Source organism: Sinohyriopsis cumingii, chromosome 6 (assembly GCF_028554795.1).
Source record: "Sinohyriopsis cumingii isolate HCF-2022 chromosome 6, ASM2855479v2, whole genome shotgun sequence".
Lineage (NCBI taxonomy): Eukaryota > Metazoa > Mollusca > Bivalvia > Unionida > Unionidae > Sinohyriopsis > Sinohyriopsis cumingii.
Window position 1 is genome coordinate 91133574 of NC_142966.1, and position 102629 is coordinate 91236202.

The 102629-nt window shown below is 36.4% G+C and overlaps 1 protein-coding gene across 1 annotated transcript; it reads left to right on the forward strand.

The window, feature by feature from the left end:
- Window positions 1-28588: 28588 nt before the first annotated feature.
- LOC149797435 (protein SGT1 homolog) lies at window positions 28589-101325 on the forward strand. Its single transcript, XM_089962232.1, has 13 exons — window positions 28589-28692; window positions 28783-28831; window positions 31947-32037; window positions 41412-41481; window positions 53771-53841; window positions 58128-58181; window positions 61347-61375; window positions 61711-61856; window positions 71806-71902; window positions 80657-80764; window positions 82407-82509; window positions 91162-91346; window positions 96630-101325. The coding sequence occupies exons 1-13, from the start codon at window positions 28673-28675 to the stop codon at window positions 96735-96737; spliced, it is 1131 nt and encodes a 376-aa protein (XP_089818358.1). The 5' UTR covers window positions 28589-28672; the 3' UTR covers window positions 96738-101325.
- Window positions 101326-102629: the final 1304 nt, after the last annotated feature.

The following is a 102629-nucleotide window of genomic DNA, read 5'->3' on the forward strand; positions in this document are numbered from 1 at the left end:
ATTTTTTTGTAATGTAACATTGTATGTTGGACTTGACCTTGTCCAAAATTTAGTTCATTTCTACTTGACCCAAACTGACTTTTTTATTTTAAACAACTAATACATAGCGTCATTATTCTCTATGTATATGGGTTTAAATCAGTATTATTTTTAATAGAAGAAGTAAATATGTTTATTTGGGTCTAAGTTTTGGAATTTCCTGAGTGTAATATAGGTTAAGGTTTTGATTTTTTAAACATCAGGATCATTCTAGAAGGTTATTTTCCATTAGGATTTTAATAGAGAATGCTAACTGCGATATGAGGTAAAGTAGAAAACTATATATATATATATATATATATATATATATATATATATATATATATATATATATATATATATATATATATATATATATATATATATATATATATATATATATATATATATATATATATATATATATATATATATATATATATATATATATATATATATATATATATATATATATATATATATATATATATATATATATATATATGTGTGTGTGTGTGTGTGTGTGTGTGTGTGTGTGTGTGTGTGTGTGTAACTGAAAGGATTATTTCTTTCGTGCTTTAACATTTAGCACTTTCAAATTGTATTATGTTGTATCCAGTTGGGATGAATTTTATTTCTTCAAATTATTGAATTCAAGTGATTATTTTCTCTGGAAATACAAAAGTGCTTTGATAGAGTCATTCAACGGAAATTAAAGTGTATCCAAACCTGGAATTATAGTTCTGTGATTCAACAAAAGACTGTTGGCATATCAACACATTAGGAGCTATAACAGACATGTCATCGCCTTCAGCTTTTGGATTTATTCTGGACTTTTACTGAATTTTATGCAGGACTTTAAATTATTAGGACTTGTGTCTTTAATTCTTGGATTATTTTGGAATTTAATTTGCAATACCATAAGTTCTTTTATCTCATTTTCACTTTGTATTCTAGGGAAATAAATTATTTGTTACATTTTACAAAGCTTGTTGTCTTTCACTCTTTTCTGTTACTTATTTTAAAAGCATAGACTTGTAACAATATATATGGTTTTTCTTTTTCATGTCATTTTTTTTAAAATAATTGTACTTGAAAGATGTTCAACAAAAATATTTGTACCTGAAATATATGTTTGAACAAAAATATTTGTAATATTTGTGTGTGTGTATGTGTGTATGCATAATTTGGATTTTTAACAAAGCTTTAACAATTTTTCAGTCATATCACTACAATGTATGCATTGTGGCAGTTTAACATGATGTCTAGCACTGGAGCATCATGCAGGTCACATTATCCAGACACCAGGCTGACCAGTCCTAGCACTAACATCTGGATGCTGAGTGCCTAGCGAGGCAGCTGCTAGTACCATTTTTATAAGTCTTTGGTATGACTCAGCCAAAGTTTGAACCCGTGCCCTCCTGAATCCAAGGCAGAAGCTCTAATCACTTAGGCCTCTAGAGCAGTTGTAATATTTGTACTTTAAATATGTTTGAAAAATATTAAATAAAATAATATATTCCAATTTTTATTTGTTTATTTCTTATTCTTTATTTATTTTTTAATTTTTTTTATTTAATCACTAATATTATTTCTTTGTATTATATTTGTAACAAGTTTGATTCCATGTTTCTGGAAATGACTGAATCAATACTTTTTTTCAAGAATCTTGCATATAACTATTTGTAAAATAGATAGTCACTGAGGAAACTTTTCCTGATGGGAGGAAAATATTTCATAGTAATGAAGGTTACACCTAGCTGTTCAATGATGTCTTAAGGAAATGCTCAGAATTTAGTCTTAAACGAATATTTTGAATGTAAGAAAGATCTAATCAGGGACCAGTGAAAAAGATTCACAGTCATAAAACCTACCACAAATAGTTGCCTGCTGTCTTAAACAGAGGTATTTCATGAAAAGCATATTTGGAATGTATTAAAGATCTAAAGGAATTTTTACTATCTCCCAATGAGTTTAATTTCACAGTCATGAAGATATTTCCAAGTGCTGCATGATGCCTGCATGCCATTTCTGGAAATTTAATCATTTAAAGGTATGAAAGGTTTCAAGGGAATTGTTGCAGAGAAAGAATATTTGGAAGATATAAAAGATCTAAAGGTATTTTCAGTATTGCCCCATAGACTTATATTTAACAGTTATGAGAGTTATTCTGAGGTGTTGCACAATGCATGCACACCCATTTTTGAAATTTAATCATGTAAAGACCATTGTAGGAATGGCCTTCAAAAGAGTTTTTGCAACAAATGAAAATTTGGAAGATATAAAAAGTCTAAAGATCTTGTTTCTTTTGTCCCATATAACTTATTGGGGTTATTGTTTTTCTTCACAATGCTTGCATGTAATATTTTGCAATTCAGTCCTGGAAAGGTTAATTTAAAGGTGCAAAAGGTCTTGAAGGGAGTTGTTGCATAAAATGAATATTTGAAACATTACAAAAATCTAAAGAGACTGCTACTATATGTCACAGCCTAAGGTGTTTGTTCAAACTTGATGCATTATGCCTGCATGCCTTTTATGGAATTTAATCCTAAAAAGACTATTGACAAGGATAGTAATAGTCTAATGTCTATTGACAAGGTAGGAGAGACCTAGAGGGGAAATGTTGCATAAGATGAATAGTACATGTCTAATGGAATTTTACCCATAGACTTGTATTTTATGGTTATGGGGGTTATTCCAAGCTGTTGTATGATGAATATATGCTAAAAAAAATGGGGGGGGGGACATTCTAAATACTATTGTAATGTGATGTGTGTGATGTGATTTGGATTTTTAACGTAACTTTAAAAATTGTTCAGTCATATCGCTACGATGTCTGCAATGTGGCCGTTTATAGTGATGTCTAGCACTGGGGCATCATGCAGCAGACATGTAGCATGATGTCTCACCCAGTCACATTATACTGACACCAGGCTGGCCAGTCCTAACACTAACCTCTTAATGCTGAGCGCCAAGCGAGGCAGCTGTTAGTAACATTTTTGTAAGTCTTTGGTATGACTCGGCCGGATATCGAACCCATGACCTCCCGCATCTGAGGCAGACGCACTAACCACTAGGCCACCAGAGCAGTTAAATAAATACTATTGTAAAGGTAGGATAAGTTTTCAAGGTGTCTGTTGCAGAAAAATAATATTTTTTACATAATAAGAGTCTATAGATGTTGTTACTATTGCCCCATAGAGTTATATTTCACAGTGGTGGTTATTCCATATTAACGGTCTATAGCTGTTGTTACTATTGATGCATAGACTTATATTTTATTATGGAGGTTGTTCAAAGTTGTTGCATGCCATGTTTAACAATTTAGTCCTAGAAGGACAAATTTAAATGAAGGAAAGGACTTGAAGGGAGTTTCTGCACAAATGAATATTTGGAAGATATTAAAAATCTCAAGGGAATGTTACTATCTCCCAGTAGGGTTATATTTCACTGCTATGGGGGTTATTCCAAGCTGTTGTATGATGCTTGCATGCCATTTTTGGGAATTTAGTCTTAGAAAGACTGACTTGAATGGAGTCTATGATATGTAGAGCTAATAAAGTATGCATGTAGACATACAAAGAGATTGAAAAAGAAATTTGTGTTTTTTTAGAAGATATCTTCCTTCTGTGAAATTACAACAATAAGTATAACATCTTCAAGTTAGTATAACATCTTCATGGTAGTAAAAGGTTAGGCACCTGACCGATTGTTACAAATGGTTATAGCTGAGAAATGTCTAAAAGAAATCTTATGCTGTATTAAATGTACTGTCATCTAATATTGGTATAAATGTTAAAAAAAACAACTATGTGATGATTTTAAGAATTTTATTTGTGTTGTTATTTATTTACACTTTTATAATTACATATATCAAACAGAGAACAAATATAAATATTAAGAATTCTGTGTTGACCACTGTCTTGGATAATGACCTCAGCCTCCAGATGGGGATGCCATCAACACCTGCTATCATACAGATCAGTACCTTGAAGTTAATGAAGAAATAAAAGCTGCTTTAAAATATTTTATTAAACTTGAGAAGGTGATCTAAGGTGTACAAATACATAATGCACTATATATACATATACATGCCAAGGTGTACTGTTAGGACTCTGTGGTCTTAAAGTCAATAACAGAAGAAGAAAAAAGAAAACCAACGGTTTTGTGAAATTTAAAAATAATTTATTTCCTTAGAATACTCCTTAGAATACAAAGTGAAAATTTAAGAAGTATTTACAGTATTGTGAATTAAATCCCAAATGGTCCAAACAGTTATATAACAAGTCCAAAAGTATTGAGTATTCCAAATGAATTCTAGTGGTGTTCTGAATGAATTACAATCTTTAAAGTGCTGATGTACCAGTAACCTGGAATAGCCTAAAATAGTGTTCATTGCTAAAAGTCTTGATGTACCACAATGATATACCGGTAATCCAAAATGTCTCTACATGAATTCACAATATGCCCAAAATAGTGATTTAGTTTGAAAGTATTATTGAGCACCTTGTAATACCAGTGAATTACTTTTTTTAATCCTCTCACATTAAAACTGAACAAAAAGTTAAAGATAGGAATTAAGAATTTCTATTTACTTCTCCTTTACACAAAAACATAGGACACAATATAAGGACCAAGATGGGGATCATCTTAATGAAAATTTCCATCAAACTGTACACATGATTCATTTTAAATTGTCTAAAGTCAGAATGAAGACCGTGTCAAGAACTCAAAACCTATCAAGGTGCTATATCATCTTATACCACATCTAGTTTAGTTGACAAGGAATATTCTGTATAGCTGTAATAACATGTGAAATATACATGTAGGGATGTCAAACAAGGACCAAAAATAATCTCCATTATTACAAATATTATGTTGGTTTGTTAAAAAGAGTTTCTTTGTAAACATGTTGGTGTATAAACTCTGAAACTGCTGATATGAATTGTAGGATGGACATTCCTTATAACAAGTTTTAAGAGCGTGATTTATTCATAACTGTTGTATGCTATCTTCATTTACGGGTTGAAGTTGTCTTTTTTTCTACTGAATATTTGTTCAATAATAAAACTCTTTAAAATGATTCAGTCTCTTATAAATGAACATTAAGGATGTTGTAATTTCTACAAGAGGGCAGATTGTATATTAGTCAAGGTATTAATATGATTTGCAATACTGTAGGGACTATGCAGTTGCTACAACTACCATTAGTACTCAATACAGTATTAAAATTCAACTGTTGTCGTAATTTCGTTCAGTCATTTTTATTCTCTTCAACTGTGTTACAAACATAGGTTATGTCTAACATTCCTCTGCACTAGATTTCTAACTTACAAATGTTCTTTAAATAGCAACATAATTCATTCAGTGTGTTCATATCAAACAAGGAACAATTAATTTGTTTATTATATAAATTAATGAGTGGTATATAAACAACTTTATTATTTATTTGCATAAATCAAAATGAATTTAATACAAAAACATTGTTTCAAATTTAACCAATATAAAAGATTTCATAGTTTCTAATCATTGCTGTAATAATTAGAAAAGATAGAAAAATCACATTAACAGTCATTAGTACAATTTATACAATATACTTTTTATGTATATTTGATTTAATTATATCTGATTTAATATATATTTATTTCAATTTGATTGTCTGTCAGTTTTCAAACTTTTATTTATCATTACATGATATTGTAATGTAAATTTATTCATTAGAGATGATTCTTTTTTTTAGAAAATAGTTTGACCTTGACTGTTAGTTTATAAACACCAGGTTTGATCTAAATCCTGACCTTGTTTCAGAACTTATAGTAACCTTTGTAAACAAATTCTATTTTATTTTAAAATGATTGGATGTTTTCAAGGTCATGATATGACCTTGTCTTTAAGATATAAAGAATTTTTGTTTTTTATTTCTTAGAGTGAAAATGATTGGTTTTCGTCACGGTCACACTGGGTAAACATGATCTGTAACAAGTATTTGCTTCAATAAACTACCAGAAGATGATCACATGATCCTTGTTTACGTTTTAGAAAGCCCATGTAACCCATGTTTTGGAGAATTAATCAGTAGAAGTTGGGCTGTTAAACTGTTGTATGTTGTGCTGTTTGGAGTTATTTCAAACTACATGGTTTGGAGTTATTTCAAATAACTTGGATTCAAAAGGATTAATTCTGTTATTTTTCTGGAAAATACGTGTGCTCGTGTAATATTGTGGAACAAGAACAGTTTTTTTATTTCAAAAAAATTATTCAGCTATCAGAAACCAGCGTGATAATTCTTATTTCTACAAGAAACTGTAGACTTCAACACTACAGATCGCAACATACGTCGCCGTCATCCATGTTGGATTCTTCGTCGGAATTCGAACGTGAAATCAGTAGGACATTTTGTTATTAGGACTACTAAAATTTTATTCTCGGATTATTTTTGGATCTGATTCTATAAAACTGTAAGTTCATATTTTTTACATTTTTACAGAATTTTTCCAGGGAAATAAATTATTGTATTTTTTAAAAGCTTGTTGTTTTCACTTTTTCTTGTGTTACTGTTTATTCGAGCCTAAATAAGTGACATAAGATACTACATGTACTTAGAAAATATTTTGCAAGATTTAACTTCACCGTCTTAAAATTCACTTGAAACGGTGATGAAAGTGAGAAAAAAAACACTTATTAAATTGTCTTTTAATTTTTTTAACTTCGCCGACGAATACATGTAGAAACCTGCGATATCTTCAGGTCTCCCATCTAGTCTATAAAATATATTATTTGCAAAATCCCTTGTCACAAATTTATTTGTTGTCGGATTATTCACGTATTTTTCCCTGCATAATGATATTTTTTTTAAATGTCTATATTAACATCATCCAATGAAAATACACTAACGGGACTGATAGAAAACCACTTACTTACTTATCTTCAATTTCCGAGCGGCAGAGAGGATAAACAGACTTTTTGCTAGAACGTCATTTTTGAAAAAAAATAAAGCTGCCTCCGAAAATAAAAATCACAAGCGTAATAACGCCAAACCGAAAATTCTAACTTACCGAGAGTTTCTCTAATTGGGTTAGTTTATTTTGTTACTTTATTTTTGTCGTTAGTGTTTTTCTAAATTTGTATGCGTGTTTTCGTTTACCCGCCGGACGTTTTTTTTTTTTTTATTTTGAGGTCGCACCCTCTCTGTTGCTATAATTAAATCATTATTATATCAATAATGGCACCGGGTACTGAATCTTATACAGCTACATTAGCTAAAGAAAGATGAGAAACAATAACAAAGTTTTTGCCTGTTCGTGATTCTGTTAGACAAAAACTTCAAGAACGTCAAGAATCTCAGGTAGAATTCGCGGAAGGTACAGAAAAAGTGTTTAAACCCAATACAAAAGTCACTGAAAAAGTTGCTGAGCAAACTGAAAAGATAGCAAAAAGGACAAAACAGACGAAAAAGATTTTGAAAGATCTTCCAACTGAAATAGCTACTGCTCCCGGAGATGGAGCTACTGGAGAAGAAAAACAGAAAAAAAAGAAGAAAAAAGGTTGAAAAGGAGTTGGTTTTAGGGAAAAATGTAGTGAGAAAGCTATACAAGAAATAAAAAAAATAGTGGTGATATACGTAAATTAGGTACGTTTGCTGTTGCAAGTTTCTCTCAGAGGCATACATTTTTAAAACCTAATTATGTTAAGGGTATAAATCGTGAAACTTGGTATAATTGGATTCTTTTTATACACCAAGGAATTAATCAAACAAGCATCAATGATATGGTTTATCAAACTTATCTTGATGGAGTAGAACAATATTACAATATGATTGAAGAAAAAGGAGAAAAACCATCAGGATTACCGAGGAAGTGAAAATCTTCCGAGCAAGAACCTTCTTCACGTCAAAACAAGAAACACAAATTTCTCATTTAAAATCTTAGTGAATGGGGTGAGATTAGCGATAATGGGAATCAGCATGAAAAACACCCCTGGGTAAGATTAGCGACAATGGAAATTTAACATTAACCACCCTGGGTCACTCTAGGGACAAGGGAAATTTAACATGGGAAAAAAAGACATCCATTCTAGGGACAAAGGCATTCGAACAATGGAAAAAAAAATATCGATTCTAGGGACAAAGGCAATTGAACAATGGGAGAAAAAAAATAATATCCATTCTAGGGACAAAGGCAAATGAACATGGGATTTTTTTTTTGTTTTTTTTTTTAAATTAAAAAAATAAAAAATAAAAATAAAAATAAAAAATAAAAAAGGGGTAGGCAATGGAAAGTCATTCTCTTTTTGAGAAATGTGGGTGGCCCTGAAAAGGGCCTTTGGTTTCATCATCTTCTTCTTTTATTTCCTCCACTTCTGTAGCCATCCTCTTATTTTTTCCATCATTCCTTTCTTCTTCTTCTTTTCTGTTTCCGGTATCCAGTCCGGGTGACCCATGGCTCGGAACTTGGCCTGTATCTTCATCCAGTTGTTATTCAATCTTTCAAACTCTGATTTCTTCTTCTTATTCTCTTCTTCCTTTCTCTCTTTGCTCCATTTTTCTTTTATCTTCATCACTTCTACTTTCATTACCTCTCTAATTAGTTCTTCTGCTTTTATCAACTGGTTACAATCCCACTTTACGTACCACCAGTCAGTCCAATGAAAGCTATTTCCTAGGAAGCTCCTGACTTCTGTGATATGATCCAAGGCTTCCTTTAAAGTACCTATTCTCACGTAAGGTGGGTCAATGAATCCTCTGATTCTTTCTACTTCTTCCTCAATCATTCCCCCTATTTGATCTTTTGCTACTCCAAGATTCTTCACATTGTTCAGGCTACCTTCAAATCTTCCTTCCTTATTCAATCTTTCTACTACATAAGTTCCATCCATGATCCAAAGATAGCTATGTCTCAAATCGTTAAATAATTTTGTCACCTCCATCTTCTTTGTTTATTCCTTAGAATGGTTTGAACGACGAATACTGTGGGTTCTTATAGTGAAAGCGCGGACGTGAAGGAAAACATCCCCCTACTTTTCTCATTTCATATAATATACTATTCACATAAGTGAATCTGCAATAAACTAACCCCAAATCTACTATCCACACAATCGTACCTGATCGGTTACAAAACCCAAACTATACTCTTCACATACGCTAAGAAACAATAAACAAACCCCAAATCTACTATTTACACACGCAAATCATTAAAACAAAATCCATAATCTACTATCCACACAATCTTACATGAGCGGTTACAAAACCCAAACTAAACTCTCCACATACGCTAAGAAACAATAAACAAATCCATAATCTACTATTCACAGAAACGTACGTGAGCACTTACAAACACAAACACACAAACACAAACACACAAACACATACACTCACACTATGAAAAAAGAGTCAGTGTTTATATTCACACTACTCTACCTACACACATTGGCAAATCGATTGTTATTTCTTTTCTAGAGTATTGGGTAGCCCTAAAAAGAGCTGTTGGTTTTTAACTCCAGATGCACCTATCTAATGCTGGCACCTTCCTGGCCTGGCGCCACACACACACATCTTCTTCCCCAGTCTCTTTTCACTCTTTTTGGGGGAAGAGCAGAGGCGGGATATGTGGCTTCAGAATCCCAATTTTCTGTCTCTGGGATTCTGAAATTTCTTTTCTCCTTTTCCTCCTCTTCTTTATTTTCTTCTTTCCTCCTCCTCTCTCATCCTTCCCTCTTCGACAATAGCCTCCGCGGCCAGTTCGTTCAACAGGCGCCTGGCATATTCCAGGTGCATCTGGAGTTCTAGAAGCTTTACAATTCTGGTATTCATTCTTTCCATCAATCAACAAGGCTAGCTAGACTGCCCAGCGAGTTTCAATTTATAGTAAAAGCGCGGACGTGAAGGAAAACATCCCCTAAAACAAAATTGATCTTACCTAGATCATGACCAAAACAACGCGCGGACCTAAAAGAAACACTCACTCACTTTTTTTATACTACCTATTACTATTCTAAAAACTTTAATTAATCACTTCAATATACCATCCACATACGCAAAGCAATCCAATCAAACCCCCAAATCTACTCTCCCCACACCTCAAACAGTCAAAAACATGATCTTAATCTACTATCCACACCAACGTACGCAAGCACTTACAAACACACAATCCTATACACAAACACATACCCTCTCACTATAAAAAAGAGTTAGTGTTTATATTCACACTACTCTACCTACACACATTGGCAAATCGATTGTTATTTCTTTTCTAGAGTATTGGGGTAGCCCTGAAAAGGGCTGTTTTTTTTCTTTGTTTGCTATGGCAATCTTTTAGTTTCTAAGAATGCGACGTCCTCTGAGGATAGACTTTCTGACGATAGGTCTGCTTCTTCGGAAAGAGAAGAAGAACTCTTTGGTGTCGATACGACAATCGACAAAGCCTCTGTCAGGTTCAGGTTCCTGCTGCTGCTGCTGCTGCTGCTGTTGTTGTTGCTGTTGCTGCTGTCTCTGAAGTCTGTACTTCTCTGTCCATTCTTCTTTCTCCCTGTTCACTTCTTCTCTGAAGAGCTCTTCTATCAGGTCTTCAGTGACTTTTAGCATTCTCACATTCTCTATCTCTTCAGCTTTCGGTATCAGACTCTGTCTGACCCTATGCAAATTCACGTAGGCTTCGTTTAGCTTAGCTAGTTTGGAGCACATCTTCGTAGGAGGATGAGTCGACAATGGATGGTTAGACTGGAAACTGCCCCGGTTCTTAAAGTCAAAGCGCGGACGTGAACGAAAACATCCCTCTACGGTTTTCGAGCCGCAACGTTCAATGAGTGTCATGAGAGTGATAGTAAGAAGTCAAAGAGCATGAATCAACATTCTTATAGCCAAACAAAAGACAAAGGCATTTTTTTTTCAAAACACAACATTTTTTATTCAAAATCACTTAACACTAACCAACAACTGTAACATTTTTTAACAATAATCCAACAATATAACATCAAACATTTTTTTCAAATCACAAACATTTTTTTTTCAATTTACACTCTACTTTAAACAGGGTTGACAACGTTGTGAATGAAATTGTGATTTCCACTGTTGGAAATCATTAGGCCATTGATGGACACTACGTTTCCTAGCTTGAGACAAAAGATAAGCATAATGGTCACAAAACCATCGATCTACTTTCACATCGTTTCTTGAAGAACGAGAATCAAAATGAGTCACTAAATATTCTAAAGAACAGCCCAGGCTGCGATGATGCAGAAAATACACACAGTACTGTCCGCACACCAAGGAATCTGTGCCTTGTAATTTCACATTACTGAATCGGGTGGTCTGAGCATTTCTTCTCATATAGTCAATGATATCGTCTTCCAAAGGGGGCAATCCGTACGAATCGAAATATTCCACACATCCTTTTTGAGGAAAGTAGACGGCTACCCAGTGGGTTCCTGGGAGATGACTGTCGTCCGTGTTGATCACATAAGCTAGATGGTCTTGAGGTTTGCGATGAGGGAGTTCATCTTTAGCACAGACGACAGGATTCCAAGAAGCCGTGTACGAACTGTGGTTCAAAAGGTAATAAAGTTCCCAGGTATCCATGTTTTGTGTGGTTTTTTTCTTCACAGGTAATAATAAGTCATCAATTCGATCTTGACTTTTTGCTTGAAAATGTCTGACAAATAACCGTTTCTTCGTTTCGTCTCCTCACTCTGATTCAGGAGAGCTTCGATACGATGGATCTCTTGAGTGGTTAATGGTGGACAAGACTGTTCACGCAAGTCTTTGTACCACTGGTGCAACACGACTCCGTCCGAGATGAGACTCCAAGCTTCGTCCAGATACTCGTCCAATTTTTCTTCTTGACTCAGCATCAGGTATTTGTCGTGTTGAATTTGACTGGGATGATCGTTTTGACATCAATAGCAATTTTTCTTGATCAATTCCGGCATTTTTTCGACGAAGTGTTTGGCAAAACAGGAGACTAAATGCGCTTCTTGTTCTGGCCATCTCGACTTCATCATGACAACTTCTTCGTCTTTGTCTTGGGATTCATCTTCCAGGGTCTCATCACATTCCATGTCCAAAGTTTCTCCACTAGGTAAAGAGGGATAACAGTATTCCATAGCTTCTAATAGTCTAGAATGACTTCTCTCAAACTGTTGATTTCTATCGTATTATCGAATTCTGCATACAGGATGACGTTCACTGTCGCTGGCAGTGGTTCTTTAAATTGAAGTTCCACACGAATCTGGCCAGATTTTATAGGGTGGAAATGTCCCTCGTCGCTGCCTTGGTCTGGAGTGAAATCGAAAGCCCACAAAGCATAGCTTCCTGCGTAATCTTCGTACGTAATGCCGTGACTGGTGTTGGTCCCTAATTGTCCGGTGGCTTCGTACAGGGACAAGTACGATCTCAAGTCATTCATCTTCGTGTCACTAAAGTCAGGTTCGAAAGGTCGGGTACACAAGGTCTTGCCATCGCGACTGACTTCGATTTTCTTCACGTCGAAGTGTTGAAAGTTGAAAGGATTTTTTTCGAAGGCTCCGTTGAAGGCTGAATTCTCGACCATACCAAGGATTAAACGTTTGGGTAACTGTCCTTGAAACAGATGATCTTCGATCATGGAAAGATGTTGAGCGGGAATGGTGAACGTTTTCACTTCCACGCGTCGTATGGGATACTTGGCGGTCGTTCTGCTCAACGTCTGACTGATGTCGTTTCCCACTTTAGGTAACACTTCCACGCGTCGTACGTAGAGTTTGGCCTCCTCGATTTGGCTTTTGGGATTGCCATTCTTAGTAGCATCATCATCAGCCAACAAATGGAAAGCGGCACTGCTGCGATTCAGTCTCAAGCGAACATTTACCCCGTTCAGCAAATATTTCTCTTGCAACCACATGTCCAAATGCAAACGATCCATCAGTTCTACACTCTTTCCATTTAATATTTTTTTTCTTCGTTCTACAAATCCCTTATTGATGTTTGCTTTTGTTTTGGGGTCATCACCAATATCTTTATCATCAAAATTGCCCGCTTCGTCAGGTTCCCATAGCACGCAAGCATTGAGATGGGTGTTCTTGGCATCTATTCCGTACGTCAAAAGATTTTCCAGGTAGGTACGGTAAGGGTAAGTATCCATGCTGCTGCTGACCAGTTTGTTATTCAAGTACAAGTCCACTGAGCTGAACAAGGAATGCATGAAATTATTGACAGGAGCTACTTTCTCGTCTACTATAGTATCTCCTCCCTTATTTAGAACTTTGACTTTCAAGTACAAGTAACTGCTATTCAGATCGATGTAATCTTCGGGTTCTCCCTTGATTTCAAACTCGATGGGAGCGGAATCGGCCAATGAGGAGACGGGGTGAAATTCCACCCATTGGGATTCTTGCATCGTCATCATGGTGGGGGGCATGGCAAACAGATCCAGTTCCGACTTGGAACAGACGCATGACTCTCGGTGCATCATTTTTTTGTTCTTTCTCAATAATCAAAAACGTCTAAGTTTCGAACGGTTCTTCTTTTTTTTGTCTTTCTAGCTTTAGACGTGTGAAGTCTGGTGAAAGGGTGTTTTCTTCGTCGTCTCTTTCTGCCTTGTCCTTGCTGAATGCCTGACTCGGTAGCGTGCAGGGCATTTATAGGTGTGTCTCGTCGGCCCAAAAGGTCTTTACCCGTTTGCAGCAAGACACTTTTGCCTGCCCTCATGAAGGCTTCTTTAGGGTTTTGTTTGTCGATGATGACATTTTGGAGAAATTCTTTGCCTTGCGTCAGTGCCGCATCTTTCAAGGCATGCAATCCGCGTGTCACCATCGGTTTCAACACCGGAGCCACCGAACGAAAGGCTGATTTCAACATATCTCCTAAACCGTGTCCTCGCTGTCGTGCAACCCCTCGGTACACTGGATACATGACTTACGAGTCGTGAGAGAACCGTTTTCGAAAATGGAGTTTCACCGTGACTTTTCCTTTGGTGAATGGAATATTTTGTCCCAGATCTCCTTTTATAGCAATGTTGACCGTGTCCAAATACGACTTGCTGACAGGGAAATAATGAGGACGTACAAATTCGCGGTGAATGTGGTAAGTGTTTCCACCTTCCTCGTCACTGACCGTGGTAGAATTTACTTTGAAAGGAATGACACGCAGTAACGGCACGGAGGTGTGTCCCAACACGTTGTACTCCACCACATCGGAGTACACGAAGATCAAATTCAGTCCTTGGTTCAGTTCTACCGGGAAACGAAAATACCTCGCAAAATGCCGGTTGTTGTCAATGTCTGCCATGTGAATTTGTTTGGTCTGCTTATCCGTGACCATTTTGAGGTCTCCACCCAAAATGTCATACAATTCTGGGCAAAATTTAATACGTATACTTTTTTCCTCACTTTCAAATTTGATGAGTAAACGGTGAGACAGTTTGTGGTACTCCATGGTGACACGTTTTTTCAGTCCGGTCAGAACTTTGTCAAATGCTGCATAGAATTTGTCAGCGATGGCCTCCACCAGATGTTGACCACTAAAATAATGGCCTGTGTTAATTTTAAAGTGATCAACGTAAAAAGGAGGAGAAGTGTCACTGCTGCTGCTGCGGGGTATTGGGGTCTTCGCAAGTGATTTATGTTGAGAAGTGGTCGTCATGGTTTGCTGCACTGTTGGGTCCAGAATTCGACGTCAAAAGTGTTTTGAGTTTCAGTGATGTTTTTGATTTGTGTTGGGTGAATCACTTCTACCAGAGCCACTTCCCAATGGGCTTCGTGATCTAATGGGATGGCCTGAGGTAATTTGACCGTGTAACAGCACAACATGTTGTGGGGAAACACCTTCATGGAACTGTCACTGGGTAAGGTTAAGTAAAATTGGTTTAGGTGACTCATAATTCCAGAGTTCTGTGGCTGTCCGAGGGGTTACTGGACGTCAGAGGCGTGTCTCCGCTCAAAATGGGGTTCTGGTTGTGGTTGGAGTGGTGACTGGCACTGGCACTGGACACTAGGTTCCCGTGGTTCCCGTTGGAAGAGAATTTCAGGAAGGGATTGGGAAGCAGGTAACCGATGCAACTGCTCAATAAAATGGTCCACAATTTTTTGTCTCCTTGTTGCAAAATCAAATTGGCGATGGCTGCCCCGATGACACAATACACCACGAAGGTTTGGCAGAAAAAGACGATTTGTGTTTTAGGCACACGTTCTCTACACCACACCCACAAGGGTTGTTTTTGTAAATCTTGCACAGAAGAACTAGGTGAAGGAGGAGTGGTCGACGTAGCTGCGTCTGTGTGAAAGGGCATGATGGTCACTTCTTTTTATAGTCGATGACTTGCGAAGCGTCGATCCAAGAATCAAAACTGGGTGGATATCCTTTCCAAAGTACTTTGACTTCTTTGACACGTCGTTTGCCCACTTTACGGGTTCTGCGTTCGAGAATGCTTTCGATGTCGTACACGTCGTCTTCTTTTCTGGTGACACGTTTTAACTCGGGCAAATAAAACGTTCCTTTGAGCACTTCTCCGTTCATGTCTTCCAATTTATAGACGGCAGGATGACGGCCATGCACTCGTCCAGTGACACGAAACAATTCGGTCGTCCAGTTAGGTAAGTAACCTTTGTCGAAAGTGCGTTTGGTTTTGCCAATGCGCACCCAATCTCCTACGGTCAACTCTCCACTTTTCTTGGGGACGGCCCTCGTCGGGGACGTACCAAACAGGCGCTCAAACGCCAGCACTTCGTTGTCGGGAGTCACTTCTTGCGGGGCACGTCCGATGCTTCGATGGTAAGATTGGTTGTACGCTTGCACCAGGTGCGGTAAGATGTCGATATACTTCAGAGTGTGGTGATGCGTAAAATATTTCCACATGCGTTCTTTCAAAGTGCGTTGAAAACGTTCCACGATGCTGGCTTTGGTTTCGGGATTCTCGGTGGTAAAAAAATGAATGTCACGTTTCTTTAATTCTTTTTGGAAAGCTTGGTTCAGAAATTCGGTACCTTTGTCCGTTTGCCATCGAAGAGGGTGACGACCGCTTTGTTTCAACACCCGTTGCAGGGCTCGCACTAACTCGCTGCTCGATTTGAAAGTCAAGGGCACGACCCAGGCAAATTTGGAAAAGACGTCGATGACACAAAACAAATATTTGTAGTCGCGATTGTAGCTGGCCAAATGAGAGACATCGGCTAAATCGGCTTGCCATTGATGATCGATGCCTTCCACTCGGGTGCGACTTCTGGAAAACCTGCGTCGAATGGGTTTGTGTAAAGTGTAAGTAGCTTGTTCTTGTAACCATCGTTGCACTTGAGGTAAACGGAGACTTTTCAATCGAGTTTTGGCAGCACGATACAATTTTTGAACTCCTGCGTAACCTGCAGGATGCGAGGGATCGTAGTAAATGCTGGCTAAGACTTTTTCCATTTTTTTTGTGTTTGTGTGTTAATAAGTCACCCACTCTTCGGTGATGCTACTTTGGGTGGGTCGAAAGGGTGGTTTAGAAACGGATTTACGTGTCCGATGGGCTACGGGAGTAGAAGTCGAAGGTAGTGGTGGTGGAGGTGGCAATGGAATGGCTTTGGTCTTCTTTTCTTTTTTCACTTCTGGTTTCCCTTCTTTCTTTTTCACTTCTGTCGAACGAGGAGTGGACATCATCTCTTTAACCCAAGCTTTCATTTCTTCTCGTTGGGGTGTGGGGGACGGGGTCAACAAGGATGCTGAAATCTTACTTGAAATGGGAGCTGCTGACGATGTTTGAAACACTTCTCGCATCTCTTCTTCCTCAGGTCTTCGTGGGGTAGCATCTCTGGTGACACCTGGGGATGGTAGTAGTGGTGGTGGTGGTGGTAGTGATGATGGTGCTGGACTTTTCATCAAGGTCTTAAAATCTTTCAGAGTGGGTAGAGCTGTTTCGTCTAAAGCTTTCTGGTGAAAGAGTTGCAGTCGTTGCAAGAGTTGACCGTACTTTTGCGATTTTTCTGTTTCGGAGAAATCTTGGCGATCCATCAAGGACTGCAATTCGTGTTTTAACTGGGACATCTCGCTCAAATGGGAATTGGGAGGTAAATGCGGGGTGCGTTGTTCTTGCCAACGATGGTATTCCATCCATCGTTTGTAAGGCACTAAAGCTAGTTTTCCTCCTTCCATGGGGTTGTCAGGGGTCAATTCTGAGATCTTGGGACTTCCGAGGGCCCTTTTATCTTGCTCCCACCAGTCCTCCCAACATGGTTCCTAAGACTCCTTTCAGTGAGGGACCTAACAAGAGGGGTAAAATGCCTCCACGTTGGACCAACATCTTCTTCTTTTGACGAATGGGAATTTTCTTTTGAACCATTTGGCGAAGAACGTGACGATGTTTGCCTAAGCATTGTTTCTGGTGTTTGGACAAAGGGATCGTGCCTTTCAAGACGTTCAAACATCATTCGCACACGGTATCGATGACCTCTTTGGAGGCTGATTGAATGAATTTTTTTCGTAGAGTTGGAGAAGCTTTGGACAGGACAGATAACATGTCCCCATGTTTGACTAAACGAGGAGGCAGTCCTTTCCTTTTCTTTCCTTGGGGTTGTTTAGAAGAGGGATGTTTTCTGGAGGGTGACATCTTTGAGTCTTCAGGAGCACCAAAAAACACCGATACCCTACTTGGTCACACACCTTTTTTTATACTGGAACGCGTCGCCCCTGATTGTCTTTACGTCGTATCAACTTCAGGACAGGCATGACACGTCGTGGAGGGGTACGTAACGGACTAAATCGAGCCAGTTCTTGCTTGGACAAATCCAGTAAGCTCTGTAACATGCCCGATTTTTCTTGGACTTTGATTTTGGGAGAAGGTACTTTGTGAGCAGCAGCCACTGCCACTAAATTGGAGGGTCCTGCCACTAGGGAAGTTCTTCTTGGTGTCATCAACGGAGAAGTGGATGAACTTGAGGCTGCCGGAGACACGGTCACCGCCGTGGCAGGTCGTGGTTTGCGACAGTAAAGTTGCGTCCTGGCCGAAGTGCCTCTCTTGCGACTAGTTTTCTTCTGTGGACTTTTCTTTTTCTGGGGGCTTCTTTTATTTTTACGGGGTGGTGTCTGGGAAGAGGAGGGTCCCGCCACTGGAGAAGTTCTCCTTGGGGACCTGGTCTTTTTCTTCTTCTTGGATCTTCGTTTGACTTTTTTCTTGGGGAGAAGTTTGGGGGCACTAGGATCCCATCTTAAGAGAGAGCGAATGATGACCCCTCCTAGAGCACCGCTCCCTCCAGGTTTGAAAATGATTTGTTTTTTGGTTTGAGTGTCGATGCGGGGATCGGCCAGTTGGGTCAAAGCGACTTTGTTTCGATCAAAAAAGCGTTTGGTTTGATGAGGAATCTGAATGATCCCTTGGAGTAATTGACGTGCCGTCACCGTGAACCATCATAAGACTTCTCTGAGACTAGCTTCTAAGACACGAGCTCGTATTTGTGGATTTTTTTCTCGACTGATGCCATAAAAGGCACAAATCAATTTGACGGGAAGATGCGACTGAAGGGACGTCATGTTCAAAATGTGTGTGAGACAGACGAAAAGGGTCTGAGGTTTTTATAGATTTTTTTTTGTGAAATGAAATTAAGTCGAGGACGGAGACGTGTACAGGACAGGCCCTCCGTCTTGGCACCAGTGGTGAAACAAGTGGGTACGAAATCGCAAATCCTCGGGGGTCGTAGGTTTCAAATCGACGAGTAAATAGGCGTGTGGAGTTTGAGTGCCATCGTCGTACGCCTGAGTCAGCCAAGGTGTCCCTAACTGTTTGGCTAAGACTTGCACTTGCGATTTATCTCGAGGGCTTTTAAACAAGACCACGTAATGCGCATTGAGACTGATGGTGCGATGGGCTTTACTTTGTTGAAACAAATTTTGGGTGATGTAAACGACACTGGCATTACGGTGATGCCCTTTGCGCGTGAACCACAGTTTAATTTCTTCTTCGTCTTCTCCTAACATGTCGTCAAAAATGACCAAATGGGTTTGACGGGAGTCAGAGACGATGCCGTCGTCTTCTTTAGGAATGCCTTCCACAAACACGATGGAATCGCCTTGACTTTCTCGCAAGAGGCTGTACGCCGATTGCCACTCTTTGTAACACCACACGATCCGCTGAGGTGGCCGATCGATCAAATGATGTTTATGTTCGATCAAACGTTTGACGAATTCGGTTTTGCCTGAACCGCTAGGTCCAGCAATGAGCATGTTAAAGGGATGGCGAAGATACAAACCCTCCCAACTGGCACGATCTAAGTGTTCGTCGATGACTTTCACAGTAGAGGAAGAGGGAGCAGAGACAGCAGAGGTAGCCATAGTGTCAGGAATGTCACTTGTGACACGAAAACAAACAAGACGAGAGTTTATATACTTTTTTCAGAACACGTTTATTGAATGTTTTAAACATGAATACGAAAGACAATAATACATAAAAGCCAAAGACTTAAGTACAACGATAAAAGGCACATGATAACCATCAACGTGGAATAAACACAAGTGTCTGTACAACATGTTTTGGGTAAAGTTCTGACCAGTTCTATAGGGGGTAAGGTCACACAAGTATTCTTCCGAAAGGGTCTTTCAGGCCTGTCCACGACAGTCCTGTCCTGGGTGACGGGTTCTTCTGGTACTGTCACTAACACAGGTTGAAAAGTCGCAAGGCTCACAATCGCATTCCACTTCAGAAGCCCCACACTTGAACTGTGCCTGTCTAAACTTGTTTTGTGTTTCTCTGAAAGTATTCATCTTGTTCGCTCGGTTTTGGTAGTCACAATGAACTATCGATCTTGCCTAGGGTTCCTTTTTATATACAGACCAATATCGATGTGACCGTACGGCAACGTAAAGTGATTGGGAAGTCTCACTCGCTTCTGGTACACGATTTGATAGACTTTTTCCAAGGGTCGACTGATGATGTGGTGAGTGGGTAAACGTACAATCTTGTTCGGTTGGTGAGTGGTCATTTTAAAGTGTCCATCCTCTCCCGATTGCAAGGCTTCTTTCAATACCCCAAAGTTCACCATTCGACTGGTACGATAATTCAGAGTCAATCCTTTCACTTTACACGTCGTGTGCACTTCTCCTTGTGGGTCCCGGTATTCGTAGCCGTAATTTTTGGGACCGCCACTGACGAAACTTAGAATCTTGTCGTCGGGATGCTCGTCTGTCCAGGCTCCTAAACGGTCTCCTTCGATGTCAGGGTGCTGTTGACTCGGGTGATGGATGTAAATGCAACTGTCCGTGTCAAAGTACAGGACGCGTTCCCCTAACAGTTGTAAAGCTTCGTACAATTTTAAGCGAGCATGGGCTGTCACATAAGCCGCAATGATGACATTTCCAAAGGGATCGTCTTGTACAAAGTCCAAATCTTCTTCGTAATTGACCAAGATCAAATCCTCACGCACGACGTCCACGTGTTTCATGTATTTGGTTTTGTCGTGAATCATCTGGAAGTAGCGGAAAGGTTCTGTCAAATATTCCGTCTTGGGTAAACACGGTCGTTGTGCCATTTTACCCCACAAGCAATTTAACATCACTTTGGCAAATGATCGCCTGCCTTCGTTTTTCTCGATGTGGTCTAAAGAGATGCCTTCTTGTTCATAGCATTTCTCTTTGAATTTTATTTGGTCTTCGGAAGTGTTACACCAGGACGGATAGCCACTGGCTTCTTGCTTCAGTTTCAAAAAGGCATCCACGTAGTCGGCAAAAATGCCTTTCTGCGTGGGGTCACCCTTGTGGTATTGTTGTGTCTTGGGAAAGTGGCAAATTTTGTACACTTCTAACAGTTGGTATCCCATGTCCAGAGCTTTGAACAATTCTACGCTGACCCAGGTTCCCGTCAAGGCACGTTCTTCCTGGGTGTGCTGACAAGGTTGGTCTTGGTTGCACGTTTCGGCACAAGTACGGCACAAAGGAAACATCAATTTGCCTTGGCAATGGTGAGGTAAGACGGGATGGTATAGGTTCGTGGGAGGCAAAACTTTGCACTTGATCAAGCCTTCGTATTGTCGAATGTTTTTCAGGTCGATGTGTTCCGTCAGCAATTGCGGGTACCCTGCAGGAAAGCGACAATATTTGCGCACGTAAGGATACAGCGAACACACGTCCAAGTATTTGATTTCTTCTCCTTTCTCTTCGTCGGCTTGGTACACCAAACATGTGGCATTGCTCCTTCCTCCGTACAAACTATCCCTCGGGTTTAGGGGGTCCATCAGCTTGTAACTTTCCACGAGGCGTTTAAACTCGGGATCGATTTTCAAACGGTGATCGTATTCGTGTTCCCACATTTCTACCACTTGGTATCCTTGCTGTTCTAACTTTAGGCGTCGCTGACAAGTGTCCTGGTACAAGTCTTCCATGGTTCGTTGTAAAAACTGATTTTTAGTGCCACGATCAGGGTAACAGATGGGACATCCGTGAAATAAGCAACCGTTAAACTCGTACACGATCTTGGGTTTTTCTAAGTCCCAGCCATCGACCGAATACGTTCCGATGGTCTTTTCACCCGCTCCGCTGCGGGCATGCTGAATCCATTTGTCTTCCTTGTCGCACAAGTAAAGTAACCAACGTAGGGCTTTGACCGAGTATTGACGTTTGACATAATGGGTTGTTTGAGGACTGATGACAGCCACGGTGTTTTCAGGCATGAATCGTTGTCGATACACTAAGGAACACGCTTTGGCAATGGTGCAAGCTTCTTTCAAAGGATCGACCCCTCCGTGTTCCATGAACAGTTCTCGAAATTTTCCACAGCAACGCCGTAAAATGTCCACATCGGAACGACAATACTTTAACATTTCTTCCTGAAAGTCGAAAGGGTCGGAGGCGTGAGTCTGGTACCAAGCGTAGAAAGCTTCTCGTTGTTCGGTACGCATGTTGTCGGGAGCGTAATAGTGAGCCTTAGGCAAATGGGGTAGAACGGCGTGTTGATTGGCTTCCGTATTGAAAAAGTGAGGAAAATAACCTTTAGCCATTTCTGTCATTCCAAACGTTTTAGGCATTCGACTCAAAGGCATGGCCAAGTAACTCATCGAGTCTTTAAACTGCACTTGTCCCACTTGCATGAAAATGATTTTGGCTCCGTTCAAAGTGACTTTAGGACGTTCGATGCCTTGTTCCGTATAATACCTCAAAAGAAACTGTCCATCGTATCCGGAGAAATTGTGAGCTATCACTGTGGCATAACAATGACAATCTCCGTAACGTTCGATGTCCTCTTGGCTCCACGTCTTGTCGATGGGGTCTAAGACCCATTGGGCAAAATCGGCTAACGTGTTCGGTCCTCGAAATATTTTTTTCCGTCCTCGAGGAGTCTTGCTGCAGTGCTGGTAATGACTGAAGATAGGTTCTTGAATGCACTTCTCGCACGCTCGATGAGCCACGCAGAAATTAGGAACGTGAATGCCAGTCTCTTGCATGCATTCGAAATCGAAAAAGATGAAATTGCCTTTCTTCTTGTGTCTATCCTCTTTCTCTGGTGGGGGTTGGTATTTTTGCACTTAGCATTGATGTTCCAAGTCCACGATGTGGTGACAAATGTGACTTTTTTTTTCCTGAACATACGTGTGTCTTGGCACTGTTGGTACGTAGGCCTTGTCCACACGTAGGGCACAATCTCAGGAGTTGTCAAGCACATTTCTGCTGTGAACCTTGCGTCTTCAGATGTTGTTGGTAACAGGCAGGGCCGACAAACGTGCGCAGACAAGCAGGACAATGTACTCTTTCTTGTCCTTCTCTCAGACAGGGTGGAGAGGCCAAACATCCTGAGCATTTCCATCCGCAATGTTTGTGTTGCTCTCGATTGTTATAGCCATAGTCACATTTCTCACAGTAATAACCGTATCCCAGGAATCCGGTGATAGTGGTAATGGTATCGAAATGGTCATCGTGATAATAGACATGAATGTATTTTCCGTCCTTAAAGTTTTGGCCTCGAAACAACAGAGGTCCACGCATTTCTTGAGGGTGCACTTTCAAGGTGTAGCGTGGAGCTAGGACATCTTGCAAGTTTTGCATCTCAGGAATGCCACAGCGTGTGTCTTTGGACAGTCCGGCTTGTTGTAACAGGAGTTCTGCTTCTTTTCGTTGTTTGGCTCGGTCGGATCGTTGAATAGTTTTCCAGGCTCTTTTCCATTCTACCGTGTCGTTCTTGTTGGCATAGGTTCGTCCCACCACGATTGCTCGGGCTAAACACATCTGGTCTTGAGAATTGTGAATGTGGACGAGACTCTTTTTGGTGCTGTGAAGGTCGTTCACCAATAACACCTTATTGCGTTGTCCGGTCCCTTGAGGAGGAGAGACGTGAGCCATTTTCAGTGTGGCTTTACCATCGGTGATGTCAAACTGATCATTAGATTGTTGCACCTGTTGAATCTTGTCCATGACTTTGGAAGGGGTCAGTTCTGCAGGTCTGCTAAACTCGATCCAAACAAGGGATTTCAAGCTGTCGTGATCTATGGATAGTGTCAAGCGATCGTCTTCTTTTGGGTTGACATTGTCGCTTGAGTGCGGTGAGCAAGGAATCCCACATCTCGGTGATAAACCCTTCTGCTTTCTCCAATGGTACGTCGGACTTGAAATCTTTAAACTTCACTGTGTATTTGTAAGCCGTGGTTCTAAATTTTCTAGAGGAGCGCTTTTCCGTCTCTCGAATGGAATAGTACTTTTCAGGGTTGACTAAGGGTGACGAACTTGGTTTAGAGGGTTCGGATTCTGGTTCACTCATGTCCTCTTCAAAATCACTGGCATGAATTTGTGCCAAGACTTCAGCTCTGGTACGAGGCGATAGATCACGTTTCTGCCTCTTACTTTCTTCTCGAATGAATAGGATCGTTTCATCTTGAGTGCAAAACGTCAAATGACTCAAGTTTAAACACGATAGACTAATTTATAGTCATGGCAAACCAGCGTATATAAAAGGGTGTGTGTGTCTTGTCCTTTCACTATTCATTTCACTCTCAAACCGAGCACAACGATGGAAGAGACTAGCCAAATCGAACGTTTCATCAGAGCTTTGCGAGGGGTCATTAGAAAATTCTCTTCAGACCAGCCGACGGACTACTCTCCTTCCTTTCGAGATAAAAGTCAAGATACTTGCTATATCTGTCAGAAGAAAGGGCATTGGTCTTCAGAGTGTCCAGACCGTCAAAAAAGAAAAAAAAAAACAGGGGCTAAAAAAGACAAAAGTCAAGATACCTGTTATTATTGTCAAGAAAAAGGACATTGGTCTCCAGATTGCCCAAAAAAGAAACAAGAGGAGTCAGACGAAAAGAGGGATTCTTCAAAAGAAGAGAGAGATTCTTCAGAGGAAGAAAGCAGCCAGGTGAAGAAAAAGAAACAGGAGAAGAAAAGAAGAAGGGATGAAAGTGAGGAAAAGAGTGTGACGGTGAAGAAATTGACAAAAAAGGAGAGTAAAAAAAGAAAAAGAAGTGAATGTAATTTATAAAGTGTTCTGTTGTGAATTGTGAATTGGATTGTAACTATGGAGAAAAGAATACATTAATTATATAAGGTAAGTGTCTTTGAGTTTTGATTTTAAATAAGAAGCTACACTCACGCACTCATGCACAGACACGTACTATAAGGGTAAAATGTTTGTTTTTTTTTGTTGATTTTTGAGTTATTGGCAAATTGAAAGGCTATTTCTTTTCGAGAGACGTGGGTGGCCCTGAAAAGGGCCTTTTTTTTTGGTGTAGGGGTGAGTTTAAGCAATCAACTTTAACTGCCTTAAGCCTTTGCCACGGCCGAGGCCTACTTCTGATGATGATGATTGGGTTGAAATCACTAAGGGTGGTACGGTAGGCTTAGTCACAGGGTTGGCGTGTTTAGCTCGGGAAGGTCGTATTCTCTTCGGTCGTGATAAAGAAGTCTGATACATTTGTTTCAGACTTCTTAACTCCGCTAAAATGTCCAACAGTACCGTGGCCGTTTGATTTTCACCCTCTTGTTTCTTTGCTGCTACTTCTTCTTCTTCTTGTTTTTTTCTTACCTCTTCTTGTTGCTGTTGCTGTTGCTGTAGGAGAAAAGCTTGTTCCGCTTCCTTTTGTCGTTGCATAAATTTCTCCAATTCTTCTTTCTGTCTCTGTCTAAAATTCTCCACTTGCGGTAATGAAGAATGAGACGAAGGTTCCGGAACAAATTCTTGCGAGGTAAGAAAATCCACAAAATCCCAATGTACCTCTTCTGAAAGTAAGTCCGGGTTCCCTTGGGCGGTCTCCACTGCTGGTGCACCCCAGTGAATCGTTTTCTGAATTTCCGTCATGTTGAATCACTGTCGCATAGATTGACTGCACACAGACGCTAGCGATTCTATATAGACCACGTGACGTCACAGACTGCTCTCTTCGGATTGGATGCGGGCTGACTGAATTTTGTCACGCGTGTTTTGATTGGTCAATGAACTCAATCCCTTTCAATCCTTCCTCTCCCTATAAATAAGCGCAGTTCAGCGGAATCACTCACCTGTTCTCGGAGCCTCAAGATGTGGACCGACGTTCAATCCTCCACCCTTGTGTCAATAATGATGTTCAGGACGGACATACTCATGTATGTCCGGTCCAAGTGGACTGTTGTCGATAGGACAGATAATAGTCTATGGATGAGAAGAGTTTACATAGAAAGACAAGGATGCCTCAAGAGGGTACTTGTGTATGGACCTGCAGTTAGAAGGAGTTTAAGAAGAAGAAGATGTGACAGATGCCGTCTATGTTAATATTAACATAAAACCAAAGGCCCTTTTCAGGGCCACCCACATTTCTCGAAAAGAGAATGACTTTCCATTGCCTACCCCTTTTTTACTTTTTATTTTATTTTTATTTTTTATTTTGTTAATTTAAAAAAAAAATCCCATGTTCAATTGCCTTTGTCCCTGGAATGGATATTATTTCTTTTTTTTCTCCCATTGTTCAATTGCCTTTGTCCCTAGAATCGATATTTTTTTTTCCATTGTTCGAATGCCTTTGTCCCTAGAATGGATATTTCCTTTCTCCAATGTTAAATTCCCTTGTCCCCAGAGTGGATGTCTTTTTTTCCCAAATAAATTTCCCTTTGTCCCTAGAGTGACCCAGGGTGGTTAATGTTAAATTTCCATTGTCGCTAATCTTACCCAGGGGTGTTTTTAATGCTAATTCCCATTGTCGCTAATCTCACCCCATTCACTACTAATCTTCCATTCAAATTCTACCGTCAAAATTAAAATCTACTCAACAAAACGAACAAATTGTCAAAGTATTTAATGTTACTCAAAATGCACTCCACTTAATCTGAAACTTTCAAATATACCTGAATACCAGTATGTGCATTATATTACAACAGTTTCCAGAGTCAGTAACAGACATGGGTCATCGTGCAGTAGTTTATTCACAAATCTTAGTGTTTTTTTTTTTCTGTCTCTCCAACAATATGTCAATCTGCCGGCCGTGAGAACAAATCCCAGAACGATGGATAAAATATCCGACTGCTCTATTCAATACCAGTGAAAGTTTATTACGAATTAAAACAAGACGATTCTTTAAATGGACCAAGGAACTTCTAGCAAGTAAGGAACAAAACGTATCGTGAAAAATGTTACAGAATATAGCAAAATCGAAATACTAACTTAGAAAAATAGTGCCGAAGAGATGTTAGGGATAATTGGTATGTGTGGGAGATGTACGTTTGTAAAGTGAATAATACAAGAAAGAAAAAGTGTCATCCATCATATTATATACCAATAACCATATAACAGACTTACATTATTTCGAAAGAAAGAAAGAAAAAAAAACACGGGACAAACAATCTCACATAATTGTACACGGAAGCCAGAGTATCATAAGGAAAGACACCAATCAACATCCCATTTTTGGGAGGAGGGGAGTGCGTGCTTTTGCACAAAGACGCAAGTTATGAGACAGTACAGAATATTACTATCCTAAATTGCATCCAAACTCGAGAACAACATCACAAAGTGTCGAAATAAGACAACACAAGCATGTGTCATTTTGTACAGATGAACAACCTGCCCTGACCAGAGCTGTGGATATATCCTTTCCAATTGTGTTTATGGTGCAATGTACATGGTCTGATAAATCAACCCCACAAATCTGTATTGATACTGATGGACGATAACCCGAAAATAAACATCATCACGGGCGAGGGGCTGATTTATCGGTCTACAATGTACAGAGCACATGAACATAAAAAAATAAAAGCAATACCCATCCCCCCCCCAAAAAAAACCCCATTAAATTCCAACTCCAAAGAAAAGTTGGTGTCTGGTAATCTAAAAAAACAAAAAAAAAAAAAAGGCGCATATCGTGACAACACTTTACAGCTGTAAATCTGATTCGGTGTAAAACCAACAATCTCATTTCACAATTTATTCGCATATTATATGATCAGTTTCACATTTTGTTTACTTATAACATATTTTCACAGATACATTAGCATTATAAAGAATTTTAAATGTGGTTTGTGGTAAATAAAAGAACCCCTCTATAAATAAATACAGAGGTCTGCGTTGACTTGAATAACGTAAAAATGGTCGTCCATACACCAGAGGCCTAAGGCTTTTTAAAAGTTCCCAAAGGAAGAAACACAAGGATGACACAACATTGCTACTAAAAATAAAGCTTGTGAGACTTGCGAAATGGGTTTATTTTTTTATATTTTTTTATTTTTTTGTAAGATAGATTATTTCGATGGTATTCGGAACAATTAGTGAAACTATACGAAGTAGATATATATGTTCCAAATGAATATCGATCTGGTGAATTTGAAATAAATCCTAAAGTTCTTTGAGGTGCAAACTGTTTAATACATTTACTAAGTGTATAATTTCGAAATTATCAATGTTTTATCCAGATTTATTTGTATAAAAAAAGAATTATGAAATCTTTACAAAGTTACTTAACTTGACAAACAAAGCAACACACAATGTATTATATTTTTTTTATTATTTAAAAAAAGCATATCAATTTCGAAAGTTAGTGTGGAATTCCCCACAACTTATTTATGTAAAGGATCAATGTTTACCAAAAACATGTTTAAAAAATTAAATAAAAGAGAGTTTACACCTACAAACGCAAAGAAGAAAAAGGGTGGGAGTGGGAATGGGGCATCAATTTAGGCTCGAACTCCAACACTCAATCCATGCGATTTTGACTCAGACTACAACTGATATAAATTGAAACACATCCATTTTTAACAGCATGATACAAGAGGGATAAGGTTTGTATTCAGTTTAGTTTACAGTTCTGGTATACAACGCAATCACAGGATTATGAGAAAAAACAGACGATGATATGCTATTACTGAGATAGATATTAACTTATTAAGAGGCTGAAAGTAGTTAGAAAGTCCGCCTCAGATGCAGGAGGTAGTGGGTTCGATCCCCGGCCGAGTCATACCAAAGAATTGTGAAAATGGTACTAGTAGCATTAAGAGGTTTGTGTCAGGACTGGTCGGCCTTATATCAAGATAATGTGACTGGATGGGACATAATGCCCCAGTGTTAGACATCAGTATAAACTGCCACAATGCATACATCGTAGCCATATGACTAAAACTGTTAAAGCTACTTTTAAAAAATGTAGATCACACACACACACACACACACACACACAGAGGAGGTTATAGATCGGTACATGACAATGTCAATAGTTAATACACCCTTCAAGCAAATGTGTGAAAACCAGTCTCATATTCTGGAAGTTGCTATAAATAAGCATGGCGTCGGAACTTTTCAGGTACCTATGCTGCGGTGCTAGTTTCCTTTTGGACAGTTTTGCCTTATACATCATGCAATAAGACTTAACACTAGTTTTCTTTTATTTCAGCCAAGCAAACGCAGAATTTGTGGATGAAAACTACGAAAAAGCACTAAATGTAAGTTTATCTAGGAAAATGTTACCATCACCTTCCACATTTGAAACTGCAGTTCAGAATCAATTAAACTGCTTAGAATCGATAGAAGTTGATACAAACTCTGTTGTTCACCGTTTTTATTTACATTTGTTACAGCTTAGTTGTACGGTTGTGGTCTTGTTTAGGTGTCATCTTGCACCCTACCCGGTGAAGTCTGATATTTGGATTAATTGGCCATCCAACACAACATATTCAGTACCCGTGTGGGGTGGGTAGGGGTTAATTGATTCTGGGTAGTGTTCTATCAATTATATAGACCATGCTACGCCACTATCAGTGTTGTAGAGAGCAGAGTAAGCCCTATTCTGAGACATCAACCTTTCTACAAAGAAATCGTGCTTTCACAGTAACCAAAACAAAACGAAACATAACGAAAGGAAAGTTCTAATGGTTTCACTGCCTTATATTACAACATTGATACATGGCTTTAGAATCAGAGGTGGTTTTCCAGTTTTATCGGGGAAGGGGGTCGGTATGCACCTAGGATTTATTTTCTTATAAAAAAAATAATTCTAGCCCAATTCCTTGGGGACTCCCCCTCCTGCCCCCACCCCATTACAATAAGGTTAGTGTACAGTGTTGATCTGTTTGTCACAGGACAAAATCTTGATCTTTTGGCTGACAGCTAATCCTGTGTTTAGACATGCTTTAACACGTGAAATAAAAGTCAAACCATGTAAATAAACTTTTTTTTTTTTGCATTGCATCCAGACACTTAGGCACAGAGTATATAGCATACCTGGATACCCAAAGTGTCAAACTGACAGCAATGCATACTAAATTACTGTCCCCTGCATATGTGGGCAGGGCATGTATGTTTTTTGTTACAGCAGTTTTTTAGTTAGCTAAGAAAGAGTAGATCACTGGTGCAGAATTTAATTGTTACATGTGTATTTTATGTATATGCCAAAGCAATTTTTCTGGACCTAGGACTACAATAGCAGGAGTAACAAGGGATCTGAAGAATCAAGTAACCGAGGTTACAAATTAAGATGGTCCATGCTAGATTAAAATATTGAGGCAAACATGTCTCCTCTCTCCAGCAAGAAAGAAATGAAAAGTACAAAATTAGGGAAACGAGATTGCAGAAAGTTACAATAGTTGCTTAAAACTTCTTTTTGCACATTTCATGTTGCATGATGAAAATACTAATGAAAAGTAATGAAAATATGCAAACTTATTTTGCTTCAATACACCAGTTATATAACAAATAATGGCAACCTCAGAAGTAGAATATAGTTTTACAAAATCTGCATTAATTTTAATGGAAGTCTTTTTTCATATGTTTATAACATAGAATATTTGATAAAAGTATTAATTTTAATGGTTCCAAATGTGGATTCAAATCTACTAAGACATCATTCATTTCTGATTAGCACCAGCAGTTAATTGAATTCTTCAAAAAATATTTTCAAGGGTGACATTTTATGGATGGAATTTTGCAAATAGCAATATTTTTTTTCCATTTATGTTCATCAGATTGACTTAAAAATTGACTACACCACATTAAACTTTATATCTTTTCAAGGGAAAATTTGCTTAAAAATAGACATTTACTTCGACTATTAATGAATTGTATTAAAACAAATAGAAGCGGGGGGATGTGAAATGAATGCAAGTAAAAGAAATAATTATTTTGCCTCATTTGCCCCCTAGGGTGAATCTTGAATTGTGTACATACATTCAAGAATCTTTTCATGGTTCATTTTTATGAATTAACAGTGTGTAACTATAGTTAAAAATTTTAGTATGACCATTTTACCTTTAAAAAGTTCACAATTCCATGGCCCAAACCCCCCAACTAACTTTGAAAATAGTGGGTAAATTTCTTTGCTAATAGGGCTTCTATGCAGGCATGCATGCTTATGAGTCCACATGATCATAATATCAATATAGGTGCAACATTCAGAAATTTAAAAAAATGTGGTTAAATTGAGGGACTTGCGAAGTAGCTTGAACGCCAATGCATTAGGTACATGTATATAAGATTTCCTTCACTTGGATGTACATATCAATTAATAAATTAACAGTCCATGCTAAGGAGCTATTCGAGGCAGTAGTCACCCCTGAGTCTGTCATTTCACATAAACATGATCAGAATGTTCAATTTAAAGTAAACATTTACTTTTTGTGTCAGTTTTCCTTCCAAGAGGTTGGTATAAAAGATAGAAAAATAGGTTTTATGTTTTGTGCTCATTTTCAGTACTAATTTGATAATAAGTGCCAGAATTATGCGAAGAAATTTTCTGTATGTTATCTACAGATCTTCCACCAAAACTTCTGCCACATTTTAATAGAATTTTATCAGTATTTTAATAAGAGAAGAGAAGAGAAGGTACAATTTTAGAAGAAGGTATAAGAGAAGAAAAGGTACAAAACAGACAGCTTAAAGCAACATTTTTGAACATTACAAGTTTTGACCTCTTTGCATGCACATTTCAGTTATCTTTGCAAACTTTGCCCTCTTCTGGCTGGAGTGAGAAGTTGTCTCACCCTGAAATGTGTATTACTGTGCAGCGGGGACCTGCAATTGTACAACCTGTCCAGCCTGGACATACAACATAATCTATATTAAAAAAATGTACTGGAGCATAAAATACAGGTCACTTTCACTTGATACATGTATACAGTCTTATTAAAGTAAAATGCCACACCTGCTTAAATAGATTAACTAATCTGTTTCAGTCCTCTACCACTTAATTGTTTTTAATGCATTTTCCTTAATAACTAGTCATGGAATTGAATTTAGCATGACCTTGAAGCTAATGCTTGTTTTTGTACTTTTTTCTGGTTTGTCTCAGGTGTTGGACTGTGCAGAAATCATAAATTTTCAGTTCTTTCCAAACAGCAACATTCTAAACTTAGATGCACCGGTGCATTTCAAGTATTTTAAATTCAGATGTTACGATTTAGCTATGGATGTATACAGAATTTATGGATTTTAAATACGTTAAGTGACTACACCCAAAAAATATGCAATCTTTGAAATTATATACATTCTTTTACTCTTTAGAGGCTTTGTTGATTATTATGTATGAATACATTTTCATATCTTTCTGGGTTTATTTTCTTTCAGCTGTATTCAAAAGCTATAGAGATTGATGGTGAAAAGGATGACTACTACTCCAGTAGATCACATGCATATATAAAACTAGAAAGATACCAAGGTATGTAGGCCACAAATAGGGTAAAATTGTTCTAAACTGGAGTGGTCTAAAGCACTCTCCGTTACGGATCACTGCCATCTCACCTCTGTCTGCACCGGTTCGAGTTTCGGATTCAGCCATTGTGGGTATGTGAGAAAGCTTGCCAGTAACTTCTCGTGGGTTGGTGGTTCTTTCCGGGGTTTTCCCGGGTTCTTTCTCCACCATTAATACTGGCCGCCATGTATAGCCTATTGTGTGCTGAAAAATGGCGTTAAACCCCACAACAACAACAACAACAAAAAAATGTTCTAAACTGTTGAGAGCAACAAGTTTTGCTGATTTTTTTAAGAGATGGTACAGTGTTCTCTCACTATAAAGCAGTGCTGCAGATGTTTCTCCACAGGGCTATTATTATCACGGTCCCAGTGTGCTATTAGTTCAACCCATAGTGATGCACAGTGCACCATAGTGGATACACTGTTGTGTCTCCCCTCTACCCATTAAAAATAAATTTGTTAAATAACATTGTTGTCCGTTTCCAAACTCCATCAAGTGACACCTCCTCTCACTGCTTCTTGGATATGAAATTAAGATAATCCAGGATAAGTACTTATTCACTAAACTGTTACCTTTTGTACCTGGCTTGAACATGACTACCACATGCTCGTGTAGAAAAATGGACACACCAGTGTAAAATGTGTAAAAGCACCAGTACAGACCAATATCAACCTGACTAAGAAGAACAGCTGAGAGTTTGCAGATTTCAATTCTGATAGCTGGATTTATGGAATGAATAAGAATAGGAACCGAAAGATAGATTTCAGCACTGTTTGGAACATTTTGTATCCATGGGCCAGAGACATGTACATGTTAATGTATGTTTCTGTTTGGGCATATTGCTAAATTTTGGTTTGGATCTACTTGGTTGCCAACAGGTGAGATTTGGGTATCACATAAAATGCTGTTTCGATGTACTGTAGTTACTATTTTCAGGAACATATGGCCAGTAAAATAATGTTAAAAAATGTAAATTTTATCACACACACCCCCACTGTGCATGTGATGCGTCTGTCTGATTAGTTTCATGATGATCAATGACTTGCCTGTCATAATACTTTCATTAAATTAAATAGTAAGATTTGCATTGTGGAGTCATTTTGTATTGTGTTTGAATAAAGAAAACAAAAATACTTTGATATATTCCAAATTTGACAAATTTATGAATTTATAGATAAACTGCCATTGTCCATCCTCTTTCATCATTATGTGGGTAAAATTTTAGGTTGTTTTTATTGAAAACCCAAACAGTTGCACACGACATTCACTTTACACATGGCACATTTCTTGCTATCCTGTTGTCAGAAACCATCATGGAGCCGATCAGAGGTTGTTTACATTTGATGAGGATGCTTGCTTAAGATGTCCTTAATGATGTTACGCGACTGTTATGAGTACCTGTAAGATACGTGATATGTGACAAGACAATTCTTGAAATGGTCAGCAAATCAACTTAACATAAATTGTTTATCTTTAATTACAAATATGTGATGATCATTAAAATGAAAGAATTCAGTGAGAAAACACCAGTATTTTCTGAGTACTCTTGAGATGGTTGTTTATGACTGATATCAACACCATCCTCATGTAAGATTTATGGACCGGATGTGTTTGTCCATGTTGTTGTACCTAAAAGCTGTACTGTTAACAAACATAACTAAAATTCTGTACCAATTTATCCTAGTGGCATGCCTGAAAGAAGCCTTGATATTGACATTTGGTATTTTTGCAGTACAATCAAAATCAAAAGTTTTATTTTTGACCAACTTGTGCACAAATCACATGACATTGATGAAACGGCAGTTATAAAACTTGATTACTGTTTAGTGATTCCTATGTATTATTCTTTTAAGAGGATAGCACTCGCATGCACCTAATTAAACTGAAATATTGCATTTCCAGTTAATGATTGGAGGTAATTTGTTTACTTCTGATTAACATATTTGCAACTCACATAACTTTTATGGAACAGAATTGGCAGTCATAGTAACATGATTCTTGTTTATAGTCTAGGAAAGTTACGCAATTTAACATTTGCTTAAAATCAGATTTTGACATGGTTGAGTACTGTCAAGAGACTTACATTGATTGAGTACTGTCAAGAGACTTTATAGCAACAGCAGCATTTACATTGAGTACTATCAAGAGACATAGCAACAGCAGCATTTACATTGAGTACTATCAAGAGACATAGCAGCAGCAGCATTTACATTGAGTACTGTCAAGAGACATAGCAACAGCAGCATTTACATTGAGTACTGTCAAGAGACATAGCAACAGCAGCATTTACATTGAGTACTGTCAAGAGACTTCATAGCAACAGCAGCATTTACATTGAGTACTGTCAAGAGACTTCATAGCAAAAGCAGTATCAGATCAACAATAAGGACCAAAATGTTTCCTGTCACCAAGTGCTTAGTTTAGAAGTCGCCCTAAGCAAGTTGGCATGCCAGTAAGTATACATAAGGCCAAGAGGTGTGCTTAAAGAATCAGTATTATATATTGCAAATGAAAGCAATGCAGAAGAATATACATTTAGGGCTACAGGGGCCATCCATTTAGTACATACGCAAATATCTGGCAAATCTTGACCCCTACCCTGTACATATGGATTACTTTTTTACACCCCACCCCCCACATATGTATGCTTGACGCACACACACACCCAAATTCTATAGAACAGCCTCTATTTAATCCATGCAGAAACGATTAAGGATTAATATTAGCTTGTTAAATAAAACAGATAGTCCACCGAAGTTCAATATTTAGCTGCATGAAAGAAAAAAGCTGTGTAACTTGAAAAAGTTTGTCTAGTGTCCACTAGAATTCGAATGCCGACTGAACCCAGTCGAACAGGTTACGTATTATACAAATTATTGTCGAGGTTTCACCCCATCGCACCCCATTTACTACGTGTACATACATTATCAGTAGACTCCCCCCATACACAGGCATATACATTTGGGTTAACCCTCCTCACCCCTCCATGTTTACATAATAAATGGGCGGCCCCATATCAATATTTTAAAGTACATATATAAATAGTTAATACATTGTATGTAAATATGTTTGTTTTTTTATTACATCAGAATTATCATTGGCAGCCAAATTTCAAGAAATTTGGCAAATTGAGGGCAGTGAAGAAACTGAATACAAAATATTATCAACAGATGTGGTGTAGCTACTTCTAGCACTAAATCTGTCAGTTGCTGACTAACAAATATATTTTGAATTTTAAATAGAGAAATAAAATTTGTTTTGTGCTAATTGCAGATGTTCACTAACATCTTAAAAAATATGAGAATGTTTCACATGAGAATATTTGTAAATTCCTAATGTAATGTTTGAAGTTCTTACTTGATGTATTACGAGTACATGATAAAAGGACACATTTTATACACATCTTAACCATACAGATGCTGATGCTGTGTATATTCATTATGTAGTTGTAATTGATTTATGTTAATTATTATCCAGATAAGACAAGAAATCATCAATGAATTATATACTTTGCCAATCCAGTCAGTGAGTTACAAGTTAATGACAGCAATGATCTGACAAGCATTATTTGGAAAGGAAAATGGATAGTTATCTTCCAGCTGTTAATTTATAGAAGATGGGATACTAGACCATTGATCCATAATAAATTTGACGTGAAAATGAAGCATTTCGAATTTAGGGTATTTGTCTCACAGGATTGGCTGAAGAGCATATTGTTAGTCTAATGGAAATCGATTTGGACCCATATGTTGCTCTTATACTCACATAGAATATTCAGAAAAACAATAGTTTGGTCAGTAAACCTTAACTTAAGTGGGTGATGCAATATGAATTTCTTTTTATGTGTTTATCCAAATAGGAAAAAGAGCAGTTTGTGTCTTTGAATTGTACCTGTTTTGAAAACATGCATAGAAAAAGTTTTATCTTACTCTGTTATTTATATTTACATATTCTACCTCAAGCAAGAGTAGACATTTAGTTTGATCAATAAACCTTAATTTGTGATCATAACACTCATTTAAAAAAAAAACATTTTTTGGATCTACTGTATAATTGATCCAATGTTATAAAAACAAAATTCCAGGGAGAACCTTGCCCGTGTATAACATGGTTTCTGACGTCACATCGGATTGAAAATTCACTTGATCACCCAATTCAAAATGGCAGGTGAAAATTTCCAGTAGTTGAATGAATTTTGCAATTATTTTACCAGTCTGATGATTGTTGATTCAGGGCTAACCATTTTTTCTCTTTAATGAAAAGGACATTCTGTCATTTAATATTTCATAGTTTTGGCCAGAAAGGTTGTTTTCTATTAGTTTTGATAAAGTTAATACAAGAGCTTTGTGTACACTCTTTAATAGTAATATATGTTTATTAAGGGGAGAGCAACTGGTGTGATTAGTAATTACATAAGAACTGGAATTGAAAGGTCACTGATTTTCAGAAATAAACTTTAAATTAAGGTCATTAACATCATCTGCTATTATATTTATATAAACAGAGTACAACATTTTATTATTTGCCTGACTGGGAAAGTCAATTATTGGAGATTTTTCTACCTAGGAATATGGCCAGAAATTAAGCCATGCATGTGAGTGCACAAATCATACAAAATTTATATGAATTGACGCACTTGGAAAGCAGTGTTACCTGAGAACTCCCACGAATTGGTTCAAAGTTGAACATATGAAAATGTACTCTGCAAAGTATACGGTTTATATTTAACTTTTAAACTTTAAAGTGCTTGCTGGGTAATAAGTCAAACCGCCAGAACAGGTCTTGTGGCACTTGCCTCAATGTATGTCTTTTCAGGTAGGCAAGTGTTTACACATCTGGTTACTTCCATTGGTCTCTGAAACAAGCATTCTGTCAGTGGAATCTTTCATTCATTAAGGATGCATGCTTTAGTGATGGGCTACATAGAAAACCCAATATGGCTGACTTCCAGCATGGTTCAGCTTTAGATGACAATTTCATTTGGCAAATACTGGCTGGTAATAGGGACGATGATGATGATGATTTGGAAAGTTTTGAGGTACATGTAAATCAGATTATTGGAGCTATTGGAAATACCATTGAGTGATTTTTGAGGCCAAATATGAATATGAGTGATGTATATGCTGGATGGACAAAAACAGATGACATGACAGTCAGCCCTGTAAATATAAAGTCCAATTAAAATACAGACCATTTAAATGTAGAGTCCAATTAAAAATCAGCCAGTTAGTGTTTTTACAGCTAGAGGGGACATCTAGAACCCTGATTGCAGCAGGAAGAAATAGATAATGGCTATTTAAGTTTTGTCTAAATATTCAACTATGTCAGCTTCTGTTTATTTTCCTAATTACCCATTATTTTGTTGACAAGGGGTGAGATTCCCCCTTAGATAAAATCCTGACAGCATCTCTGCATGGCTGTGGTCATGGATCCCATTATGCCATACCCCAGTACAATATGACCTTACCAGTATAACAGTATACAGTTCATTTTTATGGCATATCTGAACAGCATTATAGTGACAGATCATTTTGTAATGTACCGCAATACAATGCGACCTAGCCAGTATCATGGTACACATCTCCCCTGTACAGCGTTATAGTAAGAGAGCACATTGTAATGTACCCCAATACGAGGTGATATGGCAAGTATCATGGTACACATAAAAGTCTCCCCTATACAGCGTTATAGTGAGAGACCACAGTGTAATGTACCCCAATACAAGGTGATATAGCCAGTATCATGGTACCCATAAAAGTCTCCCCTGTACAGCATTATAGTGAGAGACCGCAGTGTAATGTACCCCAATACATGGTGATATAGCCAGTATCATGGTACCCATCTCCCCTGTACAGTGTTATAGTGAGAGACCACAGTGTAATCTACCTGAATACAAGGCGACATAGCCAGTATCATGGTACACAGATGTCTCCCTTGTACAGCATTATAATGACAGACCACAGTGTAATAATGTACCCCAATACAAGGTGACCTAGCCAGTATCATGGTACACATGTCTCCCTTGTACATCATTATGGTGAGAGACCACAATTTAATGTACTCCAGTATAAGGTGACCTAGCCAGTATTATGGTAAATATGTATGGTTCCCCTGTACAGCATTAGTGAGCCAGCATGAGGCAATGCGGCACCCTGTGTGAAACAGATAATTGATGCCCCTTAACCCCAGATCATTAAAATATTTGTTGTTAAGAAATTAATGGAAGGTATGATGAAATAAAAAGATTTTGATTTGAAGAAAAACAAAGGTTTTATGATGTTTTAGCTCCATTGTTTTGATTTTTGCAATCCTTTTCTTCGACGATTTGGCACCTCTCAGAAAACAGCTCCTTATGCAAATGCACTGCTCACACATAGCCTGCTCTGGCCCTAATAGTGAGAGACCACTGTTATATGTACCACTGCATAAGGTGACCTTGCTTATATTAAGTACCTTTTTGTGGCTCCCCAGAATAGTGTTTTAATAAGAGACCAGTGTTTAACGTACTGCAGCATAAGGTGATCTTGCCTTAATCATAGTACCTTTTCATTACTCCCCTGAATAGCTATATAATGTACCCCAGTATAAGATGACCTTGTCTATATCACAGTATACAATATGTGTTTATGGCTCCCTTTAACAGCATTATAGTTACAGACCATTACACATTGATGATTTCCCAAGCAGCATTATGGTGAAAAAAACTCTGTTCAGCATTTTCATATTAGTAGGTATTAGAATTACCTTATTGAGACTAACTTGTTTGACCGAACTGAAGAAGAAACTAGGTTATAGTGACTAGTTTAAGGAAGTTTTACTGCAGGTATTTGTTTAATAAGACCATTCCAGAAATGTATATATATATATTTACTTTTTGCACATTTTTAAAATGTAACATTTTTATTTATAGATCCTGCTAAATACAGTGTGACCCGGCTATAACACAGTAGTTGGGAGCCATAAAACCCGACCGCGTTATATACTGAACCATGTTATATGCAACCAAGTCAGTTAGCTGAAGAAAATGTACTCCCCGAAAAAGTGGAAGGGGTTAATAAATGCGGACAGTAAAATACGTGCTTCGTCTGCACAGTTAACATCTTAAATGGGTGCATATTAAATGAGAAATAACACAGTAGTTGTGAGCCATAAAACCCGACCATGTTATATATATACTGAACCATGTTATATGCAACCAAGTCAGTCAGTTGAAGAAAATGTACTCCCCCAAAAAGTGGAAGGGGTTAATAAATGCGGACAGTAAAATACGTGCTTCGTCTGCACAGTTACCATCTTAAATGGATGCGTATTAAATGAGAAATACACCTGTAGTGAAAACAGAGAAGACATAATATAATAGTTTATTTAGATAACCATGAATTGGTACATATACGTGGATCCTGTTTATATATAAATGTCTAATGTATAGCATGAATAGAGTATCAACACCGTGTACTCACCTGTGAACCTCATCATTTACATTGAATCCACAATATAAGTGATTCTATCGAAAATATGCACACACACAGCTTTAAAATATTCAGTGATTTTGATTTTGTAACAGGTCATATTGGTCTGAATTCATTGGAAAAACATAGCACAATCACGTAACGAACAGCGAAACACATTTACTTTAAAGTACGTTCCAAGTCGGTAAAAGTTGTTTGCGTTTTAAGACGCCTTTGGTAGTGTTCGTAAGCATAAACTATTTCCCTAAAAAAAGAAACTTTCACAGCACAGTTAACATGTTCCAGTCTCGTTGGAAAATGCAAAAATCCATCAGATTCCATCACTTTTATTTAAGTTTGGTACTGACATTCTTTGAAGAAAAGTTCTTTGCTGTTATTGAAAGATTGTAGTCGGCTTTCTTTGATGAAGGGTGCATGCACTATTGAAGTCACTGCTAAAGGACAGCTTTGGAGAACCAAACGAATGTCCATTTCTTATTGTGGCGGCAACATCAAATAATTGTATTGCATGATTGAGACTGGTATTTTTTCCATTTGCTGAGTACGTTTTCATAACAGTCGGTGCTTCAAAGATAATTTGTTTCCTTTGAAATTTCAGTAAACTATTTTATTTATACATTTTTAAAAAGGAATTGGCTGTCATTTAGACTATTCTAGTTACTGTCCCTCCATGCCTACTGAATAAACCAATAAATAAGATGTATTTTATTTTTTACATTTGTGGTAGCAGTGTGATGCTGCCTTCCATGCATGTGTCTAAAAGTTAACAAACAGTCAATGGACGATAGAGACGCAGGTGTTCTGATGACAGGGATATTACAGAAAATGTGAGTGTTCTGAAGGATTTAATTCTGAGTGAAAAGAAGAGGAATTTTACTTACCATCCACATACAAATGTCAATCTTTGTAAATATATTAATTACTAGTGAGCGGCCAAAAATCCGAGGAAAGATAGATTATGAGACAATGCCTCATCCAGTTGATCTCTGTTACCAGAAATGTCAACAACAAAAAAGCGGATATTTCACAACATACAGAACTCATGCTAGATGTCAAGATAAGCGGATTATGATATAACAATGCACTGTTTAGATGGTTTGTCAGTATGGACAAAGAATTTGTTTATGTAACGATAGATAAATTTCAGTGCATTTTATATCCAGTTTGTGGCTTCCTTTCACGGGGCCTTTGAATTTCTGCACTCCAAACCAATGGTCGTATATAAAAGTTTAAACAGCCAACAATGTCGCAAATAAATAAAAAGCCACATGGTATGTTTTGCAGCCAATAAGGAAAAACAAAGTTTGCGACATTGGCAAAGACCTACGCGATCCAAGAATAAACTTTTTATGTGTTTTTTTCTTCTTCTTACTTTTAAGAAGAAGAAAATACTTTTTCATGTATGAGAAAAATGCATATAAAATTTCAGGAGCCAAGCCATGATTGTCTTGTATTATTCATATGTGATCTCTTCCCCAAAATGATAAACAACTTTTTTAGTTTGTTTCATACTTTTTAAGATTTTTTTTTTGTGCACAAGAAAACTACATGTATACGAGATTTCGGGAGCCATACCACAACCGCGTTTATCGGAATTTGTGTTATAACAGAGCACACTATAGCGGGGTCACACTGTACTGACTATATTGTTTGTTTATTCTTTATTAAAAGGCATCTAAAATTGATGAATGTTTTTGGAAAGAAATAGGTCTCAACAGTCGCATTAGTTTCCAGGCTTGAAAACCATGTTTAAAAGGAGAGTTTGAATATAAAAACAAACAAAAGTCATGTCATAATAATATCAGGAGAGAAGCTGGTTTTAGTATATGCATATTCTGTGCTTTTCACTGAATGTTTTCTTCATTACAGAGGCTGCTGCTGATGCTGACAAAGCTATATCAATTAACAACAGAAATGCAAAAGCTTATTTAAGGAAAGGGTATGAAGAACACAGAATTATCACTAGTTAATACAACACAGAATCATCGCTTACATTTGGAAGGGTTATAATTTTGGCTTCATTGGCAGAATGAAAACTGCCAAAAAATGTAACCACCGATAGTATACATTATTCTGCTTTAAAGCTCTGTTCATGGGAGCTATGATGATGATTTGCATTATGAAGATGCAGTATACCGAGGGATGATATAACAGAGCCATGCCATAATAGGGGATCTGAATACAAAAAAAGGGTACCTGCTAGTTAATTCTGTCAAATAACATGTAATTAGTTCTCATTAGCTAAACACTTGAGTGAAAAGAATCAGATGTCATAGATAAAACAAAATTATAATAAAAAAAAACAAGTCAATGGGGTCCATGATAATACCCACATTATACAAATGGCAGTGGTATATTGAGGGTCTGTATAGTGAGGGACAGCTGTATTACATCATCATTCAACTTTCAAGGAATGATTGTGAAAAGAAAGCATTATGTAAGTATTTTGTTAACAGCACAAAAATTTGGTACATAATATATACAACATAATATGTAGTAAATTCAACCTTTTGTGAAAGCAGTCAAAATTAAAGCACTTAAATCATGGCTGAAACTTAGATCAGAATATTGGGGTAAGTAACTCCTCCCATCAAATCAAAAAGTGAGTGGTGAGCGAAGCCTGGAAGAAATTAGGGTGGAACAAAGTGAATATAATTTTTATGCATGGATATGAATTATTGATATAAACTGTCTTAATTTTGATCAACAGCAATATAATTTGCATAATTACATGCAGTGCCATCTGTCTGACATGAAGAATTACATTTCTGCTTTTGTGTTTAAATACTGTTAGAATTATTATGCTTTTAGAAAAAGAACAAACAAATGCTGGTATTGGTTTCAAAAAATGAAATTGTCAAAGCAATATCTACACAAAACTTGTAATGTTTTGAAGGCAGCATCTTCATAAGATCCGTGCAGAATTCTTAAATCTGTTTTCTTCTTTCCTTTGTTTGCTATTGATTCCCTTGTGGATCCAAATCATAAATATGCTGGATGATAGAACAAATGGGGAATGTTCACAAATACAACATTATGCACAATGTCGAAGCTGAATTCTGGAAATGTGTTGACATTTCTTGATTTAATGTTTGTACATGTACACATTGTTATGATTCTGTGGTCATAAACTAAATAACAGAAAGAATCTAAACCAAGAAGTTTTGTAAAACTTAACAAACAATTTAATTATCTATGTTATAAAATTAAAATGTGAGGGGAACTAGCAGTATTATGAAGTAATTCAAAAATAATCATGAAAGAGTTCTATTAAGTCCAAATGAATGAAAAGTTCTGTATAAATTTCAGACCCGGAAATGTACTGGTCCTCCAAGAATCATGACATTGTCAACATAGTGTTGTCAAGAACTAATTTGAATAATTCTCAATAGTTCCAAAATAATAATATTTTCCAATGAGCACTTTCTGTTTCCACTGAACATTCCAGACACATTTTTCCTCTCATATAATATCTAAGTACAACATAAAATACATCTGCAGACTTGATGTTATGACAGGAACACAAGAAATAAGAATGGTTCCAAAATAGGAATGAAATCTGATTATCTTTTATGACAATATATTGCAATAAATCCAGTGTGACATATCTTAATAAAATCTAATATTTCAAAATGCCTATTCACGCGACCTAACTCATCCAGTAGGAATTAACTTAATTCTAAGATATCACCTGACCAATCTGTCCAGTGGGAAAAGGGTTGAATCTCTTAAACATATTTACAGATTTTATTATTAGTAACTGTCAACACATATGTAAGTATCTATTTATAGATCCTGGGGCCCCAAGTGGCCGAGTGGTCTAAAGCGCTCTCCGTTACGGATCACTGCCATCTCACCTCTGTCTGCGTGGGTTCGAGTCCAAGGCTCGGCTAGCGTGGGTACGTGGGAAAGCCTGCCAGTAGCTTCTCGTGGGTCGGTGGTTCTTCCCTGGGGTTTTCAGGGTTCTTCCTCCACCATTAATACTGGCCGCCATGTATAGCCTATTGTGTGCTGAAAAATGGCGTTAAACCCTACAACAGCAACAACAACAACATTTATAGATCCTATGCAATTTTACATTTTCTAATATGTTAAAAAAGACCCTATGGAAGTATGAGATCCAGTTTTAAACAATCACTACAATTTACAGTCATCATATTTAATGTTCCAGCTTGAATCTGAAATGTGAATGGTTCCAGTCCCTTTTTTAAAAGAAAGATGAATAATGTAGAAGAGTGTTTTAATTTCAAAGGTAGAGAGACAAGACTAACCCAGAAAAAATTAAATTTTCCACTTAAAAAATGTAGCATTTAGCTATTTTTAATTAATTTTAATAAATTTAATTGTCCAGAATAATTGTATAAACTTGTTTACACTAAATTTTGCTGCCATACATACATGGCTTGACTGATTAATACAGTACCTGAGCAAGCAACATCGGGACTTGAATAATGCCCTGAACTATAAAGTGTTTAGATATGGATGGTTTGAATATGGCAAGACTTTACAAATATTTCTGATTTTGACTCGAGTCATATAGCCTGTATATATATTTTCAGGATTGAGTGTCACTACTTTGTTGTTTGCATGAAAAAGCTGTCAATTGCTGCAGCCAATCCCAACTTCTACAACCTAGCTCGAAAAATGTGTAACCCCTAACATATTTAAGGGTGAGGGAAAGAGGTGGACATTATTTTAGCCATACATGGCATGCACTTTCTGGAGAAGAACATCAATCATGTATAATATGTTAGTGTAAAAATGCAGACAATACAATGGGAGAACAGATATTTACCAGGACAAATTGGAATATATATAGACAATTATTTGAAAAATACTATCAAGAATTAATAATTGCCATCTCATGACTGACTAAAATTCTTTTTAATTGAAAATGAGTGTGTAGAAATTAATGGACCAGAAAAGCATATAGGATGGCCTATTGCCCATAAGAACAAGTTTGTTAAGACTGCTACTCCAAAACTACATGGGGATTGCCATGAAACTTGACAAAAAACATTAATCCCATGTGGTCCTAAAATGCTGCTATTCTGACATCCAGTATGGTCATTTTGAAAATCTTATCACTACTTCTTCTGAATAGATAGTTGAATAGGCATGTTTTATCCCTGAAAGACTTAATTATGGTGTCAGGTTGGTCTTAAATAGTGCTGATCTGACATTCAATATGGCTAAAATGGCTGCCAGTTTGAAAATCTTGTTATTGTTTTATTTGGTGGTCCCCCTCTGAAAGGTCACTTTATCTTCAGCAGGAAAGTGGACTTGTAAGATGGGTGACTATTTTAGGGGAGGGGGTATCACAATATCTGAATAATAATTGCATATAAAATATGATAAATGTAGCTAGGGGTAAAAAAAACCAAAGGCTTGTTATGCAGTTCATGTAGTAAATCTTATCTTAATGTTCTTTAAATAAAATGATCATAAATATTCATCATTCATAATGAAAAACCACCTTGTCAGTAAAATCATAGTACAAACATTTGGTTGTAACTATCATTGTCCATCCATTCTGTTTTCACTGCAGTAGAAGGTGTAACTAATAATGTTTACTTGAATCAGATTTCTTGGCACTTATCAGCAAACTCTCCCTCTTCTTGTTTAAATTGCTTTCACTTTTCTCAACTGAGAATTGCTGTTAACATTTTGTACTTTTTGCAGCAACTTGTTCCACCATTGCCAATTTGTAATTTACATGGAAAGCTCAGTGTTTACAAAGGAATTCAGCTTGACACACGATCAAATGGTTTTGTCTGGTATGCTTTCCAGTACATTTTGTTATCTAGGAGAGAGAATCCACCAGATGATCATATTAACATAGGGTTTTCCTAAAAGATTATGACAGTGAAAATTGTATCAATCTGACATCCAGTATGATCACTACAGAAGCAGTCTTGAACATGTTGCTATTGCTGTTCCTCTTAAACAGAATGTTGTACCAACATGGGCTTTTCACCAGAAGACCTTTAATGATGCCTAGTTGGTATAAACTATACATTGTGGTGATATGACATCAAGTATGACCATCTCTTGTTATTGCTACTCATCCTGAATGGAAAGTTGTGTTGGCATGGATTTTTTAAAGAATACTCTTTAAGATGTCTAGTTGGTTCCAAATTAAAATGGTGGTAATCTGACCTCAAATATAGGCACCATGGTAGTCATCCTGGATACCTTGTTATTGCTGCTTCTTCTAGCTGGATGGTTATATTAACATGAGTTTTCACCAATAGACTTCTTGTGATATCTTGTGGAGCTTAAGGAAAACAGTGTCAGTCTGAGATCCAATATGGCCACCAGGCTTAATCTCCTAGAAATCTTAATGCTGTACCTCCTAAACAGAAAGTCCTATTGACTTCAATATTGTGGCCAGTTTTAGGATTCTTATTTTACATCCAATATGGCCACAGCAGCAGTCTTGAAAATATTGCTACTTGTGAATGGAAAGATCATATTCACAATGAGTTTTCACAAGAACACTTATAATGACATCAAGTTGATCCTGAATGAAAATGCTGCAAATCTTACAGTATGGCTTGTTTGAAGATGTTGTATTGCTCGTATTACATTATCAGAGATGTTTCTCCTTTGAATACATTCCCCAATCATATTACGTTAGGAATAATAGCCTGCTACCTCACAAATGCAGCATCTACTGGAAGATAACAATCTTTTTCTATTTCAATAGACAAAGGGGGATAACTCTTGCCTATTACCTCCCGTTGGTACTGCCAGGTGATCTTAGTAATTACCTTCACTGCTGTACCGGATAAAATCGTCCAGTTTATCTATGACAATCCAAGCCATTTTTGTGTTCTAATTAACTCATCCAATATTCCTTTTGGATTAATTGTGTAAATTAATCATTCAGCTGCAAGTTGTATACAGTACAGGTCACAAGTATTGTCCGAACACCGACAATCATGGGGGAACACTTAATCCCTCCACTTTCGCAATGCACCTTAGTCGGCATGCAGATGGCATCTCCTCCACTGATAGCCATTATTGACATTTGAATGGCCAATCAGTGAAGACCACCCATGGAAACTGACATGTCATGAGCGATTAACAATCAAATACCATTTCACCAATCAGTCATATAAATGGACAATAGAAATTAATTTGAAAAGTCTTGTACATTTAGAAAATGTACACGTTGACTTGATGAGAGGCTCACTCGTTGAGCTTCTCTTGGACAGTGTAAATTCATCTATCTGTTTAAATATGAAAAGTAATCCTCTGAGTTATGCACGGTTATGTTCCATATAGCAGCAGCTTCTGTTTGAAAACAAAACAACAAAAAAGAAAACACTGAATTTACACTTAAATGCAAACCATGTGTTTATTCCATAGCAGTAATGGCCGTGTTACGAGATTGAATACACATGTACACAACTACCAACTAGTTGAATGCACATTTACTGTATGGGACTGGCTATTTAATTTTATGGGGCTAAATTATTATTTCTGACTGATATTTTCTTTTATTTCATTCATCACAAGGTAAATTTGTTTCAGGTAAAGCAAGGAATGGCATTGTGTCCTTTTTTTTATACCACAAATCAGAACAAGACAATAGTTTTCAAGCATTTCCTGCCCCCCCCCCCCCCCCTTTATAAACTTAAATGGCCTCTCCCATACAAAGACTTGGTTGTTCAGCAGAAATCAAGGCAGTAACCATTGTAAACACTGTTATAAAATGTTAGCACCAGAAGATGTCAATTTCAGCGTGGAAAAGGTGAATTTCTATCACACTGATGACTTGGGGCATTGCTCTTAGTACATTAGCTCAAATTATGGTCCATTCATTAACAACGGAAGTTTTACTGATTGACATTTTAAGTAGTTGATGGATGACGACCATCCACGGGAAGATCGAAACATTATGTGTGATTTACAATCAGCTACTATTTCAAGAATTAAGTGTTCTTAATTTCTATTCAAATATAAAAGAAACAGTCTTGTCTATTCTGTACATTTAGAGAGGGTTGTTGAACTAATTTTGCAATGTGTTTACACTTTATTCAAAGATGTCTGAACAAACTTAAGAGCCGACTTGACTGTATTGATCTTCTCTTGAACAATATTAATTTATCCTACTATTTATGAAAAGTAATTTTCTTCGGTTTAGACAATTAAATTCCAGTTGACAGCCACTTTTATTTTTTAAAAACCCCAACAAAAATGAGCAAATTCTGAATTTATGAATCACACATTGACTCAGTCATGAGACTGAATATACATACTTGTTCAATATTAACCACACATGTACTGCAGGGGACTGGCCATTAATTTATGGTGTTTGATTTTCTTTCCAGTGGGGATATTTCTTTTGTTATTACATTCATTGCAAGGTAAATTTATTTCAGATAAAGAAAGGAGTGGCATGGTGTAATTTTTATAATACAAATCTAAAGTTTAAATCACACCTCTATAATCTTTTGATTGGATGTCAGAAGAAATATCCCAAGTTATTACTGAGAACTTGTCATGGCTGGATCAGGGCCCCTACCCAACCCCAACCCCACTTAAAAAAACAAAAACATACACACACAAACATACATTCACTGGTCACTTGAAATATGACTATCGTTTTATTCTTGCACAAGTTTATTGGGTATTATGCAAACTTTTAGTAAATAGACATGGACTTTTGCTTTGGTGCCCTTTTGAGGAACATTGGTGCCCTTTTGAAATTTTGGACAGCCCCCACACTTGACCTGATCTGACCATGCTTGTGCAAGTGGTAACTGTTGGAACTTGGGCAATATTGTTTCACATCAGTCAGATATGAAGGCAATTTTATTTGATGGCTGTCATTTATTATCATTCTTTTCACTGCAGGTTGCAATAATGAATAATGAATTTCATATATGCAACAAAGTATATTGTGTGAGCTACAGCAGAAATAAGGAAATGAAAGTGTCTGTACATTCCGATAACATAGTATTGAGGTGATTTTTGAACAAAATAAGATTCATTGTGCCAAATTTACTTGAAATAGGTCCATTAACACTTTCTGAAGTTTTTGTTTCGTGTTAAGTAGAGGATTCCATAATTAGCAGTAGAAAACGCTAGACCAGTTTGAGATAAATGTAGAGACCAAACTTAGTATTACTGCTATTGATAGGTCTCTTATTTGTGTAAAGTCATGAGGTCAGATTAGTTAGAGAAAATTATCAAACTTTTGCTGTTAATGACGAAACCATAATTTGAGCTGTAAAATACAACATGCCAAGTTTTAGATGGCTTCGTGTTAGAAACGTGCCTTTCCCATGCTGAAATTGACTGTCTTCTAATGCTGCTCAAGCTAATTCTTTATTAGTGACAGACCATGTAAGTTTCCAAATGGTTATATTATTTCAAATAATTTTGTCTTGTAATGAATTAAAGAATTTAAAAAACGTCCCAGTCGGAACGAACAATATATTAAATGACCAGTCCCATACAGTATAAATGCAGTCAGAATTGAACTAAAATTCGTAGGTGTGTACACTGTAGATGTATATTCATCCTTTTTCTGAGTCATTACTTGTCGAGAATTAAACACGTGGTTCACATTTAATTGTAAATTCAGTCACCTTGACGACATCCTACAGAAACATCAGGTGAGTTATATCTAAACACGATATGATAATCCTTGTTACACTGCTTACCACCTGGCCTTCTCATCAAAAAGGAAAAATCTGACCTACTATAGTCTCAACAATTTGCTCAGTTTGGTATGGAGTTCAGTACACAAGCAAAATAGCTCCTATCCCTCAGGATCGGGCAATGAAAATCTGAACCCAGTTGGCTTCTTTACTTTCGAGGTAATTCTATTCGTACGAGAATCCCCTTGCCTCCTATTCTTGCTCAACACAGCAAAAAGTTTGCCCTCTGGACCAACCTGTCACCATTTGCACATACTTGAGGCACCATTGGTGGAATTGGGACATCCGAACCTGGTTCCCCTCTGCAAGTAAAACAGCCTGAGATTACAGTCTATTCCGATGCAATTAAGAATATTATGGAATCCACCTACTACTATCGTTTCAGTAAGCCAGTGGTGCATGTTCTCCCCAGGAATGCCATCTGCATATCAATATTCTGAAGATTGTGGTCATTGTGAAAGCCTGTCACTGGTGGCAAGAATAATTAAATGGCAAGGGAGTTCTCATTCTGTCCGACAACTCTACAGTGGTGTATCTCAAACGACAAGGAGGAACCAAGTCCTCAGACCCTTGTGTCCTGGTGTGGGATTTTCCAAAGTGAGTTGTCATCACCAAATCCACATACAAATTTGCCGTATCCCAAGATGCCTAATGTACTATCCGAGTCTTTGTCACGGAACAATCGACTAATACAGATGGAATGGTCTCTTCATCCCACATTTTTCACTCAGATATGTACCTGGTGGGACCAACTGTTCATGGACCTGTTTGCAACAAGGTGGAATACCAAACTTCAATCCTTTATACTTCCAGTCATGGTTGCATGGGCAGTCAGTGCTCTGTCGATAAATTGGTATGGCCTGGATGCGTACGCCTACTTTCCAACACCTGTGATTCCAAGTGATACAGAAAACAAGAGAATCACCTTATCCTCATTGCACCACTCAGATAGGAGAAGGCATGGATCAAGGACCTCATCAATCTTGCCATGGAAAAACCTCAAACAACAACAGCAGTTGTTTCATTTCTACCCAGAGCTACTGAACCTGTACATCAGGATCATACTAAAACAGGCCCTCAGAAATAAACAGTTCTCATAACCAGGCATGGAGAGAATCACTTCAGCAAGAAGGCCATCCTGTCTGAAAGCACACAAAGGCACCTGGCACATTTTCATCCAGTGGGACACAAAATGAACAGGTGCCTTTCTAGGCATGTATACCGCAATAGCTAACTTCCTTTGGCTCTTTGAAGAGAGAAAGTTTGCACCAAGTATGATAGAAAGTTACTGCTCCTTGATCACTGACACCTTTCATCACCACAGAAGAGAGGATATCGAACAAAACAAGGACTTATCCAACCTACTCTCCATCTTTGAGTATACACTGCCAAATGTTAGCCCTGTGCCCAAAGCAGAACCTATCTTAGGTCTTTATCTGGCTGAAAAAGACACTTTTTGAACTGCTCTCAAGAGCATCTCTGGTGCATCTTTCTTGCAAGACCTGCTTCCTCATGGTATTAGCAATAGCAGACAGAATTAGCAAGTACGTGCCCTATCAGCAGAACCAAATTACATGCAGTTCCGATAAGACTGGTTAGCCTTAATCATGACGGCATCCTCTTCCATCACCAAAAAGAGGCTGCTTTCCACGGGTTACCAGATTTTTGTCATGAAACCTCTGTCTAGTCTGGAAACATCAGCTCAATATCCAGTTCGGGCTTTGAAGTGATACCATAATAGAAAAACAGGAGGATATATCAGCACAGACAGTCTTGTCCTGGATTCACTCAGCATATGAAGAAATAAACCCTGCTTAATGAACTTTTCATGCAAGCTCACAAGGTTAGAACAGTTGTCACTGGCATAACATTGAACTGGATCTGTTCTCTAGATGACATCATTCAAGCCTTGGGATGGAGATTATAGTCCACATTCTGTTCTCTAGCTTTTATCTCCGAGAGCTGTCATCCGAAGGGCCCAATTTGATCTGGTGGTATCTTCATCTACAGCTGAACAGGTCTGCCTTCCAGGTTGACCAACAGCTTCTTAAGATGATGCTTTATGACTTCTGCTCAGTTTGCGTGTGTGTTTTTTCTATTCCTCCAGTCAGGTTATCTAGAAGCTGTCTCACATACCTTAGGGGACTGGAACTATTAGCTCCCTTTAGCTAAAAGTAGTATCTGGGAGATAATAGTAGTTCTCCTAAGGTATTATGATTTGGTAGTGTTCTTGAAGAACCATATTTTACTAGGAAGAATTGGTTTTCAGGGATTGGTGCCATACCAACAACATTGTACTCTGCGTGCCTCAATCCCTCAACTGGCTGACATTTTTCTCTGGCTCTTTGGGGAGAAACAGTTGGCCCCAATCTCTATCAAATATTGGACACATTTGGTATCATGGCAGACGTGATTTTGGGCAGGATATAGACCTGTCACATCTTTTAGACCATTTTGGTCTTAATCAACCAAAATACCTCACCCTGTTTCTCAATGGAAGCAATCCTGGGTTTTAATATGGCTCACTTCAAATCCATTCAAACCTCTAGCCCACACTTCACTAATGTCACTACCATACAAGTCATGTTACTGGATAGCTTTAGCTTCTGCATGCAGAGCGAGCCACATGCCTTTAATGTTGACCTAGACTCTTAATTTCAGGTAGGTGGGTTCATTGGTTCTGTTCGCACAACCAGGCTTTATATCCCAAAATAGGTTACCATCAATTGGTAACCGTAGAGTTATCACTCACTCATTCACTTCTAATGACAGGTCGAGAACAGCAGCCATGCAAGATCCTGTTTGTGCTCCCAAGCACTACTTGAAACACAGAGAAACAAGTTCTGGCATGCACAGATACCTCTTTCTGTGTGCTCTGGAACACACATTACCCCTCAAGCCCTTGCTTTGTGGCTGAAGTGGGTTGTATGCTTGGTGTACTCTGACATCTCACCAGATTAGAGTCACTTCATGAGGATTACTGCTCAGAAGCTTCAAGCCATCTCTCTGAGCCTTGCATTTGAATAGAGTCACTTCATGAAGATTACTGTGCAGAAGCTTCTTGCCGTCTCTGTGAGCCTTGCATTTGAACAACCTTTCATTCTGAGATATAACTGAAGCTCTTGGCTGGCATGCAGAGTCAGTCTTCTTGAGGCTTAATCTCAGAGATTTAGCATTGTATTGCAGAGGCAAACCTTGAATCTGGTAGGTCCAGTGGTGACAGCACAGATGGCCACCTGACACAACCGGATGAATCAACACAGCCTGTTAGCTTTGCTGGATTCACTGGTGAAATTTTGTAGGTAAGAAGATTTCAGTATTTATTTTCTTAACCGTATTTTAGGGTCACAGGTCAAGTGACCCCAGGTTGTGTTGCTTATGTAATTAGGAGAACAGTTTATTGTTCATATGGTGAATCCAGCTACTCTTCCCTAAAAGGATACCCAAGGTAGAGGTCGGATGCTCAGCATCCCCTCCTATTACTTATTTTCCTAACATAATGCGATTGGGGATGTATTCGAAGGAGAAAGCAAATTTTTAAGTAAGTTATGTTTCTCAGAGAATACTTACATAATCACATTGCTTAAAAACCCTATCAACCACCCCACCATACAAGCATCCTTGTTAGTATCTCACTCAGCTAAAAACTGGCAACATATGGTGGTGGTGCCAAGGGGAGGTAATGGGAAAGAGTTATTGCCCTATGTCTATTCTTTTAGTTAGGCTAGATTCGCGAGGTAGCAGACTGATGTAATGTGATTGGATAAGTATTCTTGGAGAAACATAATTTACTGAAAAATTTGCTGTCAACACTCAGCAATTAAAAAGAAGTCTTGAATTCCACAAAATCTTTTCAGCCAGTAGAACATCAGATCTTTTGTTAAATTCTTTCAAAATGATAGAAACACAAATACAATCTTTAGACTGTTTATATTGATTGAATTTATGGCCCATATCATAATAACAGTATTTCCAGAATATATATTGCAATTCATCGATGCATTTGTGAGGTCAGATTACCTCTATCCCAAACACATCACATATTACATATATTTGATAACTTGTCCAGTCTGAAATAGCACATTAATTTGTTCCATTTCTAATAAATAAGTGGGTTTTTTTCTGACCCTACATTCTAATTTTCATTGCTGTTTGGGATACCTAACCAACATTGCATGCTATAATGGCATATACTGAACCATATTTTAGACCAGGGGTCAGCATCCTGTTTTACATAGCGTGCCAATTTTTCAGGATTAATTACAAAATGAATGAACGTGTGCCACCAGTAAGAGAGTAACACTCAAAATTGAGATTTTTGGATGCCCTTTGCATGCCACACAAAATCTCTTGACATACCACCTTGTGGCACGCATGACATAGGTTGCCAACCCCTGTTCAAGACTGTGCAATCCTCTTTACTATCCTCCCTGGGGCACTGTTTTCTTTTTTAAAATTGTTATTGTTATCTGATGCCTCAAATACATCCTGTGAGAATTTTATACAGTTAGATTTTTATACTATTTGTCATTCTAAGCATCTTTTCATTTACAGTATTGCATTATATCATATGAGAAACTATGAGAAGGCCAAAGAAGTCTTCATAGATGGGCAAGTTAGAGATTGTGAGTACCGTATTTACTCAATTTCTTCCGATTGTTTGATTTCAGGCACAAATTGTTTTGCTAGAATGAGTTTGTCATGCCTTGTACTTTTCAAACATGAAAAGAAAAATTATTTATGCATTGTTGTTTTTTTAACACAAATGCAGTTTTCTTTTGGTTATGGAAGATGTTAAAGTTCTTGGTAACAAGAATGTCCTACAGTCTGAACCTAAACCCTCAGTTATTGTACATTACAATGATGTAGAGTTTTCTACATATTACAATAAATGTACTGGTTTTATAGAAATGTGGCCTTGTATATATTAGATTACTAGTTTTAGTAGAAATGCAACCCTTAACTACAATATTCAGAATTCAGCTGGGAACATAGATTGAAAAAACTGGCAGATAAATGTGATAGCCAGTTTATTCCTATAGTGGGTGCAAAGACTTGTTTACTTTTTTTTGTTTGTATTTTCATATTTTTTTAAAAAAATAATTATTTGCCTGAAAATAAATGTCCAGTTAAACCTACTTTAAGAGTCATTTTTTGTAAGATCACAAACCAAATTATCTTTATAATTGCTGTTGAAATACAAGCCTTGCCATAACCACTAAAAATGTAGTTGGGACACTTAGTCACTATCCCAGCATGGTTTGAAAAAAAAATTAAAGAAACATTGTGATTCAGTTATCATGCTCATCTTTATGTCTCACTGTCCATCTGTTGTTAGTTTAATTTTCTCTTTCATTAAAGATACACACTTGAAGTTATGTTATGTTTGTAGATTGCACAATAACCTTAAAATTCTGATATGACCCTTGGAGTTGGATTCAGACCATGTTTTTAAAAAGGTTTGAAATGATTTGTATTGATTTTGTAGATATAAAGTTGGCCATGTTGAAATGATTTGTATTGGTTTTGTAGATATAAAAGTTGGCCATGTTGAAATGATTTGTATTGGTTTTGTAGATATAAAAGTTGGCCATGTTGAAATGATTTGTATTGGTTTTGTAGATATAAAAGTTGGCCATGTTGAAATGATTTGTATTGGTTTTGTAGATATAAAAGTTGGCCATGTTGAAATGATTTGTATTGGTTTTGTAGGTATAATAGTTGACCATGTCATCGTCTTTGGCAGATATGTGACATATTGAAAGGGAATTGTGGGCACATAACTTTTAGCTATTTAGTAAAGTTTTTATCTGGGAGGGCTGGATTTGTGAGGTAGTAATAGTTCGTTTAAGGTATTATGGCTGGGTAAGTATTATTGAAGAAATAATTTGCTAGAAAAACTTATTGGCAGGATGTATCATTTTTAACTTAATACAATTATTTACTTTGGGTTAAGTTTGAATGGGTTTCAGACTGGACAAGATTTTTATGATCTTTGGGGATAATATGCTTTTGGCTTAGAAAACATGCATGAAAATCATTGTCACTAAATACGAGATGAAAATTTATTTTTGTGTAATGCAATTTATTCTGGATTTCATTTAGTTTTTACACTGAGATTAAGAATGACTAGAAACTGTAAGACCAAATATTTCAGAAGATATTAATGATAATGCATGAAATTATGTTGCCCCCTGTCTGTTTGACTTTTAAAATCGTTTCTGCCAGTATTTGCAAACATTATCTTTTGTAGAGCTATTTTCCTTTGATTCACTATTGGATTAAGTTTTGAGTGTTTCACTTTAAAAGTTTCTTGATTTACAGGTTTGGTATATTGTGTCTTCTGGTAGTATATGTTTTAAGGTGCCCTGTATAATAACCTCAATGTTCACAATTGACAAACTTTGGAAGATTTTGTTACTACACCTCTCCCGTGACAACTTGTAACTGAATTTTATGAACCTGTATAGAATGCAGGGTCAGATATGGATCCCCTGTTTTTGATTTCTTCTAGAAAATACCAAAAAGAACTGTCCCCATTTTGTTGAATATACAGAAAACCACTATCAAAAATTGGTAAATGAAACTATGATATATTGCTTCATTTTATTTCCAAAAATGGCAGTAGTGCCTGGAAATTTGAATCAGCATCATGACATTTACAACTTTTACTTATTTTGTTGAGTTTTCTTTACCATAAAGAATTCTAAGTTCACTGTAAGCAATAATATTCAAATTTTGATCCATACAAGTTTTGTAATGCCAGCCGGTATCGACCGCTTTGGTGGTCTAGTGATTATGAGCATCCGCCTCGGATGCGGGAGGTCGTGGGTATGATCCCTGGCCAAGTCATACCAAAGACTTATAAAAATGGTACTAACAGCTGCTTCACTAGGCACTCAGCTTTAAGAGGTTAGTGTTAGGACTGGTCGGCCTGGTGTCGGGATAATGTGACTGGGTGGGACATGATGTTACATGTCTGTGGCATGATTCCCCAGTGCTAAACATCACTATAAACTGCCACACTGCAGACATTGTAGTGATATGACTTAAAAATTGTTAAAGCTACATTAAAAATTCAAATCACACACACACACACCAGCCAGTGTCAGCACTTTAAGAAATAAATACCAATTAAGTAGCTTCTGTCAAGTGAAATTCATGTTTTAGTTCCATCTTTTAATTCATTTTATGTGTAATCATTATAAATGAAGTATGCTATCTTGTATTTAAGCATGAAAAGTGTCATTCTGCCATAACAGCTTTGTCCATGAGAACCTAATTAATTGCAAACTGTGTTTTTGATCTCCAGTTGGCAAAAGGTTTTTGTTGTATTGTTACAGCTAATTAAAATTAGACCTGTTTTATATTATTATGTTAATCTTTTGTATAAAATCAAGTAATGGGGATGGAATTTAAATAAAATAAAAAGCATGCAAATCCTACTATTTTGGAGCTAACATTCACAGTAGTGTGTCAGATCAACTCATTTCAATTGACCAATCAAATACTTGTTAATATTATTATCTACATAACATGATTAAAGTAACTAACATAATCATTTGTTTATCCTACTAATTCATGGGTGTGATCATTGATAGTAAGGGAAGCAAGTGAATGGAGTACTCAGTGCATGGAAAGCTTTGTTTCACAGATATGGTTCATTTTGGAGACACAGGTTCCAACCTGTGTAGTAAATTTAAATACCAAATTGTCTTTCAAAGGTTTGCTAAAGGATAAGCAGAAATTTCAATGTTACTTGCATTGACATCACAGCATCAATATTTTATTAATAGAATAATTTAAAATATCAACTCAAAATTTTGACATTGAATTCTGTTGTTTCACCATTTAAATGTCCCCATTTAAAAAGAAGGAAATCTTGTCTTTTTTATAAATCTATAATAACGCTTGAATATATCCACATTCACAGGCAAAAGCAGTGACAATACACAATGTCTTTGCAGGTACACAACTGTTGTAATTATAAAACTAGTGTTAAACAATTAAACAATCCCTTACCTTGTCGATGTTGATGGCCAGCCAGGATGGCATCCCATTAATTTTTCAAAGATCCCATGGTAACTTGTGCCATTGTTTTTACTGCTGTCTGTGTTTTTTTTACCTCATTGTTTGCAAGTTATTCAGGGAGAGGTGTACATTAAAAGCATGACACTTGAATTTCACAAGTAGTTGCCAAATTTAGTCCTAAAAAATAATAACTTGTTCTATTATCTGTTGTATTAGAACAGGGATGCACTATGGGTTTCCAGTTTGGTTCTAGCTCCTATTCAACTGAAATCATTATTGATGATGAAATAATTCACTGATGCATTGATATATAAAAAATCAGTGCCATTATAATTTAATGGAGAATCGATACTGAATGATACTTACCTATGAAAACTACTTCTGTTCTTTATTTTCCTGAAAATTATTAGTCATTTACCTATTCAAGTTGACATATAGTGTATTGTGGTGATACATTCTTATATGTGGCACAAGCATCTTGTTTCATTTCTAATCATTATGCATTATTGACTAGTATTTTCATTCATAATTGCTGTCTTTTTCAGAATTTTGTTTCTTCAAACTTAATTACAGTTTGTGTATTATGTTAAGTTTTATATTTCTGATGTTTTTTTTGTAAATTAATACCAGCAACATTGAAGCAAAAATATGTAAACTACAGCATAAGGCAAACAATTTGCAATCACCAAATAACTGTATTATCAGCAGTGGCGGAGGTAATTTCATTAATGTCAAGTTTCATTGATACTTTTGACAGATTGTCATTGGTGATGGTAATGAACCAGTTCAGATGAATACTTTTTATTACTCCGAAAAATGAAGACAATTCTGATTGAGAAAAGTAAACTAGTTTTAATGGTTGAAATGTTTTCTTTCCTAGCTGATGATGGAATTTTCATAGTATGGATTCAGAAATGTGATTCAGAGCTTGGTTGTAAGTATCCTCTGACATGATAGTTTTCAATACCATTTAGATTCAGCTCCCCTTTTCTGTAAGCCTTCTGTATTATTATAATTATGTGAGACATAGCTCAATTCATTTTTGTTTCCCATGCACCCACCCCAACCCCAAGTGTGTAATTTGGGATATAGCAATTACAATGTCCATCTGTCTGTCTGTTAACAAGTTTCATGTGTGTAGCATTACCCCCAAACATTTAAAGATATTTTAACCCAACTTTTTACAATTGTCGAGCATGTTGAAAAGAGGTGCCTTTTATCATTGCATTTTCTGCTTTTATGTTATGATATAAACAAGATGTAGCATTATTAGTTCATAAATTGAGAGTATTAGCATAAATATAATAAAATATTGAGAGTGCTTGACCATAGGGTACTTTCAGTGGGAGTCTTTACACAAGTTGGGAATCTGGTATTGAGAGTGCTGGACCATAGGGTACTTTCAATGGGAGTCTTTACACAAGTTGGGAATCTGGTATTGAGAGTTCTGGACCATAGGGTACTTTCAGTGGGAGTCTTTACACAAGTTGAGGATCTAGGGGATATGTCATCTTCATCTGACATTTTAAAGATTGGGCTACAGAAGAACATTTAACTTGGCAAGTTCATTTGCCAATGATAATGATGCTCAGCTTTCTTGAAAAAAAAAAAAATATAAATTCAATAAAATGTTGGTATATTTATCCCCACACTTCTTGATGAGCCCAGTTTAGCTGGAAGCAAAACATATCAGTCACATTTCTGACAAAGTCTGCAACAACATTGTCATCATCAGCTGTTCAAGGTTTTGGTTGAAGTTTCACATTTTGCATATATTCCCTAACCCTCCTGATAAATCCTTGTTATAGTTGGCATGAACCATGATAAACATAAAACAATTGATTCTGTGACAAGTTCATTCAACCCCTTTACAGTGCAGTAAAGGTCACATTCAGAGAAAATCTGTGCTTAGGTTTTCAATAAGTTGTTTTATTTGCTTTATCTTTCCTAACCCCCTTGGTGGATTTTCTTCCTACTTGGGATAAATCATTATGATGCTAAGACAGTTCATTTGGTGTCATGCAAAACGTTCCATTTGGACCTTGTGGTCAAGGTGACAATCATAAAATATTTATGCTATGGTTTTGGTTTTAAAAAATTCATTTGCTTATATTTTCTATATTCCTTGATGGATTTTTTTCATACTTGCAACGAATCATTATGATGCTTAGGCAAAACTTTTCATGATACATGCCGTCATCTCTTTTGACTTGGGATCAAGATCAAGGTCACAGGCATATAAAATTTGCATTGAGGTTTTGGTAAATTATATTTTTGACTTGCAAATATTTCCAACACTTTGATTATGTTCATACATTGGATGAATGATTACATGAAGCAAAGACTTTTTTTCTGAAAAAAAAGCACACTTTTTCCTTTTGACCATGGGGTCAAAGTCACACATTTTACAAGAATGCATCAGTTGTGACCTTGACGTGCATGCTACATTCGTATGTCCAGCCATTACAATTTCTCCTTAGAAGCTGGGTAGAAATTTATATGACTTTGTGAATAAGTTGTCCTGATAACCTTTTACAAGAGAAATGTCATTCTCGGCTCCAGCCTCTTGGTTCTGTGGTGGTGGTGACCCTTGGGTAACTGTTGGGGTGGCATTGAGTGAGCTGGTGTGGACAAATGGGGGATGGGGTGGGGGTGGAATATGAAGTAAAAAGTCTGTGGGTGGGGTTGTTTAGGCATTGCAGTAGTTATAGTTAGTATTGCTGTTACTGGTTGACTGTGTGTGTGTGTTAGTGATTTGGATTTTTAATGTAGCTTTAACAATTTTTCAGTCGTTGCTATGATGTATGCATTGTGGCAGTTTATGGTATCACGGTACCAATTGTTTTTCCATATACCTCAATGCTAATGTTTTGTGAAATAAATATACTTTCAATCCTACCTCAGCATGCATGTCACACACTGTCATAGAGAACAATGCTAGATTGTCAATTTGACAATGACATAACCAGGTACTCCATTGCATTTATGAGAGATAACTCTACTGGAACCAGACAGGGGTAAGAGTTATCTAGTCACAACAAGTCCTGGGAAGAAGTGATCCTTCATGTGAACAACTTAGAAATGGAAGCAATGTTCATTGCCTTACTGGGATTTGTTGACCCAGCATCATTATGTTATAGTTGGTTCAGACAAGCAGCAGTAGTGTATCTCAGGTGTCAGAGAGGTACACCAGTCTGGAATCTCCTCAGATGGGTAACCTTAGACAAGATAACTCTCCAAGTCCGTTATTTTCAGGGCAAAAAGAATATCCTGGCAGATAGTCTGTCCAGACAGGGTTGTGTGCTCCTCTCAGAATGGTCTTTGCACCAATTAGTAACAGTCACTTTTTCAGCTGTGGGGGAGACTCTTAGTGGACTTGATTGCTATGAGACTGAACAGCAAGCTCTTTCTTTATGTACAGTACCAGATCCGAGGTCATGAATAGTGAATATGTATGGTTGAAAGCAAGATTGTCTTTATGTGTATGTCTATCCACAGTTCTGAATAATCCCATAGATGCTCCACCAAGTCAGGATCTACACTTATCAGCTCATCCTTGTATCCCCTCTCTAGCCCTGTTGATTGTGGTTCAGCAACCTACTCATCCTGATTGTAGACAAGACCTACTGTTGCAGCACACAGGATCTCTTCCTACACAACAACCCGCAGGTTCTCTACTTTCACACTTAACTTTCTCAAGTGATTGATTCACATGGAACAATTTTGGAGCAAGATTGCTAACTAGCAATCTGCTTTCAGGGTTTCATCAGGTATTTTGAGCACCAGAAACCGGTATTTCACCATATGTTCTTTGGTCATTGTCAGTTCAAATGCATAATTTTCTTCCTCTGTCACGTCCTATAAGGATGTACTTATTCTGTACAGAATGAATGAGATGCTCTGCCTCTCTACACTGCTCTTTTGAGTTGATAGTTGGGGCAAAATTGTTAACATTTATTTCAGAGTAGAATCTTTGTGCATATATTGTTGACTCATTAATAATTCATACATTTCATAAATAGAATTCTTATTTAGATTTCATTGAAAAGTTTCTTCAGCTTGTAATTATGTATTTTGTTTCACTTTACATTCTTTTCAGTGACAAAGAGCAAAGAAACCAGTACACAGGTATGTTTCAAATATTAAAATCAGATCTCTAGTTAAGATCCTAATGAATAGGGTTCATTCTTTGTAGCTAAATGGATTTGTAGCTCACCAGCATTAAGTATGAGAGTTTATGCTGTTCTTGTATTTCTCTATCCAACTTCAGGATTATTTTTGTCATAATGCTGAACTAAAAATTAAGGCCAGAGTCAGAATGGTGCATAATAAATTCTGATACAACTTTAAAATGGCACAACATTCAGTGGAGGCTTGATGGGGAGATGAATGGGGGAAAGGAATTTTGGAGAAGCATGAAAACTGTAAACTGAATACTTGTATTGATTTTTCTTTTATATCAGGAAAAAGCAAACGAGAATGCCGGCTTAGAGGCAGAAATGAAGGATAAGCCAAAAGAGGAGAGTTCACCTGCTACTGGTCACAGTGAGAAGAAAGATGCCGCATCAGACCCTTTGGTCAAGCCATTACCTATGCCAATTAAGAAAATGTAATGTATTATTTTTAATTCAATTAGGTGTAAGAGCAAGTGAGCTTACGGTATTGCTCTGCTGGACGTGCATCACCTTTGACTCAATTTCAATCATAGTTTGTAAATAGCAAATTTTTTCAAAATGTTGGTTGAGTTTTATTTCAGGTGACTCCAGTGCATATTAATGAGATGATCTTGCACATGATTGGCTAAGCTATTATCAATTAGGAGACTCTGTTTTATATGAATATAGTTCAGAGTGTGTAAATAGACCTATAATCATCATGGTTTAAGACAGGTTCTGTAATAAGTAAGAGCTATACACAATAATTAGGTGATCTTCCATTACATTTGCTGAACTTGTGACTTCTTTAGAGACTCTATTTTGCATTTGATTTTAGTAAAACTACATACATTGGTTTATACCATTAAGATATTGAATGAGTTGGATGAGCTAAATCTATACAATTATTTTTATGTGTCCTAAATGAATATGGTGCCAGTTTGACATCCATTGTTGAAAATCTTGGCACTAATCATACAGCAAAGGTGGTCATAGCAACATTGGGTCTTTGTAAAAGTCTAAGTATAATGTCTAGTTGATTCAGAGTGAAAATGGTACCAGTCTGATGTCAAATATGGCATTCATCTTGAAAATCCAGTTATCGCTGTGCCATCTAAATTCACCATCATGTTGGCATGGGGTTTTCAGCAGAAGCCATCTTACAGGTGTCTAGTTATCATAAATGAAATGATGCTGACCTATATCCAGTATCAGAAAATCTGATTGGATGATATGTCGACATGGAGCCAGTAGTGTATGAGTCACTTTGAGTGACTCAAGTTTTGTAATTAGTGCTGCTTGATATATTTTGGTATCTTTCTTTCTTCTGTTATAGTGATGTTGGTCTATGTTATTGTGTACATTATGTAAGTTTTATAATAGGTCAGTGTTATCTTTATACTCTCCAACAAAAGTGTCAGATCCCTGAGTACAAAGTTACTGCAGCATCAAGATATCCAATGAGTTACATCTGCACATGTGAATGGGGTCATTTTGTGTTTGATTTGTTGAGCTTGTGAGCACTGTAGATGCCATATTACTGAAAAGATTTATATCAGACTTGGTATCCAAGTCTATGCCCTCAAGATTTCAGATGTGTATTTGATTGGCAGTAATATTCATACATATCAAGTGATCTTGAATCTGTCTGGCTGAGCTTTTTACCACTATAGAGGTCTTATTCCAGACCAGATTTTGATCAGACTTGGTGTGTAACCTTTATCTCATCAAGGTCTTATATAGGTTAGATTATTGTTTATTGCATTTGTGGAATGCCAAAAGTTTTATTTCTGGTAATGTCATATTGAAACCATGTCTAACTCATGGTACAGTGGATGCAGTTACTTCATTTTTTTTAAATTTTTGGATCAGCAAGAGAAGTAAATAATAATGAAAACTATTATCCACTTGCCCACTTGCCCTTAAAATATAAATGATACAATTATAAAATGTATAAAGAGTAACACTTCAAGTTTATAATAATTTGATACTGTAGTGGATTATAAGACCAGTTTCTAAAACATACTATTGAATTATTACAAGTTGCAAGAGAATTTACTAATAATCTAGTGCAACCACTAACCAAAAGTGGATGAACTAAACCAAACTGTCACTGTAAGAAACTTATCAAAGTATCATGTTTAATTAGGTGTTTTGCCTTAATAAGAACATAAGCACACACATTGTGGATTATGGAATGTCCACTGAATACAGCGGATGTGAATAGAGGGGAAAGGGATTGTGTACCCACTAAGACTAGTGGATATCCACTTAGTTTGGTGGATTTCCTCATAGTCTAGTGGAAATTAGCTCAATCTAATGGAAGTCCATCATAAAACTAAAAAAAGAGATTACAAATGAACAACATACTATTTATACTGTAGATGTAGAATCTTGAAAACTGGAACATTGTGGCATGTATGTCATAATTCTTTCCAGAGTTTGTTCTAAAATAATAATTTGGCATCATGTAATAAAATAAAAATAATACATGAGCTATGCTACGAAAAGTTTATTCTGTACCTTTACCCTTAAACTTTGACAATATTGTTTTTAAGAGGGTATGAGAATGTTTTAATGTGTGTAATTGTGTATGTTTTATTAGCTGTTATGCTCTGTCGGTGGAGATTTATATCACGAACAAAGTGATTTCATTGAAAAAAGATTACTTTCTGTTCTCACTTTTTTCTCACTCTTATAACTGTTGAATGAAAATGTCTCAAACTACACACCTTAAAACTAAAAGGATGTTAATTTGTGACAATTATTGGACTGAGAAACACATTTGGTGTTAAGTTCTCATATTGTCATGTAAAACTAGTATCTAACGTTATATGATAAACTAAATATAATCATTTTTTTATCTCCCCAATTAGATACCAACCATTTAACTTAAGTTTAGAATAAAGTGTAATGGCCTTGATTCACACCTAAATTTGTTCTGTTTTGTTTTCTAAACCTCAGAGCAAGTGTATTTGTTTAAGTTATATCCCAACCCTTCCATCTCTCTCTCTCCCAACCTGCAGAGTCCCCCCCCCCCCCACTCAGTAGTGTAATAAGTGAATAGAGCAGAAGTCTTAAATGACTTAAAGTAGGACAGTTCCTGCGGCTACTTGTTAATGTTGTGCTTCAGTGTTTCACCCATCCATTTGGTAATATTAAACTCATGAGCAATCCTAAGTATATTTATAAAGCCACTGGTAATAGAATGCAGCATCATAGTCTGTGTTATATCAGTAGGACTAAACATGTGTCCTGAGAAAGTGTATTGCATGGATGTGTATATATGATTCGCAAGCATTAAACAGCAGCTGGACTACTAGAGGTTCTGTTTTGGATTGTGCTGTGTTTTCTTTTGTGTGGGAACATGTTAAGCAAACAATCTTAGCATTTCTCATTTTTATTTTAAGAAGAGAATGAAACCCAGTAATAGTTCAGCATAATCTGTTTTTCCTGTTTTAAAGCAGAATCTCTCTTTTGCTCTTACTACATTCACCATCATTAAATTGTTTATTTTACGAAGCACCAAAATAGTTTCAGGATTCTTTGCTCGGAAAGGCTTCTTGCATCTCTTGCATGTGTATGAATGGGGTTTTTGTGGCCAAGACTTTGAATATTAAACAGCATTGTGTTCAACTTAAAAAGAGCATTCTGCACTGTGTATTATGATGCAGTGGACATCCACTGTTAGATATTATATTGCTGCAACTTTCTAATTGGGGCAGTAAAACTTCATCCATCCACTACAATCCATGACAACTGCAGTCTGTGGTGGAAACTGTGAAAGGATTACTGTCCATCATGGGAACATGGAATTTGTATAATCCTTGATGTACATTCCTTATTTCTTTTTTTTATAAAAAGAACAAAATTTGGAATTCTTGAAGCATTTTGTTTAGTAGTATTTGACAGTTGCTTGCACTGTCATGCCTGAAATAATTGTTTATATTTTATTTCTTGTATTGTGCATTATTGTATATATTCAGAGCAAATACTCACAAAGTATTTTAAAATGTGCAGTTGTTTTTGTTTTTTTTGTGTTTAAACACTTTCAAATTAATTATTTAGAGCCAATAAACCTATAACCTTGAACAAAATCCTGATAAAATAGTAATCTATCCAGGCTAATGATATGGTGAGAATCAAAACTCACAACCTTCTGGTGGAACATCTTAACCTTGGAATCATAATGGTTGCTGAGTTAAGACTCCAAGAGCCACCACAGGTCCCATGGGTTGGAATCATAATGGTTGCTGAGTTAAGACTCCAAGAGCCACCACAGGTCCCATGGGTTGGAATCATAATGGTTGCTAACTTAAGACTCCAAGAGCCACCACAGGTCCCATGGGTTGGAATCATAATGGTTGCTAACTTAAGACTCCAAGAGCCACCACAGGTCCCATGGGTTGGAATCATAATGGTTGCTAAGTTAAGACTCCAAGAGCCACCACAGGTCCCATGGGTTGGAATCATAATGGTTGCTAAGTTAAGACTCCAAGAGCCACCACAGGTCCCATGTGTTGGAATCATAATGGTTGCTAAGTTAAGACTCCAAGAGCCACCACAGGTCCCATGTGTTGGAATCATAATGGTTGCTAAGTTAAGACTCCAAGAGCCACCACAGGTCCCATGGGTTGGAATCATAATGGTTGCTAAGTTAAGACTCCAAAAGCCACCACAGGTCCCATGTGTTGGAATCATAATGGTTGCTAAGTTAAGACTCCAAGAGCCACCACAGGTCCCATGTGTTGGAATCATAATGGTTGCTAAGTTAAGACTCCAAGAGCCACCACAGGTCCCATGGGTTGGAATCATAATGGTTGCTAAGTTAAGACTCCAAGAGCCACCACAGGTCCCATGGGTTGGAATCATAATGGTTGCTAAGTTAAGACTCCAAGAGCCACCACAGGTCCCATGGGTTGGAATCATAATAGTTGCTAAGTTAAGACTCCAAGAGCCACCACAGGTCCCATGGGTTGGAATCATAATAGTTGCTAAGTTAAGACTCCAAGAGCCACCACAGGTCCCATGTGTTGGAATCATAATGGTTGCTAAGTTAAGACTCCAAGAGCCACCACAGCTCCCATGTGTTGGAATCATAATGGTTGCTAAGTTAAGACTCCAAGAGCCACCACAGGTCCCATGTGTTGGAATCATAATGGTTGCTAAGTTAAGACTCCAAGAGGCTAAGAACATACCAAGAATCCTTGTTGAATGCACAAATTAGCTCCCCTTCTAATGCCTAGTAATGTATATTCTTTAACAGTTTCCAGATTGTAAAAATGAGGGTGGGAAAACTCCAGTGAACCATGTTGGTTGTACACGAAAGTCTTCTATATGCTTTATGTGTGTGTGTGTGCATGCGTGCGTGCGTGCCTTAACAGAGACATTGATTTTGAAAACATCTTAATATGTATCTAATATTTCTCTATGAGTTTGGATTAAACATTTAGATTATTATTAATATAAACATGTTTACCTGAATTTGAATTAAAAGATACACTCTTGATTCTGACCTCAGAATCTTCTAGAATGGAAATTTCCATTACGGGACGAGTATTTTGGAAAATGGTGATTGTGACCTAGGTCAAGTAGAGCATTGTATAATCTTGTTCATCAAAAACTTATTCATTCTTGCCTTAACATCTTGAAGCAGGATCAGTCTTAGTGTTGTGTTCAGTTTTTCATTTGATTGGATTTATTTGTTCTAATTATAATTCACTGGAAATACCAAATGCTCTTCAGTAAGCTAAATTTCTCAGCATGTTTTTTTCCATGTTTTCTAATTTCATGGTGTTTGTGTTTGTAATTATATCATTATATATGTTTTTTTATCTTATTTGTGTTGTCTAATGTTGTAAAGCACTTAGAGCTTCTATAGGTTAGGTGCTATACAAAGTCCTCATTATTATTATTATTATTATTATGTGTTTATAACTTGTGTGTTCATTAGTACTTTCAAGACTGGACTATTGTAACTCAATTCTGTCTGGTTCATCTCAATATCTACTCCAGAAATTTCAAAAAGTTCAAAATACAGCTGCTCAGATCATACTTAGAGTACCACGATCAGAGCACACCTCCCCACTGCTCTGTACCCTACACTGGCTATCCATTCGATCCAGAATCAAACACAAAATTTGTTCTTGTGCTACGTTTCACTGTCTGACTCTAGTTCAACATACCTATCCGACCTCACCTATGTGTACACACCAGCAAGATACTTTAAGCTCCTCTTCTGACAATCGTATACTCATTATTCCCACTATGAAAACAAAGTCATATGGACAGCGCTCTTTTGCATACCAGGGCCCAGCAACGTGGAATGAATTGCCCACTGAACTTAGACACAAAGACACAGTGATCACATTCAAGAGGGCTCTCAGAACTCACTTATTTCAACTGCAAGAACAAACTTAAAGACCTAATAATGTTTCCTACCTGAAATACTCTCAGCATGTTTTTTTTTTTTTTTTTTTAAATGTTTTTCTAATTTCATGGTGTTTGTTTTTGTAATAATATTATTATATGTTCTTTATCTTATAGGTGTTGTCTAATCTTGTAAAGCACTTGGAGCTTTTAAAGATTAGGCGCTATACAAAGTCCTCATTATTATTATTATTATTATGGGACAGGTACCTTTTTCTTGTTTTAATACAAGTTGGGCAAGCACTAATTTTGATACTATAATTACTTTATCTTCCTTTAACTGACCATTCATGCCCTCCTGGCATACTGAAAACTTGAAGCGACTTCCATTTATTCATTCATATCCCATGATACAATAGTAAGTGTTCATTGATAACTGTTGCATGTGGGCGAGTTCTGTTACTGCTTCACTATTGGGCAAAGCGACCAAATTATAAGCTAGTCAAAACACTTAAAACAAAGCAAATTTGGTATGATTAATTAGCAATGTTATAAACGACCTTCTTTCATGGTGGATACTCAACACATATATGACCAGATTGCCCTTAGTTTTTATACCCGGAATCAGTGCAATGAAACTAGTGAAAGGTGCTTTACAGTCACAATTGTCTGTTTACTTTATGAACTTATTAAATGATAGTAATTAATTTTTTATTTTGTAAAAAATTGATTATACAGAAGTTTAACTTTAAAATGCTGCATTGCATTTGAAGTCAAACGATTATGGCTTTACATTAAAGGAGCGGTCTTTGTTTGCATTTAAAATGGCAGGATATATGTTATGGTCTCTTAAATAGAAATAATTGTGAAATGAGTTCATCTTTTCTATTTGGATAAAATGAGTTTACTAAGTGATTTTTGCAAGGAAGGTAATAAGGACGATTTAGAGAAGGAAAATTCACATGAAAGTGGAGCAGTGGAATGTAAAGCTGCCACTAAGTCTGAAGTACTGTTTCTTCAGAGAAACGTGAGCCAGACTCTGCAGCAAAAAAATAAAAATGTCATATGACACAACTTAGAGATGAAGAAATGTTCAGCCACATTAGGTTGATAATTATCCATGACTTGAATTCATCGATTCTGATGTTTTGCAGTTACTGCAGATGATATTCCGAACTGGCACAGTTTGGAAATTCAACCAGTGTAGTTGTCAATGGAACTGATAAAGTCAGGATTTAATTAAGCAAATCACATGACAGTTTCCTGCCTCGTTGTGCACCACATTATTAGCATGACACTCGCCACCGTGTGCAGAAAATTCCTGAAGTGAAAGTTTGCTAATACTCCACTTTTCAGGTGGCCAAGCAGTGTAAGGTGATCACCTTTACAGATCAATGGCATCTCACCTGTGTCTGCATTGGTTTGAGTCTCAGGCTCAGCCACTGTGGGTATGTGAGAAAGGTTGCTAATAGCTTCCCATGGGTCAGTGGTTCTTCCCTGGATTTTTCTGAATTTTTCCTTCCCAGATATCCTGGATGCCATGTAAAGCCTATTGTGTTCTGAAAAATGGTGCTAAACTCTAAAACATAACACCATTTTAAAAATAAATAAGAATGAAGTTATAACAATGAGACCTCTTTTTAACACAGCCTTTCCAATATGGAAAAACATTTGGATATAGAAATACTGTGTGCTCTCAAGGAGGAGAGCCATACTAAGCTTGATGCTGATTATAAGAACAGACTCCGAGCAAGATACTTAGCTCTCTCAATCAAGTCATGAGAGAAGTTAGGGAAGGCCTGAATTCCATTAAATTCCTTTCCATTTTTTTGCATTTGGAATTACTGATTTTACTATATCATAGAAAAAATTAGTTTATATAAGATGCCTTGACAAAAGAAAAAAAAAACAAACACACAAGTACTTTGAAAAATAATCATGTACATTATTTTGTTTTTACAATGGATTAAAATGCATACATCTCATTGAATTTCGGCAAGAAATTGGCATTTTGTGACAAATGAAATATAGGTGAGACAAGTAAATTTTTATGAAATCACTTGTCCTGGACAAGTGGTTGAAAAAGAAATTTGATTTTCTCTGTTCATACAGTTATGTATATTTAATTTAATTGTTTGTCTGTTTTTTTTTTTTTATTCCTTTACATGGTATTGTAATGTAACATTGTTTACTGGATTTGACACTGTCCAGAATTGATATTTTTATATTTATTTTTTGAAGTCACACCCTTTGATGTAAATAAGTGGATAAAACTTGGTTGCAGGCCATAGGTTGCACATGCTTGGTCTAGGGGTTGAAGTTGGTTTGTGCATGAAGCAGGCTCAAACAATGGAGCCATTCCATTCTTCAGTTTAGATAGCATCTTTTCACTTTGATGAGCTCTAAATGAGTTGTTGACATTGCTTGCTAACTGTAGTGTATCAGGGGAAGTTGGTCACCTGTTTGATTCACATTTGGAATGAGGACTTACTCTAAACCCATGGGGTTCTATGTTGAACGTTCACACTCTTGTACCAACGTGTTATTGGCATGGTAGTCAGAAAGTAATGGATAGTGCAATTTTATGGACAGTGTTTTAAGAAACATACACATGTATTTTAATAACCAATTAGGTTAGTGTTGCTAGCTGTGATTAGGTCAGTGTTGCTAGCTGTGATTAGGTTAGTGTTGCTAGCTGTGTCCGTGCCCTGTGATGCTGCATGTTAGTTATTGATCTTGACAAATATTTGATTTATGCAGACTGTAGTATTGTATTAATCATTAAAATGGATAACATTTGTTGTTAGTAGAGCTTTGTTCTTTTCTTTTCTTTGTATGAGGTATTTGCATTGGCTAATCCATGAAATTAACTACCTACAAGTATGCAAACTTTGACAGGCAAAACCATGAATTTAAGTACTCTTTATTTTTGCAAAACCACAAAAATTGAGTCTTATGAACACAAATGATACTTAAGAATGTCTAGTCGCACTCATTCTAATCATGGGGACCCCCCCCCAGTGATACAATTTAGGATCAACTTGATGTAACATTGTTAAACAATTGACACTTGCATACCTATCATGATAATCAAAAATACAAGTCACTAAGTGGTACATTTGTGGCACATTAGCACCTAAAATAGCTTGAAACTTGAAGGAAATTGCTTGTAGATTATATTTTTTTGGTTTGGTCAACATTTATGAAGAAATACCATAGAACTTATGCCAAGTGCAAAATTGCCAGGATCTGGCAACTTTACTGAGAATATCTATGCATTTTACCTTATAGCTAAGATGTATGATTTATTGTTTTATCATAAATGAAAATGGTGATGATTTGACATCTAATACAGCCTCCATGGTAGCTGTTTTAAAAAATCTTGCTATTGCTTATTCTCCATTTTGCCATGGAGTTTTCATCAGAACTGAAGACTTGTATTGTCAAGCTGGCTAGAGATGAAAATGGTTCCTCTTGAACCTTTTGATGTGACCACCACTTTCCACTTGAGTGTATGAGATGGCCTGTTGTCCACTAGTCCAAAACAACTTTGAGAATTGTAATGAAACTTTACACACACATTCATCCTGAAGTCAGGCTTGTCCAAAATGAATATATTGGTGCCAGAACATCTGAAGTGACCATTGTGGTGAAATCTTTTTATAACTACACACTGGTGAATGATCTCCTCAGCATTTGGTTTTCACTAAAAGACTTCTTATAAAGTCTGGTTGGTCTTGCTGAAACTGATGCCAATCTCACATCCAAAATGGCCACCATGGCAATTATCTTGAATATCTTTGTATTGTTTCTCTTTCTGAATGGAAAGTCATCTTGACATGGGTTTTCACGAAATGTCTTCTTATGACAAAAAAGTTTCCATTGATGTAAGATAGGTACCCTTTATATAAAGTACATTAATTTAGTATTTTCTTTCATTATAAATATGGAAATATCTTTAATTGATGGTTTCCTTTAAACCTGTCACTGCCTTTTGTTTTGCTGGTAAAAATTCTGGTGCTTATATCTTTACAGATATGACTGGTACCAAACAGGAACCCATGTTATAATTACAGTGCTTCAGAAAAATGTGAAGAATGAAGATTTATCAATAGCTATACATGAAAACAGCGTATGTATTTTCAGCTTTGTCATTTACTTTTATGATGCACATAACATTTTAAAATCGTAGAATTTTGCTCATGCAAGCTGGATATAAATAATTTTGTATTGACAGCTGTTGCTGAAGACTTAGAATTATATTGACAAGGGAGTGTATCTAGCTGGTGCATGATGGGAATTTATTTCTGTTCGATTCTAGTTTCTCTGGATTTCATGATTGTTAAAACTATTAATTTCAAGTCTCAACAAACAATATTCACAAATTTCACCCATTTCCTCAGGTCGTGATTTTAAGCACTTATAAAAAGATATTTAAATTTTTGGAAGAATCTGAACACAGATACTTACTGAATTAAATGGCATTTTGATTGTTTCTTTTGTCTTAACAGTGTCATATTTTTATTGGTTAAGAAGTTTATTTAAAATGCCATTTTGCTTTTCACAGTGCTTGGTACAAATAAAAGAAACTGATGACCTGTAATACAGTGTACTTTCTTGCTGACACAAGTCATTTCAAAAAAATATCATTTCTGTCAGCCTGTTGTTAAAGCTCAAGTTGAAACATAGTTTTTCCTCAGTTCTAACAAGAGAGTATTGATTCAAAACACGTACAAACAGTTGTTATCTCACCTCTGACATATCGAGACATTGGTATAACTTTACAAGCAGTAGCAGCATCAGCATTAAGATTCTGTGTTAAAATAATATACAAGGGGGTTACAACATTGCACTTGTGTCATAGGTGTGATGCCATGTTTTACAGAACCCAAGTTCCCTTCATCTGAGTTATATCAGATTGAAAGTTTTATCTTCAATTTATTTTTGAAATACAGAATACTGTCCTATTCTCTAATACCTTGTCAGAAAAATGTGCTTGTAATGCTTTTTTAGTACGAGTGAACTTTGGTAAGAGAAAGTATAGAAGGACTTGTTATTACTAAAGATTTTTGATATCAGTTGTCTCAAACATTAATTATGTTTGATTTTCACAACTGCATATTATGCTATGACATAGTCTGTCCATACTTCCTCCATCCATCTATTCCCAAGTTTGTTTCCACACAGTAACTCAATTTCTCCTGTCTAACATTACCAAACTTTATAAGGTTGGTTAAGTTTGCTAGACCTGGTAGTAAGTTACTACCCTGTGCTGACATTGCATGGTTTGAGTGAATACCAATTTTTCAACAGGCAGTGAGCTCTGACCTCACACTCCAACAGTAACAACCAAATATATAAAATGAGATATGAATGGTCAGTGGAAACTCGGACTAAAGGACTCTTCTAATAGCCATTGTAGTGCCATGGACTATAGTCTGCCTTTGGCCCATTATGAATCATACGCCACCTCCAGTTTTCCAGATTATTTGCCTATCACAGTTGCAGTCTGCCTGATGATTATTTAATCTCTTCAGATTTTGCAAATTTCAGACCAAACTTTGTTCCATCTGTGCAGACTGGTTGTAATCTGAAAAAAATTAATTCATCAGTGGCTATACAATGTTAAAAAGATACTATATTTAGTAGATTGAGCCATCTAATGTTCATTGTAAGATGCATGGTTGTGATGCTGATCACATGCACAGGTAAAAATAAAAGTTGGCATATAAATAATGTATACAGCTTGCAAGATATAAGCTGCTAATATCAGTGAAATTAAAATAAAAGGGATGAAACCACGATGACAAGATTCTCTGAATCATAAAAATGTAAGTAGAATATAAACTACCTTTTATTTAATTATATGCCACACATTCCGAAATAATGCCTGTGACTAAAAAATACTTAGTAATATTTTTTTGAAAAACTCATAATAAAGTAACATTTAAATGTTAGTGCATTGACTACATTTAAAGTCATAATTCAAATATTACATGACAATATTTCTTTTAGAAAATTGCTGATGAATACAAATAAAAAGAGAAATATTGTAAACTAATGGCTGATTGTTGTGTTGTAAGGTGCACTGCCTTGATAGGGATCTATGTTGCATACACCATGCATGATACCTAATGCTTTAATGACTATAACTATATGGATACAAAAATACACAGAATTCTCTAAATCATAAACATGTCATATAGGTAGATTATAGAAGTTTATTATTTTTATATTATACTCTAAAAAGTATATAGTAATGCAGGCTGAATAGCTGTGTCTTAACCATAGAAATACATTTACTTCATATTTAGATTGCATAGCATGCCAGCAATTTGATTGACATTTAAAAAGAATGCATACTTTTTACTGTTATTATTATCATCATCATCATCATCATCATCATAATTATTATTATTATAATTATTATAGTTCTCGGTGCAGCAATACAGGTTATTCCTAAATAAAAGTAAACCTCTGATAAATGTATACAGTAGTCCCCCTCTTATAAGGCCACCCCTAATGCAGCAGGGAAGTGGCCTTATGATGCGGGTGGCCTTTCTAGAGGGGGATGACAAATACGAATAGTAAATACATATGTAAAAAGTCACAGGTACATTTAATTTTAAATATTTAATATTTTAATTAAAAAATCGCATGCATGATGTGAAATAAATGTAAAACAAACTTTGTCATCATTTGCAAAAGAATGCTATGAATAACCATTGATACAGTTTTAAAACTGTCTTTATAATTATGATACAGTTCACATCACGTCACTTTGTTGGTAACAGTCTAAAAAACAAACCAGTCTCATCACATTAAAAATATCCTTGCTGTCATATCCTCTGCATATATCGTTTAGTCTTTTGTTCCAATCTTCGACAACTTCATTATTAACATCAGCTGATTCGCCGCTAATGACAGAACACTTGATATTGTGTCGCACTTGAAATCTGTGCAACCATCCGTTACTTGCGGTAAAGTCGTCATATCCCAGTTCAACTGACAAAATTGTTGCTTTTTCTTGTCTTTCAAATGGGGATACAAACGTCTCCTGGCTTAAACAATCTTCCTTTCTCCGTCCATTTCACCTTTCCACTTCTGCAGAATTGTTTCATTATCTTTCACGATATTGTTTATCTGAGTCTTCCCAACCTTAGTTTTCTGCAAGGATCCTCGACGACACCCCCACCCCCCCGTGAATTGAATTACTTTCACGTTCTCTTCTAAACTGAGAATTTTTATTTTCCGCGATGACATGTTGATGTTTTTGCAGTAAGTTATTCAGGTTGCCAACTACAATACTGATAAAACAATTTTGTATGCATCTAAACAAATTGCCTTGTGTTTTTAAAGGAAGTGATCTTGTCACGTGATTCGTTAGTCTCAGTCTGGTACCCTATTGTTTTTATACATTTCTTGAAACTAGGTGAGAGAAGCCAAACGGCTTCGATATGTATGGCATTTATTGGTTATACAATTTGGTAAGAACATTGTCTCGTAGACTAGCATGTGCCATTTATTGGTTATACAATTTGGTAAGAACATTGTCTCGTAGACTAGCATGTGCCATTTATTGGTTATACAATTTGGTAAGAACTTTGTCTCATAGACTAGCATGTGCCATTTATTGGTTATACAATTTGGTAAGAACATTGTATCATAGACTAGCATGTGGCATTTATTGGTTATACAATTTGGTAAGAACATTGTCTCGTAGACTAGCATGTGCCATTTATTGGTTATACAATTTGGTAAGAACATTGTCTCATAGACTAGCATGTGCCGTTTATTGTTATACAATTTGGTAAGAACATTGTGTTATAGACTGGCATGTGCCACTTATTGGTTATACAATTTGGTAAGAACATTGTCTGATAGACTAGCATGTGCCATTCATTGGTTATACAATTTGGTAAGAACATTGTCTCGTAGACTAGCATGTGCCATTTATTGGTTATACAATTTGGTAAGAACATTGTCTCATAGACTAGCATGTGCCGTTTATTGTTATACAATTTGGTAAGAACATTGTCTTATAGACTGGCATGTGCCACTTATTGGTTATACAATTTGGTAAGAACATTGTCTCGTAGACTAGCATGTGCCATTTATTGGTTATGCAATTTGGTAAGAACTTTGTCTCATAAACTAGCATGTGCCATTTATTGGTTATACAATTTGGTAAGAACTTTGTCTCGTAGACTAGCATGTGCCACTTATTGGTTATACAATTTGGTAAGAACTTTGTCTCATAGACTAGCATGTGCCATTTATTGGTTATGCATTTTGGTAAGAACATTGTCTCATAGACTGGCATGTGCCATTTATTGGTTATACAATTTGGTAAGAACTTTGTCTCATAGACTAGCATGTGCCGTTTATTGGTTATACAATTTGGTAAGAACATTGTCTCATAGACTAGCATGTGGCATTTATTGGTTATACAATTTTGTAAGAACATTGTCTCGTAGACTAGCATGTGGCATTTATTGGTTATACAATTTGGTAAGAACATTGTCTCATAGACTAGCATGTGCCATTTATTGGTTATACAATTTGGTAAGAACATTGTATCATAGACTAGCATGTGGCATTTATTGGTTATACAATTTGGTAAGAACATTGTCTCGTAGACTAGCATGTGCCATTTATTGGTTATACAATTTGGTAAGAACATTGTCTCATAGACTAGCATGTGCCGTTTATTGTTATACAATTTGGTAAGAACATTGTCTTATAGACTGGCATGTGCCACTTATTGGTTATACAATTTGGTAAGAACATTGTCTGATAGACTAGCATGTGCCATTCATTGGTTATACAATTTGGTAAGAACATTGTCTCGTAGACTAGCATGTGCCATTTATTGGTTATACAATTTGGTAAGAACATTGTCTCATAGACTAGCATGTGCCGTTTATTGTTATACAATTTGGTAAGAACATTGTCTTATAGACTGGCATGTGCCACTTATTGGTTATACAATTTGGTAAGAACATTGTCTCATAGACTAGCATGTGGCATTTATTGGTTATACAATTTTGTAAGAACATTGTCTCGTAGACTAGCATGTGCCATTTATTGGTTATACAATTTGGTAAGAACTTTGTCTTATAGACTAGCATGTGGCATTTATTGGTTATACAATTTGGTAAGAACTTTGTCTCATAGACTAGCATGTGCCATTTATTGGTTATACAATTTGGTAAGAACATTGTATCATAGACTAGCATGTGGCATTTATTGGTTATACAATTTGGTAAGAACATTGTCTCGTAGACTAGCATGTGCCATTTATTGGTTATACAATTTGGTAAGAACATTGTATCATAGACCAGCATGTGGCATTTATTGGTTATACAATTTGGTAAGAACATTGTCTCGTAGACTAGCATGTGCCATTTATTGGTTATACAATTTGGTAAGAACATTGTATCATAGACTAGCATGTGGCATTTATTGGTTATACAATTTGGTAAGAACATTGTCTCGTAGACTAGCATGTGCCATTTATTGGTTATACAATTTGGTAAGAACTTTGTCTTATAGACTAGCATGTGCCATTTATTGGTTATACAATTTGGTAAGAACTTTGTCTCATAGACTAGCATGTGCCATTTATTGGTTATACAATTTGGTAAGAACATTGTATCATAGACTAGCATGTGGCATTTATTGGTTATACAATTTGGTAAGAACATTGTCTCGTAGACTAGCATGTGCCATTTATTGGTTATACAATTTGGTAAGAACATTGTCTCATAGACTAGCATGTGGCATTTATTGGTTATACAATTTGGTAAGAACATTGTCTCGTAGACTAGCATGTGCCATTTATTGGTTATACAGTTTGGTAAGAACTTTGTCTCATAGACTAGCATGTGCCATTTATTGGTTATACAATTTGGTAAGAACATTGTCTCATAGACTAGCATGTGGCATTTGTTGGTTATACAATTTGGTAAGAACATTGTCTCGTAGACTAGCATGTGCCATTTATTGGTTATACAATTTGGTAAGAACATTGTCTTGTCGACTAGCATGTGCCATTTATTGGTTATACAATTTGGTAAGAACATTGTCTCATAGACTAGCATGTGCCATTTATTGGTTATACAATTTGGTAAGAACTTTGTCTCATAGACTAGCATGTGCCGTTTATTGATTATACAATTTGGTAAGAACATTGTCTCATAGACTAGCATGTGGCATTTATTGGTTATACAATTTGGTAAGAACATTGTCTCGTAGACTAGCATGTGCCATTTATTGGTTATACAATTTGGTAAGAACATTGTGTCATAGACTAGCATGTGCCATTTATTGGTTATACAATTTGGTAAGAACATTGTCTCGTAGACTAGCATGTGCCATTTATTGTTTGTGCATTTTGGTGAGAATCTCATAGACTAGCATGCAGAGCTGAGTACTGCAAATAATTTTATACTGAGGTATACCATGGTATTTCATAACAATCATGATACTACTACAGTATACTGCAATTAGGGATCAACAAATCAATGTTCTGGCTAAGTAGCCTGGCACTTTTTTGTTTAGTTTCTGTAAGACAATAGTTGGGAAAATATTTTGCTCTGATTTATAGCAAAATAATACCATATTATATTGGTTACATTATTTGGAAAAAATATTAATTATTTTGAGATAAAAGAAAATATTTCATCTCAAAAGAAAATCATTGTCCCAACCCCCATTCCAAAAATTAAATGGCTAACACATTATAATGGAGGAATTTGCTACATGCATGTAAATTCTTGTACAAGTTGCAATCTAAAAGCTGTAACTAAAGGGGAATGATTAAACTTATACTTGAACTAATACTGTTAAAGACATCGTGCTGATATGCTGATATTCATTAGCCTATTGATAAAATTTGAAAGTGTTTATAACGAAGCCAACAGTTTACTAGTACTTTCGAACTGTCTGTTTTTATATTTTCATTACAAAAAAGTAGAGATACATTGAACATAGAGGTGACAATTTAAGCATTTCATTAAAAGAAAGTTAATTTTTGCACTTGTCATGAATAATGAAAACATGATGTTGATATCATTTAATTTGTAGCAAGATTCCTTGCTAATTTCCATATATTTCTTATTGCTAAACACGTTACCTCTACAGTGAAAAAGTACTATGGTATGTACCATCAGAAAAAATACCGCGGTATACTGGTAATACTGCGTACCTCTACTAGCATGTGCCTTTTATTAGTTTAGTCTTGTTTTGGAGAGGAATTACCCCTTGATTGCTTATTCTCATGCCTGGTGTGTCTGTATGATAAGAAATTATGTGGATTTCACATTTGGCAACAACTTTAAATTGATGAGACCATGAATTAATTTTATTCCCAACATTCAGCATTGTCATTTACCAGAGTTATGACATTGATTACCTGTTGTCCTGATTGTAGTTTCTGCACCTTGACTTTATAAAGCTTGTTGGATTTCAACCAAATTTGACATGCAGCTTTATATTGACAGGTTTTTTGAAAGGATTATATTTCCAGCATTCCACAGCAGGAGTTGTTTGTCCTTCTTGATTTGGTTTCCACAGCATAACTTTTTTAAACCTTGTTGGATTTCAACCAAACTTTGGCTTGCATCTTTATACTGATGAGTTCTTAACACAAGATCCTTTACAGGAGTTATGACCTATGATTGCCAGTCCTCTTTAATTTAGTTCCTGTGCAAAACTTTACGAAGGGCTGTTCCATTTAAACATACATGGTACCCAGGAAAGGCAGTTTTTCAAAAATATTTGCCATGGTACTTTGATTTCACAGAGTTCATATTAAAATAATAAGAAAATTCTAAATTGCATCTATGGGTGAGTACTCCACATTAAAAGTGCCTTCCCTTGGTCCAAGGTTTTGTTTTACTGGAACAGCCCTAAGCATTTTTGGGATATAAGTGAGATTTGGTATTGTTTTTGTATATTTTATTTGTATTTGACCTTGTCCAGAATCCAGTCAATGGTCAACCTGACCAGTGACAACATAAACAACAAAATACATAGCTAATATTTTTCTATGAGAATAGATTAAATATTCAAATCATTATTAATAGTAAACATGTTTATTTAAATTTGAGTTCAATTATATTGTCTTGATTCTGACCTTAGAAACTTCTAGAATGGAAGTTTCCATTAAATTGACAAACTGTTTGGAATATGTTATTGTGATACATCAAAAGACTGCTGACACATCACTACAATCTAGGCCACTAACACATTAACATGTTCAAGACTAGAGGCAAATCAACACATTCAGTATCAGAACTTATTTGGAAAACATCTTGAATTCTATTGGAACTTTATACCTTTGGACTTGTGACAGAACGTTATGGACTATTTGGGATTTAATTTAAAAAATACTGCAAGTTCTTTTTAAATTTTCACCTTGTATTATAGGGAAATTATTTGTTGAATTTTGCTAAACTTGTTGGTTTTCGCTTTTTGTTGTTACTTAGTTTAAGACTGTAGAGTCATAGCAGCATGCTGTTTTGACTATCAAATTTTCCAAGGTGTCATCTACGAGTTATGACCCTTGATTGGTCATGCTTCTAACTTTGCTTTCCTCAGTAGAACTTTAGTCAGGAATGTTGTAGTTCAATGAGTTAGTTATCTACCATTATATTGATGAGATCTTGAACGAGTTTAATTTCCAGCACTCCATGTTATCATGTAGAAGAGCAGATGGCCCTAGAAGGTCCATCTTTATGAATCTTTAGTTTTCTGTTTGATGACCAGCCAAGTTAATCGTAGTGAACAAGACCAATTGTGATGCACCCATCCCTAATAGCTCTGGTTGTAGAAGATGTTGTGAAACATGATGCAATGAATGTTGTCATAAATCTTTTTTTAGGTGAGTGTAACCATAAAGCAAGCATCAGGCTCAGATTTTAGCCTGGAGTTAGACCTTGCCCATCCCGTTGTGCCAGAACAGTCCTCGTACAAATTAATGTCCACAAAGGTAAGTAATTGACATCACTACATTGTGGTGGTTATGTTAAACACTATGGTTATCTACCCCAAACCAGTTTGAGTAGCTATTACTTGTCTTCCATGCTTTGCATAAAACAAATATTTTTTTGATAACATCAATGTACTATAATCCATACCCCTTATTTTCTCCATTATTATAATAATTGAGAGTATACATTGAACATTTCAGGTAACAAAAGGACAAAAGACAAGAACGGCATATGAAATTTTCATTTGAAGGATGTGACTGTAACAAAATTAAGATCACTACTTAAAGAAAAATGTTGCAATTAGATAGCATTTTGATGTACTGTTGTTAGCCCATTTTTGTTTCTAATGATTCCAGTAAATAAAAATTGCTACATACTCTTAGCATTTCTACATATTATTTAATCTGTAAGCTCACTGACCTTGATATTCCAAGTTTTTTTTGGGGTAAGAATGCCTTGGCTTTTAAAAGAAAACATTTCATTTCAGTTTTACTGCCACATTGGTGATTTTTAAAAGCATTACTGCTACATCTCTTGAATGTATTTTAATATCAACATGGAGGTTTTATTGAAGGAATAGCTTGTTGTTCCTAAATAAAAATGGTTTCACTAGGACATCAGTATGCCTTCATAGTAGCCATATTGACAATCATGTTACATTTACTCATAGACAGAAAGCCATATTGACATTCTTGTTATTTTTACTCATAGACAGAAAGCCATATTGACATTCTTGTTATTTTTACTCATAGACAGAAAGCCATATTGACATTCTTGTTATTTTTACTCGTAGACAGAAAGCTGTATTGACAATCTTGTTATTGCTACTCATAGACAGAAAGCCATATTGATAGTCTTGTTATTTTTACTCATAGACAGAAAGCCATATTGACTTTCTTGTTATTTTTACTCGTAGACAGAAAGCCATATTGACAATCTTGTTATTGCTACTTATAGACAGAAAGCCGTATTGACTTGGGTTTTTCACCAGAATTAAATATATACTTTTCTTCCAGAATCAGTACTATACCAGTCTGACCTTGAATATGACTGCCACAGTAAATATCTTGAAAATCTTATCACTTACACTGGATGGTATTATCTTGAATTGAAATTCTTTTCCGACAGTAGAGCATCAGTTCATTTGAGGGACTCTTGTTTTAAAGTTTCATTGCAAGTCCAGTCTTTCAAATATATCATGTTGTTGTTGTTGTTGTTGTAGGGTTTAACGCCATTTTTCAGCACGCAATAGGCTATACATGGCAGCCAGTATTAATGGTGGAGGAAGAACCTGGGAAAACCCCGGAAAGAACCACCGACCCACGAGAAGCTACTGGCAAGCTTGCTCACATACCCACATTAGCTGAATCCGAGACTCGAACCCACGCAGACAGAGGTGAGATGGCAGTGATCCGTAACGGAGAGCACTTTAGACCGCTCGGCCACTCGGGGCCCCAAATATATCATGTATTTGTGATTTTTTTGGTCATATGTCATAACATGTCTAACAGAATAATACTTCTTTGCTGTAGGGGTTGTTTATACAGATGATGTAAGAATTGAAAAGAACCTTGCTTATTGCTTTGGATATTTGCTTCTTTAGAGTACTAATTAAATTTGCTCTTTACTTTAATTTTTCAGATTGAAATTAAGATAAAGAAACAAGAGGGCATCCAGTGGACTAAGTTGGAGGGTGATGGTCAGCAGAAGTCCAACGTTAAATCCTTTTGTGTGTCAGATCAAGGTAATAAAGATGGTATCATAGCCAGGCATGAGAGTTTTTTAGATCAGTCCTGAAATTTATATTTTTACTTCAGATTAGTAGTAAGCTGAGAATGTGTTTATTAGAGTTGACTTCCCTTCCAATCTTCATTTGTAGATACCACTTTACTGATTCATTGAGAATGTGTTTATTAGAGTTGACTTCCCTTCCAATCTTTATTTGTAGATACCACTTTACTGATTCATTGCGAATGTGTTCATAAGAGTTTAGTTACCTTCCAATCTTCATTTATATTTACCACTTTACTGAGTCATTGAGCTTTTATTGCGACCTATTCAAAGAAAATATATTGTCTCAAATTTTTCCAGGAGATCTGCTGATCAGGAAAGAATATTACCTGTTAGGCAACCAGTATGACGTGTTGGAGAGATTTGCTATTCTCCAGGTGTTGTAGCCAAAATCTACATAGGCATTTGCAAATTTGCATCTTTTATGTTTAATTTGCATCTTTTATGTTCATTTTCTTACAAACATTTTCCTCTACAGTCATGAACGTTTATTGTGCATGCAGACATGGATAGAGTACACTGCCATACTAAAAGCAGGTCACTGTAACCTACTAATCAGGCTATGGTGCCCATGTAGTTGTTAGTTTTACTGGTCATCTCTCATCCATCATGCATTGTCCATCTGTACACTAGCAACTATTTGTTACTGCTTCTTTTCCCAAACTACTTTGTGAATTGCCTTGACACTTTACACATGATGCTTCTCAGTTGTCCAATATGGCCACCACACTGACCATTCTGAAAATCTTATCACTACTCCTGCTGTAAGACTTCTTGTGATCTCTGGTTGGTCCTAAATGAAATTTATGCCAACTTAGTATTCAGTATGGCTGCCTTGTCAGCCATCTTGAAAATCTTATCACTACTCCTCCTGAATGGTTTGTTATATCAACATGGGGTTTTGACTCAAAGACTTCAGATGATCTTGTTGATCAGACATCAGATATGGTCACCACAGTGACCATCTTGAAAATTTGTTATTGTTTCTTTTCCAATATGGATGGTCATATCAACATGAGTTTTCACGAAAAGACTTCTTATCGTGTCCAGTTGATCCTAAATGAAACTGGTGCCAATTTGTTGTCCAGTATGGATACAGTGACTTCTTACAATGTCTACCTGGTCTTGAATATAAAATGGTGATGATCTGACATCCATAGCTGGGATGGTCTGTTGTCTTTCATCCATCCATCCATTAACAGAGGTTTGTTAATGCTTCTTTTCCTGAACTGCTTGGAGGATTACCTTGAAGCATTACACACACACATTCATCCCATGGTCTTCTCAGATATTCAGTGTGAAAATCTTGTTAAAATGTTCTCGCTATTTCTGAATGGATGATCATATCAGCAAGTGGTTTTCCTCAAAAGACATTTGATGATGTCAAGTTGGTCCTAATTGAAATGGTGCCATTCGAAAATCCAATATGGCCAACACAACAGCCATCTTGAAAGAATATTTTTATTGGTGCTCCTGATTAAAGAAAACCATACTGACATGGGGTTATCACCAAAAGACTTCTTATGTCTAGCTGGTGTCATCCTAAATGGAGTTATATATTGAAAATATTGTTATGTCTACTTTTCACAAGTAGTCTTATCATACTTGTAAGGTCCAGGATGAAAATGGTGCCAGTTTTAAGTCAAATATGGCTGCCACGAAGACTGTCTTAATAATTTTTGTAGGAAGTAGGAAAACCCTGGAAAGAGCCACCAACCCACGAGAAGCTACTGGCAAGCTTTCTCACATACCCACATTGACTGAACCCAAGACTCGAACCCACACAGACAGATATGAGATGGCAATGATCCGTAACGGTGACCGCTTTAAACTACTTGGGGCCCCAGTAAATCCTGTTAAGAAGATAATATTTTCTACAGAGTAAGTTTGGTATAAGACTTGGTCAGAGGCCAGCAATTTTCAAATTTTCAGAGGTCTGACTCGTAATGATATGTGATAACTGGTTGAAAGAGAAACTTGCTCCACCTAAAAATGATGAATAAATTACTTGAAAAAGTTGCACAGTTAACAAATATCATTTAAGAAATGTAGGGCTGTGTGTAAACTGAAACAAAATGTTCATATTATTTACCTATTTTAGCATCAAGCTTACTGCGGTTTACTGTAGAAAAATGTCAAACAACAAGTAGGCAAATTAGGCAAGGCTATTTATAATTGACAATTGCCAAATGTTGATATTTGGCATTTGTTAAGGGTAGAAAATGTGCTCAGATTTATTCTCAAGGCCTGAATCGGAATCTATTTAGTCCAGTAACGAGTACACACTAACATTTTATTAGACCTAGCCAATTTTTACCCAGTCAGGAGAAGAGTGGTTTTCTAGAGCCGTGTTTGATCTCAGGTTGTTAAAAGACATGAAATATTTGTTTATATCATCAACATCTTGGACAATTTTCATAATGAGTGAGCTCCATGCATATTAATAATGACCATTTGTTTAGCTCAGCTCTGGGGGCCACATTTTATCCAAATTTGATCCAACACGGATATATACTTGTTATGATGAAAATCTTCATTAGCAGGCAGATTCCACACATATTACTGAGATGATCTGTAGGTAGTTAGCTGAGCTTATTACTACATTAGAGACTATTTCTGATCCAATTTTGATCAAATTTGGTAAATAGACTTAAATCAGTAAGATCTTTGGTATGTACAATTATGAGCAGGAGCTATGTGTATTAATGAGACTATTGTGTATCTGGTTGATTGGACTTTACAACACTGTAGTGAGTCTGTTTTTCATCATGTTGATTGGACTTTTCAACACTGTAGTGAGTCTGTTTTTCGTCATGTTGATTGGACTTTTTAACACTGTAGTGAGTCTGTTTTTCATCATGTTGATTGGAGTTTTCAACACTGTAGTGAGTCTGTTTTTCCTCATGTTGATTGGACTTTTCAACACTAGCGAGTCTGTTTTTCATCATGTTGAGTTCAAACATGATAAATGGGCCATTGCTGTTATGATATGCATAATTTGCTTTTATTGTGAGCGAAACCTGTGCATAAGAAGATATTGCATCTGAGATTGTTTCCCATTTTTTTCTTCATCAAACTTAAATAGATCTAGGTTGAGTTTGATTATGAGTGAAATTCATGCAATATTATTACACTGGTCTACAGCAAAAATGCTTTTGAAACAATCGTATTCAATCTTTACTAATTCTCTGTCACTGAGAACAAAAATGATGCTTACAAATGTTGATTGGCTCTAGTTTTAAAAGATATGATACTGGGTCAGTATATACAACCCTTGACTTGGGAATGACAGAGAATAAGTGAGATACATAGGTAAGGGATCTTGCTTTAGTCCTTTAGCTATGACTGTTGTATCTAAGAGTGACCAATAAATAGCTTCTGAACCCCAATGATGCATATATGCAGTGTTGATAAGCCACGTTTACTACGCTAGTCTTGCTTATATGTGTATAGTTCAGCAGTACTCGAAAACTCCAGTGTCGCATCTATGCGAATATGACCGCTATGTTAACTAAACATTGATTGGTTGGAAGTACAGAAGTTTACATATCTTCTATTATCATAACCAATGAAAGGACTGTTTACTCAACATTTTAAAACAAGTTTGAAAGCTGAGAGGTTAAATTTGGACATACTGTAAGTGCTTTTCTGCACTCTACGAAACACGCATAGTTCAGACAGACAGAGATGGAATCTGATTCAGATATGAGCGACTTTGAAGGGTTCACTGCAAGTGATATCAAGAGTTTAATGGATCATTCTTAGAAAAAGGATCAGATATTGATATTAGTCCCATTTCAACACCAGATATAAGTGATTTTGAATCGGATGACGAGGAGGACATAGTCCCACTTGCACAATGGAGTGATGACCTCACCGTGTTAGAGATCAATGATTTTGATTCTCATGTTCTCATGTTGGTTCAACAGTCGAGCTTGGACCACAAGTTTTTTCCTGAATGTCTGGTGGAAAACCTTGTGAAAGAAACAAACGATTATACCAAGAAAATGGTGGACCAAAAACGAGACCAGAAATGGTATGAAACCAGCATCATTTAGATGTGGGCATATTTTGGAATAAACATCGTTATGAGTGTTATGCAGATACCCAGATATTCCATTGCCTGGATGACATATGTATGTTTTTGGGATCCCAGGAATACCAGAAATCATGACAAGAGAAAGATTTGAAAAAATAAGCAAATATTTCCATGCCAACGACACAAGCGTCAACCCACCCAGAGGCCATCCAGGACATGATGAGCAGAGATGCCTCGTACTTGTGTGATAACTTCTACTATGTTTGTGGTGAAGTGACTTTTGCATTACAAAAGTGCAGTACAGTAGTCCCCCTCTTATAAGGCCACCCCTAATGCAGCAGGGAAGTGGCCTTATAATGAGGGTGGCCTTTCTAGAGGGGGATGACAAATGCGAATAGTAAATACATACGAAGAAAGTCACAAGTACGTTTAATTTTAAAACATTTAATATTTTCATTAAAAAATCACATGTATGTTGTGAAATAAATGTAAAACAAACTGTCATCATTTTCAAAAGAATGCTATGAATAACCATTGATATAGTTTTAAAACTGTCTTTATAATTATGTTACAGATCACGTCATCTGTCACGTTGTTGGTAACAGTCTAAGAAACAAACCAGTCTCGTCACAATTAAAAACATCCTTGCTGTCATATCCCCTGCATATATCGTTTAGTCTTTTGTTCCAATCTTCGACAACTTCATTATTAACATCAACTGATTCTCCACTAAGGACAGAACACTTAATGTTGTGTCGCACTTAAAATCTATGCAACCATCCGTTACTTGCGGTAAAGTCATCATATCCCAATTCAACTGACAAAATTGTTGCTTTTTCTTGTCATTCAAATCAGGATACAAACGTCTCCTGGCTCAAACAATCTTCCTTTCTCCGTCCATTTCACCTTCCCACGTCTGCAGAATTGTTTCATTATCTTTCACGATATTGTTTATCTGAGTCTTCCTGACATTATAATTTTCTGCAAGGATCCTCAACACACACACACACACCCGTCAGTTGAATTACTTTCACTTTCTCTTCTAAACTGAGAATTTTTATTTTCCTCGATGACATGTTTATGTTTTTGCAGTAAGTTATTCATGTTGCCAACTACAATACTGATAAAACAATTTTGTATGCATCTAAACAAATTGCCTTGTGTTTTTAAAGGAAGTGATCTTGTCATGTGATTCGTTAGTTGCAGTCTGGTACCCTGTTGTTTTTATACATTTCTTTACACTAAGTGAGAGAAGCCAAAACGGCTTCGATATGTACCATTAACATCAAGCAGATCTGACCTCGCGGCTGTTAGGATTCGTAATTATTATTGTCAGTAGTAATAGCCACTAATTTTCAAAGTGAACAAGCTCAACATCTTACTGAGGGAAGCCATAAAGGCTATCAAACCATTTTCCTGCTGACTTGGGTGTTGTACATCGATACTGCCACTTCTCAGCTGTTACTATAATTGTAATCTTAACAATTAGCAGTGACTAAACCGGACATCTTATGATAACACAGCATTAAGGCTAATTGGATTACATGTACTTTACCCTTTTGTAAGGATTAAAATTTGAGTCTTTCTCGGTTTTTATGGAATAAATTTGGCTTCTCATGAGGCGTAAAGGATATAATATTAACCTTAGTGGTACATGTACTTTACTCAACACTTCTTTCAGTAATGAAAACCTGACATCAGTAAACAGAAATCAGATTACTTAACACACATTATGAATAAAATACTGGTTCTGGATACATATTCAAATAAAATGCGGCCACTTGTGAGGGGTAAATTTTATATTATTGCACTAATATGCTGGTCGCATTAGCCGGGTGGCCTTTCGCAAGGGGTACTTTTAAACACAAACTCGTCGGTGCCAATGGATTCTGGCCGTAAGGAGTGGGTGGCCGCTTTTTAGGGGGGCTGTTCAAGAGGGGGACTTCTGTATAACCACTATGTTTAAGAAAGCCTATCACCTTTATTTTGACTGCAAAATTAGAAATCAGGACAAGAGGTGAGCTGCACGCATATGCTGCAACACTTGTGCAACAGATCTTTGCCATTGGTTGAACAGGACGAGAAAATCCATGCCTTTCTCAGTGCCAATGATTTGGAGAGAGCCAACAGATCATATCAGTGATTGTTACTTATGCATGCTAACTACAGTTGGGAAAGGTGTGTCAAAGAAGAAAAAGTGGACAGTGCATTATCCAAACATTCCATCTGCTATATGCCCAATACCCCATGGAAAAGGACTGCAGATTTTTGATGCACCAGAATCATTCTCACTTGAGTCAGATGAGGAAGACGAAGAGAATGAAACTGCCTGCCCTGAATCATCAATGTCACATGACCCATATATTCTGCCATCCTCCTCCTCTGAACCATACCTAATAACACAAGGTGTACTGAATGAATTTGTCAGGGATTTGGAACTATCCAAGAGTAAGGCAGAGCTGTTGGGCAATCTCCAGGCAGGTTATATTAAGGTTTCCATGTTCTGTCACCATCAGAAAGATCTAGTCCCATTCTTCTTCATGGAAGGTATCTTGTAACCTGCAACAACATCGATGGTGTGATGGCATCCCTCAACATTGTTCGTGATCTAGATGAGTTGAAACTGTTCATTGATTCATCGAAGACAAAACTTAAATCTGTTTTACTGCATAATGACAACATTTTGCCATCAATTCCAGTTGGTCATGCAGTCCTTCTGAAGGAAACCTATGACAAAACAAGTTTTGAGGTGCAAAAACTATGACCAGCATCAATGGCAGCTTTGTGGTGATTTGATGGTTCTTGTTCTCTTGCTTGGTCTGCAGAATGGATACACAAAGTACTGCTGTTTTCACTGCAGATGGGATAGCTGAGAAAGATTCCCACTACATCAAGAGAGATTGGCCACTCCAACAGTCATTGGAGCCTGGGAGGAAAAGTGTTCAGCATCCACCACTTGTTGAATCAAGGAAGATTTTGTTACCACCCTTGAACATTTCCAAGGTTAAGTGAAGCTAAGATAAAGGAAGGTGTCTTTGTTAGTCCTCACATTCATGAACTTCTTTGAGATGATGCATTTGACGGTGCACTGTGTGACAAGGAAAAGATGGCATGGGATGCCTTCCAGTTAGTGGCAACAATTTTTTTCGGAAATAACAAGGCAGACAACTACAAGGGAAAACCTCCTCAAGGCATACAAAAGCCTTAGTTGCACCATGTCACTAAAGATACATTTTTTTACACTCTCTAGATTTTTTCCACTGAACTGCAGAGCAGTGAGTAATGAGCACGCTGAGCAATTTCACCAGGACATTGCAACAATGGAGAGATGCTATCAGGGCAAATGGAGCCCATCAGTGCATGCAGACTATTGCTGAACGAGAGGTTTCAATGAATACAAGAGACAATCCTAGAAGCGCCGAGTAGACACTGAATGAGGACTAACCTATGTACTTATATATACATTATAGCTTTTTGTCTTTTGTTTATAATTTTTATTTATAGAACCCTTTTGTTGTTTTTTAAAGTGTTACATGAACAGGACAGGTGAAATATTGTCATGTAAAGCAACCATAAACACATGAAAAGAACCACATTTACAATTTATGATTAAATCTCTAGCATCTACACAATATACATAGATGTAAAATGTAGAAATTTAAATATCTATGGAAACAGTAGCCAATCAGTTGTTTAATTGTCATATTTGAATTCAGCGCATCAAAATCAATAATAAATAGCACATTTTATCTCTGAAGAAGATGACTTCTAAAACATAGTTGACCAAAGAATTGTTACCTTATTTCTGATTAGCTGAGCTTGCCAACAAGCTGGCAAACATATTTCTGATCAAATAAACCTGTTTCATAATCATTTATGATGAAGATATGGATAGGTTTGTTTATGGGTAAGGGGTACACATATTAACAAGTTAATCTTGCAGCTGAGTGACTGAGCTTGTTATCACTCTGGCAACCAAATTTCAGTTAGATTTTGTCCCAGTCATGCGTATCATTGGCTTAGGTTCTGTTTTAAGTGAGATCACTGCATTACTGCATACCTTGTATCTAATGGTCTGAACTTATTATCTCTCTTGATCTGAATAATCTCTTCTGTAAAGCTTGGTAATGGTTTTATTTAATCAAAAATGGTTTTATTTAATCAGAATCGTGGATGAATCTTTGATTATGAGCAGAGACTGTCCATATTATTTATACCTAAATTATTAGGAACATTATTTTCAGGTTATTGTAAAATAGGTGAAATGATGTAAAGTCTGTGAGCTATATTGATACAGTGGTATGTCTATGACAGATTATATTGGTTGTATTTTTACAATACTACAGAAGCCTGCTTAGCGAAATATCAGCTGTTAAGTTATGTGAGCCAGGTGATTTACATTTGTAGAGCAATATTTTTATTTTTATTTTGAATCCATTATCTTCCTACAGGTTATTTTGGCAATGTTTTTGCTTTACATTGTTAGAACTTAATATTTTTAATTAGCACTGTATTGCCAGTATTATGTAGATGTGTTGATAATAAATATTGTTTTCTTGTACTCAGTGTCAGATGTAATGAAGTACCCCAGTTCCAGTCTTCACACACGAAATTGGGACAAGGTAGCTCACGATGTAGCGGAGGAAGAGAAAAATGAGAAACCTGAAGGGGATGCAGCACTCAATCAGCTTTTCCAGAAAATATATGCAGATGCAAGCGAGGATACTAAAAGAGCTATGGTCAAATCTTTTGTAAGTTTTAGTACTTTTATTTTTTCCATGTAGAGAGTTATCTCGGTACACTGAGATCTGTATCTTACAGACAGTTTTGATGCTACAAGTAGTTTAATTGAAAACTGGATACAGCATTTGACATCATCACATGATTCCCTTGAGAGATGATTTTTTATTGGTTGGTGGAATGTCAGATGATATGTGATATTTTTTCATGGCATGGTTATTCTTCATTTACATTGTCATGACATTAACTTTTACATGATGTCATAAAGATGTCATGCAGTTTAAATGTCATATGTAAAATTCTTAAACGTATTAAATTGACTTTTACATGATATCATAAAGTTCATTGTCATGCAGTTTAAATGTCATATATAAAATTCTTATTAAATTGACCACAAGAGATTTTTTGATGACTTGTTTGTCATTCATCTGTTCATTTTAACAAGTTTCTTATTAATATTCCACTGTTTAAGCCAGGGTATGCCCATGTGTGGGATAAGCACAAAGTAGACACCAAGTCCTGCACAAAAAGAGATTTTATGTGCTACAAAATAATGAACAGATACACCAGTCAATCATTAAATGAATTTGCTCATGAATGATTGTTTTCATGAAAATAAACAAAATCTATCATGTGATCCCTTTCAGTTTCACTGGGAACTATGCTTGAACTATCTATTTTTCCTATTCTCCTACTCCCATATACAGCAGAACTCCAGATCATCTGCAAATAATGAAGTATGCAGTATATCCCAATATATTTCTTGGTTGAGAGGTTAAGAAAATACTCAGTGTGCAACCAGATCATAATAGTAGATAAAGAATGGAGATTTCAGATTTTGATAACGTATCAATGTTACACCCCCACCCACCCCCGACCCCATGTCTTTTCCCATTTTGTGAATGCCCATGCATCCACAATGAATCCATTTAGGCCTTGAAATGGGGGTCCTAAACTGCATGTACCCAAGGTGCTGATTCATTTTGAGGAATGGTAAGCAAGATATCTTCTGCATATATCGAGTATCAGATTACAAGTTATTTATCCCGATTACCTCATATGGACACCCTTGATTTTTCACGTTTGGATTCGAGGGCATATCTGTAATGAATCTGCATGAGTCCCGGAAACAAAGCTCCAAGATTGTGTTTACCTGATAGCTTTAGCTTTCACATGGAGAATAAGCGAGTTGCATGCCCTTTCTGTCAACCTAAGTCTCTTTAGTTCAGATTGGAGGGTTCATTGGTTCTCTGGATACAACCAGATTTTGTAGCCAAAATCAGTTACAGTTCAGAAGCTTCAAGCCATCTCTGCGAGCCTCGCATTTGAACGCAATGTTTTGATCTAAGATAATAGAAGCTGTTGGCTGGCATGCAAAGTCCTTCTTGAGATTTAATCTCAAAGATTTAGTGTTGCAGAGGAAAACCTTACAGCTGCTTGGTCTGGTGGTGGCAGCATGGACAGCCACCAGACCCAGCTATATCAATCAACACATCCTGATAGCTTTGCTGGATTTGCCATGAAAATATGTAGATAAGATTTTGATAATCATTTTAAACAATGTTAGGGTCACAGGTAAAGTGACCCCAGGCTGTGTTGCCTGTGCAATTATTAGAACAGGTTATCATTCACATGGGGAATCAGCTGTTCTTCCATAGAAGGATACCTGAGGTAGAGGTTGGATGCTCAGCATCACCTCCACCTGGTACTTATACTTCTAACATAATGTGACTGAGAAATGTATTTGAAGGAGAAAGCAAATTTTTAAGTAAATTTTGTTTCGCCAAGAATACTTACCCAGTTACATTTTGACTTTTCAGAGAGTGACGTATGTAAAGTGAAGTTGTTTGCATTTAAAACATGCACAATGGAGAGAATGTTGGCATACCTCTATGCTACATTAATGTAATGTGGATGATATTTCTTTGGATATTGTACTTTTGGAAATTGTACATGATCTAAGTACACTGCTAACTAAAATGACTGCTTCCTTGTGCTAAAATATCAGCCTGAATTAGTCTAAAGTACACAATCAATAGCAGCTGTTAAAATGGCAAAAATGAATTTTGCCAGACTAGACAATACCAGCTTCTGAAAGTGCAATGAATGAATTACCAAATATATAAAATGTAAAAAAATGGTTATCAGCTCTTTTTTATACAATTTACCTCTGAAGTTCAGGAAGTGAAAATGACCAAGTGGAGCTAGCACTTTTTTGAAAGGTGCACATCTGGAGTAAGGCCAAGCTGTATACTCTATAACCCATATTACACCCATCAGTCATACACCAAAATAAAGGGAATTAAAGGTTCTATGAATTATACCTGAGATATACAAGGTTATTTTTAAATAGCCAGTATAATCAGTGAGGAAGGCAGAGGAAATTCTTTTTCTTTAAAATTCTAACCCTATGCAAAATATGAAACTGTAGAGCGCCACCTTAAAAATCCTTCCAACTGCCTTGCCATGCGAGCATCCTTGTTAGTACCAAGGGGAGGTAATGGGCAAGAGTTATTGCCCTTTGGTTATGAACTAGGAAAATACGATTTTCATCTTATAAGTAGGGCTGGATTTGTGAGGTGGCAGGCCAATATTCCTAACTTAATGTGACGGGGTAATTATTCTCAGAGAAATATAATTTACTTAAAAATTTGTTATCTTGTCTGTGGAAAGGGAATCAAAGTGTTTGGACGTCTTCATAGCAACAGTGATATTAGGAATCACAGGATAATGATGATTATGAGTGATCTGCCTGCCAAACTATGACATTGGTCAAGGATGCAGTCAAACATGCAGGTTATGTACAGTATGTAGGTGAAATCATGTAGACAATGATAATGCAGACATGGAACATGTACTTACCAGCACCAGTGTAAATTTCAACCTTGGATTATGCAGAGCTCTGGGCAACTTTGTGTAGATCAGACGATGTTTTTGTGTGGGATTCCTTAGCCCCATATTTGTCCACAAGGTTTTGGGAACTTATCATACAGTTTTGTTAACCCAAGAGGGCAACCACAATAATTTATTTTGGTATGATATTGGTGCCTCTAGTGCAATTTGGTATGATGTTGGTGCCACTGATGGCAACAGCAGCACATTTGTTGTCATTTATGGAGTATGGAAATAGGATAACATTGTTGTTTCTCAGAATCACCATAGGCTCCATACAAAGTCCCATTCATTGACAGTCTTCATGACAAATAAGTACCCATCAAGGTATCAGCTCACCAAGATGTGTTTGTAACATTTCAAAATATGAATCAATTAGCCAACTGGCAAACCTATGCTGTAATCATATTCGACCATTTCACAAACTGGGAAGTCAGTCAGTACATCAGAAGCAAAGGTTGTACATGGGCTGGGATCAAAACAGAGAAATCTCTCTGCAGATTTCCCAGCTTGACTTCACTACATTTTACCCAATTTATTACTTTTCGCTGGGACACCGGGACTTGTTCAGGCAGTCTTAATACACATGTAAGTTTTGACCCTGTCCTCAATTAAAAGATGCATAACTGTTATACTGTCTGATAAGACTGTTGTTGGAGGGCTCAGGTGGCCAAATGAGTGTCATTGACATACCTGTGGAAAATGTGTGGTTTTCCTAACCTTTAGCTATCAAAATACAAACCTTTAGCTGTCAAAATAAAATGTTGCACCATCGTATACTTGTGCACATTGAGCAGAGGTCAACTCGAAAAGATAAGAGCCATGATGAAAAAACAAATGAGTTCATGTTATCGGGCAACATCCGACTTATGTTGATGCCAGCTAAACATTATTGTCTTGGGGTAACTCATAACTCAGTAATTGGTTACACTTAAAGAAAGCAAAGCTTTATCACCAGCTTTGCACATACATGTTGATTCTGCATTGTCAAAGACAAGGTCACTTAGGAGTTGCACTTGAAAGTATATATGAAATGCCAGCTGATGATCACAAGCAACTACCTGGTGGGGAGGCAATGATGTGGATATAATCAGGTTTGCAACCAAGCTGCATGATGAAATCAACAACAAAACCAATATTCTCACTAAATAAAAACGTGTTGTTATAGATACAATCTGTATACTCAGCATGGCAACAACTGGTGGCTTAAGAGTTGCTGTAATTGTGATTATGGCAACCATCATAGGCATACTAATTGGATTTGTCATTGGAGCTACATTGATAGCAACAACTGGTGTGGCTAGCAGCACTGGAAGAATTATTTCCATTACATATACAATAAAAAATAAAAACAAATACATATCTGTTCTGAAATTCTTCCAGCAACACAAAGTAGTTTCAGCACTATCACCAAGTTGTACTCAGTGGCCATCTGAGATAAAATGATTACCATTGCTCATTTCAAGACAGGGCTGTCCATAAACAACTCCACATACAGAGCCAAGGGACAGAACCAAAATATGTCATTGCAATAAAATTTGAATAATAGTAAACATGCCAGGAGTGGCACAGCCACCATGACATTCTTGTGGGCAGAGGTTGATTGCGGATGCAGTCTCAGACCCCTGTCAGTGCATGGGTGGTCAGGGTCTACAAGTTAACCCAGACAAGTTACAAACAACCTGAAATCACAGTTCCTGGTCCCTGCTTGTTACTTACAGGGATTCATCATGGATGTACCAAAAGGGGAAAAGTCATGGGGGTCTGGAGAAGCTAACCCTAATCAAAATCTGAAGGTGGTCATGAGAACCTTTGGGCATCATGGTCTCGGACCTCTGTTTCAAAGCCCATGGCAATTCATCATAGATACATGGGCGTTTGCGAAAGGGAATTATCAGAAGGTCTAAAAAGAGTTAACCCTGATCAGTAACCAAAATCTGAAACCCCCATTTTAAATCTACTATAGTCTGAAACCCCCATTTTATGTCTACTATAGTCTCTATGAAAATATAGATTCAAGTAACAAACTGAGATAACGTCAGGTCCCCTTTTATTAAAACTTTTAAGATATCTGAACAAAACATTTTCTGTATATGTGTATGTGTGTGTGTGGTTTGAGTTCTTTTATTTTTCTAGCTTTAGAACTTTAATTGTATAGTAAAGTCATACAGTACAAGATAATATACTGCTGGGCACTCAGATCATAGGATATATAAGGTGGTTTATTCCAAGTATACACACAAGTATACAAAAAAAATTAATGCATTGAGCAGTTTAGTATTTGTTCAACAATATTTCTGTGTTGTAAATCACACAGTCGTGTTAAGTAGAGAATACTCCAGTATGAAGACAATATCTATGTGGAACCCAGCTAGAAATATCATGTTATGTATGTTTTGCAGTATGAATCTGGAGGAACTGTATTAAGCACAAACTGGAAAGAAATTGGCTCCAAAACAACAGAGGTCAAACCACCAGATGGGATGGAGTTCAAGAAATGGCAATACTAAGAGGAATCCTTCCTGTAATATGGAAGAATGTGGTGTATTTCAGCCTTCAGTACATCTATGCTTGTAGATACCTTCAGTATTGAAAAGTGATGACTGTTCAGAATTCCTAACCTCATTACTGAAGATTGATTATTTTCCTCTTTTAGTACTTAAGTGTACATTGTTACCTTCAGTGCTGAAAAGTGCTCTTTAATTATATTGGCAGTCATGAAGGGTTCAAATTATTGCTTGGTTATCTTACCTCAACATCAAAAAGTATTTTTTTAATGCTACACTACAACAGTGGAAGGGCATGCATTGTTTATTACCCATAGCTCTTTATTCTGTCCAGCCATTTTTTGTGTTGAGGTCAGTCTGGTATGGTATATGTGTTCCATGAATAAATTCTTGGGCTTATTCATCTTAGAAACACCTGGCTACTATAGAAACATTTAGAATAAGTTAATAAGAATTTTACCAGGAACACATATTGACAAGAAATTTAGTATTTAATGTTATTTGAAATTTAGTACTGTGTTCATACCAGCAATTTTCTTCTCAATGCTGTCTGTCCTAACTTTTTGGGTTGACATATTCTGCCATTACCATTAATACTTGTAGCTGCTGTAGTCATTCATGAAGTATCTTGTTTGTTGCAGAATGGATTTTTTTAACGATGTGACAGATTGCAATATAAGACATTGTAATATGCTTATATATTAATGCACTGATATGTGTACAGTGTACATACAGTATTAACGGGAAGATAGGTGTACAGTTTACAGCCAATGTAAACAGGAAGATGTGCTTACAGTGTACATTCAGTGTTAGCAGTAAGGTTTGTGTATACATTCAGTGTTAGCAGGACGATGTGTGTACAGTGTACATTCAGTGTTAGCAGGAATGTCTTTATGGATTGAGATGATAATAAAGTTAATTTCTGATTAAAGACTGCATTTGTCTGTTGAATTAAGATGGGAGCTGCTGTGGCTTAGATGTTAGCATGCCACACTTGCAGCAAGAAAGTGGTATTTTGTTACAGCCCAATTCCTGTGTCGTGTTTCTGAATGTGCCATTAAACATCACTCAATCACTTCACTGTGTTGATTTTATTGTATTTTATTCTTTCAACTACTAAGATGTTGATTTTAAGTTGCCTGAGAGAAAACTAATGAGCCTGAAATAGACAGGTCACTGACCTTGACCTTGTACTCTTGCATGTGCCTAAAGTGTGAAAGAGCCAGCCCAGGACTACTTTAATAGGCAAAAGCATGCATGGTATTGCCATGACAACTGAACATTATTGTCAGTCATTCTAATTTGATAGAATAGACCTTGTCAAGTCAAAAGCACTTCTAAATGTCACCAGTGAAAAAGAAAAATCTATAAAAATGTACAATTGATAGTGACATACCTTTTCGTTTTTGTTTCTCCTGCAAAAAATGATCAGGATTTAGGCCACTATAAGTATCGATTGAATTTTTTAATTCAACTTTATCACCCAGACAGTCATTAAACTTGAGTGGTACATTAGCAAAAGTAAGTCATAGTAAGCTGTTTTTCATCTATAATGATCATGTTTATACATCAGACATGATTTTTCTCCATTTTAAAGCTGAATTCCGCTTTTCTCCTGACATGAATCCGATTTTTCATCATATAGTCTTTTTTTAAAAAATCATCTCCGATCTGGTTTTCTAAATACGTTTTTTTCGGTCCCATTCTGCAACGACCCTTGTAACCTATTCGTTCCATATATTAGTTAGCCCATGATTCTCGTAAAGAGTATTCTGATTGGTCAAAAGTTTAAATTCATCCAGTGAATCTTCATGTAATGGAAACTGATGACAATTTAAAGAAGAAGCGTGTTTGCAAAAAATGGCTTCCCAATTGTTGAGAGAGACCATGACATGAGAGTTTAGATAAAGGTTTAAAAAAACGTATGGAAGTCTATGGAAATTTAGCTGGTCAGTTTATAAGAAAACTGAACTCGAGAGGACTGGTATTTTGTGACCTCTGCTCTACGTTAATCGCGGTTGGAAGAGTTAGGAATGGCAGCTACTACAAAAGAAGCTGCATATGGAAAAATTGAAGCTCAAAAGGCATCTGGAAAAAGTGCAGTTAATTACTGTAAGAAGAAAGATTTCTTGCATGAGAGAACAGATGTAGCTTTCTGTCAGAATATGCACACTTCATGTCACCAATACAAGCACCAGCTTAAAAGGAAAAAGGCTCTCACTGAGAAGGAAAAGAAACGATTGCACATTGAGCCCAAAAAGGAAGGCTAAAGAAATTTTTGCCAAAGCTGCACAAAGAGCTCGACTGGAATATCAACAGGTTGTGTCCATTGGAGAAAAAGACCAGTGAATATATGGGATTATTTGTATATAGGATGTAATTTGGTATTTATTTTACAGATTTGTTATGAAAAGCTATTTACTGTAAAAATTGAGAAATTTTTATGACTTTAATTATGATGCGAACACTGACATGCACATGAATTAACTTCAGCACCATAGTATTGGAGAACAAATTCATGTGACAAAAAATATTATTCAAGTTGAAACTTTTTGGTAAGTTTGTTAGTTTTTCAAATGATTATTTTGTTATATATTATGATCATAATTTGCACCATGAGCAGTTATTTATGATTGGAAAATGGACCCCCAGATCGGGGACACTGCCTCTCGAGACCCCGTTAGGGGAGGACCCTCAAACCCTCCTTTCAAATTTTCAGCTTTTTTGTGGAATACCAAAATCATGTCTGATACTTTTTGTTCAGTTTCTTTGATACTTTTATGTAAACTTGTGAAACTTCATTTTGTGATTTACCTTGAGTAATAATCATTGTAAACTCAAATCACAATGATCTAATTTAGCTCACCTGACCATAATGGCAAGTGGTATGGTCCAGGATCACAACAAAATGTTAATTCTTACCTGTGCCAACCATTTTGTTTCTCCAAAGAAGATGGTTTCATATATTATATTAATGCTGGTAAGATCATAAGATATCTATCCATAGTTTTGAGGATACGACATGTGTTTCTGTGTGATGAAGGCCTCTGTTCCTTTAAGTGATTAAGTGTGCTTGGCTATATTATATTCATATTACACCATTTGGAATGCATATTTCTTCATTCCAATGTCTAAGTTCTTGTTTTCTATTTATAAAATTAATTTGATTGATCTAAACCATTTTGAACCAAGTATCTCAGTACCGTCCAGCTTGTTTCATGTTGGGGCTGTACCGTTTAATTTTCTTTCATTATATTTTTTGCATGCAAATTTAAGCATTACTGCAAATAATTGAAATTCCTCCCTTTCTTAACACTTCATGCAAAAACAGAATCTGTACTTTTCATCACTTGGTTATTTAAGCCTTACTTGGCGATTGCTGGCTTCATCTTATAAATCTGTTGTACCGGTGTGTAGTCCCTAAATGTAAAGTGTGTTCTCATCACCATATTTTCTGATAATGGGCATTTCAGTCAAACTTGAAATATGTATAATCAAAATTTTGGATTAGTTAAGTAATAAACCAGATCCATGGATGTCAGTGATGTGATCTTGCATCTGATCGCATGAGCTTGATACAACTCTGAAGGCCATAAATTGTTTTATCTGATTTTGATCAAACTTAGAATATAACCTTGTATCATCAAGATCTCTGATATGTTTGGTAATGAGCAAGATCCATGAATATTAATAGGTGATCATGCATCTGATTGACTGAGATTTTTACCGGTTTGGAGGCCATATTGACACTCTGATTTTAAAACTTGGACTAAAGCTTGCACCATGAAGAACTTGGAGGAGTTTGATAATTGGTAAGTTTCCACATATTAATGAAGTTGGAGGAGTTTGATAATTGGTAAGGTTCCACACATTAATGAACTTGGAGGAGTTTGATAATTGGTAAGGTTCCACATATTAATGAAGTTGGAGGAGTTTGATAATTGGTAAGGTTCCACATATTAATGAAGTTGGAGGAGTTTGATAATTGGTAAGGTTCCACACATTAATGAAGTTGGAGAAGTTTGATAATTGGTAAGGTTCCACACATTAATGAAGTTGGAGGAGTTTGATAATTGGTAAGGTTCCACACATTAATGAAGTTATCTTAGATGTGATTGGCAGAGCTTCTTATAACTTGAGAGAGTATTCATCCAGTTTAAATCAGAACTGTAAATTGATTGGTATTTTTTCATCCAGTTTAAATCAGAACTGTAAATCAGTATTTTTCTTCCAGTTTAAATCAGAACTGAATTGGTTGGTATATGCTGGACCAATTATATTAATCAAGTCATCCTGCATATAAATTTGTGGTGCTTATCAACAATGGCAACTCTTTTTCTGATCAGTCTTTTATCATTAAGATGTCGTATGAATTTGATATATGAGTAAGATCTATAAATATTGATGAGGTAATCATGTACAGTGATAGGCTGAGTTTGTTACTAGCCCAGATTTTAATACACTTCTATAATCGTGGTCTTGTCGAAATAATACTGATGATGTGATCTTGCATCTGATTGAGCTTGTTACTCCAGAAGAAATTATATTTATTATCAAAATGGAATAAAGCTTGTTTCGTATCATACATATATTGGATGAGTTTGTTTGTTGCATTTTCTTTTAGAATAATTCTTTTAGCGTAAAGTAAAGTAACTAAACTCGGTGTGATGTAAATGTTGGAAAATAGTTTACATAGGTTATGGTCAACTGTTCAAGTCAGGAATTTTGAAACCAGTTAGTTTCACCTATGTATGTAAGACATAAGCATAGCTATTAAATCAATCAAGTACACAATTGACCAATCATGTACCTGTTCAGAAGTCTCTTTCTAGCCACATGGCACAGATTATTTATCCTTTTTGTATACCCCATGCAACATTGTTCTTAAGTGATGTAATTCATGTGAGCCATATCAGTTCACTTGGGTGTCTTGTTTATGCTCAATTGATTGCATTTAGTTTTTATATACCTGCCATAAGGCAGCACATATTCTGTCATGATCTCCATTTGTCCTTTCCATCTGTTAATTACATTTTTGCACAATAACTCTAGTTGTTGACTGCAAAAAGAACAACAGTGTCTACACAATAGCGTTAGATCTACATCACAGGCTGGGACCAAACTTTGTACATGGCTTACACTTGGAGTAAGAAAGAAACTATTAATGGGGTGACTGAAAGAATAAAATCAGTTTGAGTAGAAAATTTTAAGTTATCTACGATGAGGATATTGGGCAGATTATAATATGCTATTCAGAGCACTCTGTTTGCATGTAGTTCTCTTCTTTTGTACCGTTATTTATACAGTCAAGAAAATTAATTAATCTTGAGATGCATCATGGCATAAACAAACTATTGATCTAAATTGTATGCTTTAGTGACTACATTCCTTCAGCACATTTGCTTACATGGCTGTTAAACATAATTGGAACATTGTCACACATAAAAAGAGTGTCACAGTGACCTGCTTTTCTTGCTTTGGTTACATTGCTAGGTATTTTGAATATTTCCAGGGGGAAATGAGATGTAGCATTTCATATATTTCTTTGTTTGATTGTATTAATTTTGTGACTTATTTGGCTGCACCAGTAGCTAAGTTGATTCTTGCCTTCTTCTGAATAATCATCAAAATTACAACCCACCTTTTGATACTGCTTTACAACCCAAATGCTGCTAAATATCCTACCAAAAAGCTGTTCCACCGGGGTTTCATTTTTCTTCCTTTCGTTTATCAATTATTGTATGAAATGCCAGGAATGGTGCAGTAATGCAAGTTTTGGCTTATCTCCCTTGAACTTTGAATGAAATGATAATTTTAAGTACACTGTCTGTTCTTGTTCAGTTGGTGTCATAGTAATGCTTTCAAATGAAGTGAAAACTCCATTAAACAAGAAAG

Bases quoted from the DNA above. Each gene is read 5' to 3' on its own strand.
- LOC149797435 (XM_089962232.1), top strand. From the start codon at position 28,673: ATGGCGTCGGAACTTTTCAG. The intron at 61,376-61,710 runs GTATGTTTCAAA...CTTTTATATCAG, and splicing joins GCAAAGAAACCAGTACACAG to GAAAAAGCAAACGAGAATGC. The intron at 71,903-80,656 runs GTATGTATTTTC...ATCTTTTTTTAG, and splicing joins TAGCTATACATGAAAACAGC to GTGAGTGTAACCATAAAGCA.